The sequence below is a fragment of the Hemitrygon akajei genome, chromosome 18, assembly GCF_048418815.1.
Source record: "Hemitrygon akajei chromosome 18, sHemAka1.3, whole genome shotgun sequence".
Lineage (NCBI taxonomy): Eukaryota > Metazoa > Chordata > Chondrichthyes > Myliobatiformes > Dasyatidae > Hemitrygon > Hemitrygon akajei.
This window is the reverse complement of record NC_133141.1, coordinates 32,463,147-32,607,325: the sequence shown is the minus strand read 5'-3', so window position 1 is coordinate 32,607,325 and position 144,179 is coordinate 32,463,147. Positions and strand designations below refer to the sequence as shown.

General features: G+C 55.0%; 1 protein-coding gene across 1 annotated transcript; it reads left to right on the top strand.

Moving 5' to 3' along the window:
- Positions 1-58,919: 58,919 nt before the first annotated feature.
- LOC140741645 (calcium-binding and coiled-coil domain-containing protein 1-like) lies at positions 58,920-138,254 on the top strand. Its single transcript, XM_073071929.1, has 6 exons — positions 58,920-58,939; positions 61,983-62,141; positions 63,057-63,156; positions 63,950-64,140; positions 133,904-134,062; positions 138,102-138,254. The coding sequence occupies exons 1-6, from the start codon at positions 58,922-58,924 to the stop codon at positions 138,252-138,254; spliced, it is 780 nt and encodes a 259-aa protein (XP_072928030.1). The 5' UTR covers positions 58,920-58,921.
- The last annotated feature ends 5,925 nt before the right edge of the window (positions 138,255-144,179 follow it).

Genomic DNA, 144,179 nt, shown 5'->3' with positions numbered 1-144,179 from the left:
GGGACCCCACCTGCTCTCTTTTCCCTCCTGGTCTCTGTACATGTCCCGGACCCCAATTGCTCTCTGTTCCCTCCCAGATTCTGTACGGGTCCCAGTCCCCACCTGCTCTCCGTTCTCTCCCGGATTCTGAACGCGTCCTGGACCCCACCTGCTCTCCATTACCTCCTGGACTCTGTACATGTCCCGGACCCCAGTTGCTCTCTGTTCCCTCCCGGACTCTGTACACATCCCGGACCCCACCTGCTCTCCATTCCCTCCTGGACACAGTACAAGCCCCAGACCCCAGCTGCTATCTGTTCCCTCCCGGATTCTGAACATGTCCCGGACCCCACCGGCTCTCTGTTCCCTCCCGGATTCTGGACATGTCCCGGACCCCACCTGCTCTCTGTTCCCTCCCGGATTCTGAACATGTCCCGGACCCCACCGGCTCTCTGTTCCCTCCCGGATTCTGGACATGTCCCGGACCCAACCTGCTCTCTGTTCCCTCCCGGATTCTGAACATGTCCCGGACCCCACCGGCTCTCTGTTCCCTCCCAGATTCTGGACATGTCCCGGACCCCACCGGCTCTCTGTTCCCTCCCGGATTCTGGACATGTCCCGGACCCCACCGGCTCTCTGTTCCCTCCCGGATTCTGGACATGTCCCGGACCCCTCCGGCTCTCTGTTCCCTCCCAGATTCTGGATATGTCCCGGACCCCTCCGGCTCTCTGTTCCCACCCGGATTCTGTACGCGTCCCAGACCCCACCTGCTCTCTGTTCCCTCCCGGTTTCTGTACACGTCCCGGACCCCACCTGCTCTCTGTTCCCTCCCGGATTCTGTACGCGTCCCGGACCCCACCTGCTCTCTGTTCCCGCCCAGATTCTGTACGTGTCCCGGACCCCACCTGCTCTCTGTTCCCGCCCAGATTCTGTACATTTCCTGGACCCCACCTGCTCTCTGTTCCCTCGCAGTCTCTGTACATGTCCCGGAGCCCAATTGCTCTCCTTTCCCTCCCAGATTCTGTACGCGTCACAGACCCCACCTGCTCTCCATTCCCTCCCAGATTCTGCACTTGTCTGGGACCCACCCATCCCTCTCTTCCCTCCCGGTCTCTGGACATGTCCCGGACCCCACCTGCTCTCTGTTCCCTCCCAGACTCTGTACATCTCCCGGACCCCATCTGCTCTCTGTTCCCTCCCGGAGTCTGTACGCGTCCCAGACACCACCTGCTCTCTGTTCCCTCCTGGATTCTGTACGTGTCCAGGACCCCACCTGCTCTCCGTTCCCTCCTGGATTCTGTACGCGTCCCAGTCCCCACCTGCTCTCCGTTCTCTCCCGGATTCTGAACGCGTCCTGGACCCCACCTGCTCTCCGTTCCCTCCTGGACACAGTACAAGCCCCAGACCCCAATTGCTCTCGGTTCCCTCCTGGACTCTGGACATGTTACAGACCCCACCTGCTCTCCGTTCCCTCCGGGTTCAATATGCGTCATGGACCCCACCTGCTCTCTGTTCCTTCCGGGCTTCAATAAGTGTCCTGAACCCCACCTGCTCTCCGTTCCCTCCTGGACTCTGTACGCGTCCCGGACCCCACCTGCTCTCCTTTCCCTCCCGGATTGTGTACATGTCCTGGAACCCACCTGCTCTCTGTTCCCTCCTGGATTCTGTACGTGTCCGGGAACCCACCTGCTCTCTGTTCCCTCCCAGACTCTGTACATGTCCCGGACCCCACCTTCTCTCTATTCCCTCCCGGCTTCTGGAATTATCTAGGACCACACCTGCTCTCCGTTCCCTCCTGGACCCTGTACATGTCCCGGACCCCACCTGCTCTCCTTTCCCTCCCAGATTCTGCACTTGTCTGGGACCCACCCATCCCTCTCTTCCGTCCCAGAATCTGTACATCTCCCGGACCCCATCTGCTCTCTGTTCCCTCCCGGAGTCTGTACGCGTCCCAGACACCACCTGCTCTCTGTTCCCTCCTGGATTCTGTACGTGTCCAGGACCCCACCTGCTCTCCGTTCCCTCCCGGATTCTGTACACGTACCAGACCCCACCTGCTCTCTGCTCCCTCCTGGATTCTGTACGCGTCCCAGTCCCCACCTGCTCTCCGTTCTCTCCCGGATTCTGAACGCGTCCTGGACCCCACCTGCTCTCCATTACCTCCTGGACTCTGTACATGTCCCGGACCCCAGTTGCTCTCTGTTCCCTCCCGGACTCTGTACACATCCCGGACCCCACCTGCTCTCCATTCCCTCCTGGACACAGTACAAGCCCCAGACCCCAGCTGCTATCTGTTCCCTCCAGGATTCTGTACATGTCCGGGACCCCACCTGCTCTCTTTTCCCTCCTGGTCTCTGTACATGTCCCGGACCCCAATTGCTCTCTGTTCCCTCCCAGATTCTGTACGGGTCCCAGTCCCCACCTGCTCTCCGTTCTCTCCCGGATTCTGAACGCGTCCTGGACCCCACCTGCTCTCCATTACCTCCTGGACTCTGTACATGTCCCGGACCCCAGTTGCTCTCTGTTCCCTCCCGGACTCTGTACACATCCCGGACCCCACCTGCTCTCCATTCCCTCCTGGACACAGTACAAGCCCCAGACCCCAGCTGCTATCTGTTCCCTCCAGGATTCTGTACATGTCCGGGACCCCACCTGCTCTCTTTTCCCTCCTGGTCTCTGTACATGTCCCGGACCCCAATTGCTCTCTGTTCCCTCCCAGATTCTGTACATGTCCCGGAACCCACCTGCTCTCTGTTCCCTCCCGGATTCTGTACACGTCCCAGACCCCAGCTGCTATCTGTTCCTTCCTGGACTCTGGACATGTTACAGACCCCACCTGCTCTCCGTTCCCTCCGGGCTTCAATATGCGTCATGGACCCCACCTGCTCTCCGTTCCTTCCGGGCTTCAATAAGTGTCCTGGACCCCACCTGCTCTCCGTTCCCTCCTGGACTCTGTACGCATCCCGGACCCCACCTGCTCTCTGTTCCCTCCTGGATTCTGTACGTGTCCGGGAACCCACCTGCTCTCTGTTCCCTCCCAGACTCTGTACATGTCCCGGACCCCACCTGCTCTCTGTTCCCTCCCGGATTCTGTACGCGTCCCGGACCTCACCTGCTTTCCGTTCCTTCCCTGCTTCAGTACGTGTCCCAGACCCACCCGGCTCTCTGTTCCCTCCCAGCTTCTGGGCATGTTACAGACCCCACCCGCTCTCCGTTCCCTCCTGGATTCTGTACATGTACAGGACCCCACCTGCTCTCTTTTCCCTCCTGGACTCTGTACATGTCCCAGACCCCAGTTGCTCTCTGTTCCCTCCCGGACTCTGTACATGTCCCAGACCCCACCTGCTATCTGTTCCCTCCTGGACTCTGGACATGTTACAGACCCCAACTGCTCTCCGTTCCCTCCGGGCTTCAATAAGTGTCCTGGACCCCACCTGCTCTCCGTTCCCTCCTGGACTCTGTACGCGTCCCGGACCCCACCTGCTCTCTTTTCCCTCCTGGACTCTGTACATGTCCCGGACCCCAATTGCTCTCTGTTCCCTCCCAGATTCTGCACTTGTCGTGGACCCCACCTTCTCTCTATTCCCTCCCGGCTTCTGGAATTATCTAGGACCACACCTGCTCTCCGTTCCCTCCTGGACCCTGTACATGTCCCGGACCCCACCTGCTCTCTGTTCCCTCCCGGATTCTGTACATGTCCCAGACTCCACCTTCTCTCTATTCCCTCCTGGCTTCTGGAATTATCCAGGACCCAATCTGCTCTCCGTTCCCTCCTGGACCCTGTACACGTCCCGGACCCCACCTGCTCTCTGTTCCCTCCCGGATTCTGTACTTGTCTGGGACCCACCCATCCCTCTCTTCCCTCCCGGTCTCTGGACATGTCCCGGACCCCACCTGCTCTCTGTTCCCTCCCGGATTCTGTACATGTCCCAGACCCCACCTGCTCTCTGTTCCCTCCTGGATTCTGTACGTGTCCCGGATCCCACCTGCTCTCCGTTCCCTCCTGGACACAGTACAAGCCCCAGACCCCAATTGCTCTCGGTTCCCTCCTGGACTCTGGACATGTTACAGACCCCACCTGCTCTCCGTTCCCTCCGGGCTTCAATATGCGTCCTGGACCCCACCTGCTCTCCGTTCCCCCCTGGACTCTGTACGCGTCTCGGACCCCACCTGCTCTCTTTTCCCTCCCGGATTCTGTACATGTCCCAGAACCCACCTGCTCTCTGTTCCCTCCTGGATTCTGTACATTTCCTGGACCCCACCGGCTCTCTGTTCCCTCCCGGATTCTGGACATGTCCCGGACCCCACCTGCTCTCTGTTCCCTCCCGGATTCTGAACATGTCCCGGACCCCACCGGCTCTCTGTTCCCTCCCGGATTCTGGACATGTCCCGGACCCAACCTGCTCTCTGTTCCCTCCCGGATTCTGAACATGTCCCGGACCCCACCGGCTCTCTGTTCCCTCCCAGATTCTGGACATGTCCCGGACCCCACCGGCTCTCTGTTCCCTCCCGGATTCTGGACATGTCCCGGACCCCACCGGCTCTCTGTTCCCTCCCGGATTCTGGACATGTCCCGGACCCCTCCGGCTCTCTGTTCCCTCCCAGATTCTGGATATGTCCCGGACCCCTCCGGCTCTCTGTTCCCACCCGGATTCTGTACGCGTCCCAGACCCCACCTGCTCTCTGTTCCCTCCCGGTTTCTGTACACGTCCCGGACCCCACCTGCTCTCTGTTCCCTCCCGGATTCTGTACGCGTCCCGGACCCCACCTGCTCTCTGTTCCCGCCCAGATTCTGTACGTGTCCCGGACCCCACCTGCTCTCTGTTCCCGCCCAGATTCTGTACATTTCCTGGACCCCACCTGCTCTCTGTTCCCTCGCAGTCTCTGTACATGTCCCGGAGCCCAATTGCTCTCTGTTCCCTCCTGGATTCTGTACGCGTCCCAGACCCCACCTGCTCTCTGTTCCCTCCTGGACTCTGTACATGTCCCGGACCCCACCTGCTCTCTGTTCCCTCCCGGATTCTGTACATGTCCCGGACCCCACCGGCTCTCTGTTCCCTCCCGGATTCTTGACATGTCCCGGACCCCACCGGCTCTCTGTTCCCTCCCGGATTCTGTACGCGTCCCAGACCCCACCTGCTCTCTGTTCCCACCCAGATTCTGTACATGTCCCGGACCCCACCAGCTCTCTGTTCCCGCCCAGATTCTGTACATTTCCTGGACCCCACCGGCTCTCTGTTCCCTCCCGGATTCTGGACATGTCCCGGACCCCACCTGCTCTCTGTTCCCTCCCGGATTCTGAACATGTCCCGGACCCCACCGGCTCTCTGTTCCCTCCCGGATTCTGTACATGTCCCAGACCCCACCTGCTCTCTGTTCCCTCCTGGATTCTGTACGTGTCCCGGACCCTTTCCCTCCCGGATTCTGTACGCGTCCCGGACCCCACCTGCTTTCCATTACCTCCTGGACTCTGTACGTGTCCCGGATCCCACCTGCTCTCCGTTCCCTCCTGTACACAGTACAAGCCCCAGACCCCAATTGCTCTTGGTTCCCTCCCAGATTCTGTACATGTCCCAGACCCCACCTGCTCTCTGTTCCCTCCCGGACTCTGTACATGTCCTGTACCCCACCTTCTCTCTATTCCCTCCCGGCTTCTGGAATTATCTAGGACCCCACCGGCTCTCTGTTCCCTCCCGGTCTCTGGACATGTCCCGGACCCCACCGGCTCTCTGTTCCCTCCCAGATTCTGTACATGTCCCAGACCCCACCTGCTCTCTGTTCCCTCCTGGACTCTGTACATGTCCTGTACCCCACCTTCTCTCTATTCCCTCCCGGCTTCTGGAAATATCTAGGACCCCATCTGCTCTCCGTTCCCTCCTGGTTCCATAGACGTCCCAGACCACACCTGCTCTCTGTTCCCTCCCGGATTCTGTACGCATCACAGACCCCACCTGCTCTCCATTCCCTCCCAGATTCTGTACATGTCCCAGACCCCAATTGCTCTCTGTTCCCTCCTGGATTCTGTACACTTCCCGGACCCCACCTGCTTTCCGTTCCTTCCCTGCTTCTGTACGTGTCCCGGACCCACCCGGCTCTCTGTTCCCTCCCGGATTCTGTACGCGTCCCAGACCCCACCTGCTCTCCATTCCCTCCCAGATTCTGCACTTGTCTGGGACCCACCCATCCCTCTCTTCCCTCCCGGTCTCTGGACATGTCCCGGACCCCACCTGCTCTCTGTTCCCTCCCAGACTCTGTACATCTCCCGGACCCCATCTGCTCTCTGTTCCCTCCCGGAGTCTGTACGCGTCCCAGACACCACCTGCTCTCTGTTCCCTCCTGGATTCTGTACGTGTCCAGGACCCCACCTGCTCTCCGTTCCCTCCTGGACTCTGTACGCATCCCGGACCCCACCTGCTCTCTGTTCCCTCCTGGATTCTGTACGTGTCCGGGAACCCACCTGCTCTCTGTTCCCTCCCAGACTCTGTACATGTCCCGGACCCCACCTGCTCTCTGTTCCCTCCCGGATTCTGTACGCGTCCCGGACCTCACCTGCTTTCCGTTCCTTCCCTGCTTCAGTACGTGTCCCAGACCCACCCGGCTCTCTGTTCCCTCCCAGCTTCTGGGCATGTTACAGACCCCACCCGCTCTCCGTTCCCTCCTGGATTCTGTACATGTACAGGACCCCACCTGCTCTCTTTTCCCTCCTGGACTCTGTACATGTCCCAGACCCCAGTTGCTCTCTGTTCCCTCCCGGACTCTGTACATGTCCCAGACCCCACCTGCTATCTGTTCCCTCCTGGACTCTGGACATGTTACAGACCCCAACTGCTCTCCGTTCCCTCCGGGCTTCAATAAGTGTCCTGGACCCCACCTGCTCTCCGTTCCCTCCTGGACTCTGTACGCGTCCCGGACCCCACCTGCTCTCTTTTCCCTCCTGGACTCTGTACATGTCCCGGACCCCAATTGCTCTCTGTTCCCTCCCAGATTCTGCACTTGTCGTGGACCCCACCTTCTCTCTATTCCCTCCCGGCTTCTGGAATTATCTAGGACCACACCTGCTCTCCGTTCCCTCCTGGACCCTGTACATGTCCCGGACCCCACCTGCTCTCTGTTCCCTCCCGGATTCTGTACATGTCCCAGACTCCACCTTCTCTCTATTCCCTCCTGGCTTCTGGAATTATCCAGGACCCAATCTGCTCTCCGTTCCCTCCTGGACCCTGTACACGTCCCGGACCCCACCTGCTCTCTGTTCCCTCCCGGATTCTGTACTTGTCTGGGACCCACCCATCCCTCTCTTCCCTCCCGGTCTCTGGACATGTCCCGGACCCCACCTGCTCTCTGTTCCCTCCCGGATTCTGTACATGTCCCAGACCCCACCTGCTCTCTGTTCCCTCCTGGATTCTGTACGTGTCCCGGATCCCACCTGCTCTCCGTTCCCTCCTGGACACAGTACAAGCCCCAGACCCCAATTGCTCTCGGTTCCCTCCTGGACTCTGGACATGTTACAGACCCCACCTGCTCTCCGTTCCCTCCGGGCTTCAATATGCGTCCTGGACCCCACCTGCTCTCCGTTCCCCCCTGGACTCTGTACGCGTCTCGGACCCCACCTGCTCTCTTTTCCCTCCCGGATTCTGTACATGTCCCAGAACCCACCTGCTCTCTGTTCCCTCCTGGATTCTGTACATTTCCTGGACCCCACCGGCTCTCTGTTCCCTCCCGGATTCTGGACATGTCCCGGACCCCACCTGCTCTCTGTTCCCTCCCGGATTCTGAACATGTCCCGGACCCCACCGGCTCTCTGTTCCCTCCCGGATTCTGGACATGTCCCGGACCCAACCTGCTCTCTGTTCCCTCCCGGATTCTGAACATGTCCCGGACCCCACCGGCTCTCTGTTCCCTCCCAGATTCTGGACATGTCCCGGACCCCACCGGCACTCTGTTCCCTCCCGGATTCTGGACATGTCCCGGACCCCACCGGCTCTCTGTTCCCTCCCGGATTCTGGACATGTCCCGGACCCCTCCGGCTCTCTGTTCCCTCCCAGATTCTGGATATGTCCCGGACCCCTCCGGCTCTCTGTTCCCACCCGGATTCTGTACGCGTCCCAGACCCCACCTGCTCTCTGTTCCCTCCCGGTTTCTGTACACGTCCCGGACCCCACCTGCTCTCTGTTCCCTCCCGGATTCTGTACGCGTCCCGGACCCCACCTGCTCTCTGTTACCGCCCAGATTCTGTACGTGTCCCGGACCCCACCTGCTCTCTGTTCCCGCCCAGATTCTGTACATTTCCTGGACCCCACCTGCTCTCTGTTCCCTCGCAGTCTCTGTACATGTCCCGGAGCCCAATTGCTCTCTGTTCCCTCCTGGATTCTGTACGCGTCCCAGACCCCACCTGCTCTCTGTTCCCTCCTGGACTCTGTACATGTCCCGGACCCCACCTGCTCTCTGTTCCCTCCCGGATTCTGTACATGTCCCGGACCCCACCGGCTCTCTGTTCCCTCCCGGATTCTTGACATGTCCCGGACCCCACCGGCTCTCTGTTCCCTCCCGGATTCTGTACGCGTCCCAGACCCCACCTGCTCTCTGTTCCCACCCAGATTCTGTACATGTCCCGGACCCCACCAGCTCTCTGTTCCCGCCCAGATTCTGTACATTTCCTGGACCCCACCGGCTCTCTGTTCCCTCCCGGATTCTGTACATGTCCCGGACCCCACCGGCTCTCTGTTCCCTCCTGGATTCTGGACATGTCCCAGACCCCACCGGCTCTCTGTTCCCTCCCGGATTCTGGACATGTCCCGGACCCCACCTGCTCTCTGTTCCCTCCCGGATTCTGAACATGTCCCGGACCCCACCGGCTCTCTGTTCCCTCCCGGATTCTGTACATGTCCCAGACCCCACCTGCTCTCTGTTCCCTCCTGGATTCTGTACGTGTCCCGGACCCTTTCCCTCCCGGATTCTGTACGCGTCCCGGACCCCACCTGCTTTCCATTACCTCCTGGACTCTGTACGTGTCCCGGATCCCACCTGCTCTCCGTTCCCTCCTGTACACAGTACAAGCCCCAGACCCCAATTGCTCTTGGTTCCCTCCCAGATTCTGTACATGTCCCAGACCCCACCTGCTCTCTGTTCCCTCCCGGACTCTGTACATGTCCTGTACCCCACCTTCTCTCTATTCCCTCCCGGCTTCTGGAATTATCTAGGACCCCACCGGCTCTCTGTTCCCTCCCGGTCTCTGGACATGTCCCGGACCCCACCGGCTCTCTGTTCCCTCCCAGATTCTGTACATGTCCCAGACCCCACCTGCTCTCTGTTCCCTCCTGGACTCTGTACATGTCCTGTACCCCACCTTCTCTCTATTCCCTCCCGGCTTCTGGAAATATCTAGGACCCCATCTGCTCTCCGTTCCCTCCTGGTTCCATAGACGTCCCAGACCACACCTGCTCTCTGTTCCCTCCCGGATTCTGTACGCATCACAGACCCCACCTGCTCTCCATTCCCTCCCAGATTCTGTACATGTCCCAGACCCCAATTGCTCTCTGTTCCCTCCTGGATTCTGTACACTTCCCGGACCCCACCTGCTTTCCGTTCCTTCCCTGCTTCTGTACGTGTCCCGGACCCACCCGGCTCTCTGTTCCCTCCCGGATTCTGTACGCGTCCCAGACCCCACCTGCTCTCCATTCCCTCCCAGATTCTGCACTTGTCTGGGACCCACCCATCCCTCTCTTCCCTCCCGGTCTCTGGACATGTCCCGGACCCCACCTGCTCTCTGTTCCCTCCCAGACTCTGTACATCTCCCGGACCCCATCTGCTCTCTGTTCCCTCCCGGAGTCTGTACGCGTCCCAGACACCACCTGCTCTCTGTTCCCTCCTGGATTCTGTACGTGTCCAGGACCCCACCTGCTCTCCGTTCCCTCCTGGATTCTGTACGTGTCCCAGTCCCCACCTGCTCTCCGTTCTCTCCCGGATTCTGAACGCGTCCTGGACCCCACCTGCTCTCCATTACCTCCTGGACTCTGTACATGTCCCGGACCCCAGTTGCTCTCTGTTCCCTCCCGGACTCTGTACACGTCCCGGACCCCACCTGCTCTCCGTTCCCTCCTGGACACAGTACAAGCCCCAGACCCCAATTGCTCTCGGTTCCCTCCTGGACTCTGGACATGTTACAGACCCCACCTGCTCTCCGTTCCCTCCGGGCTTCAATATGCGTCATGGACCCCACCTGCTCTCCGTTCCTTCCGGGCTTCAATAAGTGTCCTGGACCCCACCTGCTCTCTTTTCCCTCCCGGATTGTGTACATGTCCTGGAACCCACCTGCTCTCTGTTCCCTCCTGGATTCTGTACATGTCCGGGAACCCACCTGCTCTCTGTTCCCTCCTGGATTCTGTACGTGTCCCGGACCCCACCTGCTCTCTGTTCCCTCCCGGATTCTGTACACGTCCCGGACCCCACCTACTTTCCATTCCTTCCCTGCGTCTGTACGTGTCCCGGACCCCAATCGCTCTCTGTTCCCTCCCAGATTCTGCACCTGTCTGGGATGCCCCCCATCTCTCTCTTCCCTCCCAGTCTCTGTACATGTCCCGGAACCCACCTGCTCTCCGTTCCTTCCCTGCTTCTATATGTGTCCCGGACCCACCCGGCTCTCTGTTCCCTCCCAGCTTCTGGACATGTTACAGACCCCATCTGCTCTCCTTTCCCTCCGGGCTTCAATACGCGTCACGGACCCCACCTGCTCTATTTTCCCTCCTGGACTCTGTACATGTCCCGGACCCCACCTGCTCTCTGCTCCCTCCCGGATTCTGTAGTTGTCCCGGACCCCAATTGCTCTCTGTTCCCTCCCGGATTCTGTATGCGTCCCAGACCCCACCTGCTCTCCGTTCCCTCTGGGCGTCAATAAGTGTCACGGACCCAACCTGCTCTCCGTTCCCTCCGGGCTTCAATACGTGTCCTGGACCCCACCTGCTCTCCGTTCCCTCCTGGACTCTGTAAACGTCCCGAAACCCACCTGCACTCCGTTCCCTCCTGGTTCTGAACATGTCCCAGACCCCACCTGCTCTCTCTTCCCTCCTGGACTCTGTACACGTCCCGGACCCCACCTGCTCTCTTTTCCCTCCCGGATTGTGTACATGTCCTGGAACCCACCTGCTCTCTGTTCCTTCCTGGATTCTGTACGTGTCCGGGAACCCACCTGCTCTCTGTTCCCTCCCAGACTCTGTACATGTCCCGGACCCCACCTTCTCTCTATTCCCTCCCGGCTTCTGGAATTATCTAGGACCACACCTGCTCTCCGTTCCCTCCTGGACTCTGTACATGTCCCGGACCCCAATTGCTCTCTGTTCCCTCCCAGATTCTGCACTTGTCCAGGAACCCACCCCCCAAACTCACTCTTCCCTCCCAGACTCTGCACATGTCCCGGACCCCACCTTCTCTCTATTCCCTCCCGGCTTCTGAAATTATCTAGGACCCCATCTGCTCTCCGTTCCCTCCTGGTTCCATACACGTCCCGGACCACACCTGCTCTCTGTTCCCTCCCGGATTCTGTACGCGTCCCAGACCCCACATGCTCTCTGTTCCCTCCCGGATTCTGTACGCATCCCAAACCCCACCTGCTCTCCGTTCCCTCCCGAATTCTGTATGCGTCCCATACCACACCTGCTCTCCATTCCCTCCTGGACTCTGTACATGTCCTGGACCCCAATTGCTCTCCATTACCTCCTGGACTCTGTACATGTCCCGGACCCCAGTTGCTCTCTGTTCCCTCCCGGACTCTGTACACATCCCGGACCCCACCTGCTCTCCATTCCCTCCTGGACACAGTACAAGCCCCAGACCCCACCTGCTCTCTGTTCCCTCCTGGATTCTGTACATTTCCTGGACCCCACCGGCTCTCTGTTCCCTCCCGGATTCTGGACATGTCCCGGACCCCACCTGCTCTCTGTTCCCTCCCGGATTCTGAACATGTCCCGGACCCCACCGGCTCTCTGTTCCCTCCCGGATTCTGGACATGTCCCGGACCCAACCTGCTCTCTGTTCCCTCCCGGATTCTGAACATGTCCCGGACCCCACCGGCTCTCTGTTCCCTCCCAGATTCTGGACATGTCCCGGACCCCACCGGCTCTCTGTTCCCTCCCGGATTCTGGACATGTCCCGGACCCCACCGGCTCTCTGTTCCCTCCCGGATTCTGGACATGTCCCGGACCCCTCCGGCTCTCTGTTCCCTCCCAGATTCTGGATATGTCCCGGACCCCTCCGGCTCTCTGTTCCCACCCGGATTCTGTACGCGTCCCAGACCCCACCTGCTCTCTGTTCCCTCCCGGTTTCTGTACACGTCCCGGACCCCACCTGCTCTCTGTTCCCTGCCGGATTCTGTACGCGTCCCGGACCCCACCTGCTCTCTGTTCCCGCCCAGATTCTGTACGTGTCCCGGACCCCACCTGCTCTCTGTTCCCGCCCAGATTCTGTACATTTCCTGGACCCCACCTGCTCTCTGTTCCCTCGCAGTCTCTGTACATGTCCCGGAGCCCAATTGCTCTCTGTTCCCTCCTGGATTCTGTACGCGTCCCAGACCCCACCTGCTCTCTGTTCCCTCCTGGACTCTGTACATGTCCCGGACCCCACCTGCTCTCTGTTCCTTCCCGGATTCTGTACATGTCCCGGACCCCACCGGCTCTCTGTTCCCTCCCGGATTCTTGACATGTCCCGGACCCCACCGGCTCTCTGTTCCCTCCCGGATTCTGTACGCGTCCCAGACCCCACCTGCTCTCTGTTCCCACCCAGATTCTGTACATGTCCCGGACCCCACCAGCTCTCTGTTCCCGCCCAGATTCTGTACATTTCCTGGACCCCACCGGCTCTCTGTTCCCTCCCGGATTCTGTACATGTCCCGGACCCCACCGGCTCTCTGTTCCCTCCTGGATTCTGGACATGTCCCAGACCCCACCGGCTCTCTGTTCCCTCCCGGATTCTGGACATGTCCCGGACCCCACCTGCTCTCTGTTCCCTCCCGGATTCTGAACATGTCCCGGACCCCACCGGCTCTCTGTTCCCTCCCGGATTCTGTACATGTCCCAGACCCCACCTGCTCTCTGTTCCCTCCTGGATTCTGTACGTGTCCCGGACCCTTTCCCTGCCGGATTCTGTACGCGTCCCGGACCCCACCTGCTTTCCATTACCTCCTGGACTCTGTACGTGTCCCGGATCCCACCTGCTCTCCGTTCCCTCCTGTACACAGTACAAGCCCCAGACCCCAATTGCTCTTGGTTCCCTCCCAGATTCTGTACATGTCCCAGACCCCACCTGCTCTCTGTTCCCTCCCGGACTCTGTACATGTCCTGTACCCCACCTTCTCTCTATTCCCTCCCGGCTTCTGGAATTATCTAGGACCCCACCGGCTCTCTGTTCCCTCCCGGTCTCTGGACATGTCCCGGACCCCACCGGCTCTCTGTTCCCTCCCAGATTCTGTACATGTCCCAGACCCCACCTGCTCTCTGTTCCCTCCTGGACTCTGTACATGTCCTGTACCCCACCTTCTCTCTATTCCCTCCCGGCTTCTGGAAATATCTAGGACCCCATCTGCTCTCCGTTCCCTCCTGGTTCCATAGACGTCCCAGACCACACCTGCTCTCTGTTCCCTCCCGGATTCTGTACGCATCACAGACCCCACCTGCTCTCCATTCCCTCCCAGATTCTGTACATGTCCCAGACCCCAATTGCTCTCTGTTCCCTCCTGGATTCTGTACACTTCCCGGACCCCACCTGCTTTCCGTTCCTTCCCTGCTTCTGTACGTGTCCCGGACCCACCCGGCTCTCTGTTCCCTCCCGGATTCTGTACGCGTCCCAGACCCCACCTGCTCTCCATTCCCTCCCAGATTCTGCACTTGTCTGGGACCCACCCATCCCTCTCTTCCCTCCCGGTCTCTGGACATGTCCCGGACCCCACCTGCTCTCTGTTCCCTCCCAGACTCTGTACATCTCCCGGACCCCATCTGCTCTCTGTTCCCTCCCGGAGTCTGTACGCGTCCCAGACACCACCTGCTCTCTGTTCCCTCCTGGATTCTGTACGTGTCCAGGACCCCACCTGCTCTCCGTTCCCTCCTGGATTCTGTACGTGTCCCAGTCCCCACCTGCTCTCCGTTCTCTCCCGGATTCTGAACGCGTCCTGGACCCCACCTGCTCTCCATTACCTCCTGGACTCTGTACATGTCCCGGACCCCAGTTGCTCTCTGTTCCCTCCCGGACTCTGTACACGTCCCGGACCCCACCTGCTCTCCGTTCCCTCCTGGACACAGTACAAGCCCCAGACCCCAATTGCTCTCGGTTCCCTCCTGGACTCTGGACATGTTACAGACCCCACCTGCTCTCCGTTCCCTCCGGGCTTCAATATGCGTCATGGACCCCACCTGCTCTCCGTTCCTTCCGGGCTTCAATAAGTGTCCTGGACCCCACCTGCTCTCTTTTCCCTCCCGGATTGTGTACATGTCCTGGAACCCACCTGCTCTCTGTTCCCTCCTGGATTCTGTACATGTCCGGGAACCCACCTGCTCTCTGTTCCCTCCTGGATTCTGTACGTGTCCCGGACCCCACCTGCTCTCTGTTCCCTCCCGGATTCTGTACACGTCCCGGACCCCACCTACTTTCCATTCCTTCCCTGCGTCTGTACGTGTCCCGGACCCCAATCGCTCTCTGTTCCCTCCCAGATTCTGCACCTGTCTGGGATGCCCCCCATCTCTCTCTTCCCTCCCAGTCTCTGTACATGTCCCGGAACCCACCTGCTCTCCGTTCCTTCCCTGCTTCTATATGTGTCCCGGACCCACCCGGCTCTCTGTTCCCTCCCAGCTTCTGGACATGTTACAGACCCCATCTGCTCTCCTTTCCCTCCGGGCTTCAATACGCGTCACGGACCCCACCTGCTCTATTTTCCCTCCTGGACTCTGTACATGTCCCGGACCCCACCTGCTCTCTGCTCCCTCCCGGATTCTGTAGTTGTCCCGGACCCCAATTGCTCTCTGTTCCCTCCCGGATTCTGTATGCGTCCCAGACCCCACCTGCTCTCCGTTCCCTCTGGGCGTCAATAAGTGTCACGGACCCAACCTGCTCTCCGTTCCCTCCGGGCTTCAATACGTGTCCTGGACCCCACCTGCTCTCCGTTCCCTCCTGGACTCTGTAAACGTCCCGAAACCCACCTGCACTCCGTTCCCTCCTGGTTCTGAACATGTCCCAGACCCCACCTGCTCTCTCTTCCCTCCTGGACTCTGTACACGTCCCGGACCCCACCTGCTCTCTTTTCCCTCCCGGATTGTGTACATGTCCTGGAACCCACCTGCTCTCTGTTCCTTCCTGGATTCTGTACGTGTCCGGGAACCCACCTGCTCTCTGTTCCCTCCCAGACTCTGTACATGTCCCGGACCCCACCTTCTCTCTATTCCCTCCCGGCTTCTGGAATTATCTAGGACCACACCTGCTCTCCGTTCCCTCCTGGACTCTGTACATGTCCCGGACCCCAATTGCTCTCTGTTCCCTCCCAGATTCTGCACTTGTCCAGGAACCCACCCCCCAAACTCACTCTTCCCTCCCAGACTCTGCACATGTCCCGGACCCCACCTTCTCTCTATTCCCTCCCGGCTTCTGAAATTATCTAGGACCCCATCTGCTCTCCGTTCCCTCCTGGTTCCATACACGTCCCGGACCACACCTGCTCTCTGTTCCCTCCCGGATTCTGTACGCGTCCCAGACCCCACATGCTCTCTGTTCCCTCCCGGATTCTGTACGCATCCCAAACCCCACCTGCTCTCCGTTCCCTCCCGAATTCTGTATGCGTCCCATACCACACCTGCTCTCCATTCCCTCCTGGACTCTGTACATGTCCTGGACCCCAATTGCTCTCCATTACCTCCTGGACTCTGTACATGTCCCGGACCCCAGTTGCTCTCTGTTCCCTCCCGGACTCTGTACACATCCCGGACCCCACCTGCTCTCCATTCCCTCCTGGACACAGTACAAGCCCCAGACCCCACCTGCTCTCTGTTCCCTCCTGGATTCTGTACATTTCCTGGACCCCACCGGCTCTCTGTTCCCTCCCGGATTCTGGACATGTCCCGGACCCCACCTGCTCTCTGTTCCCTCCCGGATTCTGAACATGTCCCGGACCCCACCGGCTCTCTGTTCCCTCCCGGATTCTGGACATGTCCCGGACCCCACCTGCTCTCTGTTCCCTCCCGGATTCTGAACATGTCCCGGACCCCACCGGCTCTCTGTTCCCTCCCAGATTCTGGACATGTCCCGGACCCCACCGGCTCTCTGTTCCCTCCCGGATTCTGGACATGTCCCGGACCCCACCGGCTCTCTGTTCCCTCCCGGATTCTGGACATGTCCCGGACCCCTCCGGCTCTCTGTTCCCTCCCAGATTCTGGATATGTCCCGGACCCCTCCGGCTCTCTGTTCCCACCCGGATTCTGTACGCGTCCCAGACCCCACCTGCTCTCTGTTCCCTCCCGGTTTCTGTACACGTCCCGGACCCCACCTGCTCTCTGTTCCCTCCCGGATTCTGTACGCGTCCCGGACCCCACCTGCTCTCTGTTCCCGCCCAGATTCTGTACGTGTCCCGGACCCCACCTGCTCTCTGTTCCCGCCCAGATTCTGTACATTTCCTGGACCCCACCTGCTCTCTGTTCCCTCGCAGTCTCTGTACATGTCCCGGAGCCCAATTGCTCTCTGTTCCCTCCTGGATTCTGTACGCGTCCCAGACCCCACCTGCTCTCTGTTCCCTCCTGGACTCTGTACATGTCCCGGACCCCACCTGCTCTCTGTTCCCTCCCGGATTCTGTACATGTCCCGGACCCCACCGGCTCTCTGTTCCCTCCCGGATTCTTGACATGTCCCGGACCCCACCGGCTCTCTGTTCCCTCCCGGATTCTGTACGCGTCCCAGACCCCACCTGCTCTCTGTTCCCACCCAGATTCTGTACATGTCCCGGACCCCACCAGCTCTCTGTTCCCGCCCAGATTCTGTACATTTCCTGGACCCCACCGGCTCTCTGTTCCCTCCCGGATTCTGAACATGTCCCGGACCCCACCGGCTCTCTGTTCCCTCCCAGATTCTGGACATGTCCCGGACCCCACCGGCTCTCTGTTCCCTCCCGGATTCTGGACATGTCCCGGACCCCACCGGCTCTCTGTTCCCTCCCGGATTCTGGACATGTCCCGGACCCCTCCGGCTCTCTGTTCCCTCCCAGATTCTGGATATGTCCCGGACCCCTCCGGCTCTCTGTTCCCACCCGGATTCTGTACGCGTCCCAGACCCCACCTGCTCTCTGTTCCCTCCCGGTTTCTGTACACGTCCCGGACCCCACCTGCTCTCTGTTCCCTCCCGGATTCTGTACGCGTCCCGGACCCCACCTGCTCTCTGTTCCCGCCCAGATTCTGTACGTGTCCCGGACCCCACCTGCTCTCTGTTCCCGCCCAGATTCTGTACATTTCCTGGACCCCACCTGCTCTCTGTTCCCTCGCAGTCTCTGTACATGTCCCGGAGCCCAATTGCTCTCTGTTCCCTCCTGGATTCTGTACGCGTCCCAGACCCCACCTGCTCTCTGTTCCCTCCTGGACTCTGTACATGTCCCGGACCCCACCTGCTCTCTGTTCCCTCCCGGATTCTGTACATGTCCCGGACCCCACCGGCTCTCTGTTCCCTCCCGGATTCTTGACATGTCCCGGACCCCACCGGCTCTCTGTTCCCTCCCGGATTCTGTACGCGTCCCAGACCCCACCTGCTCTCTGTTCCCACCCAGATTCTGTACATGTCCCGGACCCCACCAGCTCTCTGTTCCCGCCCAGATTCTGTACATTTCCTGGACCCCACCGGCTCTCTGTTCCCTCCCGGATTCTGTACATGTCCCGGACCCCACCGGCTCTCTGTTCCCTCCTGGATTCTGGACATGTCCCAGACCCCACCGGCTCTCTGTTCCCTCCCGGATTCTGGACATGTCCCGGACCCCACCTGCTCTCTGTTCCCTCCCGGATTCTGAACATGTCCCGGACCCCACCGGCTCTCTGTTCCCTCCCGGATTCTGTACATGTCCCAGACCCCACCTGCTCTCTGTTCCCTCCTGGATTCTGTACGTGTCCCGGACCCTTTCCCTCCCGGATTCTGTACGCGTCCCGGACCCCACCTGCTTTCCATTACCTCCTGGACTCTGTACGTGTCCCGGATCCCACCTGCTCTCCGTTCCCTCCTGTACACAGTACAAGCCCCAGACCCCAATTGCTCTTGGTTCCCTCCCAGATTCTGTACATGTCCCAGACCCCACCTGCTCTCTGTTCCCTCCCGGACTCTGTACATGTCCTGTACCCCACCTTCTCTCTATTCCCTCCCGGCTTCTGGAATTATCTAGGACCCCACCGGCTCTCTGTTCCCTCCCGGTCTCTGGACATGTCCCGGACCCCACCGGCTCTCTGTTCCCTCCCAGATTCTGTACATGTCCCAGACCCCACCTGCTCTCTGTTCCCTCCTGGACTCTGTACATGTCCTGTACCCCACCTTCTCTCTATTCCCTCCCGGCTTCTGGAAATATCTAGGACCCCATCTGCTCTCCGTTCCCTCCTGGTTCCATAGACGTCCCAGACCACACCTGCTCTCTGTTCCCTCCCGGATTCTGTACGCATCACAGACCCCACCTGCTCTCCATTCCCTCCCAGATTCTGTACATGTCCCAGACCCCAATTGCTCTCTGTTCCCTCCTGGATTCTGTACACTTCCCGGACCCCACCTGCTTTCCGTTCCTTCCCTGCTTCTGTACGTGTCCCGGACCCACCCGGCTCTCTGTTCCCTCCCGGATTCTGTACGCGTCCCAGACCCCACCTGCTCTCCATTCCCTCCCAGATTCTGCACTTGTCTGGGACCCACCCATCCCTCTCTTCCCTCCCGGTCTCTGGACATGTCCCGGACCCCACCTGCTCTCTGTTCCCTCCCAGACTCTGTACATCTCCCGGACCCCATCTGCTCTCTGTTCCCTCCCGGAGTCTGTACGCGTCCCAGACACCACCTGCTCTCTGTTCCCTCCTGGATTCTGTACGTGTCCAGGACCCCACCTGCTCTCCGTTCCCTCCTGGATTCTGTACGTGTCCCAGTCCCCACCTGCTCTCCGTTCTCTCCCGGATTCTGAACGCGTCCTGGACCCCACCTGCTCTCCATTACCTCCTGGACACAGTACAAGCCCCAGACCCCAATTGCTCTCGGTTCCCTCCTGGACTCTGGACATGTTACAGACCCCACCTGCTCTCCGTTCCCTCCGGGCTTCAATATGCGTCATGGACCCCACCTGCTCACCGTTCCTTCCGGGCTTCAATAAGTGTCCTGGACCCCACCTGCTCTCCGTTCACTCCTGGACTCTGTACGCGTCCCGGACCCCACCTGCTCTCTTTTCCCTCCCGGATTGTGTACATGTCCTGGAACCCACCTGCTCTCTGTTCCCTCCTGGATTCTGTACATGTCCGGGAACCCACCTGCTCTCTTTTCCCTCCCGGATTGTGTACATGTCCTGGAACCCACCTGCTCTCTGTTCCCTCCTGGATTCTGTACGTGTCCCGGACCCCACCTGCTCTCTGTTCCCTCCCGGATTCTGTACACGTCCCGGACCCCACCTGCTCTCTGTTCCCTCCCGGATTGTGTACATGTCCTGGAACCCACCTGCTCTCTGTTCCCTCCTGGATTCTGTACGTGTCCCGGACCCCACCTGCTCTCTGTTCCCTCCCGGATTCTGTACACGTCCCGGACCCCACCTACTTTCCATTCCTTCCCTGCGTCTGTACGTGTCCCGGACCCCAATCGCTCTCTGTTCCCTCCCAGATTCTGCACCTGTCTGGGATGCCCCCCATCTCTCTCTTCCCTCCCAGTCTCTGTACATGTCCCGGAACCCACCTGCTCTCCGTTCCTTCCCTGCTTCTATATGTGTCCCGGACCCACCCGGCTCTCTGTTCCCTCCCAGCTTCTGGACATGTTACAGACCCCATCTGCTCTCCTTTCCCTCCGGGCTTCAATACGCGTCACGGACCCCACCTGCTCTATTTTCCCTCCTGGACTCTGTACATGTCCCGGACCCCACCTGCTCTCTGCTCCCTCCCGGATTCTGTAGTTGTCCCGGACCCCAATTGCTCTCTGTTCCCTCCCGGATTCTGTATGCGTCCCAGACCCCACCTGCTCTCCGTTCCCTCTGGGCGTCAATAAGTGTCACGGACCCAACCTGCTCTCCGTTCCCTCCGGGCTTCAATACGTGTCCTGGACCCCACCTGCTCTCCGTTCCCTCCTGGACTCTGTAAACGTCCCGAAACCCACCTGCACTCCGTTCCCTCCTGGTTCTGAACATGTCCCAGACCCCACCTGCTCTCTCTTCCCTCCTGGACTCTGTACACGTCCCGGACCCCACCTGCTCTCTTTTCCCTCCCGGATTGTGTACATGTCCTGGAACCCACCTGCTCTCTGTTCCTTCCTGGATTCTGTACGTGTCCGGGAACCCACCTGCTCTCTGTTCCCTCCCAGACTCTGTACATGTCCCGGACCCCACCTTCTCTCTATTCCCTCCCGGCTTCTGGAATTATCTAGGACCACACCTGCTCTCCGTTCCCTCCTGGACTCTGTACATGTCCCGGACCCCAATTGCTCTCTGTTCCCTCCCAGATTCTGCACTTGTCCAGGAACCCACCCCCCAAACTCACTCTTCCCTCCCAGACTCTGCACATGTCCCGGACCCCACCTTCTCTCTATTCCCTCCCTGCTTCTGAAATTATCTAGGACCCCATCTGCTCTCCGTTCCCTCCTGGTTCCATACACGTCCCGGACCACACCTGCTCTCTGTTCCCTCCCGGATTCTGTACGCGTCCCAGACCCCACATGCTCTCTGTTCCCTCCCGGATTCTGTACGCATCCCAAACCCCACCTGCTCTCCGTTCCCTCCCGAATTCTGTATGCGTCCCATACCACACCTGCTCTCCATTCCCTCCTGGACTCTGTACACGTCCAGGACCCCACCTGCTCTCTTTTCCCTCCTGGACTCTGTACATGTCCTGGACCCCAATTGCTCTCCATTACCTCCTGGACTCTGTACATGTCCCGGACCCCAGTTGCTCTCTGTTCCCTCCCGGACTCTGTACACATCCCGGACCCCACCTGCTCTCCATTCCCTCCTGGACACAGTACAAGCCCCAGACCCCAGCTGCTATCTGTTCCCTCCAGGATTCTGTACATGTCCGGGACCCCACCTGCTCTCTTTTCCCTCCTGGTCTCTGTACATGTCCCGGACCCCAATTGCTCTCTGTTCCCTCCCAGATTCTGTACATGTCCCGGAACCCACCTGCTCTCTGTTCCCTCCCGGATTCTGTACACGTCCCAGACCCCAGCTGCTATCTGTTCCTTCCTGGACTCTGGACATGTTACAGACCCCACCTGCTCTCCGTTCCCTCCGGGCTTCAATATGCGTCATGGACCCCACCTGCTCTCCGTTCCTTCCGGGCTTCAATAAGTGTCCTGGACCCCACCTGCTCTCCGTTCCCTCCTGGACTCTGTACGCATCCCGGACCCCACCTGCTCTCTTTTCCCTCCCGGATTCTGTACATGTCCCAGAACCCACCTGCTCTCTGTTCCCTCCTGGATTCTGTACGTGTCCGGGAACCCACCTGCTCTCTGTTCCCTCCCAGACTCTGTACATGTCCCGGACCCCACCTGCTCTCTGTTCCCTCCCGGATTCTGTACGCGTCCCGGACCTCACCTGCTTTCCGTTCCTTCCCTGCTTCAGTACGTGTCCCAGACCCACCCGGCTCTCTGTTCCCTCCCAGCTTCTGGGCATGTTACAGACCCCACCCGCTCTCCGTTCCCTCCTGGATTCTGTACATGTACAGGACCCCACCTGCTCTCTTTTCCCTCCTGGACTCTGTACATGTCCCAGACCCCAGTTGCTCTCTGTTCCCTCCCGGACTCTGTACATGTCCCAGACCCCACCTGCTATCTGTTCCCTCCTGGACTCTGGACATGTTACAGACCCCAGCTGCTCTCCGTTCCCTCCGGGCTTCAATAAGTGTCCTGGACCCCACCTGCTCTCCGTTCCCTCCTGGACTCTGTACGCGTCCCGGACCCCACCTGCTCTCTTTTCCCTCCTGAACTCTGTACATGTCCCGGACCCCAATTGCTCTCTGTTCCCTCCCAGATTCTGCACTTGTCCGGGACCCCACCTTCTCTCTATTCCCTCCCGGCTTCTGGAATTATCTAGGACCACACCTGCTCTCCGTTCCCTCCTGAACCCTGTACATGTCCCGGACCCCACCTGCTCTCTGTTCACTCCCGGATTCTGTACATGTCCCAGACTCCACCTTCTCTCTATTCCCTCCTGGCTTCTGGAATTATCCAGGACCCAATCTGCTCTCCGTTCCCTCCTGGACCCTGTACACGTCCCGGACCCCACCTGCTCTCTGTTCCCTCCCGGATTCTGTACTTGTCTGGGACCCACCCATCCCTCTCTTCCCTCCCGGTCTCTGGACATGTCCCGGACCCCACCTGCTCTCTGTTCCCTCCCGGATTCTGTACATGTCCCAGACCCCACCTGCTCTCTGTTCCCTCCTGGATTCTGTACGTGTCCCGGACCCTTTCCCTCCCGGATTCTGTACGCGTCCCGGACCCCACCTGCTTTCCATTACCTCCTGGACTCTGTACGTGTCCCGGATCCCACCTGCTCTCCGTTCCCTCCTGGACACAGTACAAGCCCCAGACCCCAATTGCTCTCGGTTCCCTCCTGGACTCTGGACATGTTACAGACCCCACCTGCTCTCCGTTCCCTCCGGGCTTCAATATGCGTCATGGACCCCACCTGCTCTCCGTTCCTTCCGAGCTTCAATAAGTGTCCTGGACCCCACCTGCTCTCCGTTCCCCCCTGGACTCTGTACGCGTCTCGGACCCCACCTGCTCTCTTTTCCCTCCCGGATTCTGTACATGTCCCAGAACCCACCTGCTCTCTGTTCCCTCCTGGATTCTGTACATTTCCTGGACCCCACCGGCTCTCTGTTCCCTCCCGGATTCTGGACATGTCCCAGACCCCACCGGCTCTCTGTTCCCTCCCGGATTCTGGACATGTCCCGGACCCCACCTTCTCTCTGTTCCCTCCCGGATTCTGAACATGTCCCGGACCCCACCGGCTCTCTGTTCCCTCCCAGATTCTGGACATGTCCCGGACCCCACCGGCTCTCTGTTCCCTCCCGGATTCTGGACATGTCCCAGACCCCACCGGCTCTCTGTTCCCTCCCGGATTCTGGACATGTCCCGGACCCCACCTGCTCTCTGTTCCCTCCCGGATTCTGAACATGTCCCGGACCCCACCGGCTCTCTGTTCCCTCCCAGATTCTGGACATGTCCCGGACCCCACCGGCTCTCTGTTCCCTCCCGGATTCTGGACATGTCCCGGACCCCACCGGCTCTCTGTTCCCTCCCGGATTCTGGACATGTCCCGGACCCCTCCGGCTCTCTGTTCCCTCCCAGATTCTGGATATGTCCCGGACCCCTCTGGCTCTCTGTTCCCACCCGGATTCTGTACGCGTCCCAGACCCCACCTGCTCTCTGTTCCCTCCCGGTTTCTGTACACGTCCCGGACCCCACCTGCTCTCTGTTCCCTCCCGGATTCTGTACGCGTCCCGGACCCCACCTGCTCTCTGTTCCCGCCCGGATTCTGTACGTGTCCCGGACCCCACCTGCTCTCTGTTCCCGCCCAGATTCTGTACATTTCCTGGATCCCACCTGCTCTCTGTTCCCTCCCAGTCTCTGTACATGTCCCGGAGCCCAATTGCTCTCTGTTCCCTCCTGGATTCTGTACGCGTCCCAGACCCCACCTGCTCTCTGTTCCCTCCTGGACTCTGTACATGTCCCGGACCCCACCTGCTCTCTGTTCCCTCCCGGATTCTGTACATGTCCCGGACCCTACCGGCTCTCTGTTCCCTCCCGGATTCTTGACATGTCCCGGACCCCACCGGCTCTCTGTTCCCTCCCGGATTCTGTACGCGTCCCAGACCCCACCTGCTCTCTGTTCCCACCCAGATTCTGTACATGTCCCGGACCCCACCTGCTCTCTGTTCCCGCCCAGATTCTGTACGTGTCCCGGACCCCACCTGCTCTCTGTTCCCGCCCAGATTCTGTACATTTCCTGGACCCCACCTGCTCTCTGTTCCCTCCCAGACTCTGTACATGTCCCGGAGCCCACCTGCTCTCTGTTCCCTCCCGGATTCTGTACATGTCCCGGACCCCACCGGCTCTCTGTTCCCTCCCGGATTCTAGATAGATAGATAGATAGATAGATACTTTATTCATCCCCATGGGGAAATTCAACTTTTTTTCCAATGTCCCATACACTTGTTGTAGCAAAACTAATTACATACAATACTTAACTCAGTAAAAGAAATATGATATGCATCTAAATCACCATCTCAAAAAGCATTAATAATAGCTTTTAAAAAGTTCTTAAGTCCTGGCGGTAGAATTGTACAGCCTAATGGCATTGGGGAGTATTGACCTCTTCATCCTGTCTGAGGAGGTTAAGACCTACAAGTATCTGGGAGTACAGCTAGACGAGAAGCTTGACTGGACTGCCAACACAGATGCCTTGTGCAGGAAGGCACAGAGTCGGATGTACTTCCTAAGAAGGTTGGCGTCATTCAATGTCTGTAGTGAGATGCTGAAGATGTTCTATAGGTCAGTTGTGGAGAGCGCCCTCTTCTTTGTGGTGGCGTGTTGGGGAGGAAGCATTAAGAAGAGGGACGCCTCACGTCTTAATAAGCTGGTAAGGAAGGTGGGCTCTGTCGTGGGCAAAGTACTGGAGAGTTTAACATCGGTAGCTGAGCGAAGGGCACTGAGTAGGCTACGGTCAATTATGGATAACTCTGAACATCCTCTACATAGCACCATCCAGAGACAGAGAAGCAGTTTCAGCGACAGGTTACTATCGATTCTGTACACGTCCCGGACCCCACCTGCTCTCTGTTCCCTCCCGGATTCTGTACGCGTCCCGGACCCCACCAGCTCTCTGTTCCCGCCCAGATTCTGTACATTTCCTGGACCCCACCGGCTCTCTGTTCCCTCCCGGATTCTGTACATGTCCCGGACCCCACCAGCTCTCTGTTCCCTCCTGGATTCTGGACATGTCCCAGACCCCACCGGCTCTCTGTTCCCTCCCGGATTCTGGACATGTCCCGGACCCCACCTGCTCTCTGTTCCCTCCCGGATTCTGAACATGTCCCGGACCCCACCGGCTCTCTGTTCCCTCCCGGATTCTGTACATGTCCCAGACCCCACCTGCTCTCTGTTCCCTCCTGGATTCTGTACGTGTCCCGGACCCTTTCCCTCCCGGATTCTGTACGCGTCCCGGACCCCACCTGCTTTCCATTACCTCCTGGACTCTGTACGTGTCCCGGATCCCACCTGCTCTCCGTTCCCTCCTAGACACAGTACAAGCCCCAGACCCCAATTGCTCTTGGTTCCCTCCCAGATTCTGTACATGTCCCAGACCCCACCTGCTCTCTGTTCCCTCCCGGACTCTGTACATGTCCTGTACCCCACCTTCTCTCTATTCCCTCCCGGCTTCTGGAATTATCTAGGACCCCACCGGCTCTCTGTTCCCTCCCGGTCTCTGGACATGTCCCGGACCCCACCGGCTCTCTGTTCCCTCCCAGATTCTGTACATGTCCCAGACCCCACCTGCTCTCTGTTCCCTCCTGGACTCTGTACATGTCCTGTACCCCACCTTCTCTCTATTCCCTCCCGGCTTCTGGAAATATCTAGGACCCCATCTGCTCTCCGTTCCCTCCTGGTTCCATAGACGTCCCAGACCACACCTGCTCTCTGTTCCCTCCCGGATTCTGTACGCATCACAGACCCCACCTGCTCTCCATTCCCTCCCAGATTCTGTACAAGTCCCAGACCCCAATTGCTCTCTGTTCCCTCCTGGATTCTGTACACTTCCCGGACCCCACCTGCTTTCCGTTCCTTCCCTGCTTCTGTACGTGTCCCGGACCCACCCGGCTCTCTGTTCCCTCCCGGATTCTGTACGCGTCCCAGACCCCACCTGCTCTCCATTCCCTCCCAGATTCTGCACTTGTCTGGGACCCACCCATCCCTCTCTTCCCTCCCGGTCTCTGGACATGTCCCGGACCCCACCTGCTCTCTGTTCCCTCCCAGACTCTGTACATCTCCCGGACCCCATCTGCTCTCTGTTCCCTCCCGGAGTCTGTACGCGTCCCAGACACCACCTGCTCTCTGTTCCCTCCTGGATTCTGTACGTGTCCAGGACCCCACCTGCTCTCCGTTCCCTCCTGGATTCTGTACGTGTCCCAGTCCCCACCTGCTCTCCGTTCTCTCCCGGATTCTGAACGCGTCCTGGACCCCAGTTGCTCTCTGTTCCCTCCCGGACTCTGTACACGTCCCGGACCCCACCTGCTCTCCGTTCCCTCCTGGACACAGTACAAGCCCCAGACCCCAATTGCTCTCGGTTCCCTCCTGGACTCTGGACATGTTACAGACCCCACCTGCTCTCCGTTCCCTCCGGGCTTCAATATGCGTCATGGACCCCACCTGCTCTCCGTTCCTTCCGGGCTTCAATAAGTGTCCTGGACCCCACCTGCTCTCTGTTCACTCCTGGATTCTGTACATGTCCGGGAACCCACCTGCTCTCTGTTCACTCCTGGATTCTGTACATGTCCGGGAACCCACCTGCTCTCTTTTCCCTCCCGGATTGTGTACATGTCCTGGAACCCACCTGCTCTCTGTTCCCTCCTGGATTCTGTACGTGTCCCGGACCCCACCTGCTCTCTGTTCCCTCCCGGATTCTGTACACGTCCCGGACCCCACCTGCTCTCTGTTCCCTCCTGGATTCTGTACACGTCCCGGACCCCACCTACTTTCCATTCCTTCCCTGCGTCTGTACGTGTCCCGGACCCCAATCGCTCTCTGTTCCCTCCCAGATTCTGCACCTGTCTGGGATGCCCCCCATCTCTCTCTTCCCTCCCAGTCTCTGTACATGTCCCGGAACCCACCTGCTCTCCGTTCCTTCCCTGCTTCTATATGTGTCCCGGACCCACCCGGCTCTCTGTTCCCTCCCAGCTTCTGGACATGTTACAGACCCCATCTGCTCTCCTTTCCCTCCGGGCTTCAATACGCGTCACGGACCCCACCTGCTCTATTTTCCCTCCTGGACTCTGTACATGTCCCGGACCCCACCTGCTCTCTGCTCCCTCCCGGATTCTGTAGTTGTCCCGGACCCCAATTGCTCTCTGTTCCCTCCCGGATTCTGTATGCGTCCCAGACCCCACCTGCTCTCCGTTCCCTCTGGGCGTCAATAAGTGTCACGGACCCAACCTGCTCTCCGTTCCCTCCGGGCTTCAATACGTGTCCTGGACCCCACCTGCTCTCCGTTCCCTCCTGGACTCTGTAAACGTCCCGAAACCCACCTGCACTCCGTTCCCTCCTGGTTCTGAACATGTCTCAGACCCCACCTGCTCTCTCTTCCCTCCTGGACTCTGTACACGTCCCGGACCCCACCTGCTCTCTTTTCCCTCCCGGATTGTGTACATGTCCTGGAACCCACCTGCTCTCTGTTCCTTCCTGGATTCTGTACGTGTCCGGGAACCCACCTGCTCTCTGTTCCCTCCCAGACTCTGTACATGTCCCGGACCCCACCTTCTCTCTATTCCCTCCCGGCTTCTGGAATTATCTAGGACCACACCTGCTCTCCGTTCCCTCCTGGACTCTGTACATGTCCCGGACCCCAATTGCTCTCTGTTCCCTCCCAGATTCTGCACTTGTCCAGGAACCCACCCCCCAAACTCACTCTTCCCTCCCAGACTCTGCACATGTCCCGGACCCCACCTTCTCTCTATTCCCTCCCGGCTTCTGAAATTATCTAGGACCCCATCTGCTCTCCGTTCCCTCCTGGTTCCATACACGTCCCGGACCACACCTGCTCTCTGTTCCCTCCCGGATTCTGTACGCGTCCCAGACCCCACATGCTCTCTGTTCCCTCCCGGATTCTGTACGCATCCCAAACCCCACCTGCTCTCCGTTCCCTCCCGAATTCTGTATGCGTCCCATACCACACCTGCTCTCCATTCCCTCCTGGACTCTGTACACGTCCAGGACCCCACCTGCTCTCTTTTCCCTCCTGGACTCTGTACATGTCCTGGACCCCAATTGCTCTGTGTTCCCTCCCAGATTAGGCACTTGTCCGGGACTTCCCCCACATCTTTCTCTTCCCTCCCGGATTCTGTACATGTCCCGGACCCCACCTTCTCTCTATTCCCTCCCAGCATCTGGAATTATCTAGGACCCCACCTGCTCTGTTCCCTCCTGGACTCTGTACATGTCCCAGACCCCACCTGCTCTCCTTTCCCTCCCAGATTCTGTACGCGTCACAGACCCCACCTGCTCTCCATTCCCTCCCAGATTCTGCACTTGTCTGGGACCCACCCATCCCTCTCTTCCCTCCCGGTCTCTGGACATGTCCCGGACCCCACCTGCTCTCTGTTCCCTCCCAGACTCTGTACATCTCCCGGACCCCATCTGCTCTCTGTTCCCTCCCGGAGTCTGTACGCGTCCCAGACACCACCTGCTCTCTGTTCCCTCCTGGATTCTGTACGTGTCCAGGACCCCACCTGCTCTCCGTTCCCTCCTGGATTCTGTACGCGTCCCAGTCCCCACCTGCTCTCCGTTCCCTCCGGGCTTCAATAAGTGTCCTGGACCCCACCTGTTCTCCGTTCCCTCCTGGACTCTGTACGCGTCCCGGACCCCACCTGCTCTCTTTTCCCTCCTGGACTCTGTACATGTCCCGGACCCCAATTGCTCTCTGTTCCCTCCCAGATTCTGCACTTGTCCGGGACCCCACCTTCTCTCTATTCCCTCCCGGCTTCTGGAATTATCTAGGACCACACCTGCTCTCCGTTCCCTCCTGGACCCTGTACATGTCCCGGACCCCACCTGCTCCCTGTTCCCTCCCGGATTCTGTACATGTCCCAGACTCCACCTTCTCTCTATTCCCTCCTGGCTTCTGGAATTATCCAGGACCCAATCTGCTCTCCGTTCCCTCCTGGACCCTGTACACGTCCCGGACCCCACCTGCTCTCTGTTCCCTCCCGGATTCTGTACTTGTCTGGGACCCACCCATCCCTCTCTTCCCTCCCGGTCTCTGGACATGTCCCGGACCCCACCTGCTCTCTGTTCCCTCCCGGATTCTGTACATGTCCCAGACCCCACCTGCTTTCTGTTCCCTCCTGGATTCTGTACGTGTCCCGGACCCTTTCCCTCCCGGATTCGGTACGCGTCCCGGACCCCACCTGCTTTCCATTACCTCCTGGACTCTGTACGTGTCCCGGATCCCACCTGCTCTCCGTTCCCTCCTGGACACAGTACAAGCCCCAGACCCCAATTGCTCTCGGTTCCCTCCTGGAATCTGGACATGTTACAGACCCCACCTGCTCTCCGTTCCCTCCGGGCTTCAATATGCGTCATGGACCCCACCTGCTCTCCGTTCCTTCCGAGCTTCAATAAGTGTCCTGGACCCCACCTGCTCTCCGTTCCCTCCTGGACTCTGTACGCGTCCCGGACCCCACCTGCTCTCTTTTCCCTCCCGGATTCTGTACATGTCCCAGAACCCACCTGCTCTCTGTTCCCTCCTGGATTCTGTACATTTCCTGGACCCCACCGGCTCTCTGTTCCCTCCCGGATTCTGTACATGTCCCGGACCCCACCGGCTCTCTGTTCCCTCCTGGATTCTGGACATGTCCCAGACCCCACCGGCTCTCTGTTCCCTCCCGGATTCTGGACATGTCCCGGACCCCACCTGCTCTCTGTTCCCTCCCGGATTCTGAACATGTCCCGGACCCCACCGGCTCTCTGTTCCCTCCCAGATTCTGGACATGTCCCGGACCCCACCGGCTCTCTGTTCCCTCCCGGATTCTGGACATGTCCCGGACCCCACCGGCTCTCTGTTCCCTCCCGGATTCTGGACATGTCCCGGACCCCTCCGGCTCTCTGTTCCCACCTGGATTCTGTACGCGTCCCAGACCCCACCTGCTCTCTGTTCCCTCCCGGTTTCTGTACACGTCCCGGACCCCACCTGCTCTCTGTTCCCTCCCGGATTCTGTACGCGTCCCGGACCCCACCTGCTCTCTGTTCCCTCCCGGATTCTGTACGCGTCCCGGACCCCACCTGCTCTCTGTTCCCGCCCAGATTCTGTACGTGTCCCGGACCCCACCTGCTCTCTGTTCCCGCCCAGATTCTGTACGTGTCCCGGACCCCACCTGCTCTCTGTTCCCGCCCAGATTCTGTACATTTCCTGGACCCCACCTGCTCTCTGTTCCCTCCCAGTCTCTGTATATGTCCCGGACCCCAATTGCTCTCTGTTCCCTCCTGGATTCTGTACGCGTCCCAGACCCCACCTGCTCTCTGTTCCCTCCTGGACTCTGTACATGTCCCGGACCCCACCTGCTCTCTGTTCCCTCCCGGATTCTGTACATGTCCCGGACCCCACCGGCTCTCTGTTCCCTCCCGGATTCTTGACATGTCCCGGACCCCACCGGCTCTCTGTTCCCTCCCGGATTCTGTACGCGTCCCAGACCCCACCTGCTCTCTGTTCCCACCCAGATTCTGTACATGTCCCGGACCCCACCTGCTCTCTGTTCCCGCCCAGATTCTGTACGTGTCCCGGACCCCACCTGCTCTCTGTTCCCGCCCAGATGCTGTACATTTCCTGGACCCCACCTGCTCTCTGTTCCCTCCCAGACTCTGTACATGTCCCGGAGCCCAATTGCTCTCTGTTCCCTCCTGGATTCTGTACGTGTCCCAGACCCCACCTGCTCTCTGTTCCCTCCTGGACTCTGTACATGTCCCGGACCCCACCTGCTCTCTGTTCCCTCCCGGATTCTGTACATGTCCCGGACCCCACCGGCTCTCTGTTCCCTCCCGGATTCTTGACATGTCCCGGACCCCACCGGCTCTCTGTTCCCTCCCGGATTCTGTACATGTCCCAGACCCCACCTGCTCTCTGTTCCCTCCTGGATTCTGTACGTGTCCCGGACCCTTTCCCTCCCGGATTCTGTACGCGTCCCGGACCCCACCTGCTTTCCATTACCTCCTGGACTCTGTACGTGTCCCGGATCCCACCTGCTCTCCGTTCCCTCCTGGACACAGTACAAGCCCCAGACCCCAATTGCTCTCGGTTCCCTCCTGGACTCTGGACATGTTACAGAACCCACCTGCTCTCTGTTTCCTCCGGGCTTCAATATGCGTCATGGACCCCACCTGCTCTCCGTTCCTTCCGAGCTTCAATAAGTGTCCTGGACCCCACCTGCTCTCCGTTCCCTCCTGGACTCTGTACGCGTCCCGGACCCCACCTGCTCTCTTTTCCCTCCCGGATTCTGTACATGTCCCAGAACCCACCTGCTCTCTGTTCCCTCCTGGATTCTGTACATGTCCGGGAACCCACCTGCTCTCTGTTCCCTCCCAGACTCTGTACATGTCCCGGACCCCACCTTCTCTCTATTCCCTCCCAGCTTCTGGAATTATCTAGGACCACACCTGCTCTGTTCCCTCCTGGACCCTGTACATGTCCCGGACCCCACCTGCTCTCCGTTCCCTCCCGGATTCTGTATGCGTACCAGACCCCACCTGCTCTCTGCTCCCTCCTGGATTCTGTACGCGTCCCAGTCCCCACCTGCTCTCCGTTCTCTCCCGGATTCTGAACGCGTCCTGGACCCCACCTGCTCTCCATTACCTCCTGGACTCTGTACATGTCCCAGACCCCAATTGTTCTCTGTTCCCTCCCGGATTCTGTACGTGTCACAGACCCCACCTGCAATCCATTCCCTCCCAGACTCTGGACATGTCCCGGACCCCACCTGCTCTCTGTTCCCTCCTGGATTCTGTACGTGTCCCGGACCCCACCTGCTCTCTGTTCCCTCCCGGATTCTGTACGTGTCCCGGACCCCACCTGCTCTCCGTTCCCTCCTGGACCCTGTACACGTCCCGGACCCCACCTGCTCTCTGTTCCCTCCCGGATTCTGTACATGTCCCAGATTCCACCTTCTCTCTATTCCCTCCTGGCTTCTGGAATTATCCAGGACCCAATCTGCTCTCCGTTCCCTCCTGGACTCTGTACATGTCCCAGACCCCAATTGTTCTCTGTTCCCTCCCGGATTCTGTACGTGTCACAGACCCCACCTGCTCTCCATTCCCTCCCAGACTCTGGACATGTCCCGGACCCCACCTGCTCTCTGTTCCCTCCTGGATTCTGTACGTGTCCCGGACCCCACCTGCTCTCTGTTCTCTCCCGGATTCTGTACGCGTCCCGGACCCCACCTGCTCTCTGTTCCCTCCCGGATTTTGTACGCGTCCCGGACCCCACCTGCTCTCTGTTCCCTCCCGGTTTCTGTACATGTCCCGGACCCCACCGGCTCTCTGTTCCCACCCAGATTCTGTACGTGTCCCAGACCCCACCTGCTCTCTGTTCCCTCCCGGTTTCTGTACATGTCCCGGACCCCTCCGGCTCTCTGTTCCCACCCAGATTCTAGATAGATAGATAGATAGATAGATACTTTATTCATCCCCATGGGGAAATTCAACTTTTTTTCCAATGTCCCATACACTTGTTGTAGCAAAACTAATTACATACAATACTTAACTCAGTAAAAGAAATATGATATGCATCTAAATCACCATCTCAAAAAGCATTAATAATAGCTTTTAAAAAGTTCTTAAGTCCTGGCGGTAGAATTGTACAGCCTAATGGCATTGGGGAGTATTGACCTCTTCATCCTGTCTGAGGAGGTTAAGACCTACAAGTATCTGGGAGTACAGCTAGACGAGAAGCTTGACTGGACTGCCAACACAGATGCCTTGTGCAGGAAGGCACAGAGTCGGATGTACTTCCTAAGAAGGTTGGCGTCATTCAATGTCTGTAGTGAGATGCTGAAGATGTTCTATAGGTCAGTTGTGGAGAGCGCCCTCTTCTTTGTGGTGGCGTGTTGGGGAGGAAGCATTAAGAAGAGGGACGCCTCACGTCTTAATAAGCTGGTAAGGAAGGTGGGCTCTGTCGTGGGCAAAGTACTGGAGAGTTTAACATCGGTAGCTGAGCGAAGGGCACTGAGTAGGCTACGGTCAATTATGGATAACTCTGAACATCCTCTACATAGCACCATCCAGAGACAGAGAAGCAGTTTCAGCGACAGGTTACTATCGATTCTGTACATGTCCCTGACCCCACCTGCTCTCTGTTCCCTCCCGGATTCTGTACGCGTCCCGGACCCCACCAGCTCTCTGTTCCCGCCCAGATTCTGTACATTTCCTGGACCCCACCGGCTCTCTGTTCCCTCCCGGATTCTGTACACGTCCCAGACCCCAGCTGCTATCTGTTCCTTCCTGGACTCTGGACATGTTACAGACCCCACCTGCTCTCCGTTCCCTCCGGGCTTCAATATGCGTCATGGACCCCACCTGCTCTCCGTTCCTTCCGGGCTTCAATAAGTGTCCTGGACCCCACCTGCTCTCCGTTCCCTCCTGGACTCTGTACGCATCCCGGACCCCACCTGCTCTCTTTTCCCTCCCGGATTCTGTACATGTCCCAGAACCCACCTGCTCTCTGTTCCCTCCTGGATTCTGTACGTGTCCGGGAACCCACCTGCTCTCTGTTCCCTCCCAGACTCTGTACATGTCCCGGACCCCAATTGCTCTCTGTTCCCTCCTAGATTCTGCACTTGTCTGGGACCCACCCATCCCTCTTTTCCCTCCCGGTCTCTGGACATGTCCCGGACCCCACCTGCTCTCTGTTCCTTCCTGGATTCTGTACGTGTCACAGACCCCACCTGCTCTCCATTCCCTCCCAGATTCTGTACATGTCCCGGACCCCACCTGCTCTCTGTTCCCTCCCAGACTCTGTACGTGTCCCGGACCCCACCTGCTCTCTGTTCCCTCCCGGATTCTGTACGCGTCCCGGACCTCACCTGCTTTCCGTTCCTTCCCTGCTTCAGTACGTGTCCCAGACCCACCCGGCTCTCTGTTCCCTCCCAGCTTCTGGGCATGTTACAGACCCCACCCGCTCTCCGTTCCCTCCTGGATTCTGTACATGTCCCAGACCCCAGTTGCTCTCTGTTCCCTCCCGGACTCTGTACATGTCCCAGACCCCACCTGCTATCTGTTCCCTCCTGGACTCTGGACATTTTACAGACCCCACCTGCTCTCCGTTCCCTCCGGGCTTCAATAAGTGTCCTGGACCCCACCTGCTCTCCGTTCCCTCCTGGACTCTGTACGCGTCCCGGACCCCACCTGCTCTCTTTTCCCTCCCAGATTCTGCACTTGTCCGGGACCCCACCTTCTCTCTATTCCCTCCCGGCTTCTGGAATTATCTAGGACCACACCTGCTCTCCGTTCCCTCCTGGACCCTGTACATGTCCCGGACCCCACCTGCTCTCTGTTCCCTCCCGGATTCTGTACATGTCCCAGACTCCACCTTCTCTCTATTCCCTCCTGGCTTCTGGAATTATCCAGGACCCAATCTGCTCTCCGTTCCCTCCTGGACCCTGTACACGTCCCGGACCCCACCTGCTCTCTGTTCCCTCCCGGATTCTGTACTTGTCTGGGACCCACCCATCCCTCTCTTCCCTCCCGGTCTCTGGACATGTCCTGGACCCCACCTGCTCTCTGTTCCCTCCTGGATTCTGTACGTGTCCAGGACCCCACCTGCTCTCCGTTCCCTCCTGGATTTTGTACGCGTCCCAGTCCCCACCTGCTCTCCGTTCTCTCCCGGATTCTGAACGCGTCCTGGACCCCACCTGCTCTCCATTACCTCCTGGACTCTGTACATGTCCCGGACCCCAGTGGCTCTCTGTTCCCTCCTGGACTCTGTACGTGTCCCGGATCCCACCTGCTCTCCGTTCCCTCCTGGACACAGTACAAGCCCCAGACCCCAATTGCTCTCGGTTCCCTCCTGGAATCTGGACATGTTACAGACCCCACCTGCTCTCCGTTCCCTCCGGGCTTCAATATGCGTCATGGACCCCACCTGCTCTCCGTTCCTTCCGAGCTTCAATAAGTGTCCTGGACCCCACCTGCTCTCCGTTCCCTCCTGGACTCTGTACGCGTCCCGGACCCCACCTGCTCTCTTTTCCCTCCCGGATTCTGTACATGTCCCAGAACCCACCTGCTCTCTGTTCCCTCCTGGATTCTGTACATTTCCTGGACCCCACCGGCTCTCTGTTCCCTCCCGGATTCTGTACATGTCACGGACCCCACCGGCTCTCTGTTCCCTCCTGGATTCTGGACATGTCCCAGACCCCACCGGCTCTCTGTTCCCTCCCGGATTCTGGACATGTCCCGGACCCCACCTGCTCTCTGTTCCCTCCCGGATTCTGAACATGTCCCGGACACCACCGGCTCTCTGTTCCCTCCCAGATTCTGGACATGTCCCGGACCCCACCGGCTCTCTGTTCCCTCCCGGATTCTGGACATGTCCCGGACCCCACCGGCTCTCTGTTCCCTCCCGGATTCTGGACATGTCCCGGACCCCTCCGGCTCTCTGTTCCCACCCGGATTCTGTACGCGTCCCAGACCCCACCTGCTCTCTGTTCCCTCCCGGATTCTGTACGCGTCCCGGACCCCACCTGCTCTCTGTTCCCGCCCAGATTCTGTACGTGTCCCGGACCCCACCTGCTCTCTGTTCCCGCCCAGATTCTGTACATTTCCTGGACCCCACCTGCTCTCTGTTCCCTCCCAGTCTCTGTATATGTCCCGGACCCCAATTGCTCTCTGTTCCCTCCTGGATTCTGTACGCGTCCCAGACCCCACCTGCTCTCTGTTCCCTCCTGGACTCTGTACATGTCCCGGACCCCACCTGCTCTCTGTTCCCTCCCGGATTCTGTACATGTCCCGGACCCCACCGGTTCTCTGTTCCCTCCCGGATTCTTGACATGTCCCGGACCCCACCGGCTCTCTGTTCCCTCCCGGATTCTGTACGCGTCCCAGACCCCACCTGCTCTCTGTTCCCACCCAGATTCTGTACATGTCCCGGACCCCACCTGCTCTCTGTTCCCGCCCAGATTCTGTACGTGTCCCGGACCCCACCTGCTCTCTGTTCCCGCCCAGATTCTGTACATTTCCTGGACCCCACCTGCTCTCTGTTCCCTCCCAGACTCTGTACATGTCCCAGACCCCACCTGCTCTCTGTTCCCTCCTGGATTCTGTACGTGTCCCGGACCCTTTCCCTCCCGGATTCTGTACGCGTCCTGGACCCCACCTGCTTTCCATTACCTCCTGGACTCTGTACGTGTCCCGGATCCCACCTGCTCTCCGTTCCCTCCTGGACACAGTACAAGCCCCAGACCCCAATTGCTCTCGGTTCCCTCCTGGACTCTGGACATGTTACAGACCCCACCTGCTCTCCGTTCCCTCCGGGCTTCAATATGCGTCATGGACCCCACCTGCTCTCCGTTCCTTCCGAGCTTCAATAAGTGTCCTGGACCCCACCTGCTCTCCGTTCCCTCCTGGACTCTGTACATGTCCCAGACCCCAATTTTTCTCTGTTCCCTCCCGGATTCTGTACGTGTCACAGACCCCACCTGCAATCCATTCCCTCCCAGACTCTGGACATGTCCCGGACCCCACCTGCTCTCTGTTCCCTCCTGGACCCTGTACACGTCCCGGACCCCACCTGCTCTCTGTTCCCTCCCGGATTCTGTACATGTCCCAGATTCCACCTTCTCTCTATTCCCTCCTGGCTTCTGGAATTATCCAGGACCCAATCTGCTCTCCGTTCCCTCCTGGACTCTGTACATGTCCCGGACCCCAGTTGCTCTCTGTTCCCTCCCGGACTCTGTACACGTCCCGGACCCCACCTGCTCTCCGTTCCCTCCTGGACACAGTACAAGCCCCAGACCCCAATTGCTCTCGGTTCCCTCCAGGATTCTGTACATGTCCGGGACCCCACCTGCTCTCTTTTCCCTCCTGGTCTCTGTACATGTCCCGGACCCCAATTGCTCTCTGTTCCCTCCCGGATTCTGTACATGTCCCGGAACCCACCTGCTCTCTGTTCCCTCCCGGATTCTGTACACGTCCCAGACGCCAGCTGCTATCTGTTCCCTCCTGGACTCTGGACATGTTACAGACCCCACCTGCTCTCCGTTCCCTCCGGGCTTCAATATGCGTCATGGACCCCACCTGCTCTCTGTTCCTTCCGGGCTTCAATAAGTGTCCTGGACCCCACCTGCTCTCCGTTCCCTCCTGGACTCTGTACGCGTCCCGGACCCCACCTGCTCTCTCTTCCCTCCCAGACTCTGTACATGTCCCGGACCCCACCTTCTCTCTATTCCCTCCCAGCTTCTGGAATTATCTAGGACCACACCTGCTCTCCGTTCCCTCCTGGACCCTGTACACGTCCCGGACCCCACCTGCTCTCTGTTCCCTCCTGGATTCTGTACATGTCCCAGACTCCACCTTCTGTCTATTCCCTCCTGGCTTCTGGAATTATCCAGGACCCAATCTGCTCTCCATTCCCTCCTGGACTCTGTACATGTCCCAGACCCCAATTGTTCTCTGTTCCCTCCCGGATTCTGTACGTGTCACAGACCCCACCTGCTCTCCATTACCTCCTGGACTCTGTACATGTCCCGGACCCCAGTGGCTCTCTGTTCCCTCCTGGACTCTGTACGTGTCCCGGATCCCACCTGCTCTCCGTTCCCTCCTGGACACAGTACAAGCCCCAGACCCCAATTGCTCTCGGTTCCCTCCTGGAATCTGGACATGTTACAGACCCCACCTGCTCTCCGTTCCCTCCGGGCTTCAATATGCGTCATGGACCCCACCTGCTCTCCGTTCCTTCCGAGCTTCAATAAGTGTCCTGGACCCCACCTGCTCTCCGTTCCCTCCTGGACTCTGTACGCGTCCCGGACCCCACCTGCTCTCTTTTCCCTCCCGGATTCTGTACATGTCCCAGAACCCACCTGCTCTCTGTTCCCTCCTGGATTCTGTACATTTCCTGGACCCCACCGGCTCTCTGTTCCCTCCCGGATTCTGTACATGTCACGGACCCCACCGGCTCTCTGTTCCCTCCTGGATTCTGGACATGTCCCAGACCCCACCGGCTCTCTGTTCCCTCCCGGATTCTGGACATGTCCCGGACCCCACCTGCTCTCTGTTCCCTCCCGGATTCTGAACATGTCCCGGACACCACCGGCTCTCTGTTCCCTCCCAGATTCTGGACATGTCCCGGACCCCACCGGCTCTCTGTTCCCTCCCGGATTCTGGACATGTCCCGGACCCCACCGGCTCTCTGTTCCCTCCCGGATTCTGGACATGTCCCGGACCCCTCCGGCTCTCTGTTCCCACCCGGATTCTGTACGCGTCCCAGACCCCACCTGCTCTCTGTTCCCTCCCGGATTCTGTACGCGTCCCGGACCCCACCTGCTCTCTGTTCCCGCCCAGATTCTGTACGTGTCCCGGACCCCACCTGCTCTCTGTTCCCGCCCAGATTCTGTACATTTCCTGGACCCCACCTGCTCTCTGTTCCCTCCCAGTCTCTGTATATGTCCCGGACCCCAATTGCTCTCTGTTCCCTCCTGGATTCTGTACGCGTCCCAGACCCCACCTGCTCTCTGTTCCCTCCTGGACTCTGTACATGTCCCGGACCCCACCTGCTCTCTGTTCCCTCCCGGATTCTGTACATGTCCCGGACCCCACCGGTTCTCTGTTCCCTCCCGGATTCTTGACATGTCCCGGACCCCACCGGCTCTCTGTTCCCTCCCGGATTCTGTACGCGTCCCAGACCCCACCTGCTCTCTGTTCCCACCCAGATTCTGTACATGTCCCGGACCCCACCTGCTCTCTGTTCCCGCCCAGATTCTGTACGTGTCCCGGACCCCACCTGCTCTCTGTTCCCGCCCAGATTCTGTACATTTCCTGGACCCCACCTGCTCTCTGTTCCCTCCCAGACTCTGTACATGTCCCAGACCCCACCTGCTCTCTGTTCCCTCCTGGATTCTGTACGTGTCCCGGACCCTTTCCCTCCCGGATTCTGTACGCGTCCTGGACCCCACCTGCTTTCCATTACCTCCTGGACTCTGTACGTGTCCCGGATCCCACCTGCTCTCCGTTCCCTCCTGGACACAGTACAAGCCCCAGACCCCAATTGCTCTCGGTTCCCTCCTGGACTCTGGACATGTTACAGACCCCACCTGCTCTCCGTTCCCTCCGGGCTTCAATATGCGTCATGGACCCCACCTGCTCTCCGTTCCTTCCGAGCTTCAATAAGTGTCCTGGACCCCACCTGCTCTCCGTTCCCTCCTGGACTCTGTACGCGTCCCGGACCCCACCTGCTCTCTTTTCCCTCCCGGATTCTGTACATGTCCCAGAACCCACCTGCTCTCTGTTCCCTCCTGGATTCTGTACATGTCCGGGAACCCACCTGCTCTCTGTTCCCTCCCAGACTCTGTACATGTCCCGGACCCCACCTTCTCTCTATTCCCTCCCAGCTTCTGGAATTATCTAGGACCACACCTGCTCTGTTCCCTCCTGGACCCTGTACATGTCCCGGACCCCACCTGCTCTGTTCCTTCCTGGACTCTATACATGTCCCGGACCCCACCTGCTCTCCGTTCCCTCCCGGATTCTGTATGCGTACCAGACCCCACCTGCTCTCTGCTCCCTCCTGGATTCTGTACGCGTCCCAGTCCCCACCTGCTCTCCGTTCTCTCCCGGATTCTGAACGCGTCCTGGACCCCACCTGCTCTCCATTACCTCCTGGACTCTGTACATGTCCCGGACCCCAGTTGCTCTCTGTTCCCTCCCGGACTCTGTACACGTCCCGGACCCCACCTGCTCTCCGTTCCCTCCTGGACACAGTACAAGCCCCAGACCCCAATTGCTCTCGGTTCCCTCCAGGATTCTGTACATGTCCGGGACCCCACCTGCTCTCTTTTCCCTCCTGGTCTCTGTACATGTCCCGGACCCCAATTGCTCTCTGTTCCCTCCCAGATTCTGTACATGTCCCGGAACCCACCTGCTCTCTGTTCCCTCCCGGATTCTGTACACGTCCCAGACGCCAGCTGCTATCTGTTCCCTCCTGGACTCTGGACATGTTACAGACCCCACCTGCTCTCCGTTCCCTCCGGGCTTCAATATGCGTCATGGACCCCACCTGCTCTCTGTTCCTTCCGGGCTTCAATAAGTGTCCTGGACCCCACCTGCTCTCCGTTCCCTCCTGGACTCTGTACGCGTCCCGGACCCCACCTGCTCTCTCTTCCCTCCCAGACTCTGTACATGTCCCGGACCCCACCTTCTCTCTATTCCCTCCCAGCTTCTGGAATTATCTAGGACCACACCTGCTCTCCGTTCCCTCCTGGACCCTGTACACGTCCCGGACCCCACCTGCTCTCTGTTCCCTCCTGGATTCTGTACATGTCCCAGACTCCACCTTCTGTCTATTCCCTCCTGGCTTCTGGAATTATCCAGGACCCAATCTGCTCTCCATTCCCTCCTGGACTCTGTACATGTCCCAGACCCCAATTTTTCTCTGTTCCCTCCCGGATTCTGTACGTGTCACAGACCCCACCTGCAATCCATTCCCTCCCAGACTCTGGACATGTCCCGGACCCCACCTGCTCTCTGTTCCCTCCTGGACCCTGTACACGTCCCGGACCCCACCTGCTCTCTGTTCCCTCCCGGATTCTGTACATGTCCCAGATTCCACCTTCTCTCTATTCCCTCCTGGCTTCTGGAATTATCCAGGACCCAATCTGCTCTCCGTTCCCTCCTGGACTCTGTACATGTCCCAGACCCCACCTGCTCTCTGTTCCCTCCTGGACTCTGTACATGTCCCGGACCCCACCTGCTCTCTGTTCCCTCCTGGACTCTGTACATGTCCCGGACCCCACCTGCTCTCTGTTCCCTCCCGGATTCTTGACATGTCCCAGACTCCACCTTCTGTCTATTCCCTCCTGGCTTCTGGAATTATCCAGGACCCAATCTGCTCTCCGTTCCCTCCTGGACTCTGTACATGTCCCGGACCCCAGTTGCTCTCTGTTCCCTCCCGGACTCTGTACACGTCCCGGACCCCACCTGCTCTCCGTTCCCTCCTGGACACAGTACAAGCCCCAGACCCCAATTGCTCTCGGTTCCCTCCAGGATTCTGTACATGTCCGGGACCCCACCTGCTCTCTTTTCCCTCCTGGTCTCTGTACATGTCCCGGACCCCAATTGCTCTCTGTTCCCTCCCGGATTCTGTACATGTCCCGGAACCCACCTGCTCTCTGTTCCCTCCCGGATTCTGTACACGTCCCAGACGCCAGCTGCTATCTGTTCCCTCCTGGACTCTGGACATGTTACAGACCCCACCTGCTCTCCGTTCCCTCCGGGCTTCAATATGCGTCATGGACCCCACCTGCTCTCTGTTCCTTCCGGGCTTCAATAAGTGTCCTGGACCCCACCTGCTCTCCGTTCCCTCCTGGACTCTGTACGCGTCCCGGACCCCACCTGCTCTCTCTTCCCTCCCAGACTCTGTACATGTCCCGGACCCCACCTTCTCTCTATTCCCTCCCAGCTTCTGGAATTATCTAGGACCACACCTGCTCTCCGTTCCCTCCTGGACCCTGTACACGTCCCGGACCCCACCTGCTCTCTGTTCCCTCCTGGATTCTGTACATGTCCCAGACTCCACCTTCTGTCTATTCCCTCCTGGCTTCTGGAATTATCCAGGACCCAATCTGCTCTCCATTCCCTCCTGGACTCTGTACATGTCCCAGACCCCAATTGTTCTCTGTTCCCTCCCGGATTCTGTACGTGTCACAGACCCCACCTGCAATCCATTCCCTCCCAGACTCTGGACATGTCCCGGACCCCACCTGCTCTCTGTTCCCTCCTGGATTCTGTACGTGTCCTGGACCCCACCTGCTCTCTGTTCCCTCCCGGATTCTGTACGTGTCCCGGACCCCACCTGCTCTCCGTTCCCTCCTGGACCCTGTACACGTCCCGGACCCCACCTGCTCTCTGTTCCCTCCCGGATTCTGTACATGTCCCAGATTCCACCTTCTCTCTATTCCCTCCTGGCTTCTGGAATTATCCAGGACCCAATCTGCTCTCCGTTCCCTCCTGGACTCTGTACATGTCCCAGACCCCAATTGTTCTCTGTTCCCTCCCGGATTCTGTACGTGTCACAGACCCCACCTGCTCTCCATTCCCTCCCAGACTCTGGACATGTCCCGGACCCCACCTGCTCTCTGTTCCCTCCTGGATTCTGTACGTGTCCCGGACCCCACCTGCTCTCTGTTCTCTCCCGGATTCTGTACGCGTCCCGGACCCCACCTGCTCTCTGTTCCCTCCCGGATTTTGTACGCGTCCCGGACCCCACCTGCTCTATGTTCCCTCCCGGATTCTGTACGCGTCCCGTACCCCACCTGCTCTCTGTTCTCTCCCGGATTCTGTACGCGTCCCAGACCCCACCTGCTCTCTGTTCCCTCCCGGCTTCTGGAATTATCTAGGACCCCATCTGCTCTCTGTTCCCTCCTGGTTCCATACACGTCCCAGACCACACCTGCTCTCTGTTCCCTCCCGGATTCTGCACGTGTCCCAGACCCCACCTGCTCTGTTCCCTCCCGGATTCTGTACGCATCCCAGACCCCACCTGCTCTCCATTCCCTCCCAGATTCTGTAAGCATCACAGACCCCACCTGCTCTGTTCCCTCCTGGACTCTGTACATGTCCCAGACCCCACCTGCTCTGTTCCCTCCCAGATTCTGCACTTGTCTGGGACCCACCCATCCCTCTCTTCCCTCCCGGATTCTGTACGTGTCCCAGACCCCACCTGCTCTCTGTTCCCTCCCGGTTTCTGTACATGTCCCGGAACCCACCGGCTCTCTGTTCCCACCCAGATTCTGTACGTGTCCCAGACCCCACCTGCTCTCTGTTCCCTCCCGGTTTCTGTACATGTCCCGGACCCCTCCGGCTCTCTGTTCCCACCCAGATTCTAGATAGATAGATAGATAGATACTTTATTCATCCCCTTGGGGAAATTCAACTTTTTTTCCAATGTCCCATACACTTGTTGTAGCAAAACTAATTACATACAATACTTAACTCAGTAAAAGAAATATGATATGCATCTAAATCACCATCTCAAAAAGCATTAATAATAGCTTTTAAAAAGTTCTTAAGTCCTGGCGGTAGAATTGTACAGCCTAATGGCATTGGGGAGTATTGACCTCTTCATCCTGTCTGAGGAGGTTAAGACCTACAAGTATCTGGGAGTACAGCTAGACGAGAAGCTTGACTGGACTGCCAACACAGATGCCTTGTGCAGGAAGGCACAGAGTCGGATGTACTTCCTAAGAAGGTTGGCGTCATTCAATGTCTGTAGTGAGATGCTGAAGATGTTCTATAGGTCAGTTGTGGAGAGCGCCCTCTTCTTTGTGGTGGCGTGTTGGGGAGGAAGCATTAAGAAGAGGGACGCCTCACGTCTTAATAAGCTGGTAAGGAAGGTGGGCTCTGTCGTGGGCAAAGTACTGGAGAGTTTAACATCGGTAGCTGAGCGAAGGGCACTGAGTAGGCTACGGTCAATTATGGATAACTCTGAACATCCTCTACATAGCACCATCCAGAGACAGAGAAGCAGTTTCAGCGACAGGTTACTATCGATTCTGTACACGTCCCGGACCCCACCTGCTCTCTGTTCCCTCCCGGATTCTGTACGCGTCCCGGACCCCACCAGCTCTCTGTTCCCGCCCAGATTCTGTACATTTCCTGGACCCCACCGGCTCTCTGTTCCCTCCCGGATTCTGTACATGTCCCGGACCCCACCGGCTCTCTGTTCCCTCCTGGATTCTGGACATGTCCCAGACCCCACCGGCTCTCTGTTCCCTCCCGGATTCTGGACATGTCCCGGACCCCACCTGCTCTCTGTTCCCTCCCGGATTCTGAACATGTCCCGGACCCCACCGGCTCTCTGTTCCCTCCCGGATTCTGGACATGTCCCGGACCCCACCGGCTCTCTGTTCCCTCCCGGATTCTGGACATGTCCCGGACCCCTCCGGCTCTCTGTTCCCTCCCAGATTCTGGATATGTCCCGGACCCCTCCGGCTCTCTGTTCCCACCCGGATTCTGTACGCGTCCCAGACCCCACCTGCTCTCTGTTCCCTCCCGGTTTCTGTACACGTCCCGGACCCCACCTGCTCTCTGTTCCCTCCCGGATTCTGTACGCGTCCCGGACCCCACCTGCTCTCTGTTCCCGCCCAGATTCTGTACGTGTCCCGGACCCCACCTGCTCTCTGTTCCCGCCCAGATTCTGTACATTTCCTGGACCCCACCTGCTCTCTGTTCCCTCCCAGTCTCTGTACATGTCCCGGACCCCAATTGCTCTCTGTTCCCTCCTGGATTCTGTACGCGTCCCAGACCCCACCTGCTCTCTGTTCCCTCCTGGACTCTGTACATGTCCCGGACCCCACCTGCTCTCTGTTCCCTCCCGGATTCTGTACATGTCCCGGACCCCACCGGCTCTCTGTTCCCTCCCGGATTCTTGAAATGTCCCGGACCCCACCGGCTCTCTGTTCCCTCCCGGATTCTGTACGCGTACCAGACCCCACCTGCTCTCTGTTCCCACCCAGATTCTGTACATGTCCCGGACCCCACCTGCTCTCTGTTCCCGCCCAGATTCTGTACGTGTCCCGGACCCCACCTGCTCTCTGTTCCCGCCCAGATTCTGTACATTTCCTGGACCCCACCTGCTCTCTGTTCCCTCCCAAACTCTGTACATGTCCCGGAGCCCAATTGCTCTCTGTTCCCTCCTGGATTCTGTACGAGTCCCAGACCCCACCTGCTCTCTGTTCCCTCCTGGACTCTGCACATGTCCCGGACCCCACCTGCTCTCTGTTCCCTCCCGGATTCTGTACATGTCCCGGACCCCACCGGCTCTCTGTTCCCTCCCGGATTCTTGACATGTCCCGGACCCCACCGGCTCTCTGTTCCCTCCCGGATTCTGTACGCGTCCCAGACCCCACCTGCTCTCTGTTCCCACCCAGATTCTGTACATGTCCCGGACCCCACCTGCTCTCTGTTCCCGCCCAGATTCTGTACGTGTCCCGGACCCCACCTGCTCTCTGTTCCCGCCCAGATTCTGTACATTTCTTGGACCCCACCTGCTCTCTGTTCCCTCCCAGACTCTGTACATGTCCCGGAGCCCAATTGCTCTCTGTTCCCTCCTGGATTCTGTACGAGTCCCAGACCCCACCTGCTCTCTGTTCCCTCCTGGACTCTGTACATGTCCCGGACCCCACCTGCTCTCTGTTCCCTCCCGGATTCTGTACATGTCCCGGACCCCACCGGCTCTCTGTTCCCTCCCAGACTCTTGACATGTCCCGGACCCCACCGGCTCTCTGTTCCCTCCCGGATTCTGTACGCGTCCCAGACCCCACCTGCTCTCTGTTCCCACCCAGATTCTGTACATGTCCCGGACCCCACCTGCTCTCTGTTCCCACCCGGATTCTGTACGCGTCCCAGACCCCACCTGCTCTCTGTTCCCTCCCGGTTTCTGTACACGTCCCGGACCCCACCTGCTCTCTGTTCCCTCCCGGATTCTGTACGCGTCCCGGACCCCACCTGCTCTCTGTTCCCGCCCAGATTCTGTACATTTCCTGGACCCCACCTGCTCTCTGTTCCCTCCCAGTCTCTGTACATGTCCCGGACCCCAATTGCTCTCTGTTCCCTCCTGGATTCTGTACACGTCCCAGACCCCACCTGCTCTCTGTTCCCTCCTGGACTCTGTACATGTCCCGGACCCCACCTGCTCTCTGTTCCCTCCCGGATTCTGTACATGTCCCGGACCCCACCGGCTCTCTGTTCCCTCCCGGATTCTTGAAATGTCCCGGACCCCACCGGCTCTCTGTTCCCTCCCGGATTCTGTACGCGTCCCAGACCCCACCTGCTCTCTGTTCCCACCCAGATTCTGTACATGTCCCGGACCCCACCTGCTCTCTGTTCCCGCCCAGATTCTGTACGTGTCCCGGACCCCACCTGCTCTCTGTTCCCGCCCAGATTCTGTACATTTCCTGGACCCCACCTGCTCTCTGTTCCCTCCCAGACTCTGTACATGTCCCGGAGCCCAATTGCTCTCTGTTCCCTCCTGGATTCTGTACGAGTCCCAGACCCCACCTGCTCTCTGTTCCCTCCTGGACTCTGTACATGTCCCGGACCCCACCTGCTCTCTGTTCCCTCCCGGATTCTGTACATGTCCCGGACCCCACCGGCTCTCTGTTCCCTCCCGGATTCTTGACATGTCCCGGACCCCACCGGCTCTCTGTTCCCTCCCGGATTCTGTACGCGTCCCAGACCCCACCTGCTCTCTGTTCCCACCCAGATTCTGTACATGTCCCTGACCCCACCTGCTCTCTGTTCCCGCCCAGATTCTGTACGTGTCCCGGACCCCACCTGCTCTCTGTTCCCGCCCAGATTCTGTACATTTCCTGGACCCCACCTGCTCTCTGTTCCCTCCCAGACTCTGTACATGTCCCGGAGCCCAATTGCTCTCTGTTCCCTCCTGGATTCTGTACGAGTCCCAGACCCCACCTGCTCTCTGTTCCCTCCTGGACTCTGTACATGTCCCGGACCCCACCTGCTCTCTGTTCCCTCCCGGATTCTGTACATGTCCCGGACCCCACCGGCTCTCTGTTCCCTCCCAGACTCTTGACATGTCCCGGACCCCACCGGCTCTCTGTTCCCTCCCGGATTCTGTACGCGTCCCAGACCCCACCTGCTCTCTGTTCCCACCCAGATTCTGTACATGTCCCAGACCCCACCTGCTCTCTGTTCCCGCCCAGATTCTGTACGTGTCCCGGACCCCACCTGCTCTCTGTTCCCGCCCAGATTCTGTACATTTCCTGGACCCCACCTGCTCTCTGTTCCCTCCCAGACTCTGTACATGTCCCGGAGCCCAATTGCTCTCTGTTCCCTCCTGGATTCTGTACGCGTCCCAGACCCCACCTGCTCTCTGTTCCCTCCTGGACTCTGTACATGTCCCGGACCCCACCTGCTCTCTGTTCCCTCCCGGATTCTGTACATGTCCCGGACCCCACCGGCTCTCTGTTCCCTCCCGGATTCTTGACATGTCCCGGACCCCACCGGCTCTCTGTTCCCTCCCGGATTCTGTACGCGTCCCAGACCCCACCTGCTCTCTGTTCCCACCCAGATTCTGTACATGTCCCGGACCCCACCTGCTCTCTGTTCCCGCCCAGATTCTGTACGTGTCCCGGACCCCACCTGCTCTCTGTTCCCGCCCAGATTCTGTACATTTCCTGGACCCCACCTGCTCTCTGTTCCCTCCCAGACTCTGTACATGTCCCGGAGCCCAATTGCTCTCTGTTCCCTCCTGGATTCTGTACGCGTCCCAGACCCCACCTGCTCTCTGTTCCCTCCTGGACTCTGTACATGTCCCGGACCCCACCTGCTCTCTGTTCCCTCCCGGATTCTGTACATGTCCCGGACCCCACCGGCTCTCTGTTCCCACCCAGATTCTGTACATGTCCCGGACCCCACCTGCTCTCTGTTCCCGCCCAGATTCTGTACGTGTCCCGGACCCCACCTGCTCTCTGTTCCCGCCCAGATTCTGTACATTTCCTGGACCCCACCTGCTCTCTGTTCCCTCCCAGTCTCTGTACATGTCCCGGAGCCCAATTGCTCTCTGTTCCCTCCTGGATTCTGTACGCGTCCCAGACCCCACCTGCTCTCTGTTCCCTCCTGGACTCTGTACATGTCCCGGACCCCACCTGCTCTCTGTTCCCTCCCGGATTCTGTACGCGTCCCAGACCCCACCTGCTCTCTGTTCCCACCCAGATTCTGTACATGTCCCGGACCCCACCTGCTCTCTGTTCCCGCCCAGATTCTGTACGTGTCCCGGACCCCACCTGCTCTCTGTTCCCGCCCAGATTCTGTACATTTCTTGGACCCCACCTGCTCTCTGTTCCCTCCCAGACTCTGTACATGTCCCGGAGCCCAATTGCTCTCTGTTCCCTCCTGGATTCTGTACGAGTCCCAGACCCCACCTGCTCTCTGTTCCCTCCTGGACTCTGTACATGTCCCGGACCCCACCTGCTCTCTGTTCCCTCCCGGATTCTGTACATGTCCCGGACCCCACCGGCTCTCTGTTCCCTCCCAGACTCTTGACATGTCCCGGACCCCACCGGCTCTCTGTTCCCTCCCGGATTCTGTACGCGTCCCAGACCCCACCTGCTCTCTGTTCCCACCCAGATTCTGTACATGTCCCGGACCCCACCTGCTCTCTGTTCCCACCCGGATTCTGTACGCGTCCCAGACCCCACCTGCTCTCTGTTCCCTCCCGGTTTCTGTACACGTCCCGGACCCCACCTGCTCTCTGTTCCCTCCCGGATTCTGTACGCGTCCCGGACCCCACCTGCTCTCTGTTCCCGCCCAGATTCTGTACATTTCCTGGACCCCACCTGCTCTCTGTTCCCTCCCAGTCTCTGTACATGTCCCGGACCCCAATTGCTCTCTGTTCCCTCCTGGATTCTGTACACGTCCCAGACCCCACCTGCTCTCTGTTCCCTCCTGGACTCTGTACATGTCCCGGACCCCACCTGCTCTCTGTTCCCTCCCGGATTCTGTACATGTCCCGGACCCCACCGGCTCTCTGTTCCCTCCCGGATTCTTGAAATGTCCCGGACCCCACCGGCTCTCTGTTCCCTCCCGGATTCTGTACGCGTCCCAGACCCCACCTGCTCTCTGTTCCCACCCAGATTCTGTACATGTCCCGGACCCCACCTGCTCTCTGTTCCCGCCCAGATTCTGTACGTGTCCCGGACCCCACCTGCTCTCTGTTCCCGCCCAGATTCTGTACATTTCCTGGACCCCACCTGCTCTCTGTTCCCTCCCAGACTCTGTACATGTCCCGGAGCCCAATTGCTCTCTGTTCCCTCCTGGATTCTGTACGAGTCCCAGACCCCACCTGCTCTCTGTTCCCTCCTGGACTCTGTACATGTCCCGGACCCCACCTGCTCTCTGTTCCCTCCCGGATTCTGTACATGTCCCGGACCCCACCGGCTCTCTGTTCCCTCCCGGATTCTTGACATGTCCCGGACCCCACCGGCTCTCTGTTCCCTCCCGGATTCTGTACGCGTCCCAGACCCCACCTGCTCTCTGTTCCCACCCAGATTCTGTACATGTCCCGGACCCCACCTGCTCTCTGTTCCCGCCCAGATTCTGTACGTGTCCCGGACCCCACCTGCTCTCTGTTCCCGCCCAGATTCTGTACATTTCCTGGACCCCACCTGCTCTCTGTTCCCTCCCAGACTCTGTACATGTCCCGGAGCCCAATTGCTCTCTGTTCCCTCCTGGATTCTGTACGCGTCCCAGACCCCACCTGCTCTCTGTTCCCTCCTGGACTCTGTACATGTCCCGGACCCCACCTGCTCTCTGTTCCCTCCCGGATTCTGTACATGTCCCGGACCCCACCGGCTCTCTGTTCCCACCCAGATTCTGTACATGTCCCGGACCCCACCTGCTCTCTGTTCCCGCCCAGATTCTGTACGTGTCCCGGACCCCACCTGCTCTCTGTTCCCGCCCAGATTCTGTACATTTCCTGGACCCCACCTGCTCTCTGTTCCCTCCCAGTCTCTGTACATGTCCCGGAGCCCAATTGCTCTCTGTTCCCTCCTGGATTCTGTACGCGTCCCAGACCCCACCTGCTCTCTGTTCCCTCCTGGACTCTGTACATGTCCCGGACCCCACCTGCTCTCTGTTCCCTCCCGGATTCTGTACATGTCCCGGACCCCACCGGCTCTCTGTTCCCTCCCGGATTCTTGACATGTCCCGGACCCCACCTGCTCTCTGTTCCCGCCCAGATTCTGTACGTGTCCCGGACCCCACCTGCTCTCTGTTCCCACCCAGATTCTGTACATTTCCTGGACCCCACCTGCTCTCTGTTCCCTCCCAGACTCTGTACATGTCCCGGAGCCCAATTGCTCTCTGTTCCCTCCTGGATTCTGTACGCGTCCCAGACCCCACCTGCTCTCTGTTCCCTCCTGGACTCTGTACATGTCCCGGACCCCACCTGCTCTCTGTTCCCTCCCGGATTCTGTACATGTCCTGGACCCCACCGGCTCTCTGTTCCCTCCCGGATTCTTGACATGTCCCGGACCCCACCGGCTCTCTGTTCCCTCCCGGATTCTGTACGCGTCCCAGACCCCACCTGCTCTCTGTTCCCACCCAGATTCTGTACATGTCCCGGACCCCACCTGCTCTCTGTTCCCGCCCAGATTCTGTACGTGTCCCGGACCCCACCTGCTCTCTGTTCCCGCCCAGATTCTGTACATTTCCTGGACCCCACCTGCTCTCTGTTCCCTCCCAGACTCTGTACATGTCCCGGAGCCCAATTGCTCTCTGTTCCCTCCCGGATTCTTGACATGTCCCGGACCCCACCGGCTCTCTGTTCCCTCCCTGATTCTGTACGCGTCCCAGACCCCACCTGCTCTCTGTTCCCACCCAGATTCTGTACATGTCCCGGACCCCACCTGCTCTCTGTTCCCGCCCAGATTCTGTACGTGTCCCGGACCCCACCTGCTCTCTGTTCCCTCCCGGATTCTGTACATGTCCTGGACCCCACCGGCTCTCTGTTCCCTCCCGGATTCTTGACATGTCCCGGACCCCACCGGCTCTCTGTTCCCTCCCGGATTCTGTACGCGTCCCAGACCCCACCTGCTCTCTGTTCCCACCCAGATTCTGTACATGTCCCGGACCCCACCTGCTCTCTGTTCCCACCCAGATTCTGTACGTGTCCCGGACCCCACCTGCTCTCTGTTCCCACCCAGATTCTGTACATTTCCTGGACCCCACCTGCTCTCTGTTCCCTCCCAGACTCTGTACATGTCCCGGAGCCCAATTGCTCTCTGTTCCCTCCTGGATTCTGTACGCGTCCCAGACCCCACCTGCTCTCTGTTCCCTCCTGGACTCTGTACATGTCCCGGACCCCACCTGCTCTCTGTTCCCTCCCGGATTCTGTACATGTCCCGGACCCCACCGGCTCTCTGTTCCCTCCCGGATTCTGTACGCGTCCCAGACCCCACCTGCTCTCCATTCCCTCCCAGATTCTGTACATGTCCCGGACCCCACCTGCTCTCTGTTCCCGCCCAGATTCTGTACGTGTCCCGGACCCCACCTGCTCTCTGTTCCCGCCCAGATTCTGTACGCGTCCCAGACCCCACCTGCTCTCTGTTCCCTCCTGGACTCTGTACATGTCCCGGACCCCACCTGCTCTCTGTTCCCTCCCGGATTCTGTACATGTCCCGGACCCCACCGGCTCTCTGTTCCCTCCCGGATTCTTGACATGTCCCGGACCCCACCGGCTCTCTGTTCCCTCCCGGATTCTGTACGCGTCCCAGACCCCACCTGCTCTCTGTTCCCACCCAGATTCTGTACATGTCCCGGACCCCACCTGCTCTCTGTTCCCGCCCAGATTCTGTACGTGTCCCGGACCCCACCTGCTCTCTGTTCCCGCCCAGATTCTGTACATTTCCTGGACCCCACCTGCTCTCTGTTCCCTCCCAGACTCTGTACATGTCCCGGAGCCCAATTGCTCTCTGTTCCCTCCTGGATTCTGTACGCGTCCCAGACCCCACCTGCTCTCTGTTCCCTCCTGGACTCTGTACATGTCCCGGACCCCACCTGCTCTCTGTTCCCTCCCGGATTCTGTACATGTCCCGGACCCCACCGGCTCTCTGTTCCCTCCCGGATTCTGTACGCGTCCCAGACCCCACCTGCTCTCTGTTCCCACCCAGATTCTGTACATGTCCCGGACCCCACCTGCTCTCTGTTCCCGCCCAGATTCTGTACGTGTCCCGGACCCCACCTGCTCTCTGTTCCCGCCCAGATTCTTTACATTTCCTGGACCCCACCTGCTCTCTGTTCCCTCCCAGACTCTGTACATGTCCCGGAGCCCAATTGCTCTCTGTTCCCTCCTGGATTCTGTACGCGTCCCAGACCCCACCTGCTCTCTGTTCCCTCCTGGACTCTGTACATGTCCCGGACCCCACCTGCTCTCTGTTCCCTCCCGGATTCTGTACATGTCCCGGACCCCACCGGCTCTCTGTTCCCTCCCGGATTCTGTACGCGTCCCAGACCCCACCTGCTCTCCATTCCCTCCCAGATTCTGTACATGTCCCGGACCCCACCTGCTCTCTGTTCCCGCCCAGATTCTGTACGTGTCCCGGACCCCACCTGCTCTCTGTTCCCGCCCAGATTCTGTACATTTCCTGGACCCCACCTGCTCTCTGTTCCCTCCCAGACTCTGTACATGTCCCGGAGCCCAATTGCTCTCTGTTCCCTCCTGGATTCTGTACGCGTCCCAGACCCCACCTGCTCTCTGTTCCCTCCTGGACTCTGTACATGTCCCGGACCCCACCTGCTCTCTGTTCCCTCCCGGATTCTGTACATGTCCCGGACCCCACCGGCTCTCTGTTCCCTCCCGGATTCTTGACATGTCCCGGACCCCACCTGCTCTCTGTTCCCGCCCAGATTCTGTACGTGTCCCGGACCCCACCTGCTCTCTGTTCCCGCCCAGATTCTGTACATTTCCTGGACCCCACCTGCTCTCTGTTCCCTCCCAGACTCTGTACATGTCCCGGAGCCCAATTGCTCTCTGTTCCCTCCTGGATTCTGTACGCGTCCCAGACCCCACCTGCTCTCTGTTCCCTCCTGGACTCTGTACATGTCCCGGACCCCACCTGCTCTCTGTTCCCTCCCGGATTCTGTACATGTCCTGGACCCCACCGGCTCTCTGTTCCCTCCCGGATTCTTGACATGTCCCGGACCCCACCGGCTCTCTGTTCCCTCCCGGATTCTGTACGCGTCCCAGACCCCACCTGCTCTCTGTTCCCACCCAGATTCTGTACATGTCCCGGACCCCACCTGCTCTCTGTTCCCGCCCAGATTCTGTACGTGTCCCGGACCCCACCTGCTCTCTGTTCCCGCCCAGATTCTGTACATTTCCTGGACCCCACCTGCTCTCTGTTCCCTCCCAGACTCTGTACATGTCCCGGAGCCCAATTGCTCTCTGTTCCCTCCTGGATTCTGTACGCGTCCCAGACCCCACCTGCTCTCTGTTCCCTCCTGGACTCTGTACATGTCCCGGACCCCACCTGCTCTCTGTTCCCTCCCGGATTCTGTACATGTCCCGGACCCCACCGGCTCTCTGTTCCCTCCCGGATTCTTGACATGTCCCGGACCCCACCGGCTCTCTGTTCCCTCCCGGATTCTGTACGCGTCCCAGACCCCACCTGCTCTCTGTTCCCACCCAGATTCTGTACATGTCCCGGACCCCACCTGCTCTCTGTTCCCACCCAGATTCTGTACGTGTCCCGGACCCCACCTGCTCTCTGTTCCCGCCCAGATTCTGTACATTTCCTGGACCCCACCTGCTCTCTGTTCCCTCCCAGACTCTGTACATGTCCCGGAGCCCAATTGCTCTCTGTTCCCTCCTGGATTCTGTACGCGTCCCAGACCCCACCTGCTCTCTGTTCCCTCCTGGACTCTGTACATGTCCCGGACCCCACCTGCTCTCTGTTCCCTCCCGGATTCTGTACATGTCCCGGACCCCACCGGCTCTCTGTTCCCTCCCGGATTCTGTACGCGTCCCAGACCCCACCTGCTCTCTGTTCCCACCCAGATTCTGTACATGTCCCGGACCCCACCTGCTCTCTGTTCCCGCCCAGATTCTGTACGTGTCCCGGACCCCACCTGCTCTCTGTTCCCGCCCAGATTCTGTACATTTCCTGGACCCCACCTGCTCTCTGTTCCCTCCTGGATTCTGCACATGTCCCGGACCCTCCCTCCCTCCTCCTTCGTCAGTTTGCAGAGGAAGGGGTGTGGGGGCTCAGTGGGTAGAATCTCCTTGACTCCTGTGTCCAGGTCCTCGGGTCCAGTGATTATTGAAGTTGTGTCAGCCCTCCACTTTTTGGGATCCCCACATGATCTATCTGCTGTAAAAGGGGCGATTGTCGGGTTTCTTTTCAAATGTCCTCAAGCGAGAACTTGGATGGATGGGAAAGGTTCCTCGGGTAAATTCGTGACCTGGTTTATTACTGCCACCCATACTGAGATACAGTGAAAAGCTTGTCTTACACACTGTTCACACAGATCAGATCATTGGCATTGAGGTAGAACAAGGGAAACAATAACAGAGTGCAAAATAAAGTGTCACAGCTGCAGAGAGAGTGCAGTGCAGGCAGGCAATAAGATGCAGGCTCATGACAAGGTAGATTGTAAGATCAAGAGTTCATCTTATTGTACCGGAGAACTGTTCCATAGTCTGATAACAGTGCGGTAGAAGTTGTCCTCGAGCCTGGTGGAACGTGCTTTCAGGCTTTTGTATCTTCTGCCTGATGGGAGAGGGGGGAGAGAGAATATCTGGGGTGGGTGGGGTCTTTGATTCTGTTGGCTGCTTCACTGAGACAGTGGGAAGTGTAGACAGAGTCCATGGAGGGGAGGCTGGTTTCCAGATGTGCTGAGCTGTGTCCACAACTCTCTGCGGTCACAGCAGAGCAGTTGTTGTATCAAACTGTGATGCATCCATAGAGGACACATTGATAAAAATTGTTTCGGGTTGTCAAGGAAATGACAAGTTTATTTTGCCTGCTGAGGGAGTAGAGGCATTGAAGAAAGAACAAAATTAGAACAAAAAGAAGACAAAGTCCATTGAGATCACAGGGTTGTGCTGGTTGGTTCAGGAACTGAAGGGAAGTAACTGTTCCTGAACTTGGTGGTATGGGAGGTTTCTGTACCTTGAGTCCAGAAGAAGGGTATCGGCTGAAACGTCGACTGTTCATTCATTTCCATAGAAGCTGCCTGGCCTGCTGAGTTCCTCCAGCATTTTGCATGTGTTACTCTGGATTTTCAGAATCTCGTGTTTTGCCCGATGGGAACTGTGAGGCGTTCATTCCAGGAGCTCACCAGAATCAGAATCAGGTTTGATATCACCCGCACACGTCGTGAAATTTGTTATGTGGCAGTAGTACATTGCAATACATACTTAAAGATTAAATTAAATAAGTAGTTCAAAAAGAAAGCAGAAAAAGGAAAAAGACTGGCGAGGCAGTGTTGACAAGTTCATTCTTTGTTCGGAAATCTGATGGCGGTGGGGAAGAAGCTGTTCTTGAAATGTTGAGTGTATGTCTTCAGGCCCCTATACCTCCTCCGTGGAGGCTGGAGCCTGATAAAGATGCAACCTATAGAATACTCTGCAGGGTACATCTGTAGAAATCACTGTGAAAAAAAAACTTTTCCTGCACGTCTCCTTTGAACTTATCCTCTCTCAGTTTAAATGCTGGTGTTAGGTATTTCAACCCTGGGAGAAAGATGCCAGCTGTCTACTGTCTCTCATGATCATATCAAGTGTCCCCTCAGTCTCCGCCACTCCAGAGAAAACAACCCAAGTTTGTCCAGCCTCTCCTTATAGTTCAAGCCCTGTAATCCAGACAGCATCCTGGTGAACTTCCTCTGCACCCTCTCCAAAGCCCCCATACCCTTCCTGTAATGGGGCGACCACTACTGAACACAAAACTCCAAGTGCATCCTGACCAGAGTTTTATACAGGTGCAATGTGACTTCCTGACTCTTATACTCGGTGCCCTGACTGATGGAGGCAAGCATGCCATCCACCTTACTTATCACCCTGTGTTGTCAAGTGCACTGGGAAGTTAGAAAAACCGCTCCATAATTCAAGATCCAAGAATCGGGGGTTTTTAAGTGTCTTTTCCTCTACACAAATATAAAGGATAATGAAATAATTGTTACTCCAGATCCGATGTAGCATTAAAAAGCACAGAAGATGAAGTACACAATAATAAGAAAAAAACAACAGAAACCTAAACAGGCAGGGTGTGTAATGGGGGCAAATGGGATTGGTGTAGAAGGGCAGAGAGGTCAGCATGAATGTGATTGACTGAAGGACCTACTTCTGTGCTCTGCCACTCCATGTTTAATACAACAGTTGCCACTTTACAAGACACTGGTTAGACCTCGTTTGAAGCACTGTGTGCTGTTCAGGTCTCCACTCCACAGGTGGGATGTGAATACAGAGGAGTTTAACCAGAATGCCTGGATTGGAGAGCTTTTATGGGGAGACATTGGACAGGCTGTGACTGTTTTCCCTAGAGCCAAGAAGGCTAAGGGGTGACTTGATAGAGGTATTATTGTCAAAAGTACTAACTTGGAATATTGCGCTCAGTTTTAATCACTCTGCAATAGGAAAGTTGTAATTAAACTGGAAAGGGCCCAGATACTGGAGCTGAATTAAACCTCACCCCATTCTCATGAACTCCCCTGAGCCCCGACACCCCTCCCCAAGTCTGTGACCCATTCTGGTACCTATGCTCCTCCCCATCTCAGTGACAACCCACCCTCTGTTACCCTCTCAGACCCCTGCACACTTCACCATCTCTCCTCCTTTAGCTGTCCAGATCCCCAAGTTCTGGAACTCCCTCCCTACATTTTTCTCTCTTTCTCTATACACTCACTTTCCTATCTCTCTCTATCTCTGTCACAGTCTCTCAATCTGCCCCTCTTTTGTTGACTGGTTGCAATAACAGTAGAATTTTTAAAATTCTAATTTGTTGAAGCAATTTTAGGAACATTGCCATTGGATGAAAAGGGTATGAGAGGAGTCAGAATGGGGATGGACAAAGAGAGAAGGAGAAAGGGGAGAAATTACCTGAAGTTAGAGAAATCGATCATCCAAGAAGACTACAACCTTGTCGTAGGGTTTGGAGATTTGGCCTGGAGAGCTGTGATGGCTGGAGTCAGGGCTTTGTGCTTTGGCTCTTGATAGGGTCACCCATGCCAAACAAGTCAAAGGGTAGAGGCCAGACTAAGAGTCTCCAGGTTTGTGGGTTCAGCTGACAACCCTGACAGGTAAATCAAAACTGTCACAGAAACAGCAATGAAGAATCCTACATCTGAGTGTGGCAGTACAGACACAGATGAAGGACCTTCATTGCTGCCCTAAAAGCCAGTGGGGTAATGGTCAGCAAGTTGGAGAAATCGATGCTCATGCTATCAGGTTGCAGACTACCCAGAAAGAATGAGGTGTTGCTCCTCCAACCTGAGAGTGGCCTCATCGTGGTTGTAGTGGAGGCCATGAAAGAGCTGGGGAGCTTTACCAGGCAACACACACACACACAAAATGCTGGTGGAATGCAGCAGGCCAGGCAGCATATATAGGAAGAAGTACAGTCGACGTTTCAGGCCGAGACCCTTCGTCAGGACTAGGTATGTCCTGATGAAGGGTCTCGGCCTGAAACGTTGACTGTACTTCCTAGAGATGCTGCCTGGCCTGCTGCGTTCCACCAGCATTTTGTGTGTGTGTGTGTGTGTGTGTGTGTTGCCGGAATTTCCAGCATCTGCAGATTTCCTCGTGCTTGCGTTTACCAGGCAAGGCTTGGAACATGGACTGTTCTACACAGCAACGAAAAGATGGGCATAGCTGGGGCTCATGCGAGTGCCCATGGCTACCCCTTGGATCTGAAAGAGAATTTAATGAGTGTGAGGACCAGTTCTGCCAGATGGAAGAGGGTGGTGGTGGTGGGGAACTGGTTAGGTCTGGTGTCTAGAAAGGAGTGGAGAGATTTAAGGCCTTACTGATGGGGGATCAGTGTGTAGGACTGGGCATCCATGGTGAAAATGGGGCAATCTGAACCAGGGAATTGAAAGTGATTGAAATAATCAAGAGTGTGCAATGTGTCATGGTTGTAGGTGGGAAGGGACTGAACCAATGGGGATAGAATGGAGTCGAGGCCTACAGACACCAGTTCAGTGGGGCAGGAACAGGTAGAACACTGGGCCTGCCCAGACAGTCAGGGAGTCCCACAGGATGTGGTGAGGAATCAGTCAGGTTTATTATAACTGACATAAGTTGTTAACTTTTTTCTAGCAGCGGAATAGTGGGGTACTGTTCGTTCATTCAAAAATCTGATGGCAGAGGGGAAGAATCTGTTCCTGAATCATTGAGTGTGAGTCTTCAGGCTCCTGTACCTCCTCACTGATGGTAGTAATGATAAGAGGGCATGTTTTGGATCATGGCTCTACCTTGATTTTTTTTTTAAATTAATCAAAATATACTTTATTCAAAAATAAAATTATGTACAATAAACCATTCAATGACTCAATCCTTTACAAATGCTTCCATTACTGTCATTACATTTCCACACTTTTTGCCTCCCAGGTGGCACTCTGTTATTTCATATTTACATACCCTTGTTGAAGGGTATACACCCCGCCCCCATACCCCTCAACTCCCGCGGGAGAAGAACCCTCTACACTGTGGTCCTTCCCCACTGGGCTCTTGCAGTGGCTGCACCAAATTTCCGTCCGTCCCTCAGCACGTACTCCTGCAGCCGAGAATGTGCCAGTCGGCAGCATTCCCCCACAGACATCTCCACGTGCTGGTCGACCATCATGGCTGTACCTAGTGCCAAGATGAGGCCACCCCTCGAAGTGGAGGAGCAAGACCTTGTATTCCATCTGGTTACCCTCCAACCTGATGGCATGAACATCGATCTCTCCTTCTGGCGTGTATACTACCCCACACCCCCCATTCCCCATTCTACCTTTCACTACTTCTTACCAGCCTCTTCCCCATTCCCTTTCTCCTGTCGTCCACTTTCCTCTCCTATCAGATTCTTTCCTCTCCATCCCTTTATATTTCCCACCCAGCTTCACCTATCACCTTCCCGCTAGCTTCTTTCCCTTCCCCCACCCCTTTTATTCTGACATTTTCCCCCTTAGTCCCGATGAAGGGTCTCAGCCGGAAAAGTTGACTGTTTACTCTTTTCCATAGATCGTGCCTGGCCTGCTGAGTTCCTCCACCATCTTGTGTGTGTTGCTCTGGATTTCCAGCATCTGGAGATTGTCAACAATGAAGCCCCGCCCACAGGTCTGTGCTGAACTAATTAAGCTGGTCATTATATCAAGTCAAGTCACTTTTATTGTCATTTCGACCATAACTGCTGGTACAGTACATAGTAAAAACGAGAGAACATTTTTCCAGGACCATGGTGTTACATGACACAGTACAAAAACTAGACTGAACTACATAAAAATCAACACAAAAAAACTACACTGGACTACAGACCTACCCAGGACTGCATAAAGTGCACAAAACATTACAGGCATTACAATAAATAATAAACAGGACAATAGGGCAGTAAGGTGTCAGTCCAGGCTTCGGGTATTGAGGAGTCTGATAGCTTGGGTGAAGAAACTGTTACATAGTCTAGTAATGAGCCCGAATACTTCGGTGCCTTTTCCCAGACGGCAGGAGGGAGAATAGTTTGTATGAGGGGTGCGTGGGGTCCTTCATAATGCTGTTTGCCTTGCGGATGCAGCGTATAGTGTAAATGCCCGTAATGGCGGGAAGGAACTAATCCCTTCTGCTTAGACGGTGTCCATATCCCTCTATTTCCTGCATAGTCACGTGTCCGCTTAAGGCCCTCTTAAAAGTAGGGCAGCACGGTACCGTAGCGTTTTACAGTGCCAGCGATCACCGATCGCGGTTTAATTTCCCCTGCCGTCTATAAAGTGTTTGCATTTCTCTCTATGACCGGGTGACACTTGATCAACTGGGAAGTTCAGCACCCGGGATTTGCACACTCGATGCCCTGAACGCATCGTGCTCGGTCACCTTTGCCGGCCCAGAATTCCAAGCGGCCCTTTGATATCGTGCACGCTGATTGGAAGAGCGCGGAGACGCCCGATTTGAGTGAGTGCGCCGGCTTTCTCCCACAGTCCAAGGACGTACAGGTTAGGCACCATGTTATCCTGGTACTGGAGGCTTGTCAACTACTCCCAACACAATCTTCACTAATTTGATTTGACGCAAACACCATATTTCACTATATTTTGCGATGTACATGTTACAAATAAAGCTAATCTTTAACCTCATGGCATCTACTTCCAGCACCATCATGGCAGCGCGTTCCAGGCCCCCACTGCTCTCTGTGTAAAATAAATTTACGCCGCACATCTCCGTTGAACAACCCCTCTTACCTTACTCTGCTACAATAACTAGGTTTAAAGGACACTTGGACAGGTACACAGATCAGAAAGGTTCAGAGGGATACAGCTAAACTCGGGCAAATGAGACAAGCTGGGGTGGGGAATCTTTGTCGGCAAGGGCCAGTTTGGCCGCAGGGCCTGTCTCGGTATTCTACAAAGCAGTGAACGGGCTGAGTGGCCTCTTCCGGTGCACTTAATCAATTGGGAAGTTCAGCACCTGGGGTTTGTAGTCTCGATGCCCTGAACGCATCGTGCTCGGTCACCTTTTCCGGCCTACAATTCCCAGCTGCCCTTTGTTATTGAGCACGCTGATTGGAGGACTTCCGAGACGCACCGATTTGAGCAAAACAATCACAAACTGTGATGTCCCAACAATTCTGAAACACCCTCGCCCACTTGTCCACTGAAGGCGACAAACTTCTGGTGAGAAGTGGGTTGTGGAAGTGGAAGGAGGAGTAAAGTAAGAATAATCAACACACCTATTTATTTTGTCCTGTTTATTATTTATTGTGATACCTGCACTGTTTTTGTGCACTTTATGCAGTCCTGTGTAGGTCTGTAGTCTAGTGTAGCTTTCTCTGTGGTGTTTTTTTACGAAGTTCAGTCTAGTTTTTTGTACTGTGTCATGTAACACCATGGTCCTGAAAAATGTTGTCTCGTTTTTACTATGCACTGTACCAGCAGTTATGGTCGAAATGACAATAAAAGTGACTTGGCTTGACTTGACCTGTTCTGCCCACACATTTTGAGATTTGATTTGACAAAGGTTTACAAAATCGTGAGGGGTATAGTTAGGGTAAATGCAAGCAGGTGTTCTCCAGTGAGGTTGGGTGGGACTAGAACTAGATGCCAGTGGTTACAGGTGAAATGTGAAGCATTTAAGGGGCACCTCTTCACTTCGAGGGTGGTGCGAGTGGAAGTGGGTTTGGATAGGAACATGAGAGATATGGAGGGTTATAGTCCAGGCGCGGGTCTATGGGATTAGGCACGGAGAAGGGATAGATGTGATGTGTGGCTGGGGATGTCAAACTGTTCCGAGGCGGCAGAGCAGCAAATTACATGGTAGCTGCTCCAAATTATGCTGTGTCTGGGCCAGATTACAACGTATCAGTTTCCAGTTATTTTGTACCTGGGTCAAGTCATATTGTATCTGAATAGATTTGCATTTATCCGGCCGGGTTACTTTGTGTCTAGACATGGTGCAATGTATCAGCCTTGGCTACGTGGTATCGGGGCTGGGACACAATCTATATGCATCTGGGCTGGATTACAATGTATCTCTGCTCAGTTACTTCGTATCTGGGATGAGATGCATTGTATCGGGGCCTCGTAACAATTTACTCACTCGTGGTTACGATGTACCTAATCCAGATATGTTATATTTGCTCAGTGTTTCAAGCAACACGGTCGCGTTACATTCTAGCTGGTCTAGGAGATGCAGTGGCCACCCTTGGCGGACTGCCTGATTAATACTGTTGCATATGTCGGTAAAAAAAAGTTTTGATCTGCGCCGCCATTGGCTGGAGTCATGGATACAACTGTTACCTTTACATCGTCAGCCGGCATTGAACAATCAATTGTGACATTGCCCGTGGTCCCTAACGCCATTGGACGAGAGAAATGGACATACTGGCTGATCCGTCAGATACCCAGATTATTCCCTATACTGTACCCTGAGCGCCTATACCCGGAGCTGAGTGACTTTTCGTAAACACTGAAACAGGACGCTTGTACTGATAATTCCACAGTCTCACCAAAAGTCGCTTCTGATACCAAAATCTTTCCAACTGTTACAGTATTACACCGAGGTACAGTACTGGTGGGACTGGTCTGTCACTGTTTAACACCGTAGTACAGTACTGGTGGGGACGTGTCTGTTACTGTATAACAACGGGGTGCATTACATCTTGGTCTTGTTTCAGGTGATAGTATCTCAAATGGAAACTCTGGAGCTGACCTGGGTGGAGATCACCTTCCACAATGTTGCTTCATCCTACATCCCTGGGATTCCCGTGGAATGCCGCTACACTCTCCTTTCACCCAGCCACTGGAATTCCAGAGATTGGATTGGCCTCTTCAAGGTTAGTATCTGATGTTGTGTCCCGTGCCCACACTCAGCAAGTCCACCCTGCCCACATTAAATATGTACCATAAGATGTAGGAGCAGAATCAGGCCATTCAGCCCATCGAGTCTGCTCTGCCATTCCATCAAGGCTGATTTATTTTCCCTCTCAACCCCATTCTCCTGACTTCTCCCCGTAACCTTTGACGCTCTGACTAATCAAGAACCTATCAACTTCTGCTTTAAATATAAATGACTAGGCCACCACAGCCATCTGTGGCAATGAATAGATTCACAACCCTGGCTAAAAAAATTCCTCCTTGTCTCTGTTCTAAATGGACGTCTTTCTATTCTGAGGTTGTGCCCTCTGATACCAGTCTCTACCACTATTGGGAAAATCATCTCTACATTCACTCTATCTCAGCCTTTCAATATTTGGTAGGTTTCAGTGAGATCCTCCCTCATTCTACTAAACTCCAATGAGCATGGGCACTGCATAGATTAACCCTTTAATTCCCTGAATAATTCTCGTGAACCTCCTCTGGACCCTCTCCAATGCCAGCACATCCTTTTTAAGTCATGGTTTCCAAAGGCGCAATACTCCAGATGTGGTCTGGCCAACATCTTATAAAGCCTCAGCATTACATCCTACTCAACCTTTCCCTTGCCAACACTCAACATGTCTTCCCTGCCCACAATAAATATGCACCCACTCGACCTCTCCCCTTGCCTGCACTCAACGTTATTGACAATCTCACAGCTAGCTTGGTCTCTCACACTCAAGGAACATGTTTTAGATGTGCCCTATCTCTGCGCCCACCTCACTCCCCTACACCCCTCTGTCTCTGATTCTCTCCAGCCCCTCTCCCTGTCTCTGCCACTCCATGATACTCCAGCTGTATACTAACCACTGTTTTAACCTTCTGTCTGCCAGATGGGGTGGAGATCTCTCCATGATTATTACACTTTTGTGTGGTCATCCTCTCCCCAGCAAGATCAGGGAGTGATAATTGATTCATCTGTCTGCTTTGAAGGTCAGTGCCAAGACCAGCCTTGACATACACATACATACTGATACACAGAACACAAACACATAACAACATACAGGAACACAGAGACAGATGCATTTGGTGGTTTGTGTAGATGACTGTGTTTTGCATTGCTCTGTTATAATGCTGTGTGTGTGTGTGTGATGGGTTGGGTTCATAGAGTCAGGAATGGGTGTAGGGAAGGGAGGGGGTTTCACAGAGGCAGGGAATGGTTCAGGGGAGGGAGGGGGTTCACGGAGATGGGGAGGAGTGTAGTGGAAGGAGGGTGTGCGTGTTTGTGTGTGTTGATCTCTCAAGTCCTGCATTTCCATTTCTGATGTACATGTGTATAACTCTATCTTTGCCTGCATGCATGTGTGTGAGATACTGCCAATTTGTACGTGCATGTGTGTGTGTCGATGCTCGTGTCTCTATGTTCTAAGACAAAGGTTTCTGCAGATGGTGCAAATCTTGAACAATACACACAATGCAGGAGGAACTCAGAAAACCAGGCAGCATCAATGTAGGCAAATAAGCAGTCGACATTTTGGGCCAAAGACACTTAAACAGGACTGTTTCTACGATCCTGTGCGCAGGTCTGTGTCTCAATGTTCCTGCATGTACATAACTTTCTCTGTGTGTCCATGGAACTGTGTCAGCAAAGACAGTATTTCTCTGTTCCTTGGGGTGTGTGTGCATTCTGTATCTGTGACCCTGCATTCAGCTGTTTGACCACATGTGTGTGAATATGAGTATGTGTTCACCACACAAAGGATGATCACTATTCCAAACCCTACAGCGAGCCAGATCCCTGCTGAAAGTCCCACGTTCTACCAGTTCTGTTACATCGACTCGGAAGGCACCTGCCTGGGATCCAGTTCCCCTTTCAACTTCCATCAGCCCAGTAGCACCAATGAGCTGCTGCTGTTGGACAGCGTAGACAGCAACATCAATATGGTGCTGGTGATGAACAGAACTTCACTGCTGGAGGTAAGCAATAACAGGGCCAACTTCACACACACCCAGGGTCAGATACAGAGAAAAAGTTCCCTCCACAACGTCCCATAACACACTCCCAGGGTCAGACACAGGGTGAATCTCCGTTTACACTGTCGCATCGCACACTCCCGGGGTCAGACACAAAGTGAATCTCCCTCCACACTGTCCCATCATACAGTCCCGGGGTCAGACACAGAGTGAAGCTTCCTGCACACTGTGTGTCACTGAGGGAGTGTTTGATAGGAGGGTGTGGAAGGAGCATCACTATTTGTCTGACACTGGGGGTGTGTGATGTGATGGTGTGGAAGGAGATTCATTCTGTATCTCAACCGAGGAGTGTGTGATGGCACAGTATAGAGGGAGATTCACTCAGTATCTTCACCATGGGAGTGTGTGATGGGACAGAGTGAATCAGTCTCCACACTGTCCCATCACACACTCCCAGAGTCAGACACAGAGTGAATCTCCCTCCACACCGTCCCAGCACACACTCCCAGGGTCAGACACAGACTGAAGCTCCCTCCACACTGTCCCATCACACACTCCCGGGGTCAGAGAGAGACTGAATCTCCCTCCACACTGTCCCATCACACACTCCCAGGGTCAGACACAGAGTGAATCTCCCTCCACACTGTCCCATCACACACTCCCGGGGTCAGAGAGAGAGTGAATCATCCTCCACACCGTCCCATCACACATTCCCAGGGGCAGACAGAATTAATCTCCCTCCACACTGTCCCATCACACACTCCCAGGGTGAGACACAGAGTGAATCTCCCTCCAGACCACCCCTCACAAACTTTCTGGTTCAGACACAGAGTGAATCTCCATCCACACCATTCCATCACACACTCCCAGGGTCAGACACAGTGAAACTTCCTCCACACTGTCCCATCACACACTCCCAGGGTCAGACACAGAGTGAATCTCCCTCCACACTGTCCCATCACACACTCCCGGGGTCAGAGAGAGAGTGAATCATCCTCCACACCGTCCCATCACACATTCGCAGGGGCAGACAGAATTAATCTCCCTCCACACTGTCCCATCACACACTCCCAGGGTGAGACACAGAGTGAATCTCCCTCCAGACCACCCCTCACAAACTTTTTGGTTCAGACACAGAGTGAATCTCCATCCACACCATTCCATCACACACTCCCAGGGTCAAACACAGTGAAACTTCCTCCACACTGTCCCATTCACACACTCCCGGGGTCAGACACAGAGTGAATCTCCCTCCACACCATTCCAACACACACTCCCAGGGTCAGACACAGAGTGAATCTCCCTCCACACCATCCCATCACACACTCCCAGGGTCAGACACAAAAGGAATCTCCCTCCAGACTGTCCCATCACACACTCCCGGGGTCAGACACAGAAGGAATCTCCCTCCAGACTGTCCCATCACAAACACTCTGGTTCAGACACTGAGTGAATCTCCCTGCACACTGTCCCATCACACACTCCCAGGGTCAGACACAGAGTGAATCTCCCTCCACACTGTCCCATCACGCAGTCCCAGGGTCAGACACAGAATGAAGCTCCCTCCACAACATCCCATCACACACACCCAAGGGCAGACACAGAGTGAATCTCCCTCCACACCGTCCCATCAAACACTCCTGGGATCAGACAGAGTGAAGCTCCCTCCACACTGTCCCATCACACACTCCCAGGGTCAGACACAAACTGAAGCTCCCTCCACACCTTCCCATCACACACTCCCAGGGTCAGACACAGACTGAAGCCCCCTCCACAACGTCGCATCACACACACCCAATGGCAGACACACAGTGAATCTCCCTCCACAACGTCCCATCACACACTCCTGGGATCAGACAGAGTGAGGCTCCCTCCACACCATCCCATCATACACTCCCGGGATCAGACAAAAAGTGAATCTCCCTCCACACTTTCCCAACACACACTCCCAGGGTCAGACACAGAGTGAATCACCCTCCACACTGTCCCAATACAAACTCTCTGATTCAGTCACTGAGTGAATCTCCCTACACACAATCCCATCACACACTCCCAGGGTCAGACTTTGCCTGAATTTCCCTCCACACTGACCCATCACACAATCCCAGGGTCAGACACAGAATGAAGCTCCTCCACACTGTCTCATCACACACACCCAGGGGCAGACACACAGTGAATCTCCCTCCACACTGTCCCATCGCACTCTCCCGGGGTCAGACACAGAGTGAATCTCCCTCCACACTGTCCCATCACACACTCCCGGGGTCAGACACAGAAGGAATCTCCCTCCAGACTGTCCCATCACAAACACTCTCGTTCAGACACTGAGTGAATCTCCATCCACACCATTCCATCACACACTCCCAGGGTCAAACACAGTGAAACTTCCTCCACACTGTCCCATTCACACACTCCCGGGGTCAGACACAGAGTGAATCTCCCTCCACACCATTCCATCACACACTCCCAGGGTCAGACACAGAGTGAATCTCCCTCCACACCATCCCATCACACACTCCCAGGGTCAGACACAAAAGGAATCTCCCTCCAGACTGTCCCATCACACACTCCCGGGGTCAGACACAGAAGGAATCTCCCTCCAGACTGTCCCATCACAAACACTCTGGTTCAGACACTGAGTGAATCTCCCTGCACACTGTCCCATCACACACACCCAGGGGCAGACACAGAGTGAATCTCCCTCCTCACTGTCCCATCGCACTCTCCCGGGGTCAGACACAGAGTGAATCTCCCTCCACAGCGTCCCATCAAACATTCCCAGGGGCAGACACAGAATTAATCTCCCTCCACACTGTCCCATCACACACTCCCAGGGTCAGACTTTGCGTGAATCTCCCTCCACACTGTCCCATCGCACTCTCCCGGGGTCAGACACAGAGTGAATCTCCCTCCACACCGTCCCATCACACATTCCCAGGGGCCGACACAGAATTAATCTCCCTGCACACTGTCCCATCACACACTCCCAGGGTCAGACACAAAGTGAATCTCCCTCCACACTGTCCCATCACACTCTCCCAGGGTCAGACACAGAAGAAATCTGCCTCCACACTGTCCCATCACACACTCCCAGGGTCAGACACAGAGTGAAGCTCCCTCCACAATGACCCATCACACACTCCCGGGATCAGACACAGAAGGAATCTGCCTCCACACTGTCCCATCACAAACACTCTGGTTCAGAAAATAAGTGAATCTCCCTGCACACTGTCCCATCGCACACTCCCAGGGTCAGACACAGAGTGAATCTCCCTCCACACCGTCCCAGCACACACTCCCAGGGTCAGACACAGACTGAAGGTCCCTCCACACCGTCCCATCACACACTCCCAGGGTCAGACACTGAGTGAATCTCCCTGCACACTGTCCCATCACACAATCCCAGGGTCAAACACAGACTGAAGCTCCCTCCACAACATCCCATCACACACACCCAAGGGCAGACACAGAGGGAATCTCCCTCCACACTGTCCCATCACACACTCCCAGTTCAGACACAGAGTGAATCTCCCTCCACACTGTCCCATCACACACTCCCGGGGTCAGAGAGAGAGAGTGAAACTCCCTCCACAGTGACCCATAACACACTCCCAGGGTCAGACACAGAGGGAATCTCCCTCCACACTGTCCCATCACATACTCCCAGGGTCAGACTTTGCGTGAATCTCCCGCCACACTGTCCCATCACACAATCCCAGGGGCAGACACAGAGTGAATCTCCCTCCACACTGTCCCATCGCACTCTCCCGGGCTCAGACACAGAGTGAATCTCCCTCCACACCGTCCCATCACACATTCCCAGGGGCCGACACAGAATTAATCTCCCTGCACACTGTCCCATCACACACTCCCAGGGTCAGACACAAAGTGAATCTCCCTCCAGACCACCCCTCACAAACTTTCTGCATTCAGACACAGAGTGAATCTCCATCCACACCATTCCATCACACACTCCCAGGGTCAGACACAGTGAAACTTCCTCCACACTGTCCCATTCACACACTCCTGGGGTCAGACACTGAAGGAATCTCCCTGCACACTGTCCCATCACACACTCCCAGGGTCAGACACAGAGTGAATCTCCCTCCACACTGTCCCATCACGCAATCCCAGGGTCAGACACAGAATGAAGCTCCCTCCACAACATCCCATCACACACACCCAAGGGCAGACACAGAGTGAATCTCCCTCCACACCGTCCCATCACACACTCCTGGGATCAGACAGAGTGAAGCTCCCTCCACACCATCCCATCATACACTCCCGGGATCAGACAAAAAGTGAATCTCCCTCCACACTTTCCCATCACACACTCCCAGGGTCAGACACAGAGTGAATCACCCTCCACACTGTCCCAATACAAACTCTCTGATTCAGTCACTGAGTGAATCTCCCTACACACAATCCCATCACACACTCCCAGGGTCAGACTTTGCCTGAATTTCCCTCCACACTGACCCATCACACAATCCCAGGGTCAGACACAGAATGAAGCTCCCTCCACACTGTCTCATCACACACACCCAGGGGCAGACACAGAGTGAATCTCCCTTCACACTGTCCCATCGCACTCTCCCGGGGTCAGACACGGAGTGAATCTCCCTCCACAGCGTCCCATCAAACATTCCCAGGGGCAAACACAGAATTAATCTCCCTGCACACTGTCCCATCATACACTCCCAGGGTCAGACACAGTGAAGCTTCCTCCACACTGTCCCATCACACACTCCCAGGGTCAGACGCAGAAGGAATCTCCCTCCACACTGTCCCATCACACAAACCCAGGGGCAGACACAGAGTGAATATCCCGGCACACTGTCCCATCACACACTCCCGGGGTAAGAGAGAGAGTGAAACTCCCTCCACAGTGACCCATCACACACTCCCAGGGTCAGAGAGAGAGTGAAACTCCCTCCACAGTGACCCATCACACACTCCCAGGGTCAGACACAGAGTGAATCGCCCTCCACACCATTCCATCACGCACTCCCAGGGTCAGACACAGAGGGAATCTCCCTCCACACTGTCCCATCACACACTCCCACGGTCAGACTTTGCGTGAATCTCCCTCCACACTGTCCCATCACACAATCCCAGGGGCAGACACAGAGTGAATCTCCCTCCACACTGTCCCATCGCACTCTCCCGGGGTCAGACACACTGTGAATCTCCCTCCACACCGTCCCATCACACATTCCCAGGGGCCGACACAGAATTAATCTCCCTGCACACTGTCCCATCACACACTCCCAGGGTCAGACACAAAGTGAATCTCCCTCCACACTGTCCCATCACACTCTCCCAGGGTCAGACACAGAAGGAATCTGCCTCCACACTGTCCCATCACACACTCCCAGGGTCAGACACAGAAGGAATCTGCCTCCACACTGTCCCATCACAAACACTCCCAGGGTCAGACACAGAAGGAATCTGCCTCCACACTGTCCCGTCACAAACACTCTGGTTCAGACAATGAGTGAATCTCCCTGCACACTGTCCCATCGCACACTCCCAGGGTCAGACACAGAGTGAATCTCCGTCCACACCGTCCCATCACACACTCCCAGGGTCAGACACAGAGTGAATCTCCGTCCACACCGTCCCAGCACACACTCCCAGGGTCAGACACAGAAGGAATCTGCCTCCACACTGTCCCAACACACACTCCCAGGGTCAGACACAGAAGGAATCTGCCTCCACACTGTCCCATCACACACTCCCAGGGTCAGACACAGACTGAAGCTCCCTCCACACCGTCCCATCACACACTCCCAGGGTCAGACACTGAGTGAATCTCCCTGCACACTGTCCCATCACACAATCCCAGGGTCAAACACAGACTGAAGCTCCCTCCACAACATCCCATCACACACACCCAAGGGCAGACACAGAGTGAATCTCCCTCCACACTGTCCCATCACACACTCCCAGGGTCAGACACAGAGTGAATCTCCCTCCACACTGTCCCATCACACACTCCCGGGGTCAGAGAGAGAGTGAATCTCCCTCCACACCGTCCCATCACACATTCCCAGGGGCAGACACAGAATTAATCTCCCTGCACACTGTCCCATCACACACTCTCAGGGACAGACACGGAGCGAAACTCCCTCCACACTGTCCCATCACACACTCCCAGGGTCAGACACAGAGTGAATCGCCCTCCACACCATCTCATCAGAAACTCTCTGGTTCAGACACAGAGTGAATCTCCCTCCAGACCACCCCTCACAAACTTTCTGGTTCAGACACAGAGTGAATCTCCATCCACACCATTCCATCACACACTCCCAGGGTCAGACACAGTGAAACTTCCTCCACACTGTCCCATTCACACACTCCCAGGGTCAGACACAGAATGAAGCTCCCTCCACAACATCCCATCACACACACCCAAGGGCAGACACAGAGTGAATCTCCCTCCACACCGTACCATCACACACTCCTGGGATCAGACAGAGTGAAGCTCCCTCCACACCATCCCATCACACACTCCCGAGGTCAGACAAAAAGTGAATCTCCCTCCACACTTTCCCATCACACACTCCCAGGGTCAGACACAGAGTGAATCACCCTCCACACTGTCCCAATACAAACTCTCTGATTCAGTCACTGAGTGAATCTCCCTACACACAATCCCATCACACACTCCCAGGGTCAGAGTTTGCCTGAATTTCCCTCCACACTGACCCATCACACAATCCCAGGGTCAGACACAGAATGAAGCTCCCTCCACACTGTCTCATCACACACACCCAGGGTCAGACACAGAGTGAATCTCCCTCCACAGCGTCCCATCAACATTCCCAGGGGCAAACACAGAATTAATCTCCCTGCACACTGTCCCATCACACACTCCCAGGGTCAGACACAGTGAAGCTTCCTCCACACTGTCCCATCACACTCTCCCAGGGTCAGACGCAGAAGGAATCTCCCTGCACACTGTCCCATCACACAAACCCAGGGGCAGACACAGAGTGAATATCCCTGCACACTGTCCCATCACACACTCCCGGGGTAAGAGAGTGAAACTCCCTCCACAGTGACCCACCACACACTCCCAGGGTCAGAAACAGAGGGAATCTCCCTCCACACTGTCCCATCACACACTCCCGGGGTCAGAGAGAGAGTGAATCTCCCTCCACACCGTCCCATCACACATTCCCAGGGGCAGACACAGAATTAATCTCCCTGCACACAGTCCCATCACACACTCCCAGGGTCAGACACAGAGTGAATCGCCCTCCACACCATCCCTCACAAACTTTCTGGTTCAGACACAGAGTGAATCTCCATCCACACCATTCCATCACACACGCCCAGGGTCAGACACAGTGAAACTTCCTCCACACTGTCCCATTCACACACTCCTGGGGTCAGACACAGAAGGAATCTCCCTGCACACTGTCCCATCACACACTCCCAGGGTCAGACACAGAATGAAGCTCCCTCCACAACATCCCATCACACACACCCAAGGGCAGACACAGAGTGAATCTCCCTCCACACCATACCATCACACACACCCAAGGGCAGACACAGAGTGAATCTCCCTCCACACCGTCCCATCACACACTCCTGGGATCAGACAGAGTGAAGCTCCCTCCACACCATCCCATCATACACTCCCGGGATCAGACAAAAAGTGAATCTCCCTCCACACTTTCCCATCACACACTCCCAGGGTCAGACACAGAGTGAATCACCCTCCACACTGTCCCAATACAAACTCTCTGATTCAGTCACTGAGTGAATCTCCCTACACAAAATCCCATCACACACTCCCAGGGTCAGACTTTGCCTGAATTTCCCTCCACACTGACCCATCACACAATCCCAGGGTCAGACACAGAATGAAGCTCCCTCCACACTGTCTCATCACACACACCCAGGGGCAGACACAGAGTGAATCTCCCTTCACACTGTCCCATCGCACTCTCCCGGGGTCAGACACAGAGTGAATCTCCCTCCACACTGTCCCATCACGCAGTCCCAGGGTCAAACACAGACTGAAGCTCCCTACACAACATCCCATCACACACACCCAAGGGCAGACACAGAGGGAATCTCCCTCCACACTGTCCCATCACACACTCCCGGGGTCAGAGAGAGAGTGGAACTCCCTCCACAGTGACCCATCACACACTTCCAGGGTCAGACACAGAGGGAATCTCCCTCCACACTGTCCCATCACACACTCCCAGGGTCAGACTTTGCGTGAATCTCCCTCCACACTGTCCCATCACACAATCCCAGGGGCAGACACAGAGTGAATCTCCCTCCACACCGTCCCATCACACATTCCCAGGGTCCGACACAGAATTAATCTCCCTGCACACTGTCCCATCACACACTCCCAGGGTCAGACACAGTGAAGCTTCCTCCACACTGTCCCATCACACTCTCCCAGGGTCAGACACAGACTGAAGCTCCCTCCACACCGTCCCAGCACACACTCCCGGGGTCAGACACAGACTGAAGCTCCCTCCACACCGTCCCATCACACACTCCGAGGGTCAGACACTGAGTGAATCTCCCTGCACACTGTCCCATCACACACTCCCAGGGTCAGACACAGAGTGAATCTCCCTCCACACTGTCCCATCACACACTCTCAGGGACAGACACAGAGTGAATCTCCCTCCACACTGTCCCATCACACACTCCCAGGGTCAGACACAGAGTGAATCGCCCTCCACACCATCCCTCACAAACTTTCTGGTTCAGACACAGAGTGAATCTCCATCCACACCATTCCATCACACACGCCCAGGGTCAGACACAGTGAAACTTCCTCCACACTGTCCCATTCACACACTCCTGGGGTCAGACACAGAAGGAATCTCCCTGCACACTGTCCCATCACACACTCCCAGGGTCAGACACAGAATGAAGCTCCCTCCACAACATCCCATCACACACACCCAAGGGCAGACACAGAGTGAATCTCCCTCCACACCATACCATCACACACTCCTGGGATCAGACAGAGTGAAGCTCCCTCCACACCATCCCATCACACACTCCCGGGGTCAGACAAAAAGTGAATCTCCCTCCACACTTTCCCATCACACACTCCCAGGGTCAGACACAGAGTGAATCACCCTCCACACTGTCCCAATACAAACTCTCTGATTCAGTCACTGAGTGAATCTCCCTACACACAATCCCATCACACACTCCCAGGGTCAGACTTTGCCTGAATTTCCCTCCACACTGACCCATCACACAATCCCAGGGTCAGACACAGAATGAAGCTCCCTCCACACTGTCTCATCACACACACCCAGGGGCAGACACAGAGTGAATCTCCCTTCACACTGTCCCATCGCACTCTCCCAGGGTCAGACACAGTGAAGCTTCCTCCACACTGTCCCATCACACTCTCCCAGGGTCAGACGCAGAAGGAATCTCCCTGCACACTGTCCCATCACACAAACCCAGAGGCAGACACAGAGGGAATCGCCCTCCACACCATTCCATCACACACTCCCAGAGTCAGACACAGAGGGAATCTCCCTCCACACTGTCCCATCACACACTCCCACGGTCAGACTTTGCGTGAATCTCCCTCCACACTGTCCCATCACACAATCCCAGGGGCAGACAAAGAGTGAATCTCCCTCCACACTGTCCCATCGCACTCTCCCGGGGTCAGACACACAGTGAATCTCCCTCCACACCGTCCCATCACACATTCCCAGGGGCCGACACAGAATTAATCTCCCTGCACACTGTCCCATCACACACTCCCAGGGTCAGACACAAAGTGAATCTCCCTCCACACTGTCCCATCACACTCTCCCAGGGTCAGACACAGAAGGAATCTGCCTCCACACTGTCCCATCACACACTCCCAGGGTCAGACACTGAAGGAATCTCCCTGCACACTGTCCCATCACACACTCCCAGGGTCAGACACAGAGTGAATCTCCCTCCACACTGTCCCATCACGCAATCCCAGGGTCAGACACAGAATGAAGCTCCCTCCACAACATCCCATCACACACACCCAAGGGCAGACACAGAGTGAATCTCCCTCCACACCGTCCCATCACACACTCCTGGGATCAGACAGAGTGAAGCTCCCTCCACACCATCCCATCATACACTCCCGGGATCAGACAAAAAGTGAATCTCCCTCCACACTTTCCCATCACACACTCCCAGGGTCAGACACAGAGTGAATCACCCTCCACACTGTCCCAATACAAACTCTCTGATTCAGTCACTGAGTGAATCTCCCTACACACAATCCCATCACACACTCCCAGGGTCAGACTTTGCCTGAATTTCCCTCCACACTGACCCATCACACAATCCCAGGGTCAGACACAGAATGAAGCTCCCTCCACACTGTCTCATCACACACACCCAGGGGCAGACACAGAGTGAATCTCCCTTCACACTGTCCCATCGCACTCTCCCGGGGTCAGACACGGAGTGAATCTCCCTCCACAGCGTCCCATCAAACATTCCCAGGGGCAAACACAGAATTAATCTCCCTGCACACTGTCCCATCATACACTCCCAGGGTCAGACACAGTGAAGCTTCCTCCACACTGTCCCATCACACACTCCCAGGGTCAGACGCAGAAGGAATCTCCCTCCACACTGTCCCATCACACAAACCCAGGGGCAGACACAGAGTGAATATCCCGGCACACTGTCCCATCACACACTCCCGGGGTAAGAGAGAGAGTGAAACTCCCTCCACAGTGACCCATCACACACTCCCAGGGTCAGAGAGAGAGTGAAACTCCCTCCACAGTGACCCATCACACACTCCCAGGGTCAGACACAGAGTGAATCGCCCTCCACACCATTCCATCACGCACTCCCAGGGTCAGACACAGAGGGAATCTCCCTCCACACTGTCCCATCACACACTCCCACGGTCAGACTTTGCGTGAATCTCCCTCCACACTGTCCCATCACACAATCCCAGGGGCAGACACAGAGTGAATCTCCCTCCACACTGTCCCATCGCACTCTCCCGGGGTCAGACACACTGTGAATCTCCCTCCACACCGTCCCATCACACATTCCCAGGGGCCGACACAGAATTAATCTCCCTGCACACTGTCCCATCACACACTCCCAGGGTCAGACACAAAGTGAATCTCCCTCCACACTGTCCCATCACACTCTCCCAGGGTCAGACACAGAAGGAATCTGCCTCCACACTGTCCCATCACACACTCCCAGGGTCAGACACAGAAGGAATCTGCCTCCACACTGTCCCATCACAAACACTCCCAGGGTCAGACACAGAAGGAATCTGCCTCCACACTGTCCCGTCACAAACACTCTGGTTCAGACAATGAGTGAATCTCCCTGCACACTGTCCCATCGCACACTCCCAGGGTCAGACACAGAGTGAATCTCCGTCCACACCGTCCCATCACACACTCCCAGGGTCAGACACAGAGTGAATCTCCGTCCACACCGTCCCAGCACACACTCCCAGGGTCAGACACAGAAGGAATCTGCCTCCACACTGTCCCAACACACACTCCCAGGGTCAGACACAGAAGGAATCTGCCTCCACACTGTCCCATCACACACTCCCAGGGTCAGACACAGACTGAAGCTCCCTCCACACCGTCCCATCACACACTCCCAGGGTCAGACACTGAGTGAATCTCCCTGCACACTGTCCCATCACACAATCCCAGGGTCAAACACAGACTGAAGCTCCCTCCACAACATCCCATCACACACACCCAAGGGCAGACACAGAGTGAATCTCCCTCCACACTGTCCCATCACACACTCCCAGGGTCAGACACAGAGTGAATCTCCCTCCACACTGTCCCATCACACACTCCCGGGGTCAGAGAGAGAGTGAATCTCCCTCCACACCGTCCCATCACACATTCCCAGGGGCAGACACAGAATTAATCTCCCTGCACACTGTCCCATCACACACTCTCAGGGACAGACACGGAGCGAAACTCCCTCCACACTGTCCCATCACACACTCCCAGGGTCAGACACAGAGTGAATCGCCCTCCACACCATCTCATCAGAAACTCTCTGGTTCAGACACAGAGTGAATCTCCCTCCAGACCACCCCTCACAAACTTTCTGGTTCAGACACAGAGTGAATCTCCATCCACACCATTCCATCACACACTCCCAGGGTCAGACACAGTGAAACTTCCTCCACACTGTCCCATTCACACACTCCCAGGGTCAGACACAGAATGAAGCTCCCTCCACAACATCCCATCACACACACCCAAGGGCAGACACAGAGTGAATCTCCCTCCACACCGTACCATCACACACTCCTGGGATCAGACAGAGTGAAGCTCCCTCCACACCATCCCATCACACACTCCCGAGGTCAGACAAAAAGTGAATCTCCCTCCACACTTTCCCATCACACACTCCCAGGGTCAGACACAGAGTGAATCACCCTCCACACTGTCCCAATACAAACTCTCTGATTCAGTCACTGAGTGAATCTCCCTACACACAATCCCATCACACACTCCCAGGGTCAGACTTTGCCTGAATTTCCCTCCACACTGACCCATCACACAATCCCAGGGTCAGACACAGAATGAAGCTCCCTCCACACTGTCTCATCACACACACCCAGGGTCAGACACAGAGTGAATCTCCCTCCACAGCGTCCCATCAACATTCCCAGGGGCAAACACAGAATTAATCTCCCTGCACACTGTCCCATCACACACTCCCAGGGTCAGACACAGTGAAGCTTCCTCCACACTGTCCCAATACAAACTCTCTGATTCAGTCACTGAGTGAATCTCCCTACACACAATCCCATCACACACTCCCAGGGTCAGACTTTGCCTGAATTTCCCTCCACACTGACCCATCACACAATCCCAGGGTCAGACACAGAATGAAGCTCCCTCCACACTGTCTCATCACACACACCCAGGGGCAGACACAGAGTGAATCTCCCTTCACACTGTCCCATCGCACTCTCCCGGGGTCAGACACGGAGTGAATCTCCCTCCACAGCGTCCCATCAAACATTCCCAGGGGCAAACACAGAATTAATCTCCCTGCACACTGTCCCATCATACACTCCCAGGGTCAGACACAGTGAAGCTTCCTCCACACTGTCCCATCACACACTCCCAGGGTCAGACGCAGAAGGAATCTCCCTCCACACTGTCCCATCACACAAACCCAGGGGCAGACACAGAGTGAATATCCCGGCACACTGTCCCATCACACACTCCCGGAGTAAGAGAGAGAGTGAAACTCCCTCCACAGTGACCCATCACACACTCCCAGGGTCAGAGAGAGAGTGAAACTCCCTCCACAGTGACCCATCACACACTCCCAGGGTCAGACACAGAGTGAATCGCCCTCCACACCATTCCATCACGCACTCCCAGGGTCAGACACAGAGGGAATCTCCCTCCACACTGTCCCATCACACACTCCCACGGTCAGACTTTGCGTGAATCTCCCTCCACACTGTCCCATCACACAATCCCAGGGGCAGACACAGAGTGAATCTCCCTCCACACTGTCCCATCGCACTCTCCCGGGGTCAGACACACTGTGAATCTCCCTCCACACCGTCCCATCACACATTCCCAGGGGCCGACACAGAATTAATCTCCCTGCACACTGTCCCATCACACACTCCCAGGGTCAGACACAAAGTGAATCTCCCTCCACACTGTCCCATCACACTCTCCCAGGGTCAGACACAGAAGGAATCTGCCTCCACACTGTCCCATCACACACTCCCAGGGTCAGACACAGAAGGAATCTGCCTCCACACTGTCCCATCACAAACACTCCCAGGGTCAGACACAGAAGGAATCTGCCTCCACACTGTCCCGTCACAAACACTCTGGTTCAGACAATGAGTGAATCTCCCTGCACACTGTCCCATCGCACACTCCCAGGGTCAGACACAGAGTGAATCTCCGTCCACACCGTCCCATCACACACTCCCAGGGTCAGACACAGAGTGAATCTCCGTCCACACCGTCCCAGCACACACTCCCAGGGTCAGACACAGAAGGAATCTGCCTCCACACTGTCCCAACACACACTCCCAGGGTCAGACACAGAAGGAATCTGCCTCCACACTGTCCCATCACACACTCCCAGGGTCAGACACAGACTGAAGCTCCCTCCACACCGTCCCATCACACACTCCCAGGGTCAGACACTGAGTGAATCTCCCTGCACACTGTCCCATCACACAATCCCAGGGTCAAACACAGACTGAAGCTCCCTCCACAACATCCCATCACACACACCCAAGGGCAGACACAGAGTGAATCTCCCTCCACACTGTCCCATCACACACTCCCAGGGTCAGACACAGAGTGAATCTCCCTCCACACTGTCCCATCACACACTCCCGGGGTCAGAGAGAGAGTGAATCTCCCTCCACACCGTCCCATCACACATTCCCAGGGGCAGACACAGAATTAATCTCCCTGCACACTGTCCCATCACACACTCTCAGGGACAGACACGGAGCGAAACTCCCTCCACACTGTCCCATCACACACTCCCAGGGTCAGACACAGAGTGAATCGCCCTCCACACCATCTCATCAGAAACTCTCTGGTTCAGACACAGAGTGAATCTCCCTCCAGACCACCCCTCACAAACTTTCTGGTTCAGACACAGAGTGAATCTCCATCCACACCATTCCATCACACACTCCCAGGGTCAGACACAGTGAAACTTCCTCCACACTGTCCCATTCACACACTCCCAGGGTCAGACACAGAATGAAGCTCCCTCCACAACATCCCATCACACACACCCAAGGGCAGACACAGAGTGAATCTCCCTCCACACCGTACCATCACACACTCCTGGGATCAGACAGAGTGAAGCTCCCTCCACACCATCCCATCACACACTCCCGAGGTCAGACAAAAAGTGAATCTCCCTCCACACTTTCCCATCACACACTCCCAGGGTCAGACACAGAGTGAATCACCCTCCACACTGTCCCAATACAAACTCTCTGATTCAGTCACTGAGTGAATCTCCCTACACACAATCCCATCACACACTCCCAGGGTCAGACTTTGCCTGAATTTCCCTCCACACTGACCCATCACACAATCCCAGGGTCAGACACAGAATGAAGCTCCCTCCACACTGTCTCATCACACACACCCAGGGTCAGACACAGAGTGAATCTCCCTCCACAGCGTCCCATCAACATTCCCAGGGGCAAACACAGAATTAATCTCCCTGCACACTGTCCCATCACACACTCCCAGGGTCAGACACAGTGAAGCTTCCTCCACACTGTCCCAATACAAACTCTCTGATTCAGTCACTGAGTGAATCTCCCTACACACAATCCCATCACACACTCCCAGGGTCAGACTTTGCCTGAATTTCCCTCCACACTGACCCATCACACAATCCCAGGGTCAGACACAGAATGAAGCTCCCTCCACACTGTCTCATCACACTCTCCCAGGGTCAGACGCAGAAGGAATCTCCCTGCACACTGTCCCATCACACAAACCCAGGGGCAGACACAGAGTGAATATCCCTGCACACTGTCCCATCACACACTCCCGGGGTAAGAGAGTGAAACTCCCTCCACAGTGACCCACCACACACTCCCAGGGTCAGAAACAGAGGGAATCTCCCTCCACACTGTCCCATCACACACTCCCAGGGTCAGACACAGAGTGAATCACCCTCCACACTGTCCCAATACAAACTCTCTGATTCAGTCACTGAGTGAATCTCCCTACACACAATCCCATCACACACTCCCAGGGTCAGACTTTGCCTGAATTTCCCTCCACACTGACCCATCACACAATCCCAGGGTCAGACACAGAATGAAGCTCCCTCCACACTGTCTCATCACACTCTCCCAGGGTCAGACGCAGAAGGAATCTCCCTGCACACTGTCCCATCACACAAACCCAGGGGCAGACACAGAGTGAATATCCCTGCACACTGTCCCATCACACACTCCCGGGGTAAGAGAGTGAAACTCCCTCCACAGTGACCCACCACACACTCCCAGGGTCAGAAACAGAGGGAATCTCCCTCCACACTGTCCCATCACACACTCCCGGGGTCAGAGAGAGAGTGAATCTCCCTCCACACCGTCCCATCACACATTCCCAGGGGCAGACACAGAATTAATCTCCCTGCACACAGTCCCATCACACACTCCCAGGGTCAGACACAGAGTGAATCGCCCTCCACACCATCCCTCACAAACTTTCTGGTTCAGACACAGAGTGAATCTCCATCCACACCATTCCATCACACACGCCCAGGGTCAGACACAGTGAAACTTCCTCCACACTGTCCCATTCACACACTCCTGGGGTCAGACACAGAAGGAATCTCCCTGCACACTGTCCCATCACACACTCCCAGGGTCAGACACAGAATGAAGCTCCCTCCACAACATCCCATCACACACACCCAAGGGCAGACACAGAGTGAATCTCCCTCCACACCATACCATCACACACACCCAAGGGCAGACACAGAGTGAATCTCCCTCCACACCGTCCCATCACACACTCCTGGGATCAGACAGAGTGAAGCTCCCTCCACACCATCCCATCATACACTCCCGGGATCAGACAAAAAGTGAATCTCCCTCCACACTTTCCCATCACACACTCCCAGGGTCAGACACAGAGTGAATCACCCTCCACACTGTCCCAATACAAACTCTCTGATTCAGTCACTGAGTGAATCTCCCTACACAAAATCCCATCACACACTCCCAGGGTCAGACTTTGCCTGAATTTCCCTCCACACTGACCCATCACACAATCCCAGGGTCAGACACAGAATGAAGCTCCCTCCACACTGTCTCATCACACACACCCAGGGGCAGACACAGAGTGAATCTCCCTTCACACTGTCCCATCGCACTCTCCCGGGGTCAGACACAGAGTGAATCTCCCTCCACACTGTCCCATCACGCAGTCCCAGGGTCAAACACAGACTGAAGCTCCCTACACAACATCCCATCACACACACCCAAGGGCAGACACAGAGGGAATCTCCCTCCACACTGTCCCATCACACACTCCCGGGGTCAGAGAGAGAGTGGAACTCCCTCCACAGTGACCCATCACACACTTCCAGGGTCAGACACAGAGGGAATCTCCCTCCACACTGTCCCATCACACACTCCCAGGGTCAGACTTTGCGTGAATCTCCCTCCACACTGTCCCATCACACAATCCCAGGGGCAGACACAGAGTGAATCTCCCTCCACACCGTCCCATCACACATTCCCAGGGTCCGACACAGAATTAATCTCCCTGCACACTGTCCCATCACACACTCCCAGGGTCAGACACAGTGAAGCTTCCTCCACACTGTCCCATCACACTCTCCCAGGGTCAGACACAGACTGAAGCTCCCTCCACACCGTCCCAGCACACACTCCCGGGGTCAGACACAGACTGAAGCTCCCTCCACACCGTCCCATCACACACTCCGAGGGTCAGACACTGAGTGAATCTCCCTGCACACTATCCCATCACACACTCCCAGGGTCAGACACAGAGTGAATCTCCCTCCACACTGTCCCATCACACACTCTCAGGGACAGACACAGAGTGAATCTCCCTCCACACTGTCCCATCACACACTCCCAGGGTCAGACACAGAGTGAATCGCCCTCCACACCATCCCTCACAAACTTTCTGGTTCAGACACAGAGTGAATCTCCATCCACACCATTCCATCACACACGCCCAGGGTCAGACACAGTGAAACTTCCTCCACACTGTCCCATTCACACACTCCTGGGGTCAGACACAGAAGGAATCTCCCTGCACACTGTCCCATCACACACTCCCAGGGTCAGACACAGAATGAAGCTCCCTCCACAACATCCCATCACACACACCCAAGGGCAGACACAGAGTGAATCTCCCTCCACACCATACCATCACACACTCCTGGGATCAGACAGAGTGAAGCTCCCTCCACACCATCCCATCACACACTCCCGGGGTCAGACAAAAAGTGAATCTCCCTCCACACTTTCCCATCACACACTCCCAGGGTCAGACACAGAGTGAATCACCCTCCACACTGTCCCAATACAAACTCTCTGATTCAGTCACTGAGTGAATCTCCCTACACACAATCCCATCACACACTCCCAGGGTCAGACTTTGCCTGAATTTCCCTCCACACTGACCCATCACACAATCCCAGGGTCAGACACAGAATGAAGCTCCCTCCACACTGTCTCATCACACACACCCAGGGGCAGACACAGAGTGAATCTCCCTTCACACTGTCCCATCGCACTCTCCCAGGGTCAGACACAGTGAAGCTTCCTCCACACTGTCCCATCACACTCTCCCAGGGTCAGACGCAGAAGGAATCTCCCTGCACACTGTCCCATCACACAAACCCAGAGGCAGACACAGAGGGAATCGCCCTCCACACCATTCCATCACACACTCCCAGAGTCAGACACAGAGGGAATCTCCCTCCACACTGTCCCATCACACACTCCCATGGTCAGACTTTGCGTGAATCTCCCTCCACACTGTCCCATCACACAATCCCAGGGGCAGACAAAGAGTGAATCTCCCTCCACACTGTCCCATCGCACTCTCCCGGGGTCAGACACACAGTGAATCTCCCTCCACACCGTCCCATCACACATTCCCAGGGGCCGACACAGAATTAATCTCCCTGCACACTGTCCCATCACACACTCCCAGGGTCAGACACAAAGTGAATCTCCCTCCACACTGTCCCATCACACTCTCCCAGGGTCAGACACAGAAGGAATCTGCCTCCACACTGTCCCATCACACACTCCCAGGGTCAGACACAGAAGGAATCTGCCTCCACACTGTCCCATCACAAACACTCTGGTTCAGACAATGAGTGAATCTCCCTGCACACTGTCCCATCGCACACTCCCAGGGTCAGACACAGAGTGAATCTCCCTCCACACCGTCCCAGCACACACTCCCAGGGTCAGACACAGTGAAGCTTCCTCCACACTGTCCCATCACACTCTCCCAGGGTCAGACGCAGAAGGAATCTCCCTGCACACTGTCCCATCACACAAACCCAGAGGCAGACACAGAGTGAATATCCCTGCACACTGTCCCATCACACACTCCCGGGGTAAGAGAGAGAGTGAAACTCCCTCCACAGTGACCCATCACACACTCCCAGGGTCAGACACAGAGTGAATCTCCCTGCACACTGTCCCATCGCACACTCCCAGGGTCAGACACAGAGTGAATCTCCCTGCACACTGTCCCATCACATAACCCAGGGTCAGACACAGACTGAAGCTCCCTCCACAACATCCCATCACACACACCCAATGGCAGACACAGAGTGAATCTCCCTCCACAACGTCCCATCACACACTCCTGGGATCCGACAGAGTGAAGCTCCCTCCACACCATTCCATCACACACTCCCAGGGTCAGACACAGACTGAAGATCCCTCCACACCGTCCCATCACACACTCCCAGGGTCAGACTTTGCCTGAATTTCCCTCCACACTAACCCATCACACAATCCCAGGGTCAGACACAGAGTGAATCTCCCTCCACACCTTCCCATCACACACTCCCGGGGTCAGACACAGAGTGAATCTCCCTCAACAGCGTCCCATCAAACATTCCCAGGGGCAAACACAGAATTAACTCCCTGCACACTGTCCCATCACACTCTCCCAGGGTCAGACGCAGAAGGAATCTCCCTGCACACTGTCCCATCACACACTCCCAGGGTCAGACTTTGCGTGAATCTCCCTCCACACTGTCCCATCACACAATCCCAGGGGCAGACACAGAGTGAATCTCCCTCCACACTGTCCCATCGCACTCTCCTGGGGTCAGACACAGTGTGAATCTCCCTCCACAGCGTCCCATCAAACATTCCCAGGGGCAGACACAGAATTAATCTCCCTGCACACTGTCCCATCACAAACTCCCAGGGTCAGACACAGTGAAGCTTCCTCCACACTGTCCAATCACACTCTCCCAGGGTCAGACGCAGAAGGAATCTGCCTCCACACTGTCCCATCACACACTCCCAGGGTCAAACACAGACTGAAGCTCCCTACACAACATCCCATCACACACACCCAAGGGCAGACACAGAGGGAATCTCCCTCCACACTGTCCCATCACACACTCCCGGGGTCAGAGAGAGAGTGGAACTCCCTCCATAGTGACCCATCACACACTTCCAGGGTCAGACACAGAGGGAATCTCCCTCCACACTGTCCCATCACACACTCCCAGGGTCAGACTTTGCGTGAATCTCCCTCCACACTGTCCCATCACACAATCCCAGGGGCAGACACAGAGTGAATCTCCCTCCACACCGTCCCATCACACATTCCCAGGGTCCGACACAGAATTAATCTCCCTGCACACTGTCCCATCACACACTCCCAGGGTCAGACACAGTGAAGCTTCCTCCACACTGTCCCATCACACTCTCCCAGGGTCAGACACAGACTGAAGCTCCCTCCACACCGTCCCAGCACACACTCCCGGGGTCAGACACAGACTGAAGCTCCCTCCACACCGTCCCTTCACACACTCCCAGGGTCAGACACTGAGTGAATCTCCCTGCACACTGTCCCATCACACAATCCCAGGGTCAAACACAGAGTGAAGCTCCCTCCACAACATCCCATCACACACACCCAAGGGCAGACACAGAGTGAATCTCCCTCCACACTGTCCCATCACACACTCCCAGGGTCAGACACAGAGTGAATCTCCCTCCAGACTGTCCCATCACACACTCCCGGGGTCAGAGAGAGAGTGAATCTCCCTCCACACCGTCCCATCACACATTCCCAGGGGCAGACACAGAATTAATCTCCCTGCACACAGTCCCATCACACACTCCCAGGGTCAGACACAGAGTGAATCGCCCTCCACACCATCCCTCACAAACTTTCTGGTTCAGACACAGAGTGAATCTCCATCCACACCATTCCATCACACACGCCCAGGGTCAGACACAGTGAAACTTCCTCCACACTGTCCCATTCACACACTCCTGGGGTCAGACACAGAAGGAATCTCCCTGCACACTGTCCCATCACACACTCCCAGGGTCAGACACAGAATGAAGCTCCCTCCACAACATCCCATCACACACACCCAAGGGCAGACACAGAGTGAATCTCCCTCCACACCATACCATCACACACACCCAAGGGCAGACACAGAGTGAATCTCCCTCCACACCGTCCCATCACACACTCCTGGGATCAGACAGAGTGAAGCTCCCTCCACACCATCCCATCATACACTCCCGGGATCAGACAAAAAGTGAATCTCCCTCCACACTTTCCCATCACACACTCCCAGGGTCAGACACAGAGTGAATCACCCTCCACACTGTCCCAATACAAACTCTCTGATTCAGTCACTGAGTGAATCTCCCTACACAAAATCCCATCACACACTCCCAGGGTCAGACTTTGCCTGAATTTCCCTCCACACTGACCCATCACACAATCCCAGGGTCAGACACAGAATGAAGCTCCCTCCACACTGTCTCATCACACACACACAGGGGCAGACACAGAGTGAATCTCCCTTCACACTGTCCCATCGCACTCTCCCGGGGTCAGACACAGAGTGAATCTCCCTCCACAGCGTCCCATCAAACATTCCCAGGGGCAAACACAGAATTCATCTCCCTGCACACTGTCCCATCATACACTCCCAGGGTCAGACACAGTGAAGCTTCCTCCACACTGTCCCATCACACTCTCCCAGGGTCAGACGCAGAAGGAATCTCCCTCCACACTGTCCCATCACACAAACCCAGGGGCAGACACAGAGTGAATATACCTGCACACTGTCCCATCACACACTCCCGGGGTAAGAGAGAGAGTGAAACTCCCTCCACAGTGACCAATCACACACTCCCAGGGTCAGAGAGAGAGTGAAACTCCCTCCACAGTGACCCATCACACACTCCCAGGGTCAGACACAGAGTGAATCGCCCTCCACACCATTCCATCACACACTCCCAGGGTCAGACACAGAGGGAATCTCCCTCCACACTGTCCCATCACACACTCCCACGGTCAGACTTTGCGTGAATCTCCCTCCACACTGTCCCATCACACAATCCCAGGGGCAGACACAGAGTGAATCTCCCTCCACACTGTCCCATCGCACTCTCCTGGGGTCAGACACAGTGTGAATCTCCCTCCACAGCGTCCCATCAAACATTCCCAGGGGCAGACACAGAATTAATCTCCCTGCACACTGTCCCATCACAAACTCCCAGGGTCAGACACAGTGAAGCCTCCTCCACACTGTCCCATCACACTCTCCCAGGGTCAGACGCAGAAGGAATCTGCCTCCACACTGTCCCATCACAAACACTCTGGTTATAGCACTGAGTGAATATCCCTCCACACTGTCCCATCACACACTCCCAGGGTCAGACACAGAGTGAATCTCCCTCCACACTGTCCCATCACGCAGTCCCAGGGTCAAACACAGACTGAAGCTCCCTACACAACATCCCATCACACACACCCAAGGGCAGACACAGAGGGAATCTCCCTGCACACCGTCCCATCACACACTCACAGGGTCAGACACAGACTGAAGCTCCCTCCACACCTTCCCATCACACACTCCCAGGGTCAGACACAGAGTGAATCTCCCTCCACACCGTCCCATCACACACTCCCAGGGTCAGACACTGAGTGAATCTCCCTGCACACTGTCCCATCACACAATCCCAGGGTCAGACACAGACTGAAGCTCCCTTCACAACATCCCATCACACACACCCAATGGCAGACACAGAGTGATTCTCCCTCCACACTGTCCCATCACACACTCCCAGGGTCAGACTCAGAGTGAATCACCCTCCACACTGTCCCAATACAAACTCTCTGATTCAGTCACTGAGTGAATCTCCCTACACACAATCCGATCACACACTCCCAGGGTCAGACTTTGCCTGAATTTCCCTCCACACTGATCCATCACACAATCCCAGGGTCAGACACAGAATGAAGCTCCCTCCACACTGTCTCATCACACACACCCAGGGGCAGACACAGAGTGAATCTCCCTCCACACTGTCCCATCGCACTCTCCCGGGGTCAGACACAGAGTGAATCTCCCTCCACAGCGTCCCATCAAACATTCCCAGGGGCAAACACAGAATTAATCTCCCTGCACACTGTCCCATCACACACTCCCAGGGTCAGACACAGTGAAGCTTCCTCCACACTGTCCCATCACACTCTCCCAGGGTCAGACGCAAAAGGAATCTCCCTGCACACTGTCCCATCACACACTCCCGGGGTAAGAGAGAGGGTGAAACTCCCTCCACAGTGACCCAACACACACTCCCAGCATCAGACACAGAGTGAATCTCCCTCCGCACTGTCCCATCACACACTCCCGGGGTCAGAGAGAGAGTGAAACTCCCTCCACAGTGACCCATCACACACTCCCAGGGTCAGACACAGAGTGAATCGCCCTGCACACCATTCCATCACACACTCCCAGGGTCAGACACAGAGGGAATCTCCCTCCACACTCTCCCATCACACACTCCAACGGTCAGACTTTGCGTGAATCTCCCTCCACACTGTCCCATCACGCAATCCCAGGGGCAGACACAGAGTGAATCTCCCTCCACACTGTCCCATCGCACTCTCCCGGGGTCAGACACACAGTGAATCTCCCTCCACACCGTCCCATCACACATTCCCAGTGGCCGACACAGAATTAATCTCCCTGCACACTGTCCCATCACACACTCCCAGAGTCAGACACAAAGTGAATCTCCCTCCACACTGTCCCATCACACTCTCCCAGGGTCAGACACAGAAGGAATCTGCCTCCACACTCTCCCATCACACACTCCCAGGGTCAGACACAGAAGGAATCTGCCTCCACACTGTCCCATCACACACTCCCAGGGTCAAACACAGACTGAAGCTCCCTCCACAACATCCCATCACACACACCCAAGGGCAGACACAGAGGGAATCTCCCTCCACATTGTCCCATCACACACTCCCAGGGTCAGACACAGAGTGAATCTCCCTCCACACTGTCCCATCACATACTCCCGGAGTCAGAGATAGAGTGAATCTCCCTCCACACCGTCCCATCACACATTCCCAGGGGCAGACACAGAAATAACCTCCCTGCACACTGTCCCATCACACACTCTCAGGGACAGACACGGAGCGAACTCCCTCCACACTGTCCCATCACACACTCCCAGGGTCAGACACAGACTGAATCTCCCTCCACACCGTCCCAGCACACACTCCCAGGGTCAGACACAGACTGAAGATCCCTCCACACCGTCCCATCACACACTCCCAGGGTCAGACTTTGCCTGAATTTCCCTCCACACTGACCCATCACACAATCTCAGGGTCAGACACAGAATGAAGCTCCCTCCACACTGTCTCATCACACACACCCAGGTGCAGACACAGAGTGAATCTCCCTCCACACTGTCCCATCGCACTATCCCGGGGTCAGACACAGAGTGAATCTCCCTCCACAGCGTCCCATCAAACATTCCCAGGGGCAGACACAGAATTAATCTCCCTGCACACTGTCCCATCACACACTCCCAGGGTCAGACACAGTGAAACTTCCTCCACACTGTCCCATCACACTCTCCCAGGGTCAGACGCAGAAGGAATCTGCCTCCACACTGTCCCATCACACACTCCCGGGGTAAGAGAGAGAGTGAAACTCCCTCCACAGTGACCCATCACACACTCCCAGGGTCAGACACAGAGTCAATCTCCCTCCACACTGTCCCATCACACACTCCCGTGGTCAGACACAGACTGAATCTCCCTCCACACTGTCCCATCACACATTCCCAGGGTTAGACTTTGCGTGAATCTCCCTCCACACTGTCCCATCACACAATCCCAGGGGCAGACACAGAGTGAATCTCCCTCCACACTGTCCCATCGCACTCTCCCGGGGTCAGACACACAGTGAATCTCCCTCCACACAGTCCCATCACACATTCCCAGGGGCCGACACAGAATTAATCTCCCTGCACACTGTCCCATCACACACTCCCAGGGTCAGACACAAAGTGAATCTCCCTCCACACTGTCCCATCACACTCTCCCAGGGTCAGACACAGAAGGAATCTGCCTCCACACTGTCCCATCACACACTCCCAGGGTCAGACACAGAAGGAATCTGCCTCCACACTGTCCCATCACAAACACTCTGGTTCAGACAATGAGTGAATCTCCCTGCACACTGTCCCATCGCACACTCCCAGGGTCAGACACAGAGTGAATCTCCCTCCACACCGTCCCAGCACACACTCCCAGGGTCAGACACAGACTGAAGCTCCCACCACACCATCCCATCACACACTCCCAGGGTCAGACACTGAGTGAATCTCCCTGCACACTGTCCCATCACACAACCCAGGGTCAGACACAGACTGAAGCTCCCTCCACAACATCCCATCACACACACCCAATGGCAGACACAGAGTGAATCTCCCTCCACAACGTCCCATCACACACTCCTGGGATCCGACAGAGTGAAGCTCCCTCCACACCATTCCATCACACACTCCCAGGGTCAGACACAGACTGAAGATCCCTCCACACCGTCCCATCACACACTCCCAGGATCAGACTTTGCCTGAATTTCCCTCCACACTGACCCATCACACAATCCCAGGGTCAGACACAGAATGGAGCTCCCTCCACACTGTCTCATCACACACACCCAGGGGCAGACACAGACTGAATCTCCCTCCACACTGTCCCATCGCACTCTCCTGGGGTCAGACACAGAGTGAATCTCCCTCCACAGCGTCCCATCAAACATTCCCAGGGGCAGACACAGAATTAATCTCCCTGCACACTGTCCCATCAAAAACTCCCAGGGTCAGACACAGTGAAGCTTCCTCCACACTGTCCCATCACACTCTCCCAGGGTCAGACGCAGAAGGAATCTGCCTCCACACTGTCCCATCACAAACACTCTGGTTATAGCACTGAGTGAATATCCCTGCACACTGTCCCATCACACACTCCCAGGGTCAGACACAGAGTGAATCTCCCTCCACACTGTCCCATCACACACTCCCGGGGTAAGAGAGAGAGTGAAACTCCCTCCACAGTGACCCATCACACACTCCCAGGGTCAGACACAGAGGGAATCTCCCTCCACACTGTCCCATCACACACTCCCAGGGTCAGACTTTGCGTGAATCTCCCTCCAGACTGTCCCATCACACAATCCCAGGGGCAGACACAGAGTGAATCTCCCTCGACACTGTCCCATTGCACTCTCCCGGGGTCAGACACAGAGTGAATCTCCCTCCACACCGTCCCATCACACATTCCCAGGGTCCGACACAGAAGGAATCTGCCTCCACACTGTCCCATCACACACTCCCAGGGTCAGACACAGAAGGAATCTGCCTCCACACTGTCCCATCACACACTCCCAGGGTCAGACACAGACTGAAGCTCCCTCCACACCGTCCCAGCACACACTCCCGGGGTCAGAGAGAGAGTGAATCTCCCTCCACACCGTCCCATCACACATTCCCAGGGACAGACACGGAGCGAAACTCCCTCCACACTGTCCCATCACACACTCCCAGGATCAGACACAGAGTGAATCGCCCTCCACACCATCTCATCAGAAACTCTCTGGTTCAGACACAGAGTGAATCTCCCTCCAGACCACCCCTCACAAACTTTCTGGTTCAGACACAGAGTGAATCTCCATCCACACCATTCCATCACACACTCCCAGGGTCAGACACAGAGGGAATCTCCCTCCACACTGTCCCATCACACACTCCAACGGTCAGACTTTGCGTGAATCTCCCTCCACACTGTCCCATCACACAATCCCAGGGGCAGACACAGAGTGAATCTCCCTCCACACTGTCGCATCGCACTCTCCCGGGGTCAGACACACAGTGAATCTCCCTCCACACTGTCCCATCACACATTCCCAGTGGCCGACACAGAATTAATCTCCCTGCACACTGTCCCATCACACACTCCCAGAGTCAGACACAAAGTGAATCTCCCTCCACACTGTCCCATCACACTCTCCCAGGGTCAGACACAGAAGGAATCTGCCTCCACACTGTCCCATCACACACTCCCAGGGTCAGACACAGAAGGATTCTGCCTCCACACTGTCCCATCACACACTACCAGGGTCAAACACAGACTGAAGCTCCCTCCACAACATCCCATCACACACACCCAAGGGCAGACACAGAGGGAATCTCCCTCCACATTGTCCCATCACACACTCCCAGGGTCAGACACAGTGAAGCTTCCTCCACACTGTCCCATCACACTCTCACAGGGTCAGACGCAGAAGGAATCTGCCTCCACACTGTCCCATCACACACTCCCGGGGTAAGAGAGAGAGTGAAACTCCCTCCACAGTGACCCATCACACACTCCCAGGGTCAGACACAGAGTCAATCTCCCTCCACACTGTCCCATCACACACTCCCAGGGTCAGACACAGACTGAATCTCCCTCCACACTGTCCCATCACACACTCCCAGGGTTAGACTTTGCGTGAATCTCCCTCCACACTGTCCCATCACACAATCCCAGGGGCAGACACAGAGTGAATCTCCCTCCACACTGTCCCATCACACTCTCCCAGGGTCAGACACAGAAGGAATCTCCCTCCACACTGTCCCATCACACAATCCCAGGGGCAGACACAGAGTGAATCTCCCTCCACACTGTCCCATCGCACTCTCCCGGGGTCAGACACACAGTGAATCTCCCTCCACACCGTCCCATCACACATTCCCAGGGGCCGACACAGAATTAATCTCCCTGCACACTGTCCCATCACACACTCCCAGGGTCAGACACAAAGTGAATCTCCCTCCACACTGTCCCATCACACTCTCCCAGGGTCAGACACAGAAGGAATCTGCCTCCACACTGTCCCATCACACACTCCCAGGGTCAGACACAGAAGGAATCTGCCTCCACACTGTCCCATCACAAACACTCTGGTTCAGACAATGAGTGAATCTCCCTGCACACTGTCCCATCGCACACTCCCAGGGTCAGACACAGAGTGAATCTCCCTCCACACCGTCCCAGCACACACTCCCAGGGTCAGACACAGACTGAAGCTCCCACCACACCATCCCATCACACACTCCCAGGGTCAGACACTGAGTGAATCTCCCTGCACACTGTCCCATCACACAACCCAGGGTCAGACACAGACTGAAGCTCCCTCCACAACATCCCATCACACACACCCAATGGAAGACACAGAGTGAATCTCCCTCCACAACGTCCCATCACACACTCCTGGGATCCTACAGAGTGAAGCTCCCTCCACACCATTCCATCACACACTCCCAGGGTCAGACACAGACTGAAGATCCCTCCACACCGTCCCATCACACACTCCCAGGGTCAGACTTTGCCTGAATTTCCCTCCACACTGACCCATCACACAATCCCAGTGTCAGACACAGAATGGATCTCCCTCCACACTGTCTCATCACACACACCCAGGGGCAGACACAGAAGGAATCTCCCTCCACACTGTCCCATCGCACTCTCCTGGGGTCAGACACAGAGTGAATCTCCCTCCACAGCGTCCCATCACACACTCCTGGGATCCGACAGAGTGAATCTCCCTCCACACCATTCCATCACACACTCCCAGGGTCAGACACAGACTGAAGATCCCTCCACACCGTCCCATCACACACTCCCAGGGTCAGACTTTGCCTGAATTTCCCTCCACACTGACCCATCACACAATCCCAGGGTCAGACACAGAATGGAGCTCCCTCCACACTGTCTCATCACACACACCCAGGGGCAGACACAGACTGAATCTCCCTCCACACTGTCCCATCGCACTCTCCTGGGGTCAGACACAGAGTGAATCTCCCTCCACAACGTCCCATCACACACTCCTGGGATCCGACAGAGTGAATCTCCCTCCACACCATTCCATCACACACTCCCAGGGTCAGACACAGACTGAAGATCCCTCCACACCGTCCCATCACACACTCCCAGGGTCAGACTTTGCCTGAATTTCCCTCCACACTGACCCATCACACAATCCCAGGGTCAGACACAGAATGGAGCTCCCTCCACACTGTCTCATCACACACACCCAGGGGCAGACACAGACTGAATCTCCCTCCACACTGTCCCATCGCACTCTCCTGGGGTCAGACACAGAGTGAATCTCCCTCCACAGCGTCCCATCAAACATTCCCAAGGGCAGACACAGAATTAATCTCCCTTCACACTGTCCCATCAAAAACTCCCAGGGTCAGACACAGTGAAGCTTCCTCCACACTGTCCCATCACACTCTCCCAGGGTCAGACGCAGAAGGAATCTGCCTCCACACTGTCCCATCACAAACACTCTGGTTATAGCACTGAGTGAATATCCATGCACACTGTTCCATCACACACTCCCAGGGTCAGACACAGAGTGAATCTCCCTCCACACTGTCCCATCACGCAGTCCCAGGGTCAAACACAGACTGAAGCTCCCTACACAACATCCCATCACACACACCCAAGGGCAGACACAGAGGGAATCTCCCTCCACACTGTCCCATCACACACTCCCGGGGTCAGAGAGAGAGTGAAACTCCCTCCACAGTGACCCATCACACACTCCCAGGGTCAGACACAGAGGGAATCTCCCTCCACACTGTCCCATCACACACTCCCAGGGTCAGACTTTGCGTGAATCTCCCTCCAGACTGTCCCATCACACAATCCCAGGGGCAGACACAGAGTGAATCTCCCTCGACACTGTCCCATCGCACTCTCCCGGGGTCAGACACAGAGTGAATCTCCCTCCACACCGTCCCATCACACATTCCCAGGGTCCGACACAGTGAAGCTTCCTCCACACTGTCCCATCACACTCTCCCAGGGTCAGACACAGAAGGAATCTGCCTCCACACTGTCCCATCACACACTCCCAGGGTCAGACACAGAAGGAATCTGCCTCCACACTGTCCCATCACACACTCCCAGGGTCAGACACAGACTGAAGCTCCCTCCACACCGTCCCAGCACACACTCCCGGGGTCAGAGAGAGAGTGAATCTCCCTCCACACCGTCCCATCACACATTCCCAGGGACAGACACGGAGCGAAACTCCCTCCACACTGTCCCATCACACACTCCCAGGGTCAGACACAGAGTGAATCGCCCTCCACACCATCTCATCAGAAACTCTCTGGTTCAGACACAGAGTGAATCTCCCTCCAGACCACCCCTCACAAACTTTCTGGTTCAGACACAGAGTGAATCTCCATCCACACCATTCCATCACACACTCCCAGGGTCAGACACAGAGGGAATCTCCCTCCACACTGTCCCATCACACACTCCAACGGTCAGACTTTGCGTGAATCTCCCTCCACACTGTCCCATCACACAATCCCAGGGGCAGACACAGAGTGAATCTCCCTCCACACTGTCGCATCGCACTCTCCCGGGGTCAGACACACAGTGAATCTCCCTCCACACCGTCCCATCACACATTCCCAGTGGCCGACACAGAATTAATCTCCCTGCACACTGTCCCATCACACACTCCCAGAGTCAGACACAAAGTGAATCTCCCTCCACACTGTCCCATCACACTCTCCCAGGGTCAGACACAGAAGGAATCTGCCTCCACACTGTCCCATCACACACTCCCAGGAACAGACACAGAAGGATTCTGCCTCCACACTGTCCCATCACACACTCCCAGGGTCAGACACAGAAGGAATCTGCCTCCACACTGTCCCATCACACACTCCCAGGGTCAAACACAGACTGAAGCTCCCTCCACAACATCCCATCACACACACCCAAGGGCAGACACAGAGGGAATCTCCCTCCACATTGTCCCATCACACACTCCCAGGGTCAGACACAGAGTGAATCTCCCTCCACACTGTCCCATCACATACTCCCGGAGTCAGAGATAGAGTGAATCTCCCTCCACACCGTCCCATCACACATTCCCAGGGGCAGACACAGAAATAATCTCCCTGCACACTGTCCCATCACACACTCTCAGGGACAGACACGGAGCGAAACTCCCTCCACACTGTCCCATCACACACTCCCAGGGTCAGACACAGACTGAATCTCCCTCCACACCGTCCCAGCACACACTCCCAGGGTCAGACACAGACTGAAGATCCCTCCACACCGTCCCATCACACACTCCCAGGGTCAGACTTTGCCTGAATTTCCCTCCACACTGACCCATCACACAATCCCAGGGTCAGACACAGAATGAAGCTCCCTCCACACTGTCTCATCACACACACCCAGGGGCAGACACAGAGTGAATCTCCCTCCACACTGTCCCATCGCACTATCCCGGGGTCAGACACAGAGTGAATCTCCCTCCACAGCGTCCCATCAAACATTCCCAGGGGCAGACACAGAATTAATCTCCCTGCACACTGTCCCATCACACACTCCCAGGGTCAGACACAGTGAAGCTTCCTCCACACTGTCCCATCACACTCTCCCAGGGTCAGACACAGAAGGAATCTGCCTCCACACTGTCCCATCACACACTCCCAGGGTCAGACACAGAAGGAATCTGCCTCCACAGTGACCCATCACACACTCCCAGGGTCAGACACAGACTGACGCTCCCTCCACACCGTCCCAGCACACACTCCCGGGGTCAGAGAGAGAGTGAATCTCCCTCCACACCGTCCCATCACACATTCCCAGGGTCAGACACAGACTGAATCTCCCTCCACACCGTCCCAGCACACACTCCCAGGGTCAGACACAGACTGAAGATCCCTCCACACCGTCCCATCACACACTCCCAGGGTCAGACTTTGCCTGAATTTCCCTCCACACTGACCCATCACACAATCCCAGGGTCAGACACAGAATGAAGCTCCCTCCACACTGTCTCATCACACACACCCAGGGGCAGACACAGAAGGAATCTCCCTCCACACTGTCCCATCGCACTCTCCTGGGGTCAGACACAGAGTGAATCTCCCTCCACAGCGTCCCATCACACACTCCTGGGATCCGACAGAGTGAATCTCCCTCCACACCATTCCATCACACACTCCCAGGGTCAGACACAGACTGAAGATCCCTCCACACCGTCCCATCACACACTCCCTGGGTCAGACTTTGCCTGAATTTCCCTCCACACTGACCCATCACACAATCACAGGGTCAGACACAGAATGGAGCTCCCTCCACACTGTCTCATCACACACACCCAGGGGCAGACACAGACTGAATCTCCCTCCACACTGTCCCATCGCACTCTCCTGGGGTCAGACACAGAGTGAATCTCCCTCCACAACGTCCCATCACACACTCCTGGGATCCGACAGAGTGAATCTCCCTCCACACCATTCCATCACACACTCCCAGGGTCAGACACAGACTGAAGATCCCTCCACACCGTCCCATCACACACTCCCAGGATCAGACTTTGCCTGAATTTCCCTCCACACTGACCCATCACACAATCCCAGGGTCAGACACAGAATGGAGCTCCCTCCACACTGTCTCATCACACACACCCAGGGGCAGACACAGACTGAATCTCCCTCCACACTGTCCCATCGCACTCTCCTGGGGTCAGACACAGAGTGAATCTCCCTCCACAGCGTCCCATCAAACATTCCCAGGGGCAGACACAGAATTAATCTCCCTGCACACTGTCCCATCAAAAACTCCCAGGGTCAGACACAGTGAAGCTTCCTCCACACTGTCCCATCACACTCTCCCAGGGTCAGACGCAGAAGGAATCTGCCTCCACACTGTCCCATCACAAACTCTCTGGTTATAGCACTGAGTGAATATCCCTGCACACTGTCCCATCACACACTCCCAGGGTCAGACACAGAGTGAATCTCCCTCCACACTGTCCCATCACACACTCCCGGGGTAAGAGAGAGAGTGAAACTCCCTCCACAGTGACCCATCACACACTCCCAGGGTCAGACACAGAGGGAATCTCCCTCCACACTGTCCCATCACACACTCCCAGGGTCAGACTTTGCGTGAATCTCCCTCCAGACTGTCCCATCACACAATCCCAGGGGCAGACACAGAGTGAATCTCCCTCGACACTGTCCCATTGCACTCTCCCGGGGTCAGACACAGAGTGAATCTCCCTCCACACCGTCCCATCACACATTCCCAGGGTCCGACACAGAAGGAATCTGCCTCCACACTGTCCCATCACACACTCCCAGGGTCAGACACAGAAGGAATCTGCCTCCACACTGTCCCATCACACACTCCCAGGGTCAGACACAGACTGAAGCTCCCTCCACACCGTCCCAGCACACACTCCCGGGGTCAGAGAGAGAGTGAATCTCCCTCCACACCGTCCCATCACACATTCCCAGGGACAGACACGGAGCGAAACTCCCTCCACACTGTCCCATCACACACTCCCAGGATCAGACACAGAGTGAATCGCCCTCCACACCATCTCATCAGAAACTCTCTGGTTCAGACACAGAGTGAATCTCCCTCCAGACCACCCCTCACAAACTTTCTGGTTCAGACACAGAGTGAATCTCCATCCACACCATTCCATCACACACTCCCAGGGTCAGACACAGAGGGAATCTCCCTCCACACTGTCCCATCACACACTCCAACGGTCAGACTTTGCGTGAATCTCCCTCCACACTGTCCCATCACACAATCCCAGGGGCAGACACAGAGTGAATCTCCCTCCACACTGTCGCATCGCACTCTCCCGGGGTCAGACACACAGTGAATCTCCCTCCACACTGTCCCATCACACATTCCCAGTGGCCGACACAGAATTAATCTCCCTGCACACTGTCCCATCACACACTCCCAGAGTCAGACACAAAGTGAATCTCCCTCCACACTGTCCCATCACACTCTCCCAGGGTCAGACACAGAAGGAATCTGCCTCCACACTGTCCCATCACACACTCCCAGGGTCAGACACAGAAGGATTCTGCCTCCACACTGTCCCATCACACACTACCAGGGTCAAACACAGACTGAAGCTCCCTCCACAACATCCCATCACACACACCCAAGGGCAGACACAGAGGGAATCTCCCTCCACATTGTCCCATCACACACTCCCAGGGTCAGACACAGTGAAGCTTCCTCCACACTGTCCCATCACACTCTCCCAGGGTCAGACGCAGAAGGAATCTGCCTCCACACTGTCCCATCACACACTCCCAGGGTAAGAGAGAGAGTGAAACTCCCTCCACAGTGACCCATCACACACTCCCAGGGTCAGACACAGAGTCAATCTCCCTCCAGACTGTCCCATCACACACTCCCAGGGTCAGACACAGACTGAATCTCCCTCCACACTGTCCCATCACACACTCCCAGGGTTAGACTTTGCGTGAATCTCCCTCCACACTGTCCCATCACACAATCCCAGGGGCAGACACAGAGTGAATCTCCCTCCACACTGTCCCATCACACTCTCCCAGGGTCAGACACAGAAGGAATCTCCCTCCACACTGTCCCATCACACAATCCCAGGGGCAGACACAGAGTGAATCTCCCTCCACACTGTCCCATCGCACTCTCCCGGGGTCAGACACACAGTGAATCTCCCTCCACACCGTCCCATCACACATTCCCAGGGGCCGACACAGAATTAATCTCCCTGCACACTGTCCCATCACACACTCCCAGGGTCAGACACAAAGTGAATCTCCCTCCACACTGTCCCATCACACTCTCCCAGGGTCAGACACAGAAGGAATCTGCCTCCACACTGTCCCATCACACACTCCCAGGGTCAGACACAGAAGGAATCTGCCTCCACACTGTCCCATCACAAACACTCTGGTTCAGACAATGAGTGAATCTCCCTGCACACTGTCCCATCGCACACTCCCAGGGTCAGACACAGAGTGAATCTCCCTCCACACCGTCCCAGCACACACTCCCAGGGTCAGACACAGACTGAAGCTCCCACCACACCATCCCATCACACACTCCCAGGGTCAGACACTGAGTGAATCTCCCTGCACACTGTCCCATCACACAACCCAGGGTCAGACACAGACTGAAGCTCCCTCCACAACATCCCATCACACACACCCAATGGAAGACACAGAGTGAATCTCCCTCCACAACGTCCCATCACACACTCCTGGGATCCTACAGAGTGAAGCTCCCTCCACACCATTCCATCACACACTCCCAGGGTCAGACACAGACTGAAGATCCCTCCACACCGTCCCATCACACACTCCCAGGGTCAGACTTTGCCTGAATTTCCCTCCACACTGACCCATCACACAATCCCAGGGTCAGACACAGAATGGAGCTCCCTCCACACTGTCTCATCACACACACCCAGGGGCAGACACAGACTGAATCTCCCTCCACACTGTCCCATCGCACTCTCCTGGGGTCAGACACAGAGTGAATCTCCCTCCACAACGTCCCATCACACACTCCTGGGATCCGACAGAGTGAATCTCCCTCCACACCATTCCATCACACACTCCCAGGGTCAGACACAGACTGAAGATCCCTCCACACCGTCCCATCACACACTCCCAGGGTCAGACTTTGCCTGAATTTCCCTCCACACTGACCCATCACACAATCCCAGGGTCAGACACAGAATGGAGCTCCCTCCACACTGTCTCATCACACACACCCAGGGGCAGACACAGACTGAATCTCCCTCCACACTGTCCCATCGCACTCTCCTGGGGTCAGACACAGAGTGAATCTCCCTCCACAGCGTCCCATCAAACATTCCCAAGGGCAGACACAGAATTAATCTCCCTTCACACTGTCCCATCAAAAACTCCCAGGGTCAGACACAGTGAAGCTTCCTCCACACTGTCCCATCACACTCTCCCAGGGTCAGACGCAGAAGGAATCTGCCTCCACACTGTCCCATCACAAACACTCTGGTTATAGCACTGAGTGAATATCCATGCACACTGTTCCATCACACTCTCCCAGGGTCAGACACAGAATTAATCTCCCTGCACACTGTCCCATCACACACTCCCAGAGTCAGACACAAAGTGAATCTCCCTACACAACATCCCATCACACACACCCAAGGGCAGACACAGAGGGAATCTCCCTCCACACTGTCCCATCACACACTCCCGGGGTCAGAGAGAGAGTGAAACTCCCTCCACAGTGACCCATCACACACTCCCAGGGTCAGACACAGAGGGAATCTCCCTCCACACTGTCCCATCACACACTCCCAGGGTCAGACTTTGCGTGAATCTCCCTCCAGACTGTCCCATCACACAATCCCAGGGGCAGACACAGAGTGAATCTCCCTCGACACTGTCCCATCGCACTCTCCCGGGGTCAGACACAGAGTGAATCTCCCTCCACACCGTCCCATCACACATTCCCAGGGTCCGACACAGTGAAGCTTCCTCCACACTGTCCCATCACACTCTCCCAGGGTCAGACACAGAAGGAATCTGCCTCCACACTGTCCCATCACACACTCCCAGGGTCAGACACAGAAGGAATCTGCCTCCACACTGTCCCATCACACACTCCCAGGGTCAGACACAGACTGAAGCTCCCTCCACACCGTCCCAGCACACACTCCCGGGGTCAGAGAGAGAGTGAATCTCCCTCCACACCGTCCCATCACACATTCCCAGGGACAGACACGGAGCGAAACTCCCTCCACACTGTCCCATCACACACTCCCAGGGTCAGACACAGAGTGAATCGCCCTCCACACCATCTCATCAGAAACTCTCTGGTTCAGACACAGAGTGAATCTCCCTCCAGACCACCCCTCACAAACTTTCTGGTTCAGACACAGAGTGAATCTCCATCCACACCATTCCATCACACACTCCCAGGGTCAGACACAGAGGGAATCTCCCTCCACACTGTCCCATCACACACTCCAACGGTCAGACTTTGCGTGAATCTCCCTCCACACTGTCCCATCACACAATCCCAGGGGCAGACACAGAGTGAATCTCCCTCCACACTGTCGCATCGCACTCTCCCGGGGTCAGACACACAGTGAATCTCCCTCCACACCGTCCCATCACACATTCCCAGTGGCCGACACAGAATTAATCTCCCTGCACACTGTCCCATCACACACTCCCAGAGTCAGACACAAAGTGAATCTCCCTCCACACTGTCCCATCACACTCTCCCAGGGTCAGACACAGAAGGAATCTGCCTCCACACTGTCCCATCACACACTCCCAGGAACAGACACAGAAGGATTCTGCCTCCACACTGTCCCATCACACACTCCCAGGGTCAGACACAGAAGGAATCTGCCTCCACACTGTCCCATCACACACTCCCAGGGTCAAACACAGACTGAAGCTCCCTCCACAACATCCCATCACACACACCCAAGGGCAGACACAGAGGGAATCTCCCTCCACATTGTCCCATCACACACTCCCAGGGTCAGACACAGAGTGAATCTCCCTCCACACTGTCCCATCACATACTCCCGGAGTCAGAGATAGAGTGAATCTCCCTCCACACCGTCCCATCACACATTCCCAGGGGCAGACACAGAAATAATCTCCCTGCACACTGTCCCATCACACACTCTCAGGGACAGACACGGAGCGAAACTCCCTCCACACTGTCCCATCACACACTCCCAGGGTCAGACACAGACTGAATCTCCCTCCACACCGTCCCAGCACACACTCCCAGGGTCAGACACAGACTGAAGATCCCTCCACACCGTCCCATCACACACTCCCAGGGTCAGACTTTGCCTGAATTTCCCTCCACACTGACCCATCACACAATCCCAGGGTCAGACACAGAATGAAGCTCCCTCCACACTGTCTCATCACACACACCCAGGGGCAGACACAGAGTGAATCTCCCTCCACACTGTCCCATCGCACTATCCCGGGGTCAGACACAGAGTGAATCTCCCTCCACAGCGTCCCATCAAACATTCCCAGGGGCAGACACAGAATTAATCTCCCTGCACACTGTCCCATCACACACTCCCAGGGTCAGACACAGTGAAGCTTCCTCCACACTGTCCCATCACACTCTCCCAGGGTCAGACACAGAAGGAATCTGCCTCCACACTGTCCCATCACACACTCCCAGGGTCAGACACAGAAGGAATCTGCCTCCACAGTGACCCATCACACACTCCCAGGGTCAGACACAGACTGACGCTCCCTCCACACCGTCCCAGCACACACTCCCGGGGTCAGAGAGAGAGTGAATCTCCCTCCACACCGTCCCATCACACATTCCCAGGGTCAGACACAGACTGAATCTCCCTCCACACCGTCCCAGCACACACTCCCAGGGTCAGACACAGACTGAAGATCCCTCCACACCGTCCCATCACACACTCCCAGGGTCAGACTTTGCCTGAATTTCCCTCCACACTGACCCATCACACAATCCCAGGGTCAGACACAGAATGAAGCTCCCTCCACACTGTCTCATCACACACACCCAGGGGCAGACACAGAGTGAATCTCCCTCCACACTGTCCCATCGCACTATCCCGGGGTCAGACACAGAGTGAATCTCCCTCCACACCGTCCCATCACACATTCCCAGGGTCCGACACAGAATTAATCTCCCTGCACACTGTCCCATCACACACTCCCAGGGTCAGACACAGTGAAGCTTCCTCCACACTGTCCCATCACACTCTCCCAGGGTCAGACACAGAAGGAATCTGCCTCCACACTGTCCCATCACACACTCCCAGGGTCAGACACAGAAGGAATCTGCCTCCACACTGTCCCATCACACACTCCCAGGGTCAGACACAGACTGAAGCTCCCTCCACACCGTCCCAGCACACACTCCCGGGGTCAGAGAGAGAGTGAATCTCCCTCCACACCGTCCCATCACACATTCCCAGGGACAGACACGGAGCGAAACTCCCTCCACACTGTCCCATCACACACTCCCAGGGTCAGACACAGAGTGAATCGCCCTCCACACCATCTCATCAGAAACTCTCTGTTTCAGACACAGAGTGAATCTCCCTCCAGACCACCCCTCACAAACTTTCTGGTTCAGACACAGAGTGAATCTCCATCCACACCATTCCATCACACACTCCCAGGGTCAGACACAGAGGGAATCTCCCTCCACACTGTCCCATCACACACTCCAACGGTCAGACTTTGCGTGAATCTCCCTCCACACTGTCCCATCACACAATCCCAGGGGCAGACACAGAGTGAATCTCCCTCCACACTGTCGCATCGCACTCTCCCGGGGTCAGACACACAGTGAATCTCCCTCCACACCGTCCCATCACACATTCCCAGTGGCCGACACAGAATTAATCTCCCTGCACACTGTCCCATCACACACTCCCAGAGTCAGACACAAAGTGAATCTCCCTCCACACTGTCCCATCACACTCTCCCAGGGTCAGACACAGAAGGAATCTGCCTCCACACTGTCCCATCACACACTCCCAGGAACAGACACAGAAGGATTCTGCCTCCACACTGTCCCATCACACACTCCCAGGGTCAGACACAGAAGGAATCTGCCTCCACACTGTCCCATCACACACTCCCAGGGTCAAACACAGACTGAAGCTCCCTCCACAACATCCCATCACACACACCCAAGGGCAGACACAGAGGGAATCTCCCTCCACATTGTCCCATCACACACTCCCAGGGTCAGACACAGAGTGAATCTCCCTCCACACTGTCCCATCACATACTCCCGGAGTCAGAGATAGAGTGAATCTCCCTCCACACCGTCCCATCACACATTCCCAGGGGCAGACACAGAAATAATCTCCCTGCACACTGTCCCATCACACACTCTCAGGGACAGACACGGAGCGAAACTCCCTCCACACTGTCCCATCACACACTCCCAGGGTCAGACACAGACTGAATCTCCCTCCACACCGTCCCAGCACACACTCCCAGGGTCAGACACAGACTGAAGATCCCTCCACACCGTCCCATCACACACTCCCAGGGTCAGACTTTGCCTGAATTTCCCTCCACACTGACCCATCACACAATCCCAGGGTCAGACACAGAATGAAGCTCCCTCCACACTGTCTCATCACACACACCCAGGGGCAGACACAGAGTGAATCTCCCTCCACACTGTCCCATCGCACTATCCCGGGGTCAGACACAGAGTGAATCTCCCTCCACAGCGTCCCATCAAACATTCCCAGGGGCAGACACAGAATTAATCTCCCTGCACACTGTCCCATCACACACTCCCAGGGTCAGACACAGTGAAGCTTCCTCCACACTGTCCCATCACACTCTCCCAGGGTCAGACGCAGAAGGAATCTGCCTCCACACTGTCCCATCACACACTCCCGGGGTAAGAGAGAGAGTGAAACTCCCTCCACAGTGACGCATCACACACTCCCAGGGTCAGACACAGAGTCAATCTCCCTCCACACTGTCCCATCACACACTCCCGGGGTCAGAGAGAGAGTGAAACTCCCTCCACAGTGACCCATCACACACTCCCAGGGTCAGACACAGACTGAATCTCCCTCCACACTGTCCCATCACACAATCCCAGGGGCAGACACAGAGTGAATCTCCCTCCACACTGTCCCATCACACTCTCCCAGGGTCAGACACAGAAGGAATCTCCCTCCACACTGTCCCATCATACAATCCCAGGGGCAGACACAGAGTGAATCTCCCTCCACACTGTCCCATCGCACTCTCCCGGGGTCAGACACACAGTGAATCTCCCTCCACACCGTCCCATCACACATTCCCAGGGGCCGACACAGAATTAATCTCCCTGCACACTGTCCCATCACACACTCCCAGGGTCAGACACAAAGTGAATCTCCCTCCACACTGTCCCATCACACTCTCCCAGGGTCAGTCACAGAAGGAATCTGCCTCCACACTGTCCCATCACACACTCCCAGGGTCAGACTCAGAGTGAATCACCCTCCACACTGTCCCAATACAAACTCTCTGATTCAGTCACTGAGTGAATCTCCCTACACACAATCCTATCACACACTCCCAGGGTCAGACTTTGCCTGAATTTCCCTCCACACTGATCCATCACACAATCCCAGGGTCAGACACAGAATGAAGCTCCCTCCACACTGTCTCATCACACACACCCAGGGGCAGACACAGAGTGAATCTCCCTCCACAGCGTCCCATCAAACATTCCCAGGGGCAAACACAGAATTAATCTCCCTGCACACTGTCCCATCACACACTCCCAGGGTCAGACACAGTGAAGCTTCCTCCACACTGTCCCATCACACTCTCCCGGGGTCAGACGCAGAAGGAATCTCCCTGCACACTGTCCCATCACACACTCCCGGGGTAAGAGAGAGGGTGAAACTCCCTCCACAGTGACCCAACACACACTCCCAGCATCAGACACAGAGTGAATCTCCCTCCGCACTGTCCCATCACACACTCCCGGGGTCAGAGAGAGAGTGAAACTCCCTCCACAGTGACCCATCACACACTCCCAGGGTCAGACACAGAGTGAATCGCCCTGCACATCATTCCATCACACACTCCCAGGGTCAGACACAGAGGGAATCTCCCTCCACACTCTCCCATCACACACTCCAACGGTCAGACTTTGCGTGAATCTCCCTCCACACTGTCCCATCACACAATCCCAGGGTCAGACACACAGTGAATCTCCCTCCACACCGTCCCATCACACATTCCCAGTGGCCGACACAGAATTAATCTCCCTGCACACTGTCCCATCACACACTCCCAGAGTCAGACACAAAGTGAATCTCCCTCCACACTGTCCCATCACACACTCCCAGGGTCAGACACAGAGTGAATCGCCCTCCACACCATCTCATCAGAAACTCTCTGGTTCAGACACAGAGTGAATCTCCCTCCAGACCACCCCTCACAAACTTTCTGGTTCAGACACAGAGTGAATCTCCATCCACACCATTCCATCACACACTCCCAGGGTCAGACACAGAGGGAATCTCCCTCCACACTGTCCCATCACACACTCCAACGGTCAGACTTTGCGTGAATCTCCCTCCACACTGTCCCATCACACAATCCCAGGGGCAGACACAGAGTGAATCTCCCTCCACACTGTCGCATCGCACTCTCCCGGGGTCAGACACACAGTGAATCTCCCTCCACACCGTCCCATCACACATTCCCAGTGGCCGACACAGAATTAATCTCCCTGCACACTGTCCCATCACACACTCCCAGAGTCAGACACAAAGTGAATCTCCCTCCACACTGTCCCATCACACTCTCCCAGGGTCAGACACAGAAGGAATCTGCCTCCACACTGTCCCATCACACACTCCCAGGAACAGACACAGAAGGATTCTGCCTCCACACTGTCCCATCACACACTCCCAGGGTCAGACACAGAAGGAATCTGCCTCCACACTGTCCCATCACACACTCCCAGGGTCAAACACAGACTGAAGCTCCCTCCACAACATCCCATCACACACACCCAAGGGCAGACACAGAGGGAATCTCCCTCCACATTGTCCCATCACACACTCCCAGGGTCAGACACAGAGTGAATCTCCCTCCACACTGTCCCATCACATACTCCCGGAGTCAGAGATAGAGTGAATCTCCCTCCACACCGTCCCATCACACATTCCCAGGGGCAGACACAGAAATAATCTCCCTGCACACTGTCCCATCACACACTCTCAGGGACAGACACGGAGCGAAACTCCCTCCACACTGTCCCATCACACACTCCCAGGGTCAGACACAGACTGAATCTCCCTCCACACCGTCCCAGCACACACTCCCAGGGTCAGACACAGACTGAAGATCCCTCCACACCGTCCCATCACACACTCCCAGGGTCAGACTTTGCCTGAATTTCCCTCCACACTGACCCATCACACAATCCCAGGGTCAGACACAGAATGAAGCTCCCTCCACACTGTCTCATCACACACACCCAGGGGCAGACACAGAGTGAATCTCCCTCCACACTGTCCCATCGCACTATCCCGGGGTCAGACACAGAGTGAATCTCCCTCCACAGCGTCCCATCAAACATTCCCAGGGGCAGACACAGAATTAATCTCCCTGCACACTGTCCCATCACACACTCCCAGGGTCAGACACAGTGAAGCTTCCTCCACACTGTCCCATCACACTCTCCCAGGGTCAGACACAGAAGGAATCTGCCTCCACACTGTCCCATCACACACTCCCAGGGTCAGACACAGAAGGAATCTGCCTCCACAGTGACCCATCACACACTCCCAGGGTCAGACACAGACTGACGCTCCCTCCACACCGTCCCAGCACACACTCCCGGGGTCAGAGAGAGAGTGAATCTCCCTCCACACCGTCCCATCACACATTCCCAGGGTCAGACACAGACTGAATCTCCCTCCACACCGTCCCAGCACACACTCCCAGGGTCAGACACAGACTGAAGATCCCTCCACACCGTCCCATCACACACTCCCAGGGTCAGACTTTGCCTGAATTTCCCTCCACACTGACCCATCACACAATCCCAGGGTCAGACACAGAATGAAGCTCCCTCCACACTGTCTCATCACACACACCCAGGGGCAGACACAGAGTGAATCTCCCTCCACACTGTCCCATCGCACTATCCCGGGGTCAGACACAGAGTGAATCTCCCTCCACACCGTCCCATCACACATTCCCAGGGTCCGACACAGAATTAATCTCCCTGCACACTGTCCCATCACACACTCCCAGGGTCAGACACAGTGAAGCTTCCTCCACACTGTCCCATCACACTCTCCCAGGGTCAGACACAGAAGGAATCTGCCTCCACACTGTCCCATCACACACTCCCAGGGTCAGACACAGAAGGAATCTGCCTCCACACTGTCCCATCACACACTCCCAGGGTCAGACACAGACTGAAGCTCCCTCCACACCGTCCCAGCACACACTCCCGGGGTCAGAGAGAGAGTGAATCTCCCTCCACACCGTCCCATCACACATTCCCAGGGACAGACACGGAGCGAAACTCCCTCCACACTGTCCCATCACACACTCCCAGGGTCAGACACAGAGTGAATCGCCCTCCACACCATCTCATCAGAAACTCTCTGTTTCAGACACAGAGTGAATCTCCCTCCAGACCACCCCTCACAAACTTTCTGGTTCAGACACAGAGTGAATCTCCATCCACACCATTCCATCACACACTCCCAGGGTCAGACACAGAGGGAATCTCCCTCCACACTGTCCCATCACACACTCCAACGGTCAGACTTTGCGTGAATCTCCCTCCACACTGTCCCATCACACAATCCCAGGGGCAGACACAGAGTGAATCTCCCTCCACACTGTCGCATCGCACTCTCCCGGGGTCAGACACACAGTGAATCTCCCTCCACACCGTCCCATCACACATTCCCAGTGGCCGACACAGAATTAATCTCCCTGCACACTGTCCCATCACACACTCCCAGAGTCAGACACAAAGTGAATCTCCCTCCACACTGTCCCATCACACTCTCCCAGGGTCAGACACAGAAGGAATCTGCCTCCACACTGTCCCATCACACACTCCCAGGAACAGACACAGAAGGATTCTGCCTCCACACTGTCCCATCACACACTCCCAGGGTCAGACACAGAAGGAATCTGCCTCCACACTGTCCCATCACACACTCCCAGGGTCAAACACAGACTGAAGCTCCCTCCACAACATCCCATCACACACACCCAAGGGCAGACACAGAGGGAATCTCCCTCCACATTGTCCCATCACACACTCCCAGGGTCAGACACAGAGTGAATCTCCCTCCACACTGTCCCATCACATACTCCCGGAGTCAGAGATAGAGTGAATCTCCCTCCACACCGTCCCATCACACATTCCCAGGGGCAGACACAGAAATAATCTCCCTGCACACTGTCCCATCACACACTCTCAGGGACAGACACGGAGCGAAACTCCCTCCACACTGTCCCATCACACACTCCCAGGGTCAGACACAGACTGAATCTCCCTCCACACCGTCCCAGCACACACTCCCAGGGTCAGACACAGACTGAAGATCCCTCCACACCGTCCCATCACACACTCCCAGGGTCAGACTTTGCCTGAATTTCCCTCCACACTGACCCATCACACAATCCCAGGGTCAGACACAGAATGAAGCTCCCTCCACACTGTCTCATCACACACACCCAGGGGCAGACACAGAGTGAATCTCCCTCCACACTGTCCCATCGCACTATCCCGGGGTCAGACACAGAGTGAATCTCCCTCCACAGCGTCCCATCAAACATTCCCAGGGGCAGACACAGAATTAATCTCCCTGCACACTGTCCCATCACACACTCCCAGGGTCAGACACAGTGAAGCTTCCTCCACACTGTCCCATCACACTCTCCCACGGTCAGACGCAGAAGGAATCTGCCTCCACACTGTCCCATCACACACTCCCGGGGTAAGAGAGAGAGTGAAACTCCCTCCACAGTGACGCATCACACACTCCCAGGGTCAGACACAGAGTCAATCTCCCTCCACACTGTCCCATCACACACTCCCGGGGTCAGAGAGAGAGTGAAACTCCCTCCACAGTGACCCATCACACACTCCCAGGGTCAGACACAGACTGAATCTCCCTCCACACTGTCCCATCACACAATCCCAGGGGCAGACACAGAGTGAATCTCCCTCCACACTGTCCCATCACACTCTCCCAGGGTCAGACACAGAAGGAATCTCCCTCCACACTGTCCCATCATACAATCCCAGGGGCAGACACAGAGTGAATCTCCCTCCACACTGTCCCATCGCACTCTCCCGGGGTCAGACACACAGTGAATCTCCCTCCACACCGTCCCATCACACATTCCCAGGGGCCGACACAGAATTAATCTCCCTGCACACTGTCCCATCACACACTCCCAGGGTCAGACACAAAGTGAATCTCCCTCCACACTGTCCCATCACACTCTCCCAGGGTCAGTCACAGAAGGAATCTGCCTCCACACTGTCCCATCACACACTCCCAGGGTCAGACTCAGAGTGAATCACCCTCCACACTGTCCCAATACAAACTCTCTGATTCAGTCACTGAGTGAATCTCCCTACACACAATCCTATCACACACTCCCAGGGTCAGACTTTGCCTGAATTTCCCTCCACACTGATCCATCACACAATCCCAGGGTCAGACACAGAATGAAGCTCCCTCCACACTGTCTCATCACACACACCCAGGGGCAGACACAGAGTGAATCTCCCTCCACAGCGTCCCATCAAACATTCCCAGGGGCAAACACAGAATTAATCTCCCTGCACACTGTCCCATCACACACTCCCAGGGTCAGACACAGTGAAGCTTCCTCCACACTGTCCCATCACACTCTCCCGGGGTCAGACGCAGAAGGAATCTCCCTGCACACTGTCCCATCACACACTCCCGGGGTAAGAGAGAGGGTGAAACTCCCTCCACAGTGACCCAACACACACTCCCAGCATCAGACACAGAGTGAATCTCCCTCCGCACTGTCCCATCACACACTCCCGGGGTCAGAGAGAGAGTGAAACTCCCTCCACAGTGACCCATCACACACTCCCAGGGTCAGACACAGAGTGAATCGCCCTGCACATCATTCCATCACACACTCCCAGGGTCAGACACAGAGGGAATCTCCCTCCACACTCTCCCATCACACACTCCAACGGTCAGACTTTGCGTGAATCTCCCTCCACACTGTCCCATCACACAATCCCAGGGTCAGACACACAGTGAATCTCCTTCCACACCGTCCCATCACACATTCCCAGTGGCCGACACAGAATTAATCTCCCTGCACACTGTCCCATCACACACTCCCAGAGTCAGACACAAAGTGAATCTCCCTCCACACTGTCCCATCACACTCTCCCAGGGTCAGACACAGAAGGAATCTGCCTCCACACTGTCCCATCACACACTCCCAGGGTCAGACACAGAAGGAATCTGCCTCCACACTGTCCCATCACACACTCCCAGGGTCAGACACAGAAGGAATCTGCCTCCACACTGTCCCATCACACACTCCCAGGGTCAAACACATACTGAAGCTCCCTCCACAACATCCCATCACACACACCCAAGGGCAGACACAGTGTGAATCTCCCTACACACTGTCCCATCACACACTCCCAGGGTCAGACACAGAGTGAATCTCCCTCCACACTGTCCCATCACATACTCCCGGAGTCAGAGATAGAGTGAATCTCCCTCCACACCGTCCCATCACACATTCCCAGGGGCAGACACAGAATTAATCTCCCTGCACACTGTCCCATCACACACTCTCAGGGACAGACACGGAGCCAAACTCCCTCCACACTGTCCCATCACACACTCCCAGGGTGAGACACAGAGTGAATCTCCCTCCACACCGTCCCAGCACACACTCCCAGGGTCAGACACAGACTGAAGATCCCTCCACACCGTCCCATCACACACTCCCAGGGTCAGACTTTGCCTGAATTTCCCTCCACACTGACCCATCACACAATCCCAGGGTCAGACACAGAATGAAGCTCCTTCCACACTGTCTCATCACACACACCCAGCGGCAGACACAGAGTGAATCTCCCTCCACACTGTCCCATCGCACTCTCCCGGGGTCAGACACAGAGTGAATCTCCCTCCACAGCGTCCCATCAAACATTCCCAGGGGCAGACACAGAATTAATTCTCCTGCACACTGTCCCATCACACACTCCCAGGGTCAGACACAGTGAAGCTTCCTCCACACTGTCCCATCACACTCTCCCAGGGTCAGACGCAGAAGGAATCTGCCTCCACACTGTCCCATCACACACTCCCGGGGTAAGAGAGAGAGTGAAACTCCCTCCACAGTGACCCATCACACACTCCCAGGGTCAGACACAGACTGAATCTCCCTCCAGACCACCCCTCACAAACTCTCTGGTTCAGACACAGAGTGAATCTCCCTCCACACCATTCCATCACACACTCCCAGGGTCAGACACAGTGAAACTTCCTCCACACTGTCCCATTCACACACTCCCGGGGTCAGACACAGAAGGAATCTCCATCCACTGTCCCATCACAAACACTCTGGTTCAGACACTGAGTGAATCTCCCTGCACACTGTCCCATCACAGACTCCCAGGGTCAGACACAGAATGAAGCTCCCTCCACAACATCCCATCACACACACCCAAGGGCAGACACAGAGTAAATCTCCCTCCACACCGTCCCATCACACACTCCTGGGATCAGACAGAGTGAAGCTCCCTCCACACCATCCCATCACACACTCCCGGGATCAGACAAAAAGTGAATCTCCCTCCACACTTTCCCATCACACACTCCCAGGGTCAGACAAAAAGTGAATCTCCCTCCACACTTTCCCATCACACACTCCCAGGGTCAGTCACTGAGTGAATCTCCCTCCACACCGTCCCAGCACACACTCCCAGGGTCAGACACTGAGTGATTCTCCCTGCACACTGTCCCATCACACAATCCCAGGGTCAGAGAGAGAGTGAATCTCCCTCCACACCGTCCCATCACACATTCCCAGGGGCAGACACAGAATTAATCTCCCTGCACACTGTCCATTCACACTCTCCCAGGGTCAGACACAGAAGGAATCTGCCTCCACACTGTCCCATCACACACTTCCAGGGTCAGACACAGAAGGAATCTGCCTCCACACTGTCCCATCACACACTCCCAGGGTCAGACACAGAGTGAATCTCCCTCCACACCGTCCCATCACACACTCACAGGGTCAGACACAGACTGATGCTCCCTCCACACCTTCCCATCACACACTCCCAGGGTCAGACACAGAGTGAATCTCCCTCCACACCGTCCCATCACACACACCCAATGGCAGACACAGAGTGAATCTCCCTCCACACTGTCCCATCACACACTCCCAGGGTCAGACTCAGAGTGAATCACCCTCCACACTGTCCCAATACAAACTCTCTGATTCAGTCACTGAGTGAATCTCCCTACACACAATCCGATCACACACTCCCAGGGTAAGACTTTGCCTGAATTTCCCTCCACACTGATCTATCACACAATCCCAGGGTCAGACACAGAATGAAGCTCCCTCCACACTGTCTCATCACACACACCCAGGGGCAGACACAGAGTGAATCTCCCTCCACACTATCCCATCGCACTCTCCCGGGGTCAGACACAGAGTGAATCTCCCTCCACACCGTCCCATCACACACTCCCAGGGTGAGACACAGACTGAAGATCCCTCCACACCGTCCCATCACACACTCCCAGGGTCAGACACAGTGAAGCGTCCTCCACACTGTCCCATCACACTCTCCCAGGGTCAGACGCAGAAGGAATCTCCCTCCACACTGTCCCATCACGCAGTCCCAGGGTCAGACACAGAATGAAGCTCCCTCCACAACATCCCATCACACACACCCAAGGGCAGACACAGAGTGAATCTCCCTCCACACCGTCCCATCACACACTCCTGGGATCAGACAGAGTGAAGCTCCCTCCACACCATCCCATCACACACTCCCGGGGTCAGACAAAAAGTGAATCTCCCTCCACACTGTCCCATCACACACTCCCAGGGTCAGACACAGAAGGAATCTGCCTCCACACTGTCCCATCACAAACACTCTGGTTCAGACAATGAGTGAATCTCCCTGCACACTGTCCCATCGCACACTCACAGGGTCAGACACAGACTGAATCTCCCTCCACACCGTCCCATCACACACTCACAGGGTCAGACACAGACTGAAGCTCCCTCCACACCTTCCCATCACACACTCCCAGGGTCAGACACAGAGTGAATCTCCCTCCACACCGTCCCATCACACACTCCCAGGGTCAGACACTGAGTGAATCTCCCTGCACACTGTCCCATCACACACTCCCAGGGTCTGACTCAGAGTGAATCACCCTCCACATTGTCCCAATACAAACTCTCTGATTCAGTCACTGAGTGAATCTCCCTACACACAATCCGATCACACACTCCCAGGGTCAGACTTTGCCTGAATTTCCCTCCACACTGATCCATCACACAATCCCAGGGTCAGACACAGAATGAAGCTCCCTCCACACTGTCTCATCACACACACCCAGGGGCAGACACAGAGTGAATCTCCCTCCACACTGTCCCATCGCACTCTCCCGGGGTCAGACACAGAGTGAATCTCCCTACACACAATCCGATCACACACTCCCAGGGTCAGACTTTGCCTGAATTTCCCTCCACACTGATCCATCACACAATCCCAGGGTCAGACACAGAATGAAGCTCCCTCCACACTGTCTCATCACACACTCCCAGGGTCAGACACAGTGAAGCTTCCTCCACACTGTCCCATCACACTCTCCCAGGGTCAGACGCAGAAGGAATCTCCCTGCACACCGTCCCATCACACATTCCCAGTGGCCGACACAGAATTAATCTCCCTGCACACTGTCCCATCACACATCCCAGAGTCAGACACAAAGTGAATCTCCCTCCACACTGTCCCATCACACTCTCCCAGGGTCAGACACAGAAGGAATCTGCCTCCACACTGTCCCATCACACACTCCCAGGGTCAGACACAGTGAAGCGTCCTCCACACTGTCCCATCACACTCTCCCAGGGTCAGACGCAGAAGGAATCTCCCTCCACACTGTCCCATCACGCAGTCCCAGGGTCAGACACAGAATGAAGCTCCCTCCACAACATCCCATCACACACACCCAAGGGCAGACACAGAGTGAATCTCCCTCCACACCGTCCCATCACACACTCCTGGGATCAGACAGAGTGAAGCTCCCTCCACACCATCCCATCACACACTCCCGGGGTCAGACAAAAAGTGAATCTCCCTCCACACTGTCCCATCACACACTCCCAGGGTCAGACACAGAAGGAATCTGCCTCCACACTGTCCCATCACAAACACTCTGGTTCAGACAATGAGTGAATCTCCCTGCACACTGTCCCATCGCACACTCACAGGGTCAGACACAGACTGAATCTCCCTCCACACCGTCCCATCACACACTCACAGGGTCAGACACAGACTGAAGCTCCCTCCACACCTTCCCATCACACACTCCCAGGGTCAGACACAGAGTGAATCTCCCTCCACACCGTCCCATCACACACTCCCAGGGTCAGACACTGAGTGAATCTCCCTGCACACTGTCCCATCACACACTCCCAGGGTCTGACTCAGAGTGAATCACCCTCCACATTGTCCCAATACAAACTCTCTGATTCAGTCACTGAGTGAATCTCCCTACACACTATCCGATCACACACTCCCAGGGTCAGACTTTGCCTGAATTTCCCTCCACACTGATCCATCACACAATCCCAGGGTCAGACACAGAATGAAGCTCCCTCCACACTGTCTCATCACACACACCCAGGGGCAGACACAGAGTGAATCTCCCTCCACACTGTCCCATCGCACTCTCCCGGGGTCAGACACAGAGTGAATCTCCCTACACACAATCCGATCACACACTCCCAGGGTCAGACTTTGCCTGAATTTCCCTCCACACTGATCCATCACACAATCCCAGGGTCAGACACAGAATGAAGCTCCCTCCACACTGTCTCATCACACACTCCCAGGGTCAGACACAGTGAAGCTTCCTCCACACTGTCCCATCACACTCTCCCAGGGTCAGACGCAGAAGGAATCTCCCTGCACACCGTCCCATCACACATTCCCAGTGGCCGACACAGAATTAATCTCCCTGCACACTGTCCCATCACACATCCCAGAGTCAGACACAAAGTGAATCTCCCTCCACACTGTCCCATCACACTCTCCCAGGGTCAGACACAGAAGGAATCTGCCTCCACACTGTCCCATCACACACACCCAGGGTCAGACACAGAAGGAATCTGCCACCACACTGTCCCATCACACACTCCCAGGGTCAGACACAGAAGGAATCTGCCTCCACACTGTCCCATCACACACTCCCAGGGTCAAACACAGACTGAAGCTCCCTCCACAACATCCCATCACACACACCCAAGGGCAGACACAGAGGGAATCTCCCTCCACACTGTCCCATCACACACACTCAGGGTCAGACACAGAGTGAATCTCCCTCCACACTGTCCCATCACATACTCCCGGAGTCAGAGATAGAGTGAATCTCCCTCCACACCGTCCCATCACACATTCCCAGGGGCAGACACAGAATTAATCTCCGTGCACACTGTCCCATCACACACTCTCAGGGACAGACACGGAGCAAAACTCCCCCCACACTGTCCCATCACACACTCCCAGGGTCAGACACAGAGTGAATCTCCCTCCACACCGTCCCAGCACACACTCCCAGGGTCAGACACAGACTGAAGATCCCTCCACACCGTCCCATCACACACTCCCAGGGTCAGACTTTGCCTGAATTTCCCTCCACACTGACCCATCACACAATCCCAGGGTCAGACACAGAATGAAGCTCCCTCCACACTGTCTCATCAGACACACCCAGCGGCAGACACAGAGTGAATCTCCCTCCACACTGTCCCATCGCACTCTCCCGGGGTCAGACACAGAGTGAATCTCCCTCCACAGCGTCCCATCAAACATTCCCAGGGGCAGACACAGAATTAATTCTCCTGCACACTGTCCCATCACACACTCCCAGGGTCAGACACAGTGAAGCTTCCTCCACACTGTCCCATCACACTCTCCCAGGGTCAGACGCAGAAGGAATCTGCCTCCACACTGTCCCATCACACACTCCCGGGGTAAGAGAGAGAGTGAAACTCCCTCCACAGTGACCCATCACACACTCCCAGGGTCAGACACAGAGTCAATCTCCCTCCACACTGTCCAATCACACACTCCCGGGGTCAGAGAGAGAGTGAAACTCCCTCCACAGTGACCCATCACACACTCCCAGGGTTAGACTTTGCGTGAATCTCCCTCCACACTGTCCCATCACACAATCCCAGGGGCAGACACAGAGTGAATCTCCCTCCACACTGTCCCATCACACTCTCCCAGGGTCAGACACAGAAGGAATCTGCCTCCACACTGTCCCATCACACACTCCCAGGGTCATACACAGAAGGAATCTGCCTTCACACTGTCCCATCACAAACACTCTGGTTCAGACAATGAGTGAATCTCCCTGCACACTGTCCCATCGCACACTCCCAGGGTCAGACACAGAGTGAATCTCCCTCCACACTGTCCCATCACACAATCCCAGGGTCAGACACTGAAGGAATCTGCCTCCACACTGTCCCATCACACACTCCCAGGGTCAAACACATACTGAAGCTCCCTCCACAACATCCCATCACACACACCCAAGGGCAGACACAGTGTGAATCTCCCTACACACTGTCCCATCACACACTCCCAGGGTCAGACACAGAGTGAATCTCCCTCCACACTGTCCCATCACATACTCCCGGAGTCAGAGATAGAGTGAATCTCCCTCCACACCGTCCCATCACACATTCCCAGGGGCAGACACAGAATTAATCTCCCTGCACACTGTCCCATCACACACTCTCAGGGACAGACACGGAGCCAAACTCCCTCCACACTGTCCCATCACACACTCCCAGGGTGAGACACAGAGTGAATCTCCCTCCACACCGTCCCAGCACACACTCCCAGGGTCAGACACAGACTGAAGATCCCTCCACACCGTCCCATCACACACTCCCAGGGTCAGACTTTGCCTGAATTTCCCTCCACACTGACCCATCACACAATCCCAGGGTCAGACACAGAATGAAGCTCCTTCCACACTGTCTCATCACACACACCCAGCGGCAGACACAGAGTGAATCTCCCTCCACACTGTCCCATCGCACTCTCCCGGGGTCAGACACAGAGTGAATCTCCCTCCACAGCATCCCATCAAACATTCCCAGGGGCAGACACAGAATTAATTCTCCTGCACACTGTCCCATCACACACTCCCAGGGTCAGACACAGTGAAGCTTCCTCCACACTGTCCCATCACACTCTCCCAGGGTCAGACGCAGAAGGAATCTGCCTCCACACTGTCCCATCACACACTCCCGGGGTAAGAGAGAGAGTGAAACTCCCTCCACAGTGACCCATCACACACTCCCAGGGTCAGACACAGACTGAATCTCCCTCCACACCATCTCATCACACACTCCCAGGGTCAGACACAGAGTGAATCTCCCTCCAGACCACCCCTCACAAACTCTCTGGTTCAGACACAGAGTGAATCTCCCTCCACACCATTCCATCACACACTCCCAGGGTCAGACACAGTGAAACTTCCTCCACACTGTCCCATTCACACACTCCCGGGGTCAGACACAGAAGGAATCTCCATCCACTGTCCCATCACAAACACTCTGGTTCAGACACTGAGTGAATCTCCCTGCACACTGTCCCATCACAGACTCCCAGGGTCAGACACAGAATGAAGCTCCCTCCACAACATCCCATCACACACACCCAAGGGCAGACACAGAGTAAATCTCCCTCCACACCGTCCCATCACACACTCCTGGGATCAGACAGAGTGAAGCTCCCTCCACACCATCCCATCACACACTCCCGGGATCAGACAAAAAGTGAATCTCCCTCCACACTTTCCCATCACACACTCCCAGGGTCAGACAAAAAGTGAATCTCCCTCCACACTTTCCCATCACACACTCCCAGGGTCAGTCACTGAGTGAATCTCCCTCCACACCGTCCCAGCACACACTCCCAGGGTCAGACACTGAGTGATTCTCCCTGCACACTGTCCCATCACACAATCCCAGGGTCAGAGAGAGAGTGAATCTCCCTCCACACCGTCCCATCACACATTCCCAGGGGCAGACACAGAATTAATCTCCCTGCACACTGTCCATTCACACTCTCCCAGGGTCAGACACAGAAGGAATCTGCCTCCACACTGTCCCATCACACACTTCCAGGGTCAGACACAGAAGGAATCTGCCTCCACACTGTCCCATCACACACTCCCAGGGTCAGACACAGAGTGAATCTCCCTCCACACCGTCCCATCACACACTCACAGGGTCAGACACAGACTGATGCTCCCTCCACACCTTCCCATCACACACTCCCAGGGTCAGACACAGAGTGAATCTCCCTCCACACCGTCCCATCACACACACCCAATGGCAGACACAGAGTGAATCTCCCTCCACACTGTCCCATCACACACTCCCAGGGTCAGACTCAGAGTGAATCACCCTCCACACTGTCCCAATACAAACTCTCTGATTCAGTCACTGAGTGAATCTCCCTACACACAATCCGATCACACACTCCCAGGGTAAGACTTTGCCTGAATTTCCCTCCACACTGATCTATCACACAATCCCAGGGTCAGACACAGAATGAAGCTCCCTCCACACTGTCTCATCACACACACCCAGGGGCAGACACAGAGTGAATCTCCCTCCACACTATCCCATCGCACTCTCCCGGGGTCAGACACAGAGTGAATCTCCCTCCACACCGTCCCATCACACACTCCCAGGGTGAGACACAGACTGAAGATCCCTCCACACCGTCCCATCACACACTCCCAGGGTCAGACTTTGCCTGAATTTCCCTCCACACTGACCCATCACACAATGCCAGGGGCAGACACAGAATTTATCTCCCTGCACACTGTCCCATCACACACTCCCAGGGTCAGACACAGTGAAGCGTCCTCCACACTGTCCCATCACACTCTCCCAGGGTCAGACGCAGAAGGAATCTCCCTCCACACTGTCCCATCACGCAGTCCCAGGGTCAGACACAGAATGAAGCTCCCTCCACAACATCCCATCACACACACCCAAGGGCAGACACAGAGTGAATCTCCCTCCACACCGTCCCATCACACACTCCTGGGATCAGACAGAGTGAAGCTCCCTCCACACCATCCCATCACACACTCCCGGGGTCAGACAAAAAGTGAATCTCCCTCCACACTGTCCCATCACACACTCCCAGGGTCAGACACAGAAGGAATCTGCCTCCACACTGTCCCATCACAAACACTCTGGTTCAGACAATGAGTGAATCTCCCTGCACACTGTCCCATCGCACACTCACAGGGTCAGACACAGACTGAATCTCCCTCCACACCGTCCCATCACACACTCACAGGGTCAGACACAGACTGAAGCTCCCTCCACACCTTCCCATCACACACTCCCAGGGTCAGACACAGAGTGAATCTCCCTCCACACCGTCCCATCACACACTCCCAGGGTCAGACACTGAGTGAATCTCCCTGCACACTGTCCCATCACACACTCCCAGGGTCTGACTCAGAGTGAATCACCCTCCACATTGTCCCAATACAAACTCTCTGATTCAGTCACTGAGTGAATCTCCCTACACACAATCCGATCACACACTCCCAGGGTCAGACTTTGCCTGAATTTCCCTCCACACTGATCCATCACACAATCCCAGGGTCAGACACAGAATGAAGCTCCCTCCACACTGTCTCATCACACACACCCAGGGGCAGACACAGAGTGAATCTCCCTCCACACTGTCCCATCGCACTCTCCCGGGGTCAGACACAGAGTGAATCTCCCTACACACAATCCGATCACACACTCCCAGGGTCAGACTTTGCCTGAATTTCCCTCCACACTGATCCATCACACAATCCCAGGGTCAGACACAGAATGAAGCTCCCTCCACACTGTCTCATCACACACTCCCAGGGTCAGACACAGTGAAGCTTCCTCCACACTGTCCCATCACACTCTCCCAGGGTCAGACGCAGAAGGAATCTCCCTGCACACCGTCCCATCACACATTCCCAGTGGCCGACACAGAATTAATCTCCCTGCACACTGTCCCATCACACATCCCAGAGTCAGACACAAAGTGAATCTCCCTCCACACTGTCCCATCACACTCTCCCAGGGTCAGACACAGAAGGAATCTGCCTCCACACTGTCCCATCACACACACCCAGGGTCAGACACAGAAGGAATCTGCCACCACACTGTCCCATCACACACTCCCAGGGTCAGACACAGAAGGAATCTGCCTCCACACTGTCCCATCACACACTCCCAGGGTCAAACACAGACTGAAGCTCCCTCCACAACATCCCATCACACACACCCAAGGGCAGACACAGAGGGAATCTCCCTCCACACTGTCCCATCACACACACTCAGGGTCAGACACAGAGTGAATCTCCCTCCACACTGTCCCATCACATACTCCCGGAGTCAGAGATAGAGTGAATCTCCCTCCACACCGTCCCATCACACATTCCCAGGGGCAGACACAGAATTAATCTCCCTGCACACTGTCCCATCACACACTCTCAGGGACAGACACGGAGCAAAACTCCCCCCACACTGTCCCATCACACACTCCCAGGGTCAGACACAGAGTGAATCTCCCTCCACACCGTCCCAGCACACACTCCCAGGGTCAGACACAGACTGAAGATCCCTCCACACCGTCCCATCACACACTCCCAGGGTCAGACTTTGCCTGAATTTCCCTCCACACTGACCCATCACACAATCCCAGGGTCAGACACAGAATGAAGCTCCCTCCACACTGTCTCATCAGACACACCCAGCGGCAGACACAGAGTGAATCTCCCTCCACACTGTCCCATCGCACTCTCCCGGGGTCAGACACAGAGTGAATCTCCCTCCACAGCGTCCCATCAAACATTCCCAGGGGCAGACACAGAATTAATTCTCCTGCACACTGTCCCATCACACACTCCCAGGGTCAGACACAGTGAAGCTTCCTCCACACTGTCCCATCACACTCTCCCAGGGTCAGACGCAGAAGGAATCTGCCTCCACACTGTCCCATCACACACTCCCGGGGTAAGAGAGAGAGTGAAACTCCCTCCACAGTGACCCATCACACACTCCCAGGGTCAGACACAGAGTCAATCTCCCTCCACACTGTCCAATCACACACTCCCGGGGTCAGAGAGAGAGTGAAACTCCCTCCACAGTGACCCATCACACACTCCCAGGGTTAGACTTTGCGTGAATCTCCCTCCACACTGTCCCATCACACAATCCCAGGGGCAGACACAGAGTGAATCTCCCTCCACACTGTCCCATCACACTCTCCCAGGGTCAGACACAGAAGGAATCTGCCTCCACACTGTCCCATCACACACTCCCAGGGTCATACACAGAAGGAATCTGCCTTCACACTGTCCCATCACAAACACTCTGGTTCAGACAATGAGTGAATCTCCCTGCACACTGTCCCATCGCACACTCCCAGGGTCAGACACAGAGTGAATCTCCCTCCACACTGTCCCATCACACAATCCCAGGGTCAGACACTGAGTGACTCTCCCTCCACAACATCCCATCACACACACCCAAGGGCAGACACAGAGGGAATCTCCCTCCACACTGTCCCATCACACACTCCCAGGGTCAGAGAGAGAGTGAATCTCCCTCCACACCGTCCCATCACACATTCCCACGGGCAGACACAGAATTAATCTCCCTGCACACTGTCCCATCACACACTCTCAGAGACAGACACGGAGCGAAACTCCCTCGACACTGTCCCATCACATACTTCCAGGGTCAGACACAGAGTGAATCTCCCTCCAGACCACCCCTCACAAACTCTCTGGTTCAGACAAGAGTGAATCTCCCTCCACACCATTCCATCTCACACTCCCAGGGTCAGACACAGTGAAACTTCCTCCACACTGTCCATTTCACACACTCCCGGGGTCAGACACAGAAGGAATCTCCCTCCACTGTCCCATCACAAACACTCTGGTTCAGACACTGAGTGAATCTCCCTGCACACTGTCCCATCACAGACTCCCAGGGTCAGACACAGAATGAAGCTCCCTCCACAACATCCCATCACACACACCCAAGGGCAGACACAGAGTAAATCTCCCTCCACACCGTCCCATCACACACTCCTGGGATCAGACAGAGTGAAGCTCCCTCCACACCATCCCATCACACACTCCCGGGGTCAGACAAAAAGTGAATCTCCCTCCACCCTTTGCCATCACACACTCCCAGGGTCAGACAAAAAGTGAATCTCCCTCCACACTTTCCCATCACACACTCCCAGGGTCAGTCACTGAGTGAATCTCCCTCCACACCGTCCCAGCACACACTCCCAGGGTCAGACACTGAGTGATTCTCCCTGCACACTGTCCCATCACACAATCCCAGGGTCAGAGAGAGAGTGAATCTCCCTCCACACCGTCCCATCACACATTCCCAGGGGCAGACACAGAATTAATCTCCCTCCACACCGTCCCATCACACATTCTCAGGGGCAGACACAGAAGGAATCTGCCTCCACACTGTCCCATCACACACTCCCAGGGTCAGACACAGACTGAAGCTCCCTCCACACCGTCCCAGCACACACTCCCAGGGTCAGAAACAGACTGAATCTCCCTCCACACCGTCCCATCACACACTCCCAGGGTCAGACACTGAGTGAATCTCCCTGCACACTGTCCCATCACACAATCCCAGGGTCAAACACAGACTGAAGGTCCCTCCACAACATCCCATCACACACACCCAAGGGCAGACACAGAGTGAATCTCCCTCCACATTGTCCCATCACACACTCCAAGGGTCAGACACAGAGTGAATCTCCCTCCACACCATCCCATCACACACTCTCAGGGACAGACACGGAGCGAAACTCCCTCCACACTTTCCCATCACACACTCCCAGGGTCAGACACAGAGTGAATCGCCCTCCACACCATCCCATCAGAAACACTCTGGTTCAGACACAGAGTGAATCTCCCTCCAGACCACCCATCACAAACACTCTGGTTCAGACACTGAGTGAATCTCCCTCCAGACAATCCCATCACACAATTCCCGGGTCAAATACAGAGTGAAGCTCCCTCCACACTGTCCCATCACACACTCCCAGGGTCAGACTTTGAGTGAATTTCCCTCCACACTGACCCATCACACACTCCCGGGGTCAGAGAGAGAGTGAAACTCCCTCCATACCATCCCATCACACACTCCCAGGGTCAGACACAGTGAAACTTCCTCCACACTGTCCTATCACACACTCCCAGGGTCAGACAGAGAAGGAATCTGCCTCCACACCGTCCCATCACACACTCCCAGGGTCAGACACAGAGTGAATCGCCCTCCACACCGTCCCATCACACACTCCCAGGGTCAGACAGAGAAGGAATCTGCCTCCACACCGTCCGATCACACACTCCCAGGGTCAGACACCGAATGAATCTCCCTCCACACTGTCCCATCACACAATCCCAGGGTCAGACACAGTGAAGCTTCCTCCACACTTTCCCATCACACAGTCCCAGGGTCAGACGCAGAAGGAATCTCCCTGCACACCGTCCCATCACACATTCCCAGTGGCCGACACAGAATTAATCTCCCTGCACACTGTCCCATCACACATCCCAGAGTCAGACACAAAGTGAATCTCCCTCCACACTGTCCCATCACACTCTCCCAGGGTCAGACACAGAAGGAATCTGCCTCCACACTGTCCCATCACACACTCCCAGGGTCAGACACAGAAGGAATCTGCCACCACACTGTCCCATCACACACTCCCAGGGTCAGACACAGAAGGAATCTGCCTCCACACTGTCCCATCACACACTCCCAGGGTCAAACACAGACTGAAGCTCCCTCCACAACATCCCATCACACACACCCAAGGGCAGACACAGAGGGAATCTCCCTCCACACTGTCCCATCACACACACCCAGGGTCAGACACAGAGTGAATCTCCCTCCACACTGTCCCATCACATACTCCCGGAGTCAGACACAGAGTGAATCTCCCTCCACACCGTCCCAGCACACACTCCCAGGGTCAGACACAGAGTGAATCTCCCTCCACACCGTCCCAGCACACACTCCCAGGGTCAGACACAGACTGAAGATCCCTCCACACCGTCCCATCACACACTCCCAGGGTCAGACTTTGCCTGAATTTCCCTCCACACTGACCCATCACACAATCCCAGGGACAGACACAGAATGAAGCTCCCTACACACTGTCTCATCACACACACCCAGCGGCAGACACAGAGTGAATCTCCCTCCACACTGTCCCATCGCACTCTCCCTGGGTCAGACACAGAGTGAATCTCCCTCCACAGCGTCCCATCAAACATTCCCAGGGGCAGACACAGAATTAATTCTCCTGCACACTGTCCCATCACACACTCCCAGGGTCAGACACAGTGAAGCTTCCTCCACACTGTCCCATCACACTCTCCCAGGGTCAGACGCAGAAGGAATCTGCCTCCACACTGTCCCATCACACACTCCCGGGGTAAGAGAGAGAGTGAAACTCCCTCCACAGTGACCCATCACACACTCCCAGGGTCAGACACAGAGTCAATCTCCCTCCACACTGTCCAATCACACACTCCCGGGGTCAGAGAGAGAGTGAAACTCCCTCCACAGTGACCCATCACACACTCCCAGGGTTAGACTTTGCGTGAATCTCCCTCCACACTGTCCCATCACACAATCCCAGGGGCAGACACAGAGTGAATCTCCCTCCACACTGTCCCATCACACTCTCCCAGGGTCAGACACAGAAGGAATCTGCCTCCACACTGTCCCATCACACACTCCCAGGGTCATACACAGAAGGAATCTGCCTTCACACTGTCCCATCACAAACACTCTGGTTCAGACAATGAGTGAATCTCCCTGCACACTGTCCCATCGCACACTCCCAGGGTCAGACACAGAGTGAATCTCCCTCCACACTGTCCCATCACACAATCCCAGGGTCAGACACTGAGTGACTCTCCCTCCACAACATCCCATCACACACACCCAAGGGCAGACACAGAGGGAATCTCCCTCCACACTGTCCCATCACACACTCCCAGGGTCAGAGAGAGAGTGAATCTCCCTCCACACCGTCCCATCACACATTCCCACGGGCAGACACAGAATTAATCTCCCTGCACACTGTCCCATCACACACTCTCAGAGACAGACACGGAGCGAAACTCCCTCCACACTGTCCCATCACATACTTCCAGGGTCAGACACAGAGTGAATCTCCCTCCAGACCACCCCTCACAAACTCTCTGGTTCAGACAAGAGTGAATCTCCCTCCACACCATTCCATCTCACACTCCCAGGGTCAGACACAGTGAAACTTCCTCCACACTGTCCATTTCACACACTCCCGGGGTCAGACACAGAAGGAATCTCCCTCCACTGTCCCATCACAAACACTCTGGTTCAGACACTGAGTGAATCTCCCTGCACACTGTCCCATCACAGACTCCCAGGGTCAGACACAGAATGAAGCTCCCTCCACAACATCCCATCACACACACCCAAGGGCAGACACAGAGTAAATCTCCCTCCACACCGTCCCATCACACACTCCTGGGATCAGACAGAGTGAAGCTCCCTCCACACCATCCCATCACACACTCCCGGGGTCAGACAAAAAGTGAATCTCCCTCCACCCTTTGCCATCACACACTCCCAGGGTCAGACAAAAAGTGAATCTCCCTCCACACTTTCCCATCACACACTCCCAGGGTCAGTCACTGAGTGAATCTCCCTCCACACCGTCCCAGCACACACTCCCAGGGTCAGACACTGAGTGATTCTCCCTGCACACTGTCCCATCACACAATCCCAGGGTCAGAGAGAGAGTGAATCTCCCTCCACACCGTCCCATCACACATTCCCAGGGGCAGACACAGAATTAATCTCCCTCCACACCGTCCCATCACACATTCTCAGGGGCAGACACAGAAGGAATCTGCCTCCACACTGTCCCATCACACACTCCCAGGGTCAGACACAGACTGAAGCTCCCTCCACACCGTCCCAGCACACACTCCCAGGGTCAGAAACAGACTGAATCTCCCTCCACACCGTCCCATCACACACTCCCAGGGTCAGACACTGAGTGAATCTCCCTGCACACTGTCCCATCACACAATCCCAGGGTCAAACACAGACTGAAGGTCCCTCCACAACATCCCATCACACACACCCAAGGGCAGACACAGAGTGAATCTCCCTCCACACCATCCCATCACACACTCTCAGGGACAGACACGGAGCGAAACTCCCTCCACACTTTCCCATCACACACTCCCAGGGTCAGACACAGAGTGAATCGCCCTCCACACCATCCCATCAGAAACTCTCTGGTTCAGACACAGAGTGAATATCCCTCCAGACCACCCATCACAAACACTCTGGTTCAGACACTGAGTGAATCTCCCTCCACACAATCCCATCACACAATTCCCGGGTCAAATACAGAGTGAAGCTCCCTCCACACTGTCCCATCACACACTCCCAGGGTCAGACTTTGAGTGAATTTCCCTCCACACTGACCCATCACACACTCCCGGGGTCAGAGAGAGAGTGAAACTCCCTCCATACCATCCCATCACACACTCCCAGGGTCAGACACAGTGAAACTTCCTCCACACTGTCCTATCACACACTCCCAGGGTCAGACAGAGAAGGAATCTGCCTCCACACCGTCCCATCACACACTCCCAGGGTCAGACACAGAGTGAATCGCCCTCCACACCGTCCCATCACACACTCCCAGGGTCAGACAGAGAAGGAATCTGCCTCCACACCGTCCGATCACACACTCCCAGGGTCAGACACCGAATGAATCTCCCTCCACACTGTCCCATCACACAATCCCAGGGTCAGACACAGTGAAGCTTCCTCCACACTTTCCCATCACAGTCCCAGGGTCAGACACAGAGTGAATCTCCCTCCACACTGTCCCATCACACACTCCCAGGGTCAGACACAGAGTGAATCTCCCTCCACACCGTCCCATCACACACATCCAGGGTCAGACACAGAGAGAAGCTCCCTCCACACCATCCCATCACACAATCCCAGGGTCAGACACAGAAGGAATCTGCCTCCACACTGTCCCATCACACACTCCCGGTGTCAGATGCAAAGTGAATCGCCCTCCACACCATCCCATCACAAACTCTCTAGTTCAGACACAGAGTGAATCACCCTCCACACTGTCCCACCACACACTCCCGGGGTCAGACACGGAGCGAAGCTCCCTCCACACTTCCCCATCACACACTCCTGGGATCAGACAGAGTGAAGCTCCTTCCACACCATCCCATCATATACTCCCAGGGTCAGACACAAAGTGGATCTCCCTCCACACTGTCCCATCACACACTCCCAGGGTCAGACACAGAGTGAATCTCCCTCCACACTGTCCCATCACACACTCCCAGGGTCAGACACAGAGTGAATCTCCCTCCACACTGTCCCATCACACACTCCTAGTGTCAAACACAGTGAATCTCCGTCCACACCATCCCATCACACACTCCCGGTGTCAGACACAAAGTGAATCACCCTCCACACTGTCCCAATACAAACTCTCTGATTCAGACACTGAGTGAATCTCCCTACACACCGTCCCATTCACACAATTCCGGTGTCAAATACAGAGTGAAATTCCCTCCACACTGTCCGATCACACACTCCCAGAGTCAGACACAGAGCGAATCTTCCTCCACACTGTCAAATCACACAATCCCAGGGTCAGACACAGAGTGAAGCTTCCTCCACACTGTCCCATCACACACTCCCAGGGTCAGACACAGAATGAATCTCCCTCCACACTGTCCCATCACACAGTCCCTGCGTCAGACATAGAATGAAGCTCCCTCCACACAGTGCCATCACACACTCCTGGGATCAGACAGAGTGAATCTCCCTCCACATCATCCCATCACACACTCCCAGGGTCAGACAAAGAGTGAATCGCCCTCCACACCATCCCATCACACACTCCCAGGGTCAGACTTTGCGTGAATCTCCCTCCACACTGTCCCATCACACAATCCCAGGGTCAGACACAGAATAAAGCTCCCTCCACAACATCCCATCACACACACCCAGGGGCAGACACAGAGTGAATCTCCCTGCACACTGTCGCACCACACACTCCTGGGGTCAGACACGGAGCGAAGCTCCCTCCACACTGTCCCATCACACACTCCTGGGATCAGACAGAGTGATGCTCCCTCCACACTGTCCCATCACACACTCCCAGGGTCAGACACAAAGTGAATCTCCCTCCACACCATCCCATCACACTCTCCCGGTGTCAGAGACAAAGTGAATCACCCTCCACACTGTCCCAATACAAACTCTCTGATTCAGACACTGAGTGAATCTCCCTCCACACCGTCCCATCACACAATTCCGCGGTCAAATACATAGTGAATCTCCCTCCACACCGTCCCATCACACACTCCCAGGATCAGACACAGAGTGAATCCCCCTCCACACTGTCCCATCACACACTCCCAGGGTCAGACACAGAGTGAATCTCCCTCCACACTGTCCCATCACACACTCCCAGGGTCAGACACAGAGTGAATCTCCCTCCACATCATCCCATCACACACTCCCAGGGTCAGACACAGAGTGAATCTCCCTCCACACTGTCCCATCACACACTCCCAGGGTCAGACACAGAGTGAATCACCCTCCACACCGTCCCATCACACTCTCCCAGGGTCAGACACAGAGTGAATCTCCCTCCACACTGTCCCATCACAAACTCCCAGGGTCAGACACAGAGTGAATCTCCCTCCACACTGTCCCATCACACACTCCCAGGGTCAGACACAGAGTGAATCTCCCTCCACATCATCCCATCACACACTCCCAGGGTCAGACACAGAGTGAATCTCCCTCCACACTGTCCCATCACACACTCCCAGGGTCAGACACAGAGTGAATCACCCTCCACACCGTCCCATCACACTCTCCCAGGGTCAGACACAGAGTGAATCTCCCTCCACACTGTCCCATCACAAACTCCCAGGGTCAGACACAGAGTGAATCTCCCTCCACACTGTCCCATCACACAATCCCAGGGTCAGACACAGTGAAGCTTCCTCCACACTTTCCCATCACACAGTCCCAGGGTCAGACACAGAGTGAATCTCCCTCCACACTGTCCCATCACACACTCCCAGGGTCAGACACAGAGTGAATCTCCCTCCACACCGTCCCATCACACACATCCAGGGTCAGACACAGAGAGAAGCTCCCTCCACACCATCCCATCACACAATCCCAGGGTCAGACACAGAAGGAATCTGCCTCCACACTGTCCCATCACACACTCCCGGTGTCAGATGCAAAGTGAATCGCCCTCCACACCATCCCATCACAAACTCTCTAGTTCAGACACAGAGTGAATCACCCTCCACACTGTCCCACCACACACTCCCGGGGTCAGACACGGAGCGAAGCTCCCTCCACACTTCCCCATCACACACTCCTGGGATCAGACAGAGTGAAGCTCCTTCCACACCATCCCATCATATACTCCCAGGGTCAGACACAAAGTGGATCTCCCTCCACACTGTCCCATCACACACTCCCAGGGTCAGACACAGAGTGAATCTCCCTCCACACTGTCCCATCACACACTCCCAGGGTCAGACACAGAGTGAATCTCCCTCCACACTGTCCCATCACACACTCCTAGTGTCAAACACAGTGAATCTCCGTCCACACCATCCCATCACACACTCCCGGTGTCAGACACAAAGTGAATCACCCTCCACACTGTCCCAATACAAACTCTCTGATTCAGACACTGAGTGAATCTCCCTACACACCGTCCCATTCACACAATTCCGGTGTCAAATACAGAGTGAAATTCCCTCCACACTGTCCGATCACACACTCCCAGAGTCAGACACAGAGCGAATCTTCCTCCACACTGTCAAATCACACAATCCCAGGGTCAGACACAGAGTGAAGCTTCCTCCACACTGTCCCATCACACACTCCCAGGGTCAGACACAGAATGAATCTCCCTCCACACTGTCCCATCACACAGTCCCTGCGTCAGACATAGAATGAAGCTTCCTCCACACTGTCCCATCACACACACCCAAGGGCAGACACAGAGTGAATCTCCCTCCACACCGTCCCATCACACACTCCTGGGATCAGACAGAGTGAATCTCCCTCCACATCATCCCATCACACACTCCCAGGGTCAGACAAAGAGTGAATCGCCCTCCACACCATCCCATCACACACTCCCAGGGTCAGACTTTGCGTGAATCTCCCTCCACACTGTCCCATCACACAATCCCAGGGTCAGACACAGAATAAAGCTCCCTCCACACTGTCCATCACACACTCCCAGGGTCAGACACAGAATAAAGCTCCCTCCACAACATCCCATCACACACACCCAGGGGCAGACACAGAGTGAATCTCCCTGCACACTGTCGCACCACACACTCCTGGGGTCAGACACGGAGCGAAGCTCCCTCCACACTGTCCCATCACACACTCCTGGGATCAGACAGAGTGATGCTCCCTCCACACTGTCCCATCACACACTCCCAGGGTCAGACACAAAGTGAATCTCCCTCCACACCATCCCATCACACTCTCCCGGTGTCAGAGACAAAGTGAATCACCCTCCACACTGTCCCAATACAAACTCTCTGATTCAGACACTGAGTGAATCTCCCTCCACACCGTCCCATCACACAATTCCGCGGTCAAATACATAGTGAATCTCCCTCCACACCGTCCCATCACACACTCCCAGGATCAGACACAGAGTGAATCCCCCTCCACACTGTCCCATCACACACTCCCAGGGTCAGACACAGAGTGAATCTCCCTCCACACTGTCCCATCACACACTCCCAGGGTCAGACACAGAGTGAATCTCCCTCCACATCATCCCATCACACACTCCCAGGGTCAGACACAGAGTGAATCTCCCTCCACACTGTCCCATCACACACTCCCAGGGTCAGACACAGAGTGAATCACCCTCCACACCGTCCCATCACACTCTCCCAGGGTCAGACACAGAGTGAATCTCCCTCCACACTGTCCCATCACAAACTCCCAGGGTCAGACACAGAGTGAATCTCCCTCCACACTGTCCCATCACACACTCCCAGGGTCAGACACAGAGTGAATCTCCCTCCACATCATCCCATCACACACTCCCAGGGTCAGACACAGAGTGAATCTCCCTCCACACTGTCCCATCACACACTCCCAGGGTCAGACACAGAGTGAATCACCCTCCACACCGTCCCATCACACTCTCCCAGGGTCAGACACAGAGTGAATCTCCCTCCACACTGTCCCATCACAAACTCCCAGGGTCAGACACAGAGTGAATCGCCCTCCACGCTGTCCCATCACACTCTCCCAGGGTCAGACACAGAGTGAATCTCCCTCCACACTGTCCCATCACACTCTCCCAGGGTCAGACACAGAGTGAATCTCCCTCCACACTGTCCCATCACAAACTCTCTGGTTCAGACACAGAGTGAATCTCCCTCCACACCGTCCCATCACACACTCCCAGGGTCAGACAGAGAGTGATTCTCCCTCCACACTGTCCCATCACACACTCCCAGTGTCAGACACAGAGTGAATCTCCATCCACACCGTCCCATCACACACTCCCAGTGTCAGACACAGAGTGAATCTCCATCCACACCGTCCCATCACACACTCCCAGGGTCAGACACAGAGTGAATCTCCGTCCACACTGTCCCATCACACACTCCCGGGATCAGACACAGAGTGAATCTCCATCCACACCGTCCCATCACACTCTCCCAGGGTCAGACACAGAGTGAATCTCCCTCCACACCGTCTCATCACACACTCCCAGGATCAGACACAGAGTGAATCCCCCTCCACACCGTCCCATCACCCACTCCCAGGGTCAGACACAGAGTGAATCTCCCTCCACACCGTCCCATCACACACTCCCAGGATCAGACACAGAGTGAATCCCCCTCCACACCGTCCCATCACACACTCCCAGGATCAGACACAGAGTGAAGCTCCCTCCATCCCGTCCCATCACACACTCCCAGGGTCAGACAGAGAGTGAATCTCCCTCCACACCATCCCATCACACACTCCCAGGATCAGACACAGAGTGAAGCTCCCTCCATCCCGTTCCATCACACACTCCCAGGGTCAGACAGAGAGTGATTCTCCCTCCACACTGTCCCATCACACACTCCCAGTGTCAGACACAGAGTGAATCTCCATCCACACCGTCCCATCACACACTCCCAGTGTCAGACACAGAGTGAATCTCCATCCACACCGTCCCATCACACACTCCCAGGGTCAGACACAGAGTGAATCTCCGTCCACACCGTCCCATCACACACTCCCGGGATCAGACACAGAGTGAATCTCCATCCACACCGTCCCATCACACTCTCCCAGGGTCAGACACAGAGTGAATCTCCCTCCACACCGTCTCATCACACACTCCCAGGATCAGACACAGAGTGAATCCCCCTCCACACCGTCCCATCACCCACTCCCAGGGTCAGACACAGAGTGAATCTCCCTCCACACCGTCCCATCACACACTCCCAGGATCAGACACAGAGTGAATCCCCCTCCACACCGTCCCATCACACACTCCCAGGATCAGACACAGAGTGAAGCTCCCTCCACACCGTCCCATCACACACTCCCAGGGTCAGACAGAGAGTGAATCTCCCTCCACACCATCCCATCACACACTCCCAGGATCAGACACAGAGTGAAGCTCCCTCCATCCCGTCCCATCACACACTCCCAGGGTCAGACAGAGAGTGGTGCACCGTCCATACTGTCGCATCGCAGCATTGGTTCAAACTCCTGCTTTTTTTTAACACTGTCTAGTCGCAGCTAGCAGAATCCGAGACGGCACGGGAACAGCTGGCACAGCTTCATCATCGGCTGCATCATGACGTTGATGTTCTGAAGGCGCACATTCAGGAGCTGCAGTTGGCAAGAGAGTGTGCCCGTGTTGTTCATGAGGATATGAAAATTGAATTCGAGGTGAATTTCTCCTCTTCCAACTGAAATTTAGTCACCTCACATTTCTATGAGCATCAGAGAGAGGATTAAATGCTAATTTAGGACAGTACAGCAGCAGAACTGAACACAATATTCCTGCTCTTGTTTAGCCAGGGTGTCATACCCTGCAGTATTACCTCACAGCTCTTGAACTTAATCCCCCAATCAGTGAAGGCCAACACACTCCACACCTTGTTAACTACCCTATCAACTTGCACAACATCTTTGAGGTATCCTAGATCCACATTGCTCAGAATCCTGCCATAAGCCTTGTATTCTGCCTTCAAGTTGGACCTCCCAAGGTGAATCCCTTCACAGTTTTCTGGATTAAACTCCATCTGCCACTTCTCAGCCCAGCTCTGCATCCTGTCAATGTCCCGTTGTAACCTACAGCAACCTTCTACACCCTCCACAACTCTATCAACCTTCAAGCCAGCTGCAAACTTACTGACCCACTCTTCAAATTCCTCATCCAAGTCATCTATAAAATCACACAGTGCAGGGATCCCAGTACAGATCTCTGTGGAAAACCACTGGTCACTGACCACCAGGCAGAATATGCTCCATCTACAACCACCCTCTGCCTTCTGTGGGCAAACCAATTCGGAGTCCACACAGCCGACTTTCCTTGAATCCCATGCCACCTGACTTTCTGAATGAACCTACCATGGGGACCTTTGTCAGATGCTTCAGTAAAATCCATATGCACCACACCCACTGCTCTACCTTCATCAATGTGCTTTGTCACACCCTCAAAGAATTCAATCAGGCTCATGAGACATAACCTACCTCTTACAAAGCCATGTTAACTATCCCTAATCTGATTATGTTTCTCCAAATGCTCATAAATCCCATCTCTCAGAATGTTCTCTAATAGTTCCCTCAGTATTTGTCAATAAGTCACAAAACCTGAGCCTGTGCACCTCCCTCTTCCTCACCAGGAACCCACAGTCTGTGTGAACTGGAAATAACATCGCCTCCTCACTGATAACCAACATTTGTCACTTCAAGGACGTGTGCTTAGCCCAGTGCCATACTCTCTCTGCACCCATGACCTTGTGGCCAGGCACAGTTCAAACAACATATTTAAATTTGTCAATGGTACAGCTGTTGTCAGTAGAGTCTCAGATGGTGATGAGGAGGCATACAGGTGTGAGATCAGCTGGTTGAGTGGTGTCTCAGACTGAGCAATTGATTGTAGATTCCAGTTCAAAGTTCATTTATTATACAAATAAACTCTTCTGATGAAGATGGCAAAGTTTGTCATCGAAACGTCAGTTATAATTGATAACTGAGAAGAGTGTATTCGTCGTACACATTGAGAAAGCACTAGGTCCTTTTTTGAACTATGTAAACCTTGAGATCCACCTCCTTACAGGAGGCCATGAAACAAAGAAACCCAAAAGGACTCATTAAAAACAAAAGAATGTCAAACACCCAGTGTGCAGAGAGGGGATAAAAGTAACAAATCATGCAACCAATAAAAGCAAGCAAGCAGCATTCACAAAGACAGGTATTACTGGAGCCGATCCAGAAGTCCAGCACAGTGATGAACAAACCCTGTGAAGCAGCAAGCAGAACTGGACTGTCTGTCGCCGCCGATCCTGACACCCTAACCATTTTAACGTGGCCCAGTGCTTAAATCGTCCAAACCTCAGGTCATTCCTTGCTCTCTGCTACTTCAATATGCCCCCAGGCTTCGATTTGGCCAGGACCCGATCTTTCCAATTCAGCTTGGCTCTTAAATTGACTAGTTGCTTTCTTTGTTTCATTGGCCACCAGCAAGTAGTAGCTGGACTTCAGCAGCACCATCTTAAACCAGGAGGTGAAGCTGAGGGAATACACACCAGTTCTTATTGAGTTGTCAACAGAGGAAAGGGTGAGCAGTTTCAAGTTCCTGGGTGTCAACATCTCAGAAGGTCTATCCTGGGCCTGTCGCCAAAGTTCAGCAATCACTTCCCTCGCTTCCTGTAGGGGGAACGTGGAGTATATCCCATCCTTTCCTTGGCAAAAACCACCTACCCTGGTGACCGCACTTGGAGGAGAGATGTGGAAGGGGAGATTCAGAACCGGAATCAGGTTTATTCTGACATTGGCATGTCATAAAATTTGTTGTTACAGCAGCAGCACAGTGCGATACATAATAAAAAAAATCAAGATAGGCTAAAATAAGAACTACAACAAGTTACAATAATAAAGTTAACAAATTTCACGACACATGCCGGCGATAATAAACCTGATTCTGGTTCTGATAAGTAGTGCAAAAAGGAAAGAAAATAGTGAGGTAGTGTTCATGGGTTCATTCAAAAATCTGAAACTGTTCTGAAAACATTGAATATGTGTCCTCTGGCTCCTGCATCTCCTACCTGATGGTAATAATAAGAGATATTCCATTCAAATTTGGAGGTAAGTGTTAACCAATCAGATAGCCCCTATTCAGCTAATGCAATAGCAAGAAGCTTCCAGAAAGAGATACAACTGTGACCACTAGGGCACATGCTAAACAGCTACATGTATATAGGTAATTGTATAAAATACAGGCAGGCATATGTTGTGAAAACTGCAGAGAAAATAACAATTATACAGTCTAGTCCAACACGGGTTGACAGGCATGCTGGCCTTCACCAGTCAGGGCACTAAGTACAGGAGTTGGAATGTTATGTTGCTGGGACTCAAGGAAATGAGTTATAGTGAAAGGTTGGACAGGTTTGGACAGGTGTATTCCATGGAGCGGCAGAGACTAAGGTGTGATCTTGTAGAGGTGTATGAAACCATGAAGTACATGGGGTAAATGCACACAGTCTTTTCCCCAGGGCCAGGGAATCAAATCCTAAAGGGCACTGGATTAAGGTGTGAGTGGAGAGATTTAACAGGAACCTGGGGGGGAGCAACTTTTTCACCTGAAGGGTGATCTGTGTATGGAATGAGCTGCCAGAGGAAGTGGTTGAGGCAGGTTCATTAACAACATTTAAAAACACATTTGGACAGGTACAGGGATAGGAAAGGTTTTAAGGGTTATGAGCCCAATGTGGGCAAATAAGACTATTGATAGATAGGCATCATGGTTGAGCCTGTTTCCAGTCTGAAAGACCTTCTGAGTCAAAGAGGATTCAAAGCCAAAGTTGATTTTATTGTCATTGTGCACAAGTCCATGTGTGCACAGGTGCAGTGGAAAAAAAACTTGCAACAGCAGCACAGACACAGAGCAGCAGAGAGACAACATTCAGGTTCATTATCACTGACAAACATTCAGCGATCACCTCATTATTGCAAATATCTGATCAGCAAATGTGGTGCCAGACAGGGTGGTTTGAGTATCTAAGAAAATGCTGATCTCCTGGGATTTTCACACACAATAGAGTCCAGAGTTTACAGAGAATAGTACAAAACACAAGAAGAAAGACACCCAGTGAGTGGCAGTTCTGTGGGTGAAAACACCTTGTTACTGAGAGAGGTCAGAGGAGAATGGCCAGACTGGTTCAAGCAACTCAAATAACCAGGTATTACAACAGTGGTGTGTAGAAGAGCATCTCTGAATGCACAACACATTGAACCTTGAAGTGGATGGGCTACAGCAGCAGATGACCATGAACATGCACTCAATGGCTACTTTATTAGGTACAGGAGGTACATAATAAAACTTCACTGAGGATATGTTGTGAAATCTGCAGCTTTGTGGTAGCAGTAGCGCAAGATATTGGAAAAAAACTCTTACGTTACAAAATAAAATAAATTGTTCAGAAGACATGTTCACAGGGCCATGGACTTCCAAAAAAAAGTAAAGATGCTGGCGCTCCTTCCTTACGATTGCGTCTGTGTTTGGGGCTGGATCATATAATCTGATACATTAATGGGATTTGACCCACCATTGTGGACTGGCTCATCTTTGCCCTCCTTCCCTTCCTGAAGTTAACCAATGGTTCAGTAGTATCACTGACAGTGAGCAAGAGGTGGAACTTGAGAGAGTGGGGGTGCGGTTGGGGAGTTTGCAGCTACTGAAGGGTGATGTCTCTTGCTGCAGAAACTGCAGGAAGAGAAGGCAAAGGCTTCTGCAGACTGTCTCCAGCTGAAGAGGGAGCAGGAGGAGACTGCAGTCAAGATAATGGACCTGGAAACTGATGTGAGGATCCTGAGGGAGACAGTGCACGAGCGTGAGGTTGCTCTAAATAGGTGAGACCCCCCCCCCCCCCACGAGATACCTCTCTCCTCACTGTCCTTACTTCACAACTCTTTCCTCCTCGTCACCATTCCTTCGTTGTTGCCCCTACTACAGCGTGGTGCTTCCTCCCCTCAATGATCTTTCTGCCCTCCTCATGGCCATTCCCTCCTTACCACCTCGCCCATGGTGCTTCCTCCCTCAGCAGCCACTGGAGTGACGTTAACTTCTTGTTTTCTCTCCCAGGGCACAGGCAAGCCTTCAAGAGCTAGTGGACGAACGAGTGGAGTGGATTGAGACACTCAGAGGCAACGCAGGAGCACAGAGCACCCTACAGGTACTCACCCCTCCTGCAGGCAAATCCCCACAGGAATTCAAACATTTCCCGTTAAACCTCATCACCATCCATTATAGTATTGTGTTCGGTTCCGGCCGCCTCATTGTAGGAAGGACGTAGAAGCTGCAGAAGAGATTTACCAGGATGCTGCCTGCATTAGAGAGCATGTCTGATGAGGAAAGTGTTTTTCCCAGCGTGGAAATAGCTAACGTGAGGGGGCATAATGTTAAGTATAAGGTGTGTTGCAGAGGTAACTTTTTTTTTACCCAGTGAGTGGTGAGTGTGTGGAACACACTGCCAGGAGTGACGGTAGAGACAGATACATTAGGGACATTTAAGAGACTCAGGTGCATGGATGAAAGAAAAATGGAGGGATATGGGTGAGGGAGGGGTTAGAAGTCCTATACAGTACTTTTTTCCATGGGTGCTGCCTAGTCTGCTGAGTTCCTCCAGCATTTTGTCTGTACTGTTCTTCGTTCTTGAGTCATGGAGCAGTACAGCATAGAAACATTTCCCCTTATTCTCCTGCACTGCAGGGAATGAAGTTCAAAACTATTCTGTGTTTCCCGACAACTCTGATCCTCAAGTCCTGGCAACATCCTTGTCAATTTTCTTTGCACTCTTTCCTGCAGGTAGCATGCAAGTACTGTACACAATACTTAAAATTCAGCCTCAGCAACTTCTTGTACAACTTAAACATGACATTGCAATTCCTGAGCTCAGTTCCCTGATTTATGAAAGCCAATGCGCCAAAAAGCTCTTTGTGGACCCTATCTACCTGTAACACCACCTTCAAGGAATCATTGGCCCTGTATTCCCCGATCCCTTTGTTCCACTGCACTCCTCAGTGCCCTACAACAGACCCAGCACCAATCCCTGCACCACAGAGACGCAACCACTCTCTGTCCAATGTTGAATCATCCTTGAGGGGTTCCTGGGGAGGGGGTGGTATTGGTTTATTACTGTCACTGAGGAGAAACAAGTGGAGGTGTTTTGCAGGGCATTTGTAGCACTGGGGAGGAGGAATTTGCATTAAGTGGCAAATCCCCAGTGCCTGTCCAAGTGAACTTTGTGGGAGGCAAGAAAAGAAACTACTGAGGACCGAGGGAAATAATTGCCTCATTGTGAAGCTCCGAAAGAAAGTGGCACGCTGGCTTTCATCAGTCAGGGTACTGAGTACATAAACTGGGACTACATGCACAAAATGCTGGGGAACCTCAGCAGGCAGGCAGCATTTAAGGACAGAAATAAAATTGACATTTCGGGCCAAGACCCCTCATCAGGATTGACCTAATGAGACTTGATAAAGGATTTCCATCTGAAACGTTTATTCCCGTCCGTAGATGTTGCCTGACCTGCAGAGTTCTGCCAGCCTTTTGTGAGTCTTTGCTCAAGGTGCCCAGCATCTGCAGAATCCTGTGCGTCCAGGAGTTGAAAGAACATGGTGTTGTTGTACACGTTGTGAGTGGGACCACACTGGGAATACTATGTATAGCTCCGTGTACAGTTTTGGCCACACTGTTGTAGGAAGATGTATTCAGCTGGCAGCTAATTCCAAATTTTCACCATCCCTTTTAAATCATTTGACTCTGACCTTACACCTTCCCATGACCCCCCCACTCGCCTCACCCACTCACCACACCCCCTTGCCCCTCCCATGCACCCCACCTGCTCAACCCCCCCAACTTGCCACCCAACTCACCCCTCCCTCTTGCACACCCCCTCCCTTTCCTGCCAACCTCCCCTCCCTCTCACGCCCCCTCCTTCTGCCAACTTCCCCCTCCTTCTCAGGCCCCCTCTCTCTCTCCTGCCCTTTCTCTCCCACCCCACCTTCCACCACATCTCTCTCTCGCCCACTCTCTCATGCACTCTATTCTGCCCCACTCTCCCTCAGTCCCTGCTCTTTCTCTCGTGCCCCATTATCTCCCCAACTCTTCTTACTCCTGCACCCACTCACTCTCTCATCTCACACCTTCTCCTGCCCTCCTTCTCCTCTGTCTCACAGCCCGTCTCTCTGGTTACCTCCCCGCCCCCACAGGACCAGGACGAGGACGTGAGAGAGAAGATTCGCAATGCTGAGTATCAGGTGTGGACCCACTGCAAGATCGACCGGGAGATTCAGAGACAGTTGTTGGAGGTAGGGGTAATGCGCAAAGGTGGGGGGGGGGCGGAAAGAGATCGAGGCGGCAGGGAAGTGTGGTACAGAGGAGAGAGCAGTGACTTCTTGGATGCTTTCCAACTCATTTTCGCTCTCCCACTCACCCGCCGCTCACTCTGCTCTCCAACAACCCTGCTCACTCATCTCATTCCCCCTACCTAACTCCCCCCAACCCGAGCAGGTGGAGAAGGTGAGGGTGGTGAATCTACGCCTCGAACTCCTCAACTGTCAGGCCACCACCCAAGAAAAAGAGGCGGAACTCCATCGGGTCCAGGAAGAACGAAACATCAGCCAGGTAACTAGATTCTCTCCCCCCTCTCTCTCTCCTCCCCCTCATAGAAACATAGAAACATAGAAAATAGGTACAGGAGTAGGCCATTTGGCCCTTCGAGCCTGCACCGCCATTCAAGTCATTTCATTTTTTTTCAATCTTTTTTATTGATTTCCAAATAAAGAATATACAAATCGGAAGAGGAGTTTAACAAGTAGATAATATAAAAGACATATAAACAGCAATAGTAAAAACAAAAAGTATATAATATCAAAATCAATATATAATGCTGTTATATGTACAATAGTCAAAAAAGAACTACAGCTCCTCATAACAATCATTAAAAAAATTGGAAATTTTATTGATAAGGAAAACCCCCCCACTAACTAAACTGAAGCAAAAAAAAAAGAAAGCGAAAAAAAGGAAAGAAAAAGAAAGATTGGGCAGTCCAATTGAGGATAAAATTAGAAAAAAAAGAGAGAGAGAGAAAAAAACACATCCTTCCCGTCATCTCCGAACCTTCATGGATAAGGATTTTCCCCAAAAGAGAATAAAGAAAAATAAATAAATAAAGATAAATTAAATCATGTGAAAATATTGAATAAAGGGTCGCCAGACTTGTTCAAAATTAAAGGATGTATCAAATGTCCAGCTTCTAATTTTCTCCAAGCTTAGACATGACATGATGGAGGAGAGCCAATAGAACACAGTAGGTGGGTTAGATTCTTTCCAGTGTAGCAAAATAGCGCTCCTAGCCAGTAAAGTTGAAAAAGCTATCACATGTTGGGTGGAAGCAGACACTTTGCTTGCTTCCTCTGGAATAATCCCAAAAATTGCTGTAAGTGGATTAGGTTGAACATCCATATCTATAACTTTAGATAATATTCCAAACACATCCCTCCAAAAATTATTTAAACTTACACATGACCAAAACATATGAGTTAGAGTAGCCATTTCTGCATTACATCTATCACAAATAGGGCTTATATTCGGAAAAATATGCGCCAATTTATCTTTGGACATATGGGCCCTATGTACTATCTTAAACTGAATTAAGATATGGCGTGCGCAGATAGATGAATTATTGACTAAATAATAAATTTTACTCCATTGATTATCTGAAAGTGAATGTTGAAGTTCTACTTCCCAGGTCCATTGAACCCTATCATTAGGCGACATGCGAGCATTCATTAACTGTTTATAAATGATAGCTATTAATCGTTTTTGAAAAGCTTTAAACTGAAAAATAGCGTAAGCCAAATTTGAAGAGCAGGCCAAGGGGTAATTCGGTAAAAAAATCACGTAAAAAATTCCTAACCTGTAAATATCTGAAAAAATGTGTATTAGAGATATCATATTTATCCATTAACTGTGAAAAAGACATTAAACAGTCTTGTAAAAATAAATCTAAAAACGTTTTTATTCCATTAATTTTCCATGTTAAAAAAGCCTTATCCAAAGTTGATGGTTTAAAAAAGAAATTAGAATAAATATTACTAGAAAGTAGAAAATCATTTAATTCAAAAAATCTACGAAATTGAAACCAAATTTTTAAAGTATGTTTAACAATAGGGTTAAGAGCTTGTTTACCTATTCTGGAGAATGAAAAGGGAAGAGGAGCTCCTAATAAAGAAGCTAACGAAAACCCCATTACTGAATTTTCCTCCAATGGTAACCATGAAGGGCGATCTTGGTCGTCTATATCATAAATACAAAAAGTAATATAATGAATATTAATTGCCCAATAATAAAATCTAAAGTTTGGTAAAGCCAGTCCTCCATCTTTTTTTTGATTTTTGCAATAAAAGTTTATTCACCCTAGAGCTTTTATTATTCCAAACATAAGACAAAATCAGAGAATCTATTTTATCAAAAAATGTTTTTGGAACAAAAGAGGGAATATATATAAAAATTTCGGTAGAATAACCATTTTTATAGCATTTATTCAACCTATCAATGACATCGACATAGGCGACCATTTGTAAAGCGCCTGTTGAGTATATTCAACTAAAGGGAAGAAATTATACCTATATAGGTCTTTAAAATCTTTTGTAATTTTGATACCAAGGTAAGTAAAATGGTTTTTGGCAATATTAAAAGGTATTTGATCATAATAATCAGAATAATTATTAACAGGAAATAATTCACTTTTATGTAAATAAAGTTTATATCCAGAAAAAGTACCAAATTCCATAAATATAGATAACATAGAAGGAATAGATTTCTTAGGATTTGAAATGTAAACTAATAAATCACCCACGTATAACGAAACCTTATGTAATTTATCCCCTCTCCTAATACCCTGCACAGAATTAGAATCCCTAAAAGCAATAGCAAGTGGTTCTAAAGCCAAATTAAATAATAAAGGACTGAGGGGACAACCCTGACGGTTACCTCTATATAATCTAAAATAAGGAGACTTTTGATTATTAGTTATAACCGCAGCTACCAGGCATGATAAATCAATTTAATCCAGGAAATAAATTCTGGACCAAAATTGAATCTCTTCAAAATCTGAAATAGATAAGGCCACTCCATCCTATCAAAGGCTTTCTCTGCATCCAAAGATACAATACATTCCTATTCTATGGCTGAGGGAGAATAAATGATATTTAACAATCTTCGAATATTAAAATGTGAGTACCTATTTTTTATAAATCCTGTTTGATTGTTTGAGATAACATTAGGCAAGATAGTCTCAAGCCTATTTGCTAGAATCTTAGAGAGAATTTTAAAATCTACATTCAGTAAAGAAATAGGTTTATAGGACACACATTCCAGTGGGTCTTTTCCTTTTTTTTTGGAATCAATGAAATTAATGCTTCATAAAAAGTTTTAGGAAGTTTCCCAGAGGATGTAGAGTCGGTAGACGTTTGATGAAGATGTGGTATAAGCATTTCATGAAAGGTCTTGTAAAATTCTATTGTATAACCATCAGGTCCCAGAGCTTTACCTAATTGCATAGAGGATATAGCCTTGGCTATCTCCTCTTGCTTAATAGGTGCATCTAACATATCGGCATCTTTCGATAACAAATCGAAATTTGGGGTATATTTAACCTTTGCAAAAATTTATTCATAGTACTATCAGAGAATTCAGATTTATAAAGGTTAGAATAAAAGTCCATAAATATCTTATTAATTTCATAAGGATCTAAAGTTTCTGTTCTATCTGGTC

What these genes read in the sequence shown, in the direction of transcription:
- LOC140741645 (XM_073071929.1), top strand. An exon ending in ATTGGATTGGCCTCTTCAAG is followed by an intron (nt 62,142 to 63,056) that starts GTTAGTATCTGA and finishes TCTGTCTGCCAG; the next exon opens with ATGGGGTGGAGATCTCTCCA. An exon ending in TTCATCTGTCTGCTTTGAAG is followed by an intron (nt 63,157 to 63,949) that starts GTCAGTGCCAAG and finishes CAAACCCTACAG; the next exon opens with CGAGCCAGATCCCTGCTGAA.